The 144,179-nt window shown below is 39.3% G+C and overlaps 2 protein-coding genes and 2 long non-coding RNA genes across 8 annotated transcripts in view; 2 read left to right on the top strand and 2 right to left on the bottom strand.

The window, feature by feature from the left end:
* The window catches only part of ERMN (ermin), a 7,377-nt gene extending 3,189 nt beyond the window's left edge, over positions 1–4,188 (bottom strand). The window contains exons 1-2 of the mRNA XM_058715221.1: positions 3,727–4,188; positions 2,963–3,055 (exon numbers count right to left, since the gene is read on the bottom strand). Coding sequence (XP_058571204.1) covers positions 2,963–3,055; positions 3,727–3,967 — 334 coding nt within the window. The 5' untranslated portion in view covers positions 3,968–4,188. The remainder of the gene's footprint in view (positions 1–2,962; positions 3,056–3,726) is intronic.
* Positions 4,189–60,742: 56,554 nt separating this feature from the next.
* CYTIP (cytohesin 1 interacting protein) lies at positions 60,743–139,269 on the bottom strand. 4 transcript variants are annotated; one of them, XM_058715220.1, is made up of 10 exons: positions 139,168–139,269; positions 138,157–138,253; positions 137,550–137,678; positions 87,204–87,253; positions 86,911–86,965; positions 82,075–82,177; positions 81,768–81,861; positions 78,871–78,940; positions 66,925–66,991; positions 60,743–64,086 (listed from the first exon to the last, which is right to left on the bottom strand). In XM_058715220.1, exons 3-10 carry the CDS (start codon positions 137,610–137,612, stop codon positions 63,629–63,631), a joined length of 960 nt encoding a protein of 319 aa, XP_058571203.1. In that variant the 5' UTR covers positions 137,613–137,678; positions 138,157–138,253; positions 139,168–139,269; the 3' UTR covers positions 60,743–63,628. The 4 variants fall into 4 exon arrangements, with proteins under 4 accessions (XP_058571203.1, XP_058571202.1, XP_058571200.1 ...); XM_058715219.1 differs by lacking the exons at positions 138,157–138,253; positions 139,168–139,269 and adding an exon at positions 94,900–95,059 and having other exon boundaries at positions 137,550–137,659; XM_058715217.1 differs by lacking the exons at positions 137,550–137,678; positions 138,157–138,253; positions 139,168–139,269 and adding an exon at positions 94,900–95,162.
* Positions 104,253–113,424, top strand: LOC131503664 (uncharacterized). Its single transcript, XR_009257517.1, has 4 exons — positions 104,253–104,390; positions 104,919–104,983; positions 109,000–109,084; positions 112,599–113,424. It is a non-coding gene; the product is annotated as an uncharacterized LOC131503664 (long non-coding RNA).
* LOC131503663 (uncharacterized) lies at positions 121,422–127,736 on the top strand. Of its 2 annotated transcripts, none has more exons than XR_009257516.1 (3): positions 121,422–121,527; positions 121,762–121,834; positions 122,078–124,475. It is a non-coding gene; the product is annotated as an uncharacterized LOC131503663 (long non-coding RNA). The 2 variants fall into 2 exon arrangements; XR_009257515.1 differs by lacking the exons at positions 121,422–121,527; positions 122,078–124,475 and adding exons at positions 124,494–126,200; positions 126,245–127,736 and having other exon boundaries at positions 121,558–121,834.
* Positions 139,270–144,179: the final 4,910 nt, after the last annotated feature.

The raw sequence follows: 144,179 nt of genomic DNA, 5'->3' as shown, positions 1-144,179 counted from the left end.
TACCTTTCTGGGCAATCATTTCCCCACAATATTCTTTATAGGATATTATTCTGTGGGCTATGGGTATGTTTTACACAATAAAATGGGTTGCACCATCTAATTAGTTTGGGCCATGGGTGGTCAGGAGTCAAATGCTAGGCTAACCATAACATCAAGCCCCCCAAAGCACACACAATGTAGTCTAAGATCTGCCTCTGATTTCTGGAGAGCCTAGATTTAAAAATCATGCTGAGATCATCTCCATATAGCTAGATTGGCCTATCATTTTAGACATGTCCCTAAAGACAACTGAATCAAGTGGTTTGGTATCATGGAGTGACTTTTACATGGCTTAATTCATCACAAATTTCACTTTTCAAGCAGATCACATCAGCATATCTGCACAATTACTACAGCATATCAGCACAATATTTATTTTACATGCTAAAGAGAACTAATTATAAGAGAATGGAGAGTGGAAGTTGTTCTCTAGGCTTTCACCACCAAAGGAACTTCTTTTATATATATATTTTCTAAATTTGTTCTTAATGTTTATTTATCGTCGACAGAGAGACAGAGCGTGAGTGGGGGAGGAGCAGAGATAGAGGGAGACAGAATCTGAAGCAGATTCCAGGCTCTGAGCTGTCAGCCCAGAGCCCGATAGAGGGCTCGAACTCAGGAACCATGAGATCATGGTCAAAGTCAGATGCTTAACCCACTGAGCCACCCAGGTACCCCTCTAAAAGGGACTTCTGTGGGAAGTTTCAGTCTATCGTATGCATGACTCCAAGATATTGTCTGGATTCTGTCCCTTGTTTGGCCTTGGTTCACTATTCCCTTTCAACACCATAAGAGTCTTTAAAATAAAATGTGAGACAATGTTCCTCTTTGCCTTTCCCCTCCATGATTTTCTACTTTTACTGAAAGATGTTCACAAATCCATGTCCAGTTAAGAATTTTCTTTTTTTTTTTTTCATTGTTTTGTTTTCCCAACTACAGGAACCAGATTGTAAACTCGTAAAAAGAGACAGAAGTAAAGATGGATTGTCATTCCTAACTAGTTATACACGGTTCCTATCAGCATGTTGGTGCCTAGTCAATGTTCTTTACATTATAAATAAATATATGTTAGAATGTTTGCTATAATATTAAGCTTTCTTTTATTCACTTTTTTCCCCCACAGAAACAAAGAAGCTGATCTTTGAAGAAGAAGAAGAAGAAGAAGAAGAAGAAGAAGAAGAAGAAGGAGAAGAAAAAGCTGATCTTTTTGCTCATATCATGACTCAGGCCTGGAGTTGTCACGCACGAAATTACTTCTTGAATTTAAATTAGTTTTTCCTCAGTTTTTTTAGCATCTTGCTATTTTCAACCCAGGAGTATTCTCTTTGGAGACTTTATAGCTGTTTGTCATTGTGAAAACAGGAGACACCAACATGTGTCTTACAGGAAAAACATATGTTCCACCAAACACAAAAGGATTTATTCTGGGAAAAATTCACCCTGAGACCATCTACTTGAAAATCCAGATTGCATTCATTCTCTGTTTGATAAAAATGAAAGATTCCAGCAAACTGTTGTCTCCAGCAGACTTCCTGATAAGAAATTTGAAAGGGTCTCCTCATGGACCTTGACATCCCTGCCTCTGAGAACTTGCTACATTGGGAACAGAAAGATTAGGGCAAAGAAGTTATTTAATTCACTTCACGGGGCATAAGTTTTATAAATGACGTGTGATAATGTAAAAGCTTAAAAATGGTTGTTCCTTACTACATTACTACAATAATGGAGGTTCCACCACTACATATGGACAGCAGATAGTCTGAGAGGCATCCAGGCAAAGTGAACAAACCCAAGAAACTGCCAGTCACATCCCTGTCTTTTTTGGTATCTATTATTTTATGCCATGTTCTAATTTTTTTTTTTTTTTAATGTATCTCTTCCACATTTTTTCCTGTTAAGGTCTTAACTAAGCTAAATCGCTCAGGTCTAATGAACTGACTTCAATTTTGAGACAAGATGTTTATGGCGGCAAAAGAGGAAATGAGTGCTTCATTAATAGGTGTTTATCCTGTATTTGATTTGGAAATTGCTTCAACATAGATATCTTCTCAGAAGTAAAGTCTGAAAGATTTTGTGTCTCTTAGTCTCTTGAGTTTATTTGAAATAAAAGTCTCTTAAAAATCAATATTCTCTTGGGGCGCCTGGGTGGCTCAGTCAGTTAAGCGTCCGACTTCGGCTCAGGTCATGATCTCGCGGTCCGTGAGTTCAAGCCCCGCGTCGGGCTCTGTGCTGACTGCTCAGAGCCTGGAGCCTGTTTCAGATTCTGTGTCTCCCTCTTTCTCTGACCCTCCCCTGTTCATGCTCTGTCTCTCTCTGTCTCAAAAATAAATAAACATTAAAAAAAAATTAAAAATCAATATTCTCTCATTTTGTGAAAGAACACAATTAAAATTAACTTCATCACCTGGGAGATTTCATTAACAAGAATTAGATAACCATCTTCTGCTTGCATCAGAGGCCTGGAATTTTTCTACAGACCAAATAAATTTATAGTGTTATTTTAGGTAAAACTTTAAGACAAACCCCTTTATGAAACATTCATATTTTGCAAGGTACCTGACAGATTTGGAGACACTAAATAAACCTGTTGTTGTTGATGTTGTTGTTGTCGTTGTTGTTTTGTTAAAGGATCGATTTAGTGGACTAACTTACTGAGAAACTGGTATCATATGGTTAGGTCGAGGCATGTCAATCAGTTATGCCAATCCAGTCAGTATTAGTCTTGATCTTCCTAGAATACTCCTTAAGGTGAAACCCACAGATAATCAGGACTACTCCCTTATCTGTCTCTAGCAGCTCTGAGTTTTTGAAGGCATTGCCTGGGTTGCTTTTTCAACACCACACTCACGCAATATCCCATGCAAAACCTGCCATCCATATTCAGTCAAACAATTTCGGTGTACAAAATGGAAGTTCGTCTTACCTCCTCTGAAGGTCATTTCATCGCTACTCGTTTCCTGGAGAGAAAGATCTGCCACAGCCTTATGAACAATAAAAAGATTCTCTTCTGGTTTTTCTGAGGGGAAAAACAAAAAACAACAGACACCCACAAGATTAATCCCATAATACTTAAAACCATTCAGGATTAAATAAATTATCAATTTAGACTCGAGCTAGGTAGATCTATTTGATTTGCAATTGTGATCCCTAAAAGTAACCATTTCACTTCTTCCAATTCATTTCTTCATTGGTTCCTACTTATAAACATAAGGATAACCTCTCACTTTACATCTATATAAAGGTATAGAACCATGAATTGGGATACGTTCAGGTATATTTCAGAAGAAAAACTTGAAATACTGAATTTCCTTTGCTTAAGTAATATGTGGGCTGTAGACAATAATGATAAATAACGGCAGCAAACGTCTAAGCAACACTGAGTAATCCTTGCAACAACCGTACAAATGTCAGTACTGTCATTTCTGCCTTCTGCTAACAGAGAAAGCTAAGGCTTCAGGAGGCTAGGGGAGTTGTCTAGGGTCCCAGAGCTATCAAAGAAAGAAGCCTGAATTTGACCTGAGGCAGAAGTTTTGTCCTTCTGCTATCCAGCTCCAATAGAACAATTGTTCAGGTCTGGGACACAGGTGGGAGGAAGGACAGCACATTCCTGTCATAATGGTTTATCAAAAGAGAATCCTGAGTTTATAAGCCAAATCAAGCAAATCGAAGACAAGGAAAATGCTTTACCTTTGAGAAGCTCCCCATCGGTGGACCAGCTGACAAGCCTATTCCCTTGTAATTTTTCATTTTTCTCCTGATTTCCTTCTGTGGGTAAGTCTTCAAGACGGCGTTCGACCCGGTAGTATGGTGGGGTGCCATCCACATCACTGGCTCCCTCATTTGTTTTAGGGATTGGTTGTTGACCATTTTCAGGTGGTGTATCCCCGTTGCACTCAGCCTGACCGAATGTCCCGGGAACGTCTGTCATGATGTGCAGTTGAGCTAGACGATGTGGAGACAGCTTTGGGGAAACTGAGTGAACAGGTCCTTGATAGAAGCGTTCCAACCCCTACTCTAAGAATACAGAGTATTTACTTTAGTACATAATAAATGCTGCTTTTCTTAAAGGTATCCAGATAGAGCTTAGAACCAAAGCAATAGGATTTGTTAGATTTGCCACCAGCCCACGAGCAAGCATCCGGCCAATCACCACCTTCTTTGTCACTGAGCAGCCCCACTTGCTGAATTAATGGCAGCCTTTTGATTTACATAAACAAACTATCTGAGGCAATCAGGCTTTTGTGTTGGCATGTGGATGGGGACTTTCAGCTTGTCAGTCCCCCCTCTGGGAACAGAGATTTTTGTCCCTTTTCATAATGGCCCTTTGTCATTTTCCTTGTAACAGGAGCCACAATTGTTCCACAGCTTTAATCCAGAGAGAATGACCACCTTGAGGCATATTAGTTCTGTGTCACCAGCTTAACATTTCCAAACGGATTTTGTTCAAGTAAAACCTCAGCTATGTTGTAGGGGATAATGGCATCATTTCTCATTTATTAAAGAATAAAAACAGCTTACCGAACCTGTAAACAGGACGACCTTATTGTAAGTGGTTCTGGCAGCAGATTCCATGGTGTACTTTCAGGAGCTCAGAAAAAAGACCGAAGTAGAAGCAAAACAACACAAAACAAAAACAAAAACAAATCTTGCTGTATCTTGCTAATACCAAAAATTTTACATTTCAGAATAATCCACTTGGTCTGTAGCTTCTTTTCCTTTAGTTTATTTATGTCTACTGAAGCCCAAACCCATCCTTTATAGCCCTAGTAGAATTTCTTCCGTGAAATTTTCCCTTTCCCAAGTCAGATTTATTCTCGATATTCCCTATTGATATTACCTGATGCTGGTAAAATTATAGGGCACCAACACAGTCTGCCCTTGAGGGAAACTGGTACTTACGGAAAACACCTGCTACTTACCAACCCTTCCTTTTTAAAGGAAGATGTTAATTCTTTTTCTTTTTTCTTTCTTTCTTTCTTTTCTTTTCTTTCTTTTTTTTTTTTTGGATCTCATATAGTGCAAATGATTCCAGAAACTTTTGCCCATGCTGCTCCCTCTGCTTAGAATGCCCTCCTCTTCCTCAAGGCCAAATCTCTGGCCTAACCAGTTCCTTTAAATCTCAATTCTTCAGCTGAAATATTGTCTCTTCTGTGACACTTTCCCTGACCCACAGGGGTAAGATGGGACTCTTGTTTCACATTATTTTGTCCTTCAGAGTGTTCTTCACCGTTATGATTAAACACATAAGTGCACAATTATCTGCGTGACATCTCTTTCACCAACCAGAATCTAAGATTTTTCTAAGCAGGGACCATGGTTCGCTTGTATACATAGGTCTCCAGCATGTAGTATCTGCTTCGAACTAGGAAAGTAAGAGATATAGATAGACAGATAGATAGATAGATAGACAGATAATAGATAGATAAAATTGAATAACTGAGTAAATTTGACTCCCTATTAGGTCATTTCTAAAGGGAATAATAATAGAGGTTGGCAAATAATTAAAAATTGTCACCTTTAAAATTGTGTTTAGGGCTGAGCCCATTAGGATCTATAGCAGAGATGACAAATATCTGACACTCTGGCCTCATCATCTTGTCACATGTCCTTGGAAGACATGTCTAACAGACTCTAGAATGCTTTCCCTTATCATCACTGGCTCTTCCCTACCCAACACACTGATTGTTTGTGTAGGAGAGGAAAAATAATGGTCCCTCTACCTTTTTAAGTCCTTGGCTGAGACCCCTGCAATAAAAGATTAACGAAAAAAGGAACAAAAGTTTATTAACATGTGTACCTGATATATACAAGGGAGATACCCAAGATAACTGAGTAACTCCCTGAAGGCCCAAGCTACCAACTTAAATAGCATCTTCAGTTAAAGACAAGAGGAAAAAAAAAGTTGTATATTGGGGGTTGGTGTGGGGGCAGTTATGACGAGTTACCAGGAAAAGCATAGTAAACAAGGGTGAGATTTGTTATCCACATTTGAGTGGGTGCCTTTTCCATTAGTAAGATTAGTAAGATTCTCTCGTGATTTAGAGCCATTTTTCTTTTCCTGATACAGAGAGAAAGACAGATAACAGGAAATTTTCTTTATAAATGTCAGTTTCCCCTATGAAAAAGTAACTTCTCGTTTGTTTTCAGAGCTTCTTCAGTGTCTGCTGCTTCTCAAAAATAATCGGCTCAACATAATCCTGATGCCAAAGAGACATATTTTGAGGTGGCATAATCTGGTACCCTTCACTTAGTTTTCAAAGATTTCTTTAATATTTATATAGCACTTATTATATGCCAGGCACTGTTCAAATTGCTTCACAAATAGCAACACATTTGATTTTCATAACAGTGCTATAAGGTAGGTGCTATTATCATGCCCATTTTGCACACTAATGAAATGAAGCACAGAGAAATAAAGGAACTTGCTCAAGGTCACAGAGCTAGTAAACTCACTGATGAGGTTGCAGCATAAATGAAACCTAGTGCCATCCTTGGCCTAGCTACTAATGTTTCCTTGGGCCAGAGGTCTCAGTGGGCTCCATCCAGCCTGATGCATGAATCTCCTTGGCAGAGAAGTAGTTGTAGCCAGGAGAGGGCAGCAGAGGGCCTGAGGCCATATCAAGGCCTTCCCAAGACAGACAGCCCAGCTGCTGTGGACAGGGTTGGGAGGCCAGGAAATTTCCTCCCACCAGGAATAACAGGGTTATCCACTTAATTCCAAGATCAGAATCTGAAGCTTCAAAGGCAGGTCAGACGGCCTCACAACTTAGAGCTGGAATAGCCCTTGATCTGGAGAAAGAAGAAAATATTGAATGGAATCAGGGGAAATGAAGACACTAAGACCAAAGCTAGAAATATGTGGGGATATACTAAATTGTGAGGCCCTTAAGGGCAGGAAGGGGCACAAGTTCAACCGAATGCCCAGCAGTAAACATAGACATAGAGAAATGCTCTCATTGGCTTTAAAGACCTGACTCCAATTCCCGTTCTCCATTCCCTCAAGACTGCCATACACTTCAATTCAAGGATATGGCAGAGCTCAGAGAGTTTAATTTGTCTCTCTCCTACTCCTATATTTCCGTGACCCTGTAACAACATGCAACTTATACTTTAGTTTTTATGGAAGTTTTATTTTTCTTCTTTGGATTATCTTCTTTCTGAATGCCCTGCTTTGACAGTTGTTTTCTGGCATTAGAATTAGTTCAGCTTTGAAACATAAAAGAATAATCCAGAGTTCTGTCTATGCAGCATGTTCACCTCTATAAAAAGCAGAGTCTTTATGCTGTCCTACAGAATAGGAGGTCAGGTAGACGTTTGTAACATACATTCTTTTTCCTACAAGCACATGGCGACACAAGATACATTTAGCACCAAGATGAGTCTATCCAACTACCAAATAAAACATAGGGTGTTTTATCCATAAAGATATAATAGTAATAAACTGTCACCGGTTGTCTGTAATGTTGGGGAGAAAATCATTTTCTATACCTTTCACAATTCTTTTGGTTGGTCTAAGAATTAAATTGACATGAAAAAAATTAACAGGAGAAAAACAAAAGTTTAATAACACATATACCTCCCGTATACACAAGACAGACCCAGGAAAACTGAGTCATTCCCCAAAATAGCTGAAGTCACACCTTAAATGCAATCTTTAGCTCAAGACAAAAGATATTGGGGATGGGGAGTTACTAATGGGAATTTACCAGGAAAAGCACAGTAAATAAGGGCAAGTTTGTTATGCAGATTTAAGTCATAGGCTTCTCCATTGATAAGAGTTTCTAGAGATTGAGTCATTCCCTTCTTTCTGGTAGAGCTGACAGACACCCTTAAAAATGGAAATTTCCTCTATAAAGGTGAATATCAAAACGTCTCTATTTTTTCTGCAGTTTCTTAAAAGTAACCAGCTTAAAATAATCAATATTCCAGAAGCATATATTGGGATAACAATATTTTCTCCTCTTCAGTAAAAACTTATGACTTGTACAGTTTTAGAATTTGCACTAATAGTCCTTAATTCAAATACTATTGCATAATCTCCACTGCATGAAATATGACCTTTTTAGATGACTTAGTGGAGTGTTTGTCTTTTTTTCCTGGTGATTATGCTGAATGGTATAGGACATTGTATAAATGTAACCATCATCACATCTATAGTAAAATATGATAATAATGAAAGGATAATCGTTTGGGAATATAAAGTATCAAAATAAAATTATGTAAATACCCATATTCCATTTGTCAAATACCAAATGATAAAAGTTAAGGCTATATTAGGTCCAGAAATAAGATTTGGGGGAAAGTCATAAAATCCTAACTTTTAATAATATGTAAAAAGCCAAGCCACAAGTCAGTGTTATATCTAAAAGATGGCCAATGATCACTGGAGAAAAACAAGAAATAAATTTGAAACATCAGCTTTTGATCCTGACAGCTTGGAGTCATTTCTTATACAAATTGATTTGTATGGCTGGAAAAGGGGTATTCCAACAATCAGGGGTGAAACAGAAAAGTAGAAGCACTAAGTGATCTATAGCTTGATCTATTGTGATCTCTCTATCTATCCGAAGGGTTTTGACCTTACACAATGGTGAGTGCTGCTTAAGGGGTCTCTGTAGGTTTGTGGTTGAGTCTGGTACTGGAGCTTAAAGTCTACAAAGGCAGGAAGTTGGGAAAGAAAGATGGATGTGAAAAACAAGAACAAACTGGAACACACAAGGACAAATTGAAACCTCAGTTCTCACTGCCTCTGACCTCAGTGGTAGGGTGTCCTGTAGGAGAAGGTGTCCTCTTGTCAAGGCCGAGAAATCAGAGAAGCTGAAGGAAGATCCAGGGGAAGGTGGGACACTTGCAGGCTGAGTACCGCCATGCAACAGGTAAGCCAACAGGTCAATAAGAATGTAAGCGTTACAGAATAGCGAAACAATCAGGAAAGAGAATTTGGGGAAATGTAGTTTAGACTGACCAGGTTGATACATAACATCAGCAGGATGGACTTTCATCACCTCTCTGAGCCGGGGTGGTACTACAGGCAAACTTTCGGCTCAAAATCCTACCAAAAACCCATAGAACCTTCTATAGGGAATAGGTAATGCCTCAAGGAAATGTGCAGTCCTGAAGGAGACAGAATAATCCGAATCGCTTCATTTAAGGGATTAACATTCCAAATTGGAGGGACAACCCAGCTAAAGGAAACAGCAATATAAAACATAACATAATAAAATCTATCAGTATCCATATATCCATAAAAAGTAATCGCCTGCCACTTAGTACAAATTAGATTAAGTTGATTATCTGATGCCATCTTAATACTTTGTGTTTATATTTATGCCTGGCATAAAACCACACTTTCATTTGGCAATATAAGATTTCAAAGTATAAAGGATGGGGTTTTTCCCTCAAAAAGCTAAGAGTGAAGTTTATGAGTAGCATGTAAGATTTTAAAATTTATTAGAATAGGGACACCTGGGTGGCTCAGTCAGTTGAGCATCTGACTTTGGCTCAGGTCATGATCTCACAGTTCGTGAGTTCAAGCCCCACATTGAGCTCACCCCTATCAGTGCAGAGCCCATTTCAGATCCTGTATCACCCTCTCTCTCTCTCTGCCCCTCCCCCACTCATGCTCACTCACTCTCTCTCTCTCTCTCTCTCTCTCTCAAAAATAAATAAAACATTTAAAAAATTTAATGTAATAGAATTTGACAATTCAACCACATCTTACAAAAACATGCTTTCCAATCTTGGAGGCAAGTCGGGGTTGGGAGCAGGTGTTGTCCATCATCTCTATAAAGATACAGACTTTCTTATACCCCAGTAAAGGTAGATCTCTTTGTGGTCCTAGAGTCTGAGGCCTGGCATCCCAGTGAGTCCCCAGTACACCTTTTTTTTTTTTTTTAAATGGTACCTTGGTGAGTTTTTCTTTAAGTTTGTTTATTTATTTTGAGAGAGAGAGAAAGAGAGAGGTCATGAGCAGGGAAGGGACAGAAAGAGCAGAGAGACAGGGCGAGAGAGAATCCCAAGCAGGCTCTGCACTCTCAGTGCTAAACCTGATGCGGAGCTTGAACTCACAAACCATGAGATCCTGACCTGAACCAAAACCCAGAATTGGACACTTAACCAACTGAGCCACCCGGTGACCCTTCCCCAGTACAGCTTTTAAAGAAAAGTACTGGTAGAAACAAGCTAGGTATTTCTTGAGGACGAAAAAAGAAGAAGCCACAGCATAAGCTCCTGTGGCCAAGGCAGGGAGGTGTGTGGGATTAGAATTTGTCCCCTCAGAGGACAAATGAACATTATCATCACTGATCCCTATAGTGGTCAAGAGGAGGGACTCAGGCATCAGATGACCTGACATGAAATCCTAGCTTTGCTGCTTTGTAATCCTTGGCATGTGTACAAATCAGGCCTCTTTGGGTTGCAGATTAAAGAAACACAATTTAAAGGATCTTAAACTCTGTGAACATAACAGATCATTTAACTAGAAAGTCCAGAGTTGGTTTCCTACTTATTTGGATCCAAGCATTTAAGCAATGTCACAGGTAACCTTTCTCTCTCGGCCACAAGCTGGTGAGTATTAGGAGATTAGGAGGTACTTAGGTGAACCTGAGGGTTCAATCTTTTTCCATGTCTCATAATATTTCTAGCTGAGTGTAGTGGATATTCAAAGGTGTCCAAGTTCTAATTCCTATAACTTTTGAATTGTTACCTTACATGATAAAAGGGACTTTGCAGATGTATTAAATTAAGGATTTTGAAATGGGGAGATTGTCTTGGAATATCAGATCAAACCCAATGTAATAATCATAAGGGCCCTGATAGAGGAGAAGCTACAAGGTGAAAGGGAGTACTAGATGTGACAAGATAGCCCATAAAAGCTGGAAAGGCAAGGTAACAGATTCTCCCCTGAAGCCTCTAAATGAAACACAGGCCTGTCAACATCTTGATTTTAGACATCTAACCTCCAGGACTGAAAGAGAGTAAATCTGTACCGTTTTAAGCCACTAAATTTGTGATAATTTGTTACAGCAATAATAGGAAACTAATACACTGAATTTCTTGCTTCTCTGCCTTGGTTTTCATTGACTGACTAGGGGAAGAAAATTTAGCTTTCCAAACCATTTGCAGGATATGTATTTTTGAATCTCAACTATCATGGACTGCTTGCTACAGGCCAAAAAGACTTCCCATAATAAGGTTGCATTTTCTTCTCTTTTCATCTTTTTGACAGTACAGGCTTGATTGAAACTTGTAGTTTGGGTGGAGTTAGATCACCAAAAGGCTGTTTTTTACTCAGTAGATGGCAAACTGGAGGCTGTGATATGCTGGCTCCTGAGACTTCTGCACATACATGAAGTTTGAATCTAATATGGCTTCAGTCCTGTCCCTTCCTGCCGTCTCCAGGAAAATTTCAGTCACTGGAACCGTTTAAAATGGCTTGTTGTAGAAGATCGTTGCAGACAATGGTGGCATCTGTTCCATCTAATAACACCCACTGGAATGAGTACCATGACTTCATCCTTCTCATCTTGGATTGGAATGAGTGTGTGAGTCCCAGCCTATGGCCGCTACAAACACCCCCCAGTGCACTGCCTTGCTAGAAACTGATCCTAAAAGTGTATGAAATAATAGGGTGACTCTCTAAACCCTGACCCATAGATCTATCTCTCGTACAAATCCATGCAGTAGAGAATGAATCATGTTTGAGATTATTGGAGAGCAATCACACAAGGAAGGAAAAGGGAAGCCCCATGAAATACGCTTCAGAGTATACTATCTTACATACATAAGGAAATGTTCTCCAGAGCTTTGGGCCAGAAAATTATAATCTTGTCCTACAGTGGGATTTCCCTTGATGCATTTTAATGGAAAACATGGCTTCACCATTCATGAAGAGTCCCTAAGTGTTCAGTGGATAGAAATGGAATGTGTACAGATGTTTATAAAACCACAAAAAAGGGAATTTTAACTGTATATGCATATACACTGTTTGGCAGTTTAAAAGCATTTTATAATCCTCCTGGGGAAGCAGAGCTGTATGAAAGTAGTATCACCATTGGCAGAATCTCTCCTGAACTATGTTGAATGTTACTATGAGTTTAGGGCAACATGTTTTTCAGAGGAGAAAGGCAACAAAATAATTAAACACATTTTTCCTTAAAGAAAAAAAAAAGAAGTAAGTCATCTATACATTTGAAAGAAGGTGATAGTGACATGACCGTGAACAAATAAAATTTCTCTCCTAAGATGCCTGTGACATTTTAGTTTCATAAACTTTGTCTCAAGGTGAGCAGGAAAAATTTGCATACTCCCAATGAGTGAAATAAATCTGTAGGTGTATTAGCATCTCTTGTAAAGCCTTTGTGTTGAGTCCAAGAAAAGAACATTGGACAGCTGTGTAGATTCTCCTGACCTTTAGATGAGGGGGGCAATGATTTTAAAGCTCTATTGATTCGCTTACTCATCCCCAAGCATTTGAAGACAGAAAATGCACTGTAGGAGCTGAACAACTCAAGAGAAATGTGGGGAGAAGAACAACACACTCAATCAGTGGGGTTGACACAGTAAAGTAAATTTGGGCTCTCAGATTTGTCCACATGGACCATTGTAAGAGTCTTCTGCCTTGTTCCGCACCTCCAGTCTCCAGTCCTTTGTCCCCCACCTCCCAATTGAAATATTTTGAATAACCCCTTAGTACATTATAATAGACGTCCAATAGAAAAGGAAAATTTTTAAAGATTCTCTATTTGCCATAATCTCCTACATGTGGGTGCACACACACACACACACATACACACACACTTAGCTTTTGCCCATTGCCCCACTGATTATCATTTTGAGTACAAACTCATAACATGATACAGCTACTTTTCAGGCTTATCACTAAAAATTTCCCAGCACTCTTTTTCTAGACTAGTAATAGACAACTATTCTACACTACTAAACATGATGACCCATTTCCATGTCTTGGTTTATTCTTTCCCACACATGGAACACCTTCCTCCTCACATCCCCTAGCATCGTCTTCACTCAATACCAAAGTCAGAGTCATGTTTCAAGGTACATCACACACATTATATCTTCTTTTTTTTTTAATGTTTATTTCTTTATTTTGAGAGAGAGAAAAAGAGCACAAGCTGGGAGGGGCAGAAAGAAAGAATCCCAAGCAGGCTCCATGCTGTTAGCACAGAACCCAATGTGGGGTTTGATCTCACGAACTGTGAGATCGTAACCTGAGCCAAAATCAAGAGTTGGAAGCTTAACCAACTAAGCTACCCAGGAGCTCCAACATTACATCTTGTACCAAATGTTTTATGACATTTTTAGCCACAGTTTCTACTTGGACTTTTCTTTGAGCCTCCTTCACAATTTATCTTTATATTGTTTTATGGATACCTCATTATTTTGCCTCGCATTATTATTTGTGCAATTGTTTTATCTCACTACCAAAAAACCTTGTTCTAATTGAAAGACCTCCATTTAAATCTCAGTTCTCCTACTGAAATGGTATGTGACCTTAGGAAAATTATGTAATTTTCAGGACCTCAAAGCATCCAAAGAATGCCTTATGGAATTTTTGGAAAGATTAAATTTTGTGACAAAATAAATGTAGATAACCTGTTACAGTGCCTGACACATGATGAGAGCTGAATTATAATAGCTATGCTATTTATTAATATATTATCAGGTCCTTGCAAGTTTTGTGTGATTCATTTTTATATTTCTGCAGGGGCAAGCATTGCATCCAGTTCATGGTCTACATTATATACATATGCTTTGAATTGGCCATAGAAGATTCTGGCATTGGAATGTGACAGGAAAATTCATTTGAACATATCCCTGACCCAGTTTTCCATCCTTAATTAATTATTTTAATTATTTATTTTTAATTTGCATCCAAGTTAGTTAGCATATAGTACAATAATGATTTCAGGAATATAATCCAGCAATTCATCCCCTACGTATAACACTCAGTGCTCATCCCAACAAGTGCCTCCTTCATGCCCCTTGCCCATTTAGCCATCCCCAACCCACAACTTTTCCAGCAACCCTATTTGTTCTCTATATTTCAGAGTCTCTTATGTTTTGTCCCCCTCCTTGTTTTTATATTATTTTTGCTTACCTTCCCCTGTGTTCATCTGTTATATATCTTATATTTCACATGTGAGTGAAGTCATATGATATTTGTCTTTCTCTGACTAATTTCACTTAGCATAATACCCTCTAGTTCCATCCATGTTGTTGCAAATGGCAAGATGTCATTCTTTTTGATTGCCGAGTGATACTCCATGGTATTTACATACCACGTATTCTTTATCCATTCATCTGTCCATGGACATTTGGGCTCTTTCTGTAATTTGAATATTGTTGATAGTGCTGCTATAAACATTGGGGGCGCATGTCTCCTTTCGAAAAAGCACACCTGTATCTTTGGATAAATACCTAGTAATGCAATTATTGGGTCATAGGGTAGTTCCATTTTTAATTTTTTGAGTAACCTCCATACTGTTTTCCAGAGTGGCTGTACCAGTTTGCATTCCCACCAACAGTGCAAAATAATTTCCCTTTCTCCACATCCTCGCCAACATCTGTTGTTGACAGAGTTGTTAATGTTAGCCATTCTGACAGGTGTAAGGTGGTATCTCATTGTGGTTTTGATTTGTATTTTGATTTGTATTTCCCTGATGTTGAGCATTTTTTCACGTGTCAGTTGGCCAGCTGGATGTCTTCTTAGAAGTGTCTATTCATGTCTTTTGTCCATTTCTTCACTGGATTATTTGTTTTTTCAGTGTTGAGTTTGGTAAGTTCTTTACAGATTTTGAATACTACCCCTTTATCCAATATGTCATTTGCAAATATCCTCTCCCATTCCATAAGTAGCCTTTTAGTTTGTTGATTGTTCCCTTCAGAATCTAAGGAGAGACAAACGGTTTCTAAGACAAGCAACAACTATAGGACTTCATGAACATTAAACCATCTCTGAAGGAAATATTAAAGGGGACACTTTGAGTGGGAAAAAGACCAAAAGCAACAAGACTAGAAAGGAACAAAGGCAATCTCCAGGAACAGCAACTTTATAGGTAACACAGTGGATGTTCTTTAATCTCCAAGTATTCGTTGTCTTTCTAAATTTTTTCTTGTGGTTGATTCCGAGTTTCATAGTGTTGTGGTCTGAAAATATGCACGATATGATCTCGATCTTTTTGTACTTGTCAAGGGCTGATTTGTCTCCCAGCATGTGATCTATTCTGGAGAATGTTTCATGTGCTGCATTCGAGAAGAATGTGTATTCCACTGCTTTAGGATGAAATGTTCTGAATATATCTGTTAAGTCCATCTGGTCCAGTGTGTCATTCAAAGCCATTGTTTCTTTGTTGATTTTCTACTTAGATTATCTGTCCATTGTTGTAAGTGGGGTGTTGAAGTCCCCTACTATTTTATCATTGTCAATGAGTTTCTTTATGTTTTTGATTAATTGATTTATATATTTGGGTGTTCTAAGTTGGGGAAACAAATGTTTACAATTGTTAGATCCTCTTGGTGGATAGACTCCTTCATTATGATATAATTGCCTTCTTCATCTCTTGATACAGTCTTTATTTTAAAGTTTAGATTGTCTGATATAAGTATGGCTACTCTGGCTTCCTTTTGGCAACCATTAGCTTGCTAGATGGTTCTCTATCCCCTTATTTTCAATCTTAAGATGTCTGTAGGTCCAAAATGAGTCTTGTAAATAGCATATAGATGGATCTTGTTTTCTTATCCATTCTGTTACCCTATGTCTTTTGATTGGAGTGTTTAGTCCATTGACATTTGGAGTGAGTATTGAATGATATGAACTTATTGCCATTGTGTTACCTGTAGAGTTGGATTTGTGGTGGTGTTCTCTGGTCCTTTCTAGTCTTTGTTGCTTTTGGTCTTTTTGGTTCTGTTTTGTCTTTTCTCCCCTCAGAGAGGGCTTGGTTTCTTAAAATTTTTGCAGGGTTAGTTTAGTGGTGACAAACTCCTTTATTTTTATTTATTTATTTATTTATTTATTTGTCTGGGAAACTATCTCTCCTTCTATGTGGAATTGCAGCCTTGCTGAATAAAGAATCCTTGGCTGCATATTTTTCCAATTCAGGATGTTGAATATATCCTGCCACTCCTTTCTGGCCTGCCAAGTTTCTGTGGCTAGGTCTGCTGCAAACCTGATCCGTCTTCCCTTTTAGGTTAAGGATTTTTTTCCCTTGCTGCTCTCATAATTCTTTCCTTGTCCGTGTATTTTGTGAATTTGACTATTATATGCCTTGTCGATGGTCGTTTTTTGTTGAATCTCATGGGAGTTCTCTGTGCTTCCTGGATTTTGATGTCTGTGTCTTTCCCCAGGTTAGGAAAGTTTTCAGCTATGATTTGCTCACATAAACCTTCTACCCCTTTTTTTCTCTTTTCATCTTCTGGGACCCCTATGATTCAGATATTATTCCTTTTTAATGCATCACTGAGTTCTCTAATTGTTATATCATGTTCTTTTGCCTCAGTTTCCCTCTTTTATTTTTGCTTCATTATTCTCCCTAAGTTTGTCTTCTATATCACTGATTTGCTGCTCCGCTTCATCCATTTTTGCTGCCATGGCATCCTGTAGACATTGCATTTTAGTTCTAGCATTTTCAGTTTCATCCTGACTAGATTTTACTTCTTTTCTCTCCAAGAATGGGATTCTATGCTTTTTTCAACCCCAGATCGTATTCTTATAGTGATTCTAAATTCTGGTTCAGACATCTTGCTTATATCTGTTTTGATTAAGTCCCCAGCTGTCATTTCTTCCTGTTCTCTCTTTTGGAGTAAATTCCTTTGTTTTGTCATTTTGGAGGAAGAAAGATAATTAAGAAAATATAAATTTTTTTTAAATTAAAAACAACACAAAAAATCAAAGAAAGTAAGTTAGATCCTAGGGGTGTTTTGGTCTGGTTGTTGAAAGAAGCTTGATAGAATAGAGAAAAAAGGGAAAGAAGAGAAAAAAAGGGAAAAAAAGGAAGAAAACATTTAAAATAAAAAATATATATAGCAAAGTAGAATAAAATAAAATAAAGTAAGATTGAAATAATTTACAAAAAAGAATTAAAAATATAGCAGAAAAAAATAAAGAAAAATCTTTTTTATAAAAATGGAAAATAAAAATATGTGTTTCCTCTTTCTGTGTCCAAGAATATGAAAGGAAAAAGAAATTTGAATAGATGGCCAGCGAACAGAATGAAATCCAAATGAAATTACATCGAGTTTCCCCTAGAAGTCAAATTGTGAAGCCCTTTATAGTCCATAAACTAAGCAGACAGAGAAGCTTATGGTGGTCCTCTAGAGCTTAGTTGGCACATTTGGACAAGGCTCGTAACAGCTCTGTTTTCCACTAGGTGGCAATGCTTAGCTTACTGGGTTGGACTGGTGTGGCGCATATTTGTGTATGCATATGCACAGGACAGGTGAAAATGGCATCACCCAGTTTCCTAGTTTCTAGCATCAGAACTCTGTGCTCTCACCAACCAGCAATCAAGCACCCCCTCCTTTGTCTCCGGCTTCTATCCATTCCCTGCCTTTACACTGTCCACAACCAAGTCATCAGTCTGCCAAGCTGCACCTTCCTCCCTAATTTCATCTCAGGTGGGGCTATGTTTCCAAATCCCTCATTTCTAAGGGCCCTGTGGCTTGAACCTACTCTGATCCTCTGGGAGAGGGTCTTGCTGAACAATTGCTGGGTACCGGCCCACTCCTGGGAATGCTCACGCTACCATGTCACTGCAGAAGCCCAGAGACTGCGACTGGGTGCCCACCCTGCCCCCCCAAAATTTGCATGATTGTGTAGCAGCAGCGGTTAAGGGACTATGGTAAATCACTAAAGACATCTTGTTCCAGGCTTCACTGCACCCTAGGGTTCTTGTTCCTACACCAGCAAACGTGGCTGTAATTTGGGGTCTGCTGGGACCTTTGTCTGTGGGGAGGCTGCACGGCCTCTAGCAAATGTCCTCCCAGCAGGGGAACCGTCTCTCCCTGTGTGGCCCAAGGACCCCTCAGACCTTGCTGTCTGCTCCTGGGGACTCGCCCTTTCCACCAGAGCACCACCAGGTATCAAGCTGCGGGGTTTCCAACTCTGTGCTCCCTTGTCTATAGAGTCCTAATGGTATTGAAACCATCTCCTTTCTCCTTTCTCCTTTCTCCTTTCTCCTTTCTCCCTTTCTCCTTTCTCCCTTTCTCCCTTTCTCCCTTTCTTGTTCAGTTCCTTTTGGGTGTTTCCACTCTTTCTCTTTCTCTCCAGCTGCTTTCGGAGGGAGTGTTTTTCCTATACTCTCCTCCCTGTCTCTGCCCTCTCTCTACAAACAAAAACAGCTCCCTACCTTCCAGGGCTTATCTCTCCCCCAGTTCAGCTGACTGTGCCATGTACTTACTGAGTTCTCTGATTCAGATTATGCATATTGTTGTGTTAGTCCTCAGATCAGTTTTCTAGGTGTGCAAAATGGTTTGGTGCTGATCTAGCCACCCTATCCTTCTTTTATAAATATGCTTTTATCAAATATTAGTGATTCAGGATCTAAGTGTTCCTTGGGTTCTCTACAATGTAGGATTTAGAAGACACCACCTACCGGCAGACAGGCAGAATTTAAGTTAGAAAATGAAATAAAAATACAGCCCTAAGGCCACACAGAATGCTGTTCTCTCTCACCTCCTTGCTGCTCACCGGACAGACCCTCGTGGTAAAATACACATTGGCTAATACATTCTTCATGTTAAAAGAGTGTATTGTGTATCATGTATTAGAGGGATTTCTAAGTCAGCCCTGACTAATTTGAAGATGGATATTCTGGGTCAAATTTCTCAGAGTAGAAAGCCCCAGCAGAGGAAGAGCCTGTGCTAAGACAGGATGTGACTTATTTGACGTGTTTAAGACCAGATTGTGGCCAGATAGACCCAATCCCATCTTTCAAAGTCCTATTAACTAGTATACCTTGGGCAAATCATTTAACTCTTGAAAGCCACAATTCCTGATCTGAAAAGTTGAGATTATGATAGGACCTGTTCATAGAAGCCTCCTGTGAAGATAAGGGGCGCCTGGGTAGCTCAGTTGGTTAAGCGTCTGACTTCAGCTCAGGTCATGATCTCACAGTCTGTGAGTTCGAACCCCACATCGGGCTCTGTGCTGATAGCTCAGAGCTGAGAGCCTGCTTCAGATTCTATGTCTCCCTCTCTCTCTGCCCCTTCCCAGATCAGGCTCTGTCTCTCTCTGTCTCAAAAATAAATAAAAACATTTTAAAAATTTTTTAAAAAGCCTCTTGTGAAGATTAAAATCATGTCCAGAGAGCTCAGTGGTTGGCATCTAACATATTCTCTAGAAAGAGCCTGCTTCTGTGATTAAGCTACTGCAGGATATTCTTGTTGCCATCAAATTTCGGTTTGTCTCAAATCTCCTGGGTTCCTCATTTAAAACACAATTTCTACAATGCTTTTAGATATTTTGATTGGGTTAAGTCCCTGAGCATATATATAATAACAAATATCTGGGTGATTTGGGTATACATTCTAATAAACACCTATGATAACTGACCTCCAACACACTCCTAAACAAAGAAAAATAAAAAACAGCAACTCTCTTGAAGGGTAAAACTTCTTTCATTATTTGTATTACTTAAGAACTTAAAGCCTTAAGACAAACTTCTGGGAACAGTAATAACGAAAAACAACAATAATAATAAGCATACCCAACACACTCTAGAACTTATTATGCACCAAGATTGGTCAAAACACTTTGAATACAGTAGCCCTTTATTCTTCAAAATAACCCTTTGAGATAAGTACTCTTGTTGCCCCCATTTTACAGATGAAGAAACTGAGGCACAGAAAGTTTAAGTCACTTGCCAAGGTCTCTCTATAAGGAACAGAGCAAAGAGAGCCAGGTTCTAAACCAAAAAAGTCAGGCTCCAGAGCTGATGCTCTTAAACACAGATCCACCCTTCATCACAAATATGGCAATATTCTCTACCAAACCAAATCACATGGACTAAACAGCTACTCTTCCAAAAGAGGGACTAAGTTTTCTGTAGAGTTTTTCTATTTAATGAAGTCCCCAGGAGAACAGGTCACTAATACTGTAGTCAATGACAGCCTTTTACTGCGTTCAACTTTTTTTTTTATTATTATTTCTTTTCTTTTGTTGCTCTCCACTTTTTTTACCTTACAATATCCCATGCTGAATTACTGTTGTTACCATGTTTTAGTCTGATGTTCATGGATAGACGTACAACAGTCTGTATACGTGTGTGCACCTCTAATTAAAAAAAATTTTTTTCTTAATGTTTATTCATTTTTGAGAGACAGAGAGAGAGAGAGAGAGAGAGAAAAGCATGAGTGGGGGAGGGGCAGAGAGAGCGGGAGGCACAGAATCCAAAGCAGGCTCCAAGGCTCTGAGCTGTCAGCACAAAGCCCAACACGGGGCTCGAACCCACGAACTGTGAGATCATGACCTGAGCTACAGTGAGACACTCAACTGACTTAGCCACTCAGGCACTGCCCTCTAATTTTAAAAATGAGCTGTCTGACAAAACCAACCCATCCTTACTGAAAGTCAGGGTTCACAGAAGCTGGAGGGATGGAGTCCTAACAACCTCCATAGAAGGCTGGTTTTTGGGGAAAGAGCTAATGTGTACTTAAAAGCTTAAAGTTTATACCTCATTTTTACCAACTATAGCAAGAGACATAGTTTATAGCAAGAGACTATAGCAAGAGACATAGATGGGTAGCATCTCCTGGGCTGTATTTTAGGAGATCAATAGCTAAGAATAAAATTCATTCATAGGGCTGGATTTTGCAACCAATTTTAAGGAACAACTTGCCACTTCTTCCATCCAAAATCCCAAGGGGGAAGAGGAAAATAAGTAAGGAAATGACAGTAGTCAGAACTCATAGTCATCCTTAAGGGGAATTGGTGGCAATTCAACAGTGATTTCTTTCATTTCTCCTTTCTAACCCCGCATGGTCTGTGCACAGGCTTTGGGATAATAATTATGTGTGTATAGATGGAGCATTCCAGGGTTCATAACCAGGCATTCATTTGATATGACTGAAGCAAATCATTTCATACTGAGTCCAGTTAAGAACTTTCCAAAAGCTGGGGCGCCTGGGTGGCTCCAGTCGGTTGAGCATCCGACTTCAGCTCAGGTCATGATCTCACAGTTTGTGGGTTCGAGCCCTGCATCAGGCTCTCTGTGCTCACTGCTTGCTCAGAGCCTGGAGTCTGCCTCAGATTCTGTGTCTCCTTCTCTCTCTGCGCCTCCCCCACTCACGCTTTGTCTCACTCTGTTTCTCAAAAATAAATAAATGTAAAAGAAAAAAAAAAGAACTTTCCAAAAGCAATTCCTGGCAAACCAGGATCACAGACATCTTGTCACTGAACCGATGTGGGCTTGGAGAAACAGAGGGTGAGTAAGGACCTGCACTTTTGCATCATACACAGAGAACTAACAAGGTGCCTGGCACTAAATATGCACTTGATAAGTGTTTGTTGAATGAATAAATGATGCATCTTACCCAAATTCCTTCTCTTACAAATGAAAAACTCGACCTTCATAGAAGTAGAAAGTTTCATGAAGCAGAAATGAACGCAGGAGAGAGGAAAAGGAGCCAGGCATATAAAGGAGAACATGCTTCTGTCAATTACCTTCCTTTTTTCCAGTTCTCTCTCACCCTTTGTCTGTATGTCTGTGAGTCCTTCTTATTCTCCCTTGTGTCTTGTTCATTAAGCTAACTGGCATTAATCAGTAACTAAAATATGTTGTTTACGTAGTGAATTAAGGAAAATTAAAGCATTTAAACACACATCTTTAAAAAATAAGCTGACTTCAGTTAGTTTTGAGTTTTTTCTGTACATCTTTACAATAGCAAATTGCTTTTATTTGTCTGTCTTTGGGTTAATACACCTCAGGGGTGAAGAGGTTCTCAATTTGTAGTCTAACTTACCAGCACCTTACCTTGCTGGTTAATTTATGTAGTTCTCTGGCTCTCATTTTATTTTAGTGGCTAAAGAAGAGAATGCACTTGTTATTTTATACATATTTTCATTTTATATAAATTATTTTATATTATATATAGTAATTTATGTTTTCATATTTATTTATATTTTACATATTTATATTTTATATATAAATGTGCAATTCATGAAAATGGAAGAATGTGTAAACTCATGGAAATGGAAGAATTACCACTGAGAACTCCTGCCTCTTGTGTCCCCTGCCCAGATGCTCAGGGATGAAGGCAACTTGAGTTGAATCTATGAAACGTACCGTCCAAAAGTTTAATGCCCTCTACAACATCTGTTCAACATTTGACTATTTTCTTTTTAAACATCTCTAAATCATGGAAAATTCAGCACTTCATGGGGGCAGCCATGATTTGAACTGCTCTCAGTTCTGAAACCTCTTTTTGTGTGGAGCTGAACTTTCATGCCCTGAAACTTTCATACGGTTATTGTTCTTGATTAAACCCTGTGAGCCTCACAGAACAAATCTGATCTGTCTTCCACCTAACAATCTTTCGGATATTTGAAGACAGCTTTTATGCCCATCCCTGTCCCCCAAATATTCCATTTTCTGAAATAATCATCTCTGGTTCCTTTAGCTATCCCTCATATTACATTATATTGAGTATATTTGCACTGTTCAACATTGTTCTTTGAACATATTCTTGTTTGCCCATGTACAGAGCTGATCGTGGACAGAGAGACACTGCTATAGACACACTGCATCAAAATATTGAAATAGTTTCACTATAATGAATAAAAAGCCATGATTCTAAGACTCTCCCTCAGTGCTCACCACCGCCCTCCCCTATCAACTGGGACCCTCCTGACATCTTTATGACCAATAGCTAAGAATTGTTCTTAGACCACTGTCTTTTTGATTGGTAAATGACCAAGTCATATCAATTGCTAACTATTTTAAACATGACCCATTCCTAAGTATCTTTTTTAAAAGTAATGCCTGGGAAAAAAAACTTTATAAAAAACCCTGCATTTACTCAGCACTTCTGTGCCTAGCACAATGGCAAGTGTTTTCAAATATTATTCTCATTTTGTTGTTATAGCATGACTGTAAAGCAGTTATCATTATATTTATTCTATAAATGAGAAAACTAAGATCCTCAGAGGATACATATTGTATCCATTGTTTCACAACTATTAAATGCCAGAGTTAAAGTTAAAAAACAGATCAATGGTCAAATAAATTTGGGGAGTACGGCCAGTTCTTTATCTTCTTGCAAAATCATGTTGAACTTGAGCACATTAAAGATTCTAAGACGGTCTTCAATAAAGGAAGTGGTTTATCTAATGTATTTGAGTTTTTCCGCTTGTGATGTTTAATACCCCAAAACACATTAGTGAACCAATGCTTTAATTATTTTTTAAACTGATCCTCACTTTTGAGTCATGGTAATCTAAATGGTGACTCAGAGCCCCATATTATTTTCATGTCATTGTTAAGGACCCATTCTCCTTTCCCACCATTGGAAAATGTGTTCTGAACCCAAGGCCAAAAACTTAATTTTATCCTTCCTGTATTATATTTAGTTAAATTTATGTATGGGTTCAGATTGTCAGTATCACAACTCTGTCATGCTGTAGAGTCACTGTTCCTCCTGGTATAATTCATCCTCAGACTAGCTGACCATAGTCTCTAAATCTTCAGACAAAGAATTACAGATGTTAAACAGAAGAATTGGGACCTTCACTTTCAGCCTCAACGTAATGAAGTTGGAAGCCATCATTTCCATCCTTCTGATTAAAATATCTGGTTAAACTAAAACTCAGTGACTTTTCTTGTACCCATCAGAGAACTCAGGTTTCAAAACAAAACATTACTCTGTAATCTGGAGAGACAAAGTCTATAAGTGTTTACTTAGAACAGAAGGCACTGGGACCATAAGCCATTAGGAACATTTATAGAGGAGGTCTGATAAATTGCTAGAGGCTAAGTCAGGATTAGTGTGAGAGGAAAAATTCCTGGGGCCATAGTCTTAGAAGCGCCCCCACATATTTTTGAGTGCTACCTCCAGAAACCCAGCCAGGTTCTCATGGTGAAGATCTGAGAGAGATTCTCCATTGGCTCTGGAGGAAAAAGGGGAAAAATCGTCATTGTGAAATATCTTGTAGTCTTCTCCATAACAAAGGCCTACCCACGGAAAGGGGGGGAGTCTTTCCCTGAGCCTTATTCCAGGTGAATGAGGCCATTCCCCCTGCCCATCCCCCTCTCACCTCACTGTACCAGTTAATTTTAAGGGATAAATTAAAAAGTGATGCCACTGAAGAAACAGTTGTGACAGCCCAGAGAAACAGTACCCCCTCAAAGAAAAGACTGAGATTTAATCATAAAATTATCGAATGTTTTCCTTCACCTATACCTTCCCACCACAGCAATGGGGCTCTGGTATGATAACAGAGGATTACAGATGAAGGAGTTGCGAGACACAGAGTATCTCTGAAGAAAAGTGCATGGGGAAGCCCAAATCAAAAGAGGAGAACTTTAAGAAAGAATTTGAAGCCTCTGGCACCTGAAGCTTTAGTGAACATTAAAGCATAGCCCAGTTTGTAGCCAGATTCACATAAATCCTTACAGAAAAAGCCTATTACCTATTTACCTGTCTGACTGCCTCCCCCCAAAAAAAATTACAAAAAGAAAACAAAAAACATAGTCAGGAGAGACAAAGCAATCATTAGAACCAGACTTAATATGTCATTGATATTGAAATGATATTGAAAATCAGAAAGGGATTTTATAATATAATTTCTATGGTTAATATGTTAGGGGCCTTAATGGAAAAAGTATGCAACATGCAAGAACAGATGAACAATGCGAGAAGAAAAATGAATCAAACAAAAATCAAAAGGAAATACTTAAAGAAAAGAACCCTGTAACAGAAATGAAGAATGCCTTTGATTGGTTCATTAGTAGACCCACTAAAGCTGGGGAAAAAATCAACAAACTTAAAGATAGGTCAACAGTGACTTCCTAAACTGAAATGTAAAGAGAAAAATGATGAGGAAAAAAAATAGCACAACATCTAAGAACTATGGAACAATTTCAAAAGTCATAATATATGTATAGTTCAACTATTAGGAGAACGGGAATGGAGCAGAAGAAATATCTGAAGTAAAAATGGCCACAAATTTTCCAAATTAATGACAGACGCTAAACCACAGATCCAGGGAGATCAGAGAATACCAAGCAGGATAAATGATATAAACAAAAGAAACACCTGGTCATATCATATGCAAACTGCAGAAAACCAAACAAAAAAGGAAAATCATGAAAAAAGCTGGGGGAGGGGGAGTGCATCTGTAGAGGAACAAGAATAAGAATGACAGCAGACTTCTCATCACAACCGATGCAAGCAAGAAGAGAGTAGAATGAAATAGATTGCTGAAAGAAAAAAAAAATAAATCCACCAACCTAGATCTCCTGTGAAATTATCTTTTAAAAGTGAAGGAGAAATATGGGGCTCCTGGGTGGCTCAGACAGCTAAGCATCTGACTTTGGCTCAGGTCAGGATCTCGCGGTCCAAGAATTTGAGCTCCTAGTTGGGCTCTGCTCTGACAGCTCAGAGCCTGAAGCCTGCTTCAGATTCTGTGTCTTCCTCTCTCTCTGCCCCTTGACCATTCACTCTCTTGCTCTCTCTCTCTCTCAAAAATAAATAAACATTAAATTTTTTTTTAAAGCGAAGGAGAAATAAAGACTCTCTCAGACAAACAAAAACTGAGTGAATTCATCACCAGCAGACCTGTCCTGCACAAAATGTTAAACAGGCACAGATCCTGGGAGGCAACATTAAAAATCCTCTTTGAATGACATCATTCTGTTAAGCATCCCTTGTTTGGACATATGTGAACCATCTTGCAATAGGTTGCTTTAAATACATACTTTTTCATCCTTTCCCCAGAAACTTTATGAAAAAATTCCAATATGCCTGTGGAATATCAGATATAAAACAGGCAATGTTTTTTGCAAAAAAACAAAATGATGAATTCTGTCATAAGTTGATCATAGTGAACTTTCGTTGGATCCTCTTCTAGGATTTTATGAATCATCTCTTTAATAATTCATTCTGGAACCTTGCCCAACATTAATTTAAAGTTCACTAATTTGGAATGGCAGAATACATTTTTTTGTTCCTCTTTTTAAAATTTGAATCTACATTTGCATTTTCTTATCTTCCATTTCCCGCTTTATCCTTAAAATTTCTTCATATATTACTGTCCTCATTTGCACCCTAGGATATTGTACTCTGGGGTTTGGTTTTCCCACAGCAGAAAACTTGAGCTCATTTTTAGCAGCAGGATCATCTTATACCATTTATCTCATCTTTATCTTTATTCTTCCATACCAATGCTTACTCTGCATAGTCCAGTGTAGAAGTCAGTCTCTTTCACAGAAAAAGACGAAGCAAAATAGGAATTAAAGGTTCTACTCCATTATGTCAGCCATTGGCTTCATACCCTAATGGTGAAATACTGCCCTATTCCTGAGTCTGTTTTTATGATGATCTTATTCCTGTCTTAAATGAAACTAAGATTTTTTTTTTAATTTTTTTTTAATGTTTATTCATTTTTGACAGAGAGAGAGAGAGACAGAGCTTGAGCAGGGGAGGGGCAGAGAGAGAGGGAGACACAGAATCTGAAGTACGTGCTAGGCTCTGAGCTGTTAGCACAGAGCCAGACACGGGGCTCGAACACACAGACCGCGAGATCATAACCTGAGCCAAAGTCGGAAGCTCAACTGACTGAGCCACCCAGGCACCCTGCAGCTAAGATCTTTTGATCGTTTTTGGTTTTATCATAAGTTGCAACCCATTTTGGACCTGAGCCTTTCTAAATCTGATCTTCAGAACTTTGCTTTCCCCTCTGTTGTTACCTTATATATATTTTTTTAATATTAAGAGCCCTTGTTTCCATTGCTGTAAATCTAAGGTCAATTGGAGAAGTCTAATACGATTTCTCTATTGCCACCCATGTCAATTCTCTTCTTTCTCCATACATTTATTACACTATATACAAATGCAGATGAATAAAGCTCACTTCCAGTCTATATCCCTCTTGAAACAAATCACTAGCAGAGGTTGAATCTCTCTCTAGTTAATAAAATGCCTATCATTAAGGTATCGATATAAGGAAGCTCAGTTTCCTGTTTCTTAATTTAAAAAATTTGCTAATTTCTATGTTACTTATATGAGATATTTATTAATAAAAGAGCTCAATGAAATGTCAGAGAAAGGCAAATACTGTATTCTATCACTTATATGTGGAATCTTTAAAGAGCTGAACTCATGGAAACAGAGGAAAATGGTGGTTCCCCAGGGCTGTGGGGTGGGAAAAATGGGGAGATGTTGGTTAAAAAGTTCAAACTTCCGGGGCGCCTGGGTGTCTCAGTTGGTTGAGGCTTCTGGTTTCGGCTCAGGTCATGATCTTGTGGTTCGTGGGTTCAAACCCCGCATCAGGTTCTGTGCTGACAGCTCAGAGCCTGGGGCCTGCTTTGGATTCTGTCTCTGTCTCTCTGTCCCTCCCCTGTTTGCATTCTGTCTGTCTGTCTTTCAAAAATGAATAAACATAAAAAAAAAGTTCAAACTTCTAGTTACAAGATGAATAAGTTCTGGGGATCTATTGTACCGCATGGTGATTATAGTAAATAATACTGTATTATATACTTGAAAGTTGCTAAGAGAGTAAATCTTAAATTTTCCCGTCACAAAAAAAGTTAATTATGTGACACGATGCAGGTGTTAGCTAATGCTATTATGGTAATCATTTCGCAATATATATGTGTATCAAATCAACAGATTGTACACTATATACTTGCACTGTGTTGTAAGTCAATTATATCTCAATAAAGCAGGGGGGGTGTAGAATAAAAAAGAGCTGGAAATATTTGTTGCATAGTCCATACCATAATACAATACATGATCTTATAATGGAAACGGCTTTGTTTTTCAAAAATCTGGGTTTGTCTGCTGTCCACCACTGACTAAACATAGAAGGGACCTTGTAACTCCTTGTGCCTTTGCTTCTACATCTCTAAAATTGGGTTAATGAATGAATATGCTGGGAAGCCTGGGTAGCTCAGTCGGTTAAACGTCTGACTCTTGGTTTTGGCTTAGGTCATGATCTAATGGTTCAGTTCCTTAAGTTTGAGCCCCTCCTCAAACTGACAGCACAGAGCCTACTTGGGGTTCTCTCTCTCCTTCTCTCTCTGCCCCTCTCCCGCTTGCATGCATGTTCTCTCTCTTTCTCTCAAAAGAATTAACAAAACTTAAAATAAATAAATAAGTGAATATGCTGTTAGTACCAACCTCAGAAGGTTAAGGGTAAATAAAACAAACTACATGAACTTGACCTTAGTGCCTCAAGACAGTGAATTCCAAAGTTTGGAACATGATGCTTCACACAGCTGTTGGACGTGTACTAAATAGCATTAAGTCACATAGTAAGAAAATTATTTCAGTTCTCTTTAGTCCTTCTAATTATGTAAAGAAGAAAGTCTGCGTTCAGTGTTAGTACGGTTTCACACCTTTCTAGCACTTGTTAATCTCCCCTTTAAACAGAGAGAAACTAGGTCAAAGGCCTTTCTTCAGCAGGCAACGGCATTTATCTACGATTTGATTACATTATTTTGTTTTAATTGTATTTCTTTTTACCATTGCCTTCTATTTATGCCAACAATATTTGTTTTCAATTTCCCATATCTTTTTCAAATAAAGTAATTTAAAAAATTTTTAATTGATTTATTTTAAATAACAAGTGAAAACTGGTACAGGTGAGTTGAGCTTTAGTTATAAAAGACTGTGGAAATAGTCTATAATTCAATGTACACATTTTTAAATGTATTATACTAGCATTGCCAATGAAGTTATATTCTTTTTTTTAATGTTTATTTATTTTTGACAGAGAGAGAGAGACAGAGCATGAGCGGGGGAGGGGCAGAGAGGGAGGGTGACACAGAATCCAAAGCAGGCTCCAGGCTCTGAGCAGTCAGCACAGAGCCTGACGCGGGGCTCGAACCCACAGACTGCGAGATCATGACCTGAGCCAAAGTCAACCAACTGAGCCACCCAGGCGCCCCCAGCCAATGAAGTTATATTCTTATTATCAAGTTGTTTCTTATTAATAAAAGAAACTAGTTCTTTGGTGCTTGGCACAAATTCTTAAGACTGACTCTCAAAGCTTCCTCCGCAAAATTTTAAAAGGATTCATCAATAAATAATGAAAATAAAATTTGCATGTGATACCTGATTTTATCTCCTTTAAGTTGAGGGTAATATCCTGCCTCCTTTGCATGACCTGCAGTAACCATCTGAGTGTTGAATGCACAATTGTTGCTAACTAAATATTCAAATGTTTGAGTTGACATTTAGACGTATCAAGAAAATTTGTTTAAGATAGGAATACCTCCTGATCTTCTCAGATGTTAACTACCAGAACAATTCCCACACCTAACTTCCACTCTCTCAAATTTGAAGTTATAGCTCAGATAAAGTAGAGAAGAAAGAAACCATTTCTTCAGCTATTTGTTGATTTCATATCGTGAGCCAGTAGCCTGTAAGCAGTGTGTGTGATGTCTAAGACTAGCTCAAGGAAGTGTACTTTCTCCATAATTTAGATATGCTAAGCCTTTGGTTACCATGCTATACTGTCTTCTCTAATTCCTTCCCAACTCGGTCTCTACCCTGATCACCATGACAACACATATCTTATAAAGAGAACCTTTATCAACAGGTAAGGTAAGACCTTTGATGTTACTCTTCAGGGATCTCATCCATATCCAAACTCTCTGTGGGATCCTGACATTTTAATGTCCGAAATACCTGAATTCCAAATAACCAATAGGAAAAGGGAAATAACTCTTCTACATTCTAATCACAAAGAAGGTTGCTCAAAGTCCTAAGCCAAAAAGAAATGCAAAATGTTTCCAGAACCTCATCATGGAAGATATTTAAATATTCATGAGAAGCATTATTATCATTAGAATATCTAAAAGGAAATCCAAAAGCTGCAGAGGAAGGCCAGCGCGAGGTGGATTTAAAATTCGCTGCCCTTGAAGCCAGGGCACTAGGGTTCACACCAACTCCATTTGACTGGCTTCTTCTTTAAGCCTATATAATCTTCTCAACTAGTACTTTGCTTTTCCTTTTATTTCTGACTCTTGGTCTTAAGGCCCTTAATAAAAAAGTGACATGGATGACTGCCAAAATAACATAATTGGCTAGAATCCAAAATTCTGACATTTGTCTGGCATGCTAGGTTGTTCACTGGAGCCTAGATTTCTGAATCCTTTGAATATTGGGCTGGCTGACTGCTCGCCGATAACAAGCTTTCCACCAGACTCCCATCTGCCCTCCGGTAGGAATCTGGTTTAACTACTTTGTGAAAGACCAAGCTCCATTTTGCCCTTATTTTCTCCCATCATCCTCCGAACAGCCCAGTGAAGTAATCTTGCTGGCTGTTTTCTATGGAGTAAGAAACCTGAACTTGGAAAGTTAAATAAGTTACTCAAGGTTATGGAACTGTGAAGGGCAGAGCAAGGTTAAAATCCAGGTCTGTCTGAATACAAAATCCATTCTCTTCCTATTACGACAGCCAGCTCCATAACAGTGTTATTCATAATGTCAATCTTAAGAATGTCTTAGAATATTAAAAGAAGTATTTCAATTGACTTGCATCCAATATTAGCTTATCACTTGCCTTAAGAAGCAACTATTCTTCCTCATCTGTCCAATCAGAAATTCAACTCTCCGAGGATATTTAGTATCCTCTCTGGCAACTTTTGATGGTGAAACAGCTCTTCTGTTCAAATGCTATTGCTGTCAGTTCATATACATGTGGTTAGAAACAAAGATGGCTACCATGCCTGTCTCCCTTCTGCAGAAAACAGACAATAAATGGACTCCCTCATCTTACTAATGCTTATAATTGGTCCATCATTCAGAATCCCAAGCTTCTGTTCAAGTTCTATTTTTCTACTTACCTTCTGTGTGCGTGTGTGTGTGTGTGTGTGTGTGTTTACCATGCATAACTTTTCACTGTTTCTTTATTTGTCAAGTTTAAGAAAGTCATGTGTCTGGAGCTCATTAACAGCATCTCTAACAGACCAACAGCATTTGGAATAAGCATGAGCAGCCTGTAAATAATACTCCTCCCATATATGTATACTGAACTTTGGGAAATATTCTATGATTCTTTCAGCTTTCTCAAAGAAAACACAGTTTCATCTAGAGAAAAACAAAGCTTGGGACAACTGGCTTCCTTCTGAAAGCTTCCATATGTAAGTCTGTGACTCCCAAATTTTCTGACCAGGAATGCATGTTGGCACCTGTTTATGGCATGTAGAGGTAGCCTGAAGTACATGGATTGTGTGTGTGTGTGTGTGTGTGTGTGTGTGTGTATTTGTGCACCCTTCCCTGAGTTCTTCTCATAAACCAATTGTTAGAAGAAGCCCCAACAGGATCTCTTACACCAAGAATGTTTTTATGAAGTTCTGGCAGTCCTTGGACCACAGTTTTTAAGAGCCCACTATTATTATCATTTATTGGAACAGCTTATTACCACCCCTCTTCAGTTCTCAATAAGAACAGACTCCCACATCTCTCTGAAGTGCAAACAGTGTGTTCTAAGTCATAAGGAGCCCACTATGTCCCCCACAGTGATTTCTATTGTTCCGGTTGCATCCTGACTGATATAGTGATGTAACTATGGGTCTAACACAGCTTCCTTCTTTAGGATTGAGGAAGCAATTCTGCTCTGAAACAGTAAAGGAAAGAGTGAGGCATGAAAAAGTGGGTAAGCCGATTTCCCTTGTGTGCTTCAGAGCATGCAGATCACCTGCATCCACTACCTGGCAGGTGAAGGGCTGAGGGTAATGTGCACATATAAAATTCTCCAACATAGTAACCCAGCCTGGGGACTACAGGTTCCCAAAGGAGAGAAAAGGGCGGACTCAGAGTAATTTCAAGGGTTCTGCCAATACACATAAGTTCCTACCATAAATTTTGCTGTGGACTAATTAGTACCAGAAGGGGGCAATGAGAAAATAAAGTAAAATGGATTCTAACATTCCAAATGAGTAAGAGTTGTATTTTAGAGCAAATGTGTTAGCCTGGCCACATCTTCTCCATGCCCTGGCTTGCTTCCCTTCACCACCTTGGTCTTTTCTGGGTCACTGCACACCACAGCCGAAGGAGCCACTGTGGCCTTGTCTGAGACTGCCCCAGACACCTGGGTGGGGTGAGACAGGGGAGGCAGCGGTACTTTTAGATGAAAAGGGGATCCACCAAAACAGAGAAGTTGCAAAAGTGGTCTTGATCCCTGTCTCATTTTCACGCATTTCTTTAATTCTTCTTTCAATTTCGACCACAGGAAAAACAGGGACAAAACCACACGAAACCGAACCTTGAAAAGGCTTTGCAAATATCAGCCAAGATCACACTGCGTTCTTAATTGAAATAATTATTGCAACCAGCTCTTCATGTCAATAGGAATGAGCTGCATGTCTGATGTAGAGGTTGGGGCGAGACCGTCAAAGCAACTCTGAGAGCCCCTGGACTCAATGTGATTGCACTCCACGATGTAAAAAGAGGATGGAGAGGGATATGATGAAACATGATACATGGCAAAGAAGGCCATGTCAACATCCTTGGCAAGCATTCTCCAGAAACAACGGTTGAATTGAACTTAATTAAAACTAGCTAACAAAGTGGAATTTCAACCTGATTTTTTCATATTTGATTGTAAGGCTAAAAATAACTCCAGGCAAAAGTGAATACTGTGAAGAATAGAGAAAGAGTCTTAGAGGAATCTGATAATGCCATCGGACAACTGGAGACAAATTAAACATTTTTGTGGGCTGAGATGACTAAATGTGACAATACATCAAGAAAAAAATCATAAATCATGAAGTAAAAATCTTAACAGAAGGGAATAAAACATGAGGAAACTTCGAGCTTTCTCTATGGGTCAAACCACCGCCTCCTTCAATATTCATTAAGAACCTGGGAGGTGAATATTATTATTCCTACTTTAGAGATTAGGAGGTCATGATTCTGGAAGATTCATAACATGTCTGAAGTCACAAAGATATTTGTGTTCCCGCAAACATTGGCAGGTATTCTACAAAGAGTTCCATGGTACATAATTTTTTTGAAAAGCAGATCATACTGTTTCTCTCTTCTAGAGATTAGACTCTGAGAGGTCATGCAGAGATCAATCTTTTTAACTTTTTAAATGTCTCTTTAATTCAAAACTTCTCAAACTTATAACATGATGGGAAATGTGTGTGTGTGTGTGTGTGTGTGTGTGTGTACTTACCACCTTTGTGAGCACATGAATGTTCTACTAGAAGCATTTTGAAAAGGCAGCAAAATGCTATAATGGAACTAAACCAATAAGACTAAATTTAATACAGATAAATTTAAATCACATATTAGATATTTTAAAAGTGTAATTATATAAGAACAAAATTCAGGCCAACAGTGTATTTTAAAATGCCCAGGAGAAGGACTACTACAAGCCAAAGATGATGACAAAGCTAAAAGTTAATGAAATCTTAGACACCTTAATAAGAGGATGCTGTCTATATCAAGGGAGAGTAAGGTATATGTCTGGCCATAAATGAAACCTTGAAATAGAATGTTGACAAATTAAAGGAGGATCAGACATTGACAGTGAAGTTGAAAGTTCTGGAAACTATGTCACATGACTTTACTGGGGAATCTGGGACTATTTCATTGATGTAACTATTTGGAAGTTTGAGGTTGCTAAGATGAGGTAATTAACATTCTTCCCATAGTTAACAGACTGTGATAAGGATAATGACTTACTTACTTAAGGATAATAGACTTACTTGGTATTTTCCTAGAGTCCTGAATGAGGAGTAACACTTTATAGTTATAAGGGATTAAGTTTAGTTGTCACATAACAAAATGACTCAGAAGAAAATGGACGGATGAAAGATCGGGCCTGTTAGTCTCTTAAAAGTCACCGAGGAGCAGAGGTGTTTTTCTAGTTACTTCACTTAATGGGAATATACTCTGAAAATTCAGCTGTAGTGAAAAAGGAATTTTCAAAAATGCCAAGGGAGCCTGGATGGCTCAGTCGGTTGAGCATTCAACTTCAGCTCAGGTCATGATCTCAGAGTTTGTGGGTTTGAGCCCCAGGTTGGGCTCTGTGCTGACAGCTCAGAGCCTGGAGCCTGCTTCAGATTCTGTGTCTTCCTCTCTCTCTGCCCCTCCCTTGCTTGTGCTCTGTCTCTCTGTTGAAACAAATAATAAAAACATTAAAAATATTTTTTAAGGGGCGCCTGGGTGGCTCAGTCGGTTGAGCGTCTGACTTCAGCTCAGGTCATGATCTCACGGTCCGTGAGTTCGAGCCCCACGTTGGGCTCTGTGCTGACAGCTTGGAGCCTGGAGCCTGTTTCAGATTCTGTGTCTCCCTCTCTCTCTGACCCTCCCCTGCTCATGCTCTGCCTCTCTCTGTCTCAAAAATAAATAAACATTAAAAATTAAAAAAAAATATTTTTTAATGCCATAGCCATGTTCAAAAAGGAAATAAAAGTGTATTTACTGGTCCAGAACTGAATAGCGTCTTTGTTTATCAAAGAACTCTTCTGTTGACCCCATGGCAACTTCAGTCATTGACTATGCTTGCTATGGTGCTTCTCCTCTTTGCTGTTGTAACTGCACTGACCTGCCCCACAACCGACTAACGTCTTTCCCTTTCATGGCTTCCTCTACTTCAAGGCAGGAGAACCTTCCTGGTGGCTTCTCCTCACTAGTTTCTCTGTTGTTTGGCTTCTGACATCTGTGCTCTCTGGTGATTTTCTCTATGACATACCTTAAAACTTCCTGAAAGATCATCTTATTGGATTTTTCCTGCTAACCATCCAGGGGAGCACATTACTGTTAGATTTCTCTTACAAATGCCTTACAGACTGATCTCTCCAGACAGCGGCCTTTGAGACAGCCACTCAGCCATGATCTACCCAGTTGTGACCAGGGTGATGTGATAATAACACCGCAACCTGTATGAGAGACATTCGTAAGAGGGGCTGTAAGTGGCAGACACATTAGATGGCCCACCAAATGCCACCATCTCAGAGGAATGCTCCAGAAGGTACTTCTGCTTTGTATGAGAGAGTAAATAATACCTTTCGTATAGTCCCTTCTAACACCAATATTCTATTATCTTAGAGCGTAACTCTAACCCATTGTTTTTTCTTCATACTGAAAAACTAAACCTTAAGTCTTATAGAAATAATGGATCACTGGTACCACGTTTGATACAAAACATAAGTGAACATAATTTTACTTCTTCCAATAGAAGTCTCTAATCCAGAACATTTATTAACAAGTGAGACAAAAGAGAGAAATGAGAATAAGCTGTAAATATACATGGACGCAAGTTTCTATTTTACATAAGCCACCCTGGCTCTTACTTGCTGAATTTAAGCAGATCTCAGTATCTTTGAGATTTGGTTTCCTAATTTGAAAAATGGAGACTATGATCTGACTTTCAGGGTGTGAGAATCAAATTCTATGAGTATGAGAATTCTGTATAAGTTGTAAAAATTTCTGTAATGCCTTAACCGATAACCCGGAAATGATTCAAGTCACAGGATTTTGTTTCCCTCAGTATCCAGTTAGCAAAATAAGTTCTTTCAAGCAAATGCACAGTGCCTGTTTTCTGCCCAGAAGAAAACTGGGCACTTGAAATTTTCAAAGGAGCACAATAAATTCAGGCATCCTTCTAGGTGATGAATTTACAACCAGCCAGTAGTTCTGCCTTGATTCTTATCTTTCTCTTCCTCATAGTCTGTTGTTTGATTTCCTACATGATTCAAAAGTATAGAACCACCAATTAGTTTATATTTCATATTAATCTCTGCAAACCAAGTTGAGTTACAATCTGGACAATAAATCCTAGAGGAAATACCCAAGAGACTGTCATGACACATTGTTCTCTGGCACAAGCAGAGATAATAATTAAGAATCACATGACTTAACACTAAATATAGATTTCCTGTGTGGTTTTTGTCATACACGCATCTCAGCCTTTTTTTAAAATGTTTATTTTAATATGCCCCACATTTAGCCTCTGGGAATCATTTCAGTGAGAAGCTGGGAAGCTGCAAGTAAATTTTTGATTACTAAAAAGACAAATGGATGGGTTATTTAAATATCTTTATGTTTATGACAATAGATTTGTTTCAGATCAATCGTCCCATTGTGGCTAACTCATAAAGAATTCACATCAGAGTAGGAGAGGCTATGCATTGTTTTTCTCAATACATTATTATCTTGATATATTCACTCAGTCAACCAACATTTATTGAGCCCTCACCGGGCTAAGGCATTTCTTCCCGGGCTAAGGATACTGCAGTCAAAAACACAGATGAGTCTTCTCCTCTGGTAAACTGTCAATTCTGTTTTGGAAAAGCAGACTGTAAACAAGGAAATAATAGAGAATTCCAGATGGAATAAAATGCTAGAAAGAAAAGAAAGTGGGGAGCAGAATAAGGAAAAGCAACAGGGACAGGGATGAACCTATTTAGATGAGGAGAAGATGGTGGGCCCTCAGAAGGGAGGTACCAAGGGATGAGGAGCCCGCCCCTCGCACACTGGAAGGAAAAGTCGTCAAAGCGTAGAGAACCACAGGGGCAGGGTGTGCTCAGGGAACAGAGGCCAATGTTGCTGAAGCACAGAAAACAGAATGCGGTTGGAGATGTGGTCAGCGAGACAGGCAACAGCCAGAGTCTACGTGCGCATGTGCGTCATGATGAGGGGTTTGTGCTTAATCTAAATTCAATGGGAAACAATTCGAGCTTTAGCAAGGCACCCATCAGAGCTACATGTTTTAGTTTCTTCTGATTATTGGCGATAGGAATGGACTTAGGGAAATCATTTCCGTTTTGGAAACGTTGAATAACACGGACCAGTTTATTTTATACTGGTTTCTGCATTGCATAGTAGGAGTTCAAAGCTGATAATAATAATTAAAAGAAAAAAAAAAAAAGAGTAGTCACATAATAGAAGGGTTGAGCCTTCTGGTTCTGTGATCACTGTAGGAAGACCAGAGATTATGAGTTTGTGGAATTTTCTACTCCCTTCCTGTATAGTAACAGATGACTCTACTTTGTCTTTACATTTTACCCAAGATGATAACTTTTGGGCCACCTGGGTGGCTCAGTTGGTTAAGCCTCTGACTCTTGATTTTGGCTCAGGTCATGATCTCATGGTTCGTGGCATCAAGCCCTATGTCAGGCTCTGCGCTGACAGAGCGGAGCCTGCTTGGAATTCCCTCTCTCTCCCTCCCTCTCCCTCTTTCTCTGCTGCTCCCACCAAAATAAGTAAAATAAACTTAAAAAAAGACTATAATTTTTGCACAATGTTGTTTTAAGCACACAGCCCTATTACCTAATTTCAATGAAATGTCATCAGCATAAAAAGCAAACAACAAAACAGAACAAAATTTGATCAGCATCGATGTGGACAATGAAAAGAAAAAACAAAATAATAGTGCAAAAATATGCAAAAGCAAAGAGGATAGAAGAAAGAGAGGGGAGAAGCCTGACATACGCCTGGGGAATACAAAGAAAGTTCATTTCTAATCATCGGTTTCTATGTACTTTTGAACCGAGAGGGTTTTGAACGGAGTGAGTTCAAAAGGTGGCCAAGACGGATAAAGTGTCTTTGTTAATCGAAAAATTTAAAGTGAATCTACTCAAGAGAAGCATATCTACAAGCCCTCTAATGAATTTCTCAGTGGGGGAAAAAAATATGAACCTAATTCTTTAGGTTAGTTCTCTTTAGTGAAAGACAAGTCTAGTGAACCAACTTTTCTGAAACGCTGAAAGGAAAATGTTGCAGAGAATTAGGGCTGCAAACCGTTGCAGTTTAGGCCTTTCCCCTTGATCTATTTTATTTTATTTTTTATCTCCTTTGTTGGCTAATCTGAGAACTCTGTGTCAGGCTGCCAGGCAATGCAAAGGTCTGAACTCTTTGTGACAGGAATTTGAAATAATCACATTATGTCTGTCAAGGCTTTGTATTTGTAGAGGTAAACAGTAACAATCAAGAGAAAAAGTCTGCAATCTGTATTTGTATTACAGGGATAATGCCCAGGACCCATTGTACTTAATGGAAGAATAGTGTGGCATCGCCAGCTAAGTCTTTGAAGTACAAATATGATCGCACAAGGTTTCCCATAGAAAACTTCTTCCTTGAACTTTGTGACCGTTGGTATTTTGGTAAACCTAGTTCCATAGCCTTATAAAGGATGCAAGGGAATTTCAATAAGAAGGTCATGAAAGTAGACTTGGGTTGTAGAACATTTTATAAGGCTTTACTTCTGTAAGTCTCAAGGTAATTGTAAACATCCAGTTTTATCAGTCCATTGCATCTGGGAAATAAGTCAGCTGCTTTTAGTCATGGAATAAAGACAGGAAGAAATTTAAAGGTTCAAAGCTCTGAACTCTCTTAACTCATTTTTTAAACAATTACAGAAGATATTTTGTCAACATGAATAAATAACACAAAGTGGTACTTGAATTAAAATTGGAGGTGTTGCTACACTAGATAAGTATTTATATATTATTAATGGTAAAATGGCCAAGGTAAATTGGATAATGGGGCTGGAGGGGAGAGACACATTATTTTTTTGTGTGATATAAAAGTAGAGAACAAGTTTTCTTTTTTTCTAGTACCAGTTTGCTCTTCTAGAAGCAATATTTTCCATCAGTGGAGGAAAAAGAACTATAAATAGGGATGGTGAAAGAAAAATCTGGGGGAAAATATCAAAAGCGAGATGCTTAAGCAAGATGAAGGCTTAATTCATGTTTTGGGGCCACTTTATAGAAGGCCATATGGTTTTGCAAAAATCAATCAATCAGTCAATCAATCAATCAATAACACTGGTATCTAGTAAGAAACACCTGTTTGCATCCATTATTTACCATCCAGGTGATCTAGGGCAAGTTATTTCACCTTCCTGAGCCTTGATGTCCTTAACTCTAAACTTAAGAGTCCAAATGAATTTCATGGAGCTATTGGGGGACATAAATGAGATATCACCTTAAAAGCAGCTGACCAATGGTATATAATACCTAAAACACATTCACATCTAATTCACAGTGTCTTCACTAGTATAGCAAAACTATATCAATTTGTATTTAAAAGAAATCTGCGTTAATGCAAGAAATAAGAAAACTAAAAGAGTTCCATATTTTCATTTCCCTTTAATATACTGTATCTTCCTCTGTAAGTATACTGAGGGATTTCATTAGTGGCAATGAATTAACCACCCTTTATATAAATGCACTTCTTCCTGTTACCTTAGACTCTCAGGATAAAAGACAGTGGGAAACTTGCCTTTTTTTTTTTTTTTTACAGGTTTAGGAATGAAGGAAATAAGTTAAAGCAAGAGGCTGACGAGATACGCAATTTCTTCTCTCTCAGTGGTACTTTTAGAGAGGGGATCAGAGCAGCTAGAGAAGAACACCAAATGTGGAATTATTTAAGGTGACTTTTATTAGTTGGATAATGACCTGAGTTCTGAGAACTCAAATAGGATTAGCCATAAATAAAGAAATTCTAGAACCAACGAAAAAGATTTCTGCACTTTCACCTTTTTAAAAAAAATTTTTTTAACATTTATTTTTGAGAGACAGAGAGATACAGAGCATGAGCAGGGGAAGGACAGAGAGACAGGGAGACACAGAATCTGAAAGCAGGCTCCAGGCTCCAAGCTGTCAGCACCGAGCCTGACCAGGGGCTCAAACTCACGAATCACGAGATCATGACCTGAGCAGAAGTCGGATGCTTGAGGGCGAACGCTTAACCGACCAAGCCACCCAGGCGCCCCTGCCCTTTCACCTTTTTAAAAGGGTTGGGAAGATAGAAACTGAAGTGTTACAGTTTTTAAACATAGTTAAATTTACTGAATCTTTATTGTGGATCAGGCACTAGGCTGAAAGCTTCTTTGTTTTTTGAAGCTTATTTACTTATTTTGACAGAGAGAGAGAGAGAGAGAGAGAACGAGTAGGGAAGGGGCAGATACAGAGAGAGGGAGAGAATCCCGAGCAGCCTCCATGCCCTCAATGCAGGGTTCAATCCCACAACCCTGGGATCATGACCTGAGCCAAAATCAAGAGTCAGACACTTACCTGCCTGAGCCAACCAGGTACCCCTTGGCATCCATTTTAAAGTTAACAAAGTAAAGACATATGATATCTGTCCTTCTCTGACTGACTTATTTCACTCAACATAATACCTTCCAGTTCCATCCGCATTGCTGCAAATGGCATGATTTCGTATGTGGATCTTAACAAAAGTCCATGGGGGAAGGGAAGGGGGAAAAATAGTCACAAACAGAGAGGGAGGGAGGCAAACCACAAGAGACTATTAAAAACAGAGAACAAACTGAGGGTGGATGGGGGGCTGGAGGAGAGGGGAAAATGGACGATGGGCATTGAGGAGGACACTTGTTAGGATGAGCACTGGGTGTCGTATGTAAGCCAATTTGACAATACATTATATTAAGAAAATAAGAATAAAGTTAACAAAGTAGGCCAAGATCATATAATTTTTAGACAGAGGATACCAGCATCTGACTCCAAAGTCCTAGCTCTTGACTACTTCACTGCACTGTTCGGTAACACCAGTACATGTCATGAAGCCTCCGCTGAAACATTTCCACTTACACGGCCTCCTGGTATTTAGCCATATTTTATGGGAATGAATTCTTCAAAAGGAGCAGTATGATATGGGATACAGTCTGATAATTTGTCCTTGTTTTCTTTAAGAGCCTATAAAGTCTCATGTTGGGATTCCTATTTTAAGTGAATTTATAAACAACACAATCCATTTTCTTCTCCTCTTGTAAGTATCATTAGGCACAAATTTCAGTGAACTCCAATTGTCAGATTGTTTTGCAGGAATTCTCTCCTGTGAGGTAACCTCTTGCTTTCAGTAGAGGTAATAATTAGTTACCATCTCTGTAGCTCACATTTATTGAGAGCTTAGTATGTGCTAAACTTTATATATAACTTATCCCATTTAATTCTTACAGATCTCTACAGGTAGATACTACTATTATCTCTGCGTTATGGCGGAAGAAACAGGCTCAAAGGAGGTAAGTTTTTGTCTTGCCCGACATTACAAAGCTAGCAACAAGTAGTGGCAAGATTTGATTCCAGAGCTATGCACCTACACTTGATCTTAGCCAAAAGGCCGAGAAGCGATAGAGCTATGCGCCTACAAACCCAAAGTCTCCATCATGTAAAAGTTGATTGTAAAGTTGATCATCGTAAAAGTTGATTAAAGTCACATTTTACATTTTACACTCTTGGGCAAGACATACAACCTCACTGTTCCACAATCTCCTCTTTTGAAAAATGGGAACAATAATATAACTGGTTCTCAAAGTAAGATGAATAGATATGACATAAAGTACAGATAAGAGTTTGAAAAGTGCTAGAGCATATAGTAAGCATTAGATAAATGCTAACAGAAATTTTAATTCTACCCAACAATGTTCTTTGAGTAGAAATGCTAAACTCTATATAAATATCTTTGTGTGTTTCTTGAGGTCCATGTAGAACCAAGTTACAGTAACGAGAGTGAACCTTTCTGGAAAGAACTCAATCTGATCACACACTGTTAAAATGCTACAGTTGTTGGCGGTTAATCCTACTTGGATTTGTCCTTTGGTTCCAATCCCACTGTCCATGTGAACTAGTGTCCAATTTCTATGGAGAAAGGAAGCTATAAGTGAAAGCCCCTATACTGTTTTGTGATCCAAAATATTTATAAGACTCTGGTGTATGGAAACGGGAATGCAAGGTGCCATTTCTTTATGATCAAAGTAACATGGGAAAGAGACCCTCCTAAAAATGTTTTCTAAGAAGTTAATAGCATATGCACTTTTTCTCTAACTTTGCCATTCAGGTTGGCCACCTTAGATGGCATCTTATTTTACACCACATCAAAGGACTATCCCGAAGGCTTACATTAAAAAAGAAACAGGCTTTACATATAGCCCTATCCTTCTAAAATTGTTTGATTTGGAATTTCTGGAAAACATTAGATTAAAGGCATATTTATTCTATATTTTTCCTTGGCATCTATGAAAAGTGTCAAAAGCTTTTTAAATGGGGAAGAGCATTACAAGTTCAGAAAAGAGTTATAAAACAAACAAACATAGAAACAAAAAATCATGGGACCATATTCACAAAATCTACCAATTTCTGTACAATGTTGACCAAAATGAAGGCAAAAGCTATAAACATACATATTTAAAGTAAGCCAGAGAATTGCTAACGATGTTTCCAATGATATTTTAAATAAAATAAGAAGGAATAAAGGCACGGCAGTCCACAAAAGACTTGGGGAATGGCCCTAAGAGAGTCAACATCAACACTATGCAAATAGCATAGAAGTAATTGATACCGAGGCTCAAAAAGTTTTGACCTCAAAAAATCCATCTGGAGGTAACATGAGAAGAAGAAGAATAAAGAGAACAAAGACCAGATTTGTAGTTAAAGATGAATGCAACTGAGCAGAAATAAATCCAGAGTGATCACTTCTAAAACCACAGTAAGCCAAGAGGCTCTGTTGAAACCCAAGATGACCTCAGATGAGTTCACCTGCTCACCCCCAAAAGAACCATGCAACAAGGTCAATAAACAATTTTGAGTTGATGAGGACTAGTGAGGCACCATTCCCAATCTGAAGCTGTCCATGGCCCTGACTCAAGCCATTAGTGTGTTCCACACTGCTCTTAATCTAAGGGCTGGTAACATTAATTTCTTCATTCAAGACTAGTAACAAACATAAAGAGTCCAACATGAGACCCTCAACCAGAAGCTACAAAAACCTTTGTAAATGAACAAAAGGAGAAGAAAATAAGATAATACACTAAGAAATAGAAAACCATTAAACTATCCTGCTCTATGCTTAAAGGGATTATAAGCATATTCATAATCAAGGGGTTATGAATTCTCAAAAGGGATTTGGTGAAGAGCTACAGTGATCAAGGACACACCATAAGGGGCGCCTGGGTGGCTCAATTGGCTAAGTAACCAACTCTTAATTTTGGCACAGGTCATGCTTTCATGGTTTGTGAGTTCAAGCTCCTCGTGGGGCTCTGTGCTGACAGCATGGAGCCTGCTTGGGAGTCTCTCTTTCTCTCTCTCTCTCTCTCTCTCCCTCTCTCTCTCAGCCCCTCCCCGCTCAGGTGTGCACATGCACACGCTCTCTCTCTCTCTCAAGAAACAAATAAAACAAAACAAACAAACAAAAAGCACCATAAAAACATGTGACCCTATGTAAAAGTCACCAGAAGTAACACATAGTATTATTAAAGTCTTCAGATATTGGAGCTATCAGATACAGAATATAAAACAGCTATGTACTAAGTATTTTTAAAAATAAAAGATTGACTTTTCTTTCAATGCACAAGGACAAAAAAGTAATGATGAAAATTTGAAAAAGAACCAGGTAGGATATTTAGAGAATGGAAGCATTGAGATTAAACATTTAGTGGATGGATTAAATAGGAGATTAAGCAGAGATGAAAGGACCGTGTGAAGAAATTATCAAGAATTAAGTAATTATGAAGAAATCAAGATGAAAACAAAGTGAAACTAGGAGATGAAATATGCAAAATCTACATGAAAACACAGACTTATAGAATAGGATTTTCTAGCACACATCAAATTCAAAATGTGGAGGGGGAGAATAGAAAGAATGGAGGAGAGGTGATATTCAATAGATACAGCTGAAAAATTCCCTGACTTGCAAGATAAGCAGCCTTAGGCAATGAAATCAAAATATAATATGCCATTCAGGGTAAACAAAAGAAATTAACACCTAGACATATTGTAGTGAAAAGGTATATTATCAAAGATAAAAAGAGGACATTATAATTATTCACTAAAAAAAACTAGCAAAGATAATAAATTAAGAGCATATTTCTCAAGAGCAAAAATTGAATAAGGAAAATTGTAAAATAAAATCTTCAATGTTTTGAGAGAAACTGCTATGTGCCTATAATCACGAATCCGGCAAATCTTTATTTCAAAAAATGTGAAATAAAGATTTTCTTACATTAAGAAATGTAAGTTCACCATTAGACTCTCACTGAAAAGATCAATATTGGGAAAAAAGAAAATGATGTCAGAAGCACTATCTGAGATACAAGAAGGAATGGTAAGAAATTAATAAGGGTGAGAGTAATAAATATTTACAAAATAATCATTATTATCATATTTGTATGGTTGGAAGAAAGAATTGAAATACTGGAAAACTAGCATACAATTCAAGAGAAGGGTGATCACAGTTAATGGGTAGTATCTTTGGTTTCTTCAAAAGAAGAGGTTAACTGTGTCTACTAACTTCAGACCTTGCTAGATTATTAAGTGCACATGGTACAAGTTCAAGCATGTCCATTGAAAGAACAAACTGGAAATGTATGCCTTCAAATCCAACCTAATGGGATGAAAAGCAAAAGCAAAATACATTCATTTAAAAAGGAGAATTTTTATTTTTTATTTATGTTTTATGTATCTATGTTTTTGAAAGGAGAATTTTTAAGAGCATAGAAAAAACAAGTCAAGAGCACAATACAAGATACTAGAATACATACTAATAAAGTAAATAACCAAAACAAATAAAATAAAACTAAATGTTCCAAATAAAAGATAGATTTTTTTAAGGATGAACTTTTAAAAATCTGGCTATGTTATGTTTACAAGAGACACATTTACAAAATAAAGATCCAAATGTGTTAAGAACATGGAAAATTATATGCCAAATCAAGAATTGCAACAAAAAAAACTCCGTAATATCTATTTTATATTAGAAATATGGACTTTAGTCCAAAAAGTATTAGAGACAAAGACATCTCTACATAGTGATAGAAGTTTCCAGGGGCACCTGGGTGGCTCAGTCGGTTGGGCATCCGACTTCGGCTCAGGTCGTGATCTCACGGTTCAGGGGTTCAAGCCCCGTCCGTGTAGGGCTCTGTGCTGACAGCTTAGAGCCTGGAGCCTGCTTTGAATTCTGTGTCCCCCCTTGCTCTATGCCTCTCTCTTTCTCTCTCTCTCTCTCTCTCTCTCTGTCAAAAATAAATAAACATTAAACAAAAAGAAGTTTCCAGTAATCAGAAAAATATAATTCTAGACACTTATACACCCATAAAATAACTCCAAAATATGGAAAGCAAAATTTTATTTAAACATGAGACGTTGACAAATCTAACAAAAAGTGAAAGATTTCTAAACATCTGTCTCCATTTAATGGCCAAGTATAAAAAAATTAATTGTATTGATTTGGCATCCAAATATTAGAGAATACACATCTGCTCAAATGCACATGGAACAACAACAAAAAAGGCGACCATGTAACAAGCTAAAAGCAAATCCCAGCTAATCGTAAACAATAATTATTATACAAACTATATTACCTGCAGTGTAATTAAGGGATTCAATAACACAAAAGTAGGGGTGCCTCAGTGGCTCAGTCGGCTGAGAGTCTGACTTTGGCTCAGGTCACAATCTCAAGGTTCGTGAGTTCGAGCCCCACATCATGCTCTGTGCTGACAGCTCAGAGCCTGGAGCCTGCTTCAGATTCTGTGTCTCCCTCTGTCTATGCTCCTCCCCTGCTCACACCCTGTCTCTCTCTCAAGAATAAATAAAGATTAAAATTTTTTTAAAAAAATAACACAAAAGTTAAAGTATCCCATACTTTTAGAAATATAAAATACAATTCTAAAAAAAAGCCACAGTTCTATATAGCTCATTTGCAAAATAAGTATTCATAATGCAAATTTAAGATATTTAGAACAAAACAATAAAAAAATACACATCCAATGTTTGTCAAAACCCATGGGATCCATCCAAACTAGTAATTAGAAAGAGATGTATAGCCTTAAATAATTACTTTAAAAAGCGCAAATCCATTCTAAAAAATTAGATACGTAACAGTAGACTAAATTTGAAGAAAGTAGTAGAGGGGAGAAAATTTTGAAAGCAAAAATCAGTAAAAGACAAAATATAGTAAGTACAACAAAGATAACATGTATACTTAAAGACTGCTGAAATAGACAAGCCTCAGCCAAAACTGAAAGGGGAAAGTGAGAAGAGACAAACAAATGTTAGGATTTTTAAAGATAGCATAACTAAATAGTTAATGAAGATTAAAAAGAAAATCAAATGATACCATGCAGAATATTATGCTAAAAGCTTTCAAAACTTACATGACATGAGCGGTCTTAGAAGTATGTAAGTTATTAAAAATTGCTCAAGAAGAAACAGAACTATTTTTTTAATTTTTTAAAAGTTTTTATATATTTATGAGAGCTGGAAACAGTATGAATGGGGGAGCGACAGAGAGAGGGGGAGACACAGAATCCGAAGCAGGCTCCAGGCTCTGAGCTGTTAGCACAGAGCCTGACACAGGGCTTGACTCACAAACCATGAGATCATGACCTGTGCTAAAGTCGGACCCTTAACTGACTGAGCCACCCAGGCAGCCTGAAACAGAATTTTTGAATAATTCTATAATTAGTGTATAAAGTCAAGTAAAAATGTACAGATCTTCTTGAGAAGTAAATAGCAGGCCCAGATGACTTTACAGTTGAATACTACAAAGTTTCCAAGGAATAGATCATGCCTATCTTTCAGAAACTCACCAGGAGAAGAGAAAAAAGAGGAAACACTCCTTGATTCAATCCTTAGACTGATTGGTAGGTCCCAGAGCTACAATAAGGAAAATGAAGGTGATTCAGAGAAGACTTCTGGCCAGTACCAAAAATTTGGGATAATCCTCAACCTCAGATGGGATAGGAAGAATGGGGTGGGAGGGGGTGATTGAGTACCTGCAACATAGACAAGGAATAGGAAAACCAGGAATCATTAGCATGTGCAGGGGCCATCACAGTGAACAAGGGACTCTTACTAGGATAGAGTGAGTATACTAATTAGAAAAGAATATTTAGAAACATAATCGGTAATTTCAAGGTGATATAATTCAATGCTAAAACGTTCTAGATATTAAGAACTTGATTCTGAGTTTTACAAAAATAAGTCGATGTACCAAAATGAAAAGTAGACCATGATTTATGAAGGAAGACCATCATGAATCAAGCAAAAAATGAAGAAAAATGATGGCAACCCAGGGGTGGGGGGGAGAGAAAAGATTTGGAGAACAGAATACGCAGATTGTTAAGCTATAAAAAGTGGGAATTCAAGAAAAAGAGAAGGTAGAGATAGAGCAGAGGCAATAATCACAGAAACAAAATAAGGGTAAGCCATCATTGGGTGAAAAAGGAGGTGAATCGTCCAGATCGAATGGTCAATCTAAACACGTGTAATGCACACAGACACCACTGATGCTCCTTAGTCTGATAGGCAAAATGTATCCGAGAATGTTTTCCAAGAATAAGTACCTAAGAATTCCAAGACTACGTATTTCAAAATATACTTTATAAGGGAAACAAACTGGCTTTGGATTGTTTACATGCAAAATGAGAACGCAAAAGAGAGAAAATATTTATTACCGTCTTGAGAAAGGGCTGTCTTCCTAAAGCACAATCCCCACCAGTAGAGCATTCACTTAAGAAAGCAAAGAAGAGGTGTTTTCATATATCAAAGGTTCAGAACATATGCATCTGATGAAGTTTAAAAATAAAGTTGTGGAACATTATATGTGGTAAAATTCAGTTTAGGTAAATGTATTAGATGTTTACGGTTTTTAGATATTAAAAACTACAATTTCATACGTAAATTATATTTTTTACAGTACAATTTCATATAGACATGCCCAAAGGTCTGTAAGAAAACTCACTAAAATATTAACAATACCTCTGAGGACATGAGTAGGCGTTAACTGGAAACATTTTTTATTTGATTTAATAAAAGCCTTGAGATGCCTTGGTGGCTCAGTCGGCTGAGTTGTCTGACTCTTGATTTTGGCTCAGGTCATGATCCCAGGGTCGTGGGATCAAGCCCCAGGACCAGCTCTGTGCGGAGTGTGGAGCCTGCTTAAGACTTTCTCTCTCTGTCTCTCTCTCTCTCTCTCTGTCTCTCCCTCTCTCTCTTTCTCTCTCTGTCTCTCTCTCTCTCTCTCTCTCTCTGTCTCTATCTCTTCCCCCCCCCACCCTTCTCCACTTGTGCTCTCTCTCTCTCTCTAAAAAAACAAAAAGCATAAAAATTATTTTGTCATTGCCAAGCAACGATGCCCATGAATGTTCTCGTTTGAGGATAGTCTCCTAATCCATGCTTAACTCATGTTAAACATGTTCTCTCTTCTGGCACCTCACAGAGGATTTTGCTCTTAGAAACCTGACATTTAAAAAAAATTTTTTGTTTCCAAAATGAGCCCAAAGGGCACACATGTCTCTCTTGCTTTCTAAAATGACTGCCAAATTTTGTGTGTCCCATGCTTAGTGATGCATACACAACATTTAGCTTTTTATTGTTGTTTGTAAGACAAGAGGGTCAATAAGTATCTTGTGGATCCTTTTGTTTATTAAATTTCCCCCCTAAAGGAGCAACAATCAAAACCCTCCAAATAAATGACACAAAGGGAAAGCATGCGGATTTGTGTGTGTGTGTGTGTGTGTGTGTGTGTGTGTGTAATTCTTCAAATTGTAAAATCAGCAGAGATACTGCAAACATGATCGGTTACACATTAAAATCCAAGGCTTTTGTTAAGAGCAATGAACATCAACTCGACAGTGGTCTGGCAACATACCATTTCTAATCTCACTGTATCTTTTTACCAGGGGCTGGTTCATCTGTCACCTCCAATGACAGAGAAAGGGGAGACGCTCGTTTGTTACAACTGGCCTACAATTTCTGAGACAGATTCTAAGTCTCTTGAGTATTTAAATACGATCGATCCCAAACCCTCTGATTACCAATAGGTTTGAGCACCCATTTGAGGCCCCGATGAGCCTGCCCATTCGCGTTATTTGGTGCCAAGTCAGAGAGAGAAGAGTTTTGAGGCACAAGAATCAAAGCCAGCTTCAAAACTTCACACGTGCGTGGACAACGCTAGGTACTATGGGACACACAGAAATGAGTAAGTAAGCAAATCCACCGTCAAAGAAGGTAGCATTTTTAGCGGCATAAGGTAAGAACATGTATGACGATATATTCCATACTGTTATATACAATATAAAAAAAATACAATCAGTGCTATTAAGAAAGTGAAGCGCAAAGACCAAGGAAAGGTAAAGGATGGACAGCTCACATCAAGGAGGAGATATCAAGGGGGAAATTGTGGGTGCGTGTGTGGATGTGAATGCATATGTGTATTCGCACATCTGTGGTGTGACGGGGAGGGTGGCATCTGAGCCATTTACACACAATTTATTGAATTTGAGAAAATTAGAAACGGAGGGGGGGAGCTGTATGTAGATCAAAGGAACGGCATCAATAAAACAATAATGTCGAGAAAGCTTGGGAGTGAAATGGCGGTGCAAAATCCCAAATTCAACCCAAGATAATTTGGCATGCACTCGATCAATCTACAAATTTTGTTAAAGCAGGTGATCATAAAAACCGGAAGATTTCATCTAAAAGATACGAGTGTATATTCATTCACCAACATTGTAACCTAAAACCAAGTACCCTTCTTTGAGTATGGACTCCCTGATTGGAATTCCAAAGGCATCATTCTCTTATAAAGCATTTATCTAGAATATCCAGCCCCAATTTCTTTAAAGTGTGAGGTGAATTCATAGACACTTGCGAAGCAAACCAATTGCAGAATTTGAGGCTTTTATTATTTTCTTCCAATGTTTTATACTGTCCTGCCCAATTTCAGTAACAATTTTTTTTTTAAATTAAGTTTATTTGTTTTGAGAGAGACAGAGACAGCACGAACAGGGGAGGGGCCGAGAGAGAGGGAGAGAGAGAGAATCCTAAGCAGGTTCGGTGTTGTCAGTGCAGAGCCAGACTGGGGATTCCACGTCACAAACGGTGAGATCATGACCTAAGCCAAAACCATGAGTCAAATGCTCAACTGACTGAGCCACCCAGGTGCCTGCCCCTCAGCAACATTTTTAAATAGCAAGTACACTTGGGAATTACAAAACCTGAAGAGCATAACCTCAACAAAAGTTAGATGAACACACCGAATGTGAATTAACCCGGGAGTGGAGATCTTGTGTTGGTCTGATGAGGCAGTTATGCAGAGAAGTCTGTTAAGAAAGCCTCTACTGCAGTCCAGAGGCATGAGATGCATGTAGAGAAGCTGGGGAAATACAGCTGAACGGGAAAATCGGGACTGTGTTGAAGAAAGCATTGAGAGCTCTGCTAAGGGGGCGCCTGGGTGGCTCAGTCTGTTGAACGGTCCACCTCCTTACATCGGCTCAGATCATGATCCCAGGGTCCTGGGGTTGAGTCTCGAGTTAGGCTCTGCACTGAGCGTGGAGCCTGCATAGAATTCTCTCTTCCTCTCTCTGCCCCTTCCCCACTTACACTGGTTCTCTCTCATCTCTCTCTCTCTCTTAAAAAGAAAAAAAAAAGGGGTGGGGGAGATTAACCTAACAATCGAGTAGGATGAGAGGGAGTAGGCAGAGAGTGGGGGTAGGAGTGTGGATTGTGCAGGGAGTTTCTTCCACAGTCTAGATTTAGGTCCGAAATTGCAAACTGGTTTCCAGGAGGCTAAATATGGCTGCCAGATATATTTTCTTTGGCTTGCATTGTGTTTTCTCAAGTTCAAAATTTAGTTGTCGATGTTTAGAAACGGGGAGACCATGACCATGGACAAGACAGTTAAAAACAGAAAACCTGAAAAACAATTCACGGGAGCCGAGTAGCAGCTGCCCTTCTAGCCAGAAGCTCTACAGTCCCCATCTCTTTCTGCTGTCCTGACACTGAGGCTGATTTGTCTTTATCTTGCCTATACCACTTACTCATGTATGTACTCTCCCTAATCTTTGTAGTTATAGAAGCTGGAAGGTCTGTCCATTTGATACAATCGAAATACAGGATATTTAGGAGAGACAGGGAGAGTGGGGGTCAGGTATATTAGAAGCAAGGAATTCTGGCTTGAGAAAATGGCTGAGGAACACAAGTAATATTTCAAGTTGTGACACGGGGTGAAAACCCCAGGGAAAAGGGTAGAGAGGGGAAAGCAGAGAGCAGAGTATGTAACTCAAGGAATGGCTCCATTTGGGTCAGTGAAAGAGGAATTAGAAAAGGAATAATCAAGAAGGCAGGACGAGAGTATTTCATAAAGGAGAGAGTCTGACTGCAGAGAGCAAGTGTTACAAAGAGGTTGAGAAAAACCAGGTTTAATATACACACATATTTAAAACATGTAAAATTATGACTGGATCCCCTAAGTCTAGGAGTGGAGACAAGTTATCTTGGAGTATGATTTTGTTATGAATAGGAAGTTTCTAGAGTGGATCCTTAATTAGGTAAATATAATCTACTGTCTTACAGAAATAACAGGACCTTTCATCAGCTAACTGCAGCTGCCCCTGGCATGCAAAGTTGGGCACTATTGTAGGTGAGACAAGAAAACACTGATCCCTCTTTTTAGACTCTAAACTTAGCCATTTAAGACCTCCACTGCATTGAGATTGTCCTTAATGAGATCCACTCACAGGGAAAGGACACAAAGGAGATTGACCACAAGGGAAGGAGTAGTCTCAACAGATGGTCTTTGCTCAGTACTAGAACCCTGCTAGGCATGCAAAGAGGGGTTGCTCCCATGTGAAAATTAGAATAACTCCTTCCAATTCATCCATCCCATCATGAAAGGGGTCCTGAAGACAAAAGACTAAGCATGAGAAATTGAAAGAACTGCCATCTTGAGAGCTCACGTTCTCTTGGCTGAATTAAATACCAGATGATCTAGACTGTCCTCTTTCCAAAAAATCCCAAGATACTGAAGCCTTGGGACCAGGAAAAATACCAATCAGTGCCCTACACTCTGGAGAGCAGGATTTCATTGATGACATTTTGTGACACAGACAGAAAGAACAGTAAGAGAACCTGGGCTGCCGAGTAACTTCTCACAGTCTCCATTTTTTTTTTCAGGAAGTTTGGAAGCACAACCAAGTAAAGTCCCAAGGTTCTCAGGGAATTTGGAAAGGAAGATAGAATAGGATCCATGAATGATAGTTTGCTCATGCTAAGTTGAGCAAATCCGAGGATCACAAAATTTATTTCAATATTGAAGACATATGACCTTCTTTTTACTTTTCATGTTGGTAAAGCAGACTTAAGTATTAAATTCAGAGTAAAGAAAGATGGCAAACATTTATAGGCCTGATGGAAGAAATCTGTGGCTAAGTACGAAAGATGTGGGACATGGGAAAAACGGATTCACATCAGTCAGTACCTTTTCTCAGAAACAGGGCCAGAGGGAAAGTGACACAGACACCACTGGGGGTAAAAGAATTGAGGATATTCTTTTCAGATGGCTTCCATTTCAGTCAAGTAAGAGTCAAAATCATTCCGTGTTGAAAATGAGGGAAGGGCACCTGGGTGGCTCAGTTGGTTGAGGGTCAGACTCTTGATTTCAGCTCAGGTCATGATTTCACGGTTCATGAGTTCGACCGCTGAGTTCAACTCATGAGTCCATGAGTGCTGACCGCTCAGAGCCTGGAGCCTGTTTCAGATTCCGTGTCTCCCTCTCTCTCTGTCCTTCCCCCACCTGCACTCGGTCTCTCTCTCTCTCTCTCTCTCTCTCTCTCTCTCTCTCAAAAATAAATAAACATTTAAAAATATATAATAAATTAAGACATGTAATTTTCGATAGTTTTCATAACTTTCTTATCCTTTTTCTCTTATCACTCAGAGTCCAACCCTTTACCAATAAGAGAGCCGGCAGAGAAATCATGAGCATAGAACAGTGTTTCTATGGTTCCTTGACTATTTGTGTAAGAATCTGTCGGGGAGCTTGCTTAAAAGGAAGATTCCTGGACCCCACCCAGACCGATTTGACAGACTTTCTGGGATCTGATGCCTGCATTTTACAAGTTTCCCAGGTGGTTCTTATGCAACAAGCCAGCACTTGTCTGAAGACTGCTGTTTTAGAACCACTATCTTAGCTCATGTCTAGTCCAGCAAGTCTTAGGCACGACTACTCACCCACATCCTGTTTTTAATCGGTGGCTCTGTCTGTAGTTTTAAAACTAAAATAAAAGAGTCACACACTGTGGTGAGGAAATGGCAATTGTGTCTAATTAGGATCAGTCACATACCCATTACTGTCTTCTATGTTTCACCTATGTATTTTTAAAAAACACTTTAAAAAATTTGCCTGTGCATCACTTATGGTCAAGAATTGAAGGATACTATAATTTGAGTACAATTATATAATTTTATAATATTAAACTGCATTGCCTAGTCAATCAGTTTATCATTGTCCACTATTTAGTTGTGGTGGTGATGAGGTTTAAAGATATATTGACACATTAACTCAATTTCTGGACATTTGGGGAGAAAGCAATTACAAAATTTCACCCTCCAAACAGTGTCAATTATGTACTTCTCATTTCCTTTCTGGCATTACAGGTTCATTAGCATTTGCAGATTCGGATAATAAACAATTGGGGCAAGAATGGAAGACACTGTCTTCAAACATCCACTGAGAAGGGAAGGGGTACTAGGCGATATCTTGTGTGCTTACCATTTTGAGCATGGACATCAGTAATAATTTGTAATCTTACCTGAATGCTCTCAGGTTATAATTACGAAATTGACACTGTTGTAAAGAAAAGAAAAGCTTACTGCAAATCCAGGTGATTTGCTTAGAACAACAGTTTTGTAATTTCCCTTATCATATATCTGATTGATTGATTGATTGATTGATGACAAACAACTTTTTTTTTTTTTGAGAGAGAGAGAGAGAGAGAGAAAGAGAGAAAGTGCATGTACAAGAGCAGAGAAGGGGCAGAGGGAGAGGAAGAGAGAGAATCCTAAGCAGGCTCTGCACTGGGCACGGATCTCAAGAGCTCCATCTCAAGACTGTGAGATCATGACCTGAGCTCAAGGGTCAGATGCCTAACTGACTGAGCCACCCAGGCACCCCTCATATATCTGTGTTAATGTCACAAATGAAGTGAAGTTCTTTGCACTCCTTCCCTAAAGGGTTTATGTACAAAAATAATCATGTTTCTGACTCCAAAATTGAGTTAGGTGGCCCTTATATAGGCTCCTAAAATATATTATATATCTTCTTTGCCTTAGAATTTATCATAATATAATGTGTCTTCTGACACAACTGTAAGTATTGAAATAAGAAAGTTTTATCTGTTTTCAGTTTCTAACACAGTTCCCCCTAATTAAAACTGGTCAGTTGTTCATTGACTTGTTGAGTGATTGAAGAAACAAATGGAAACTGAACATAAGCATTCTTTTGTGAATCAAAATTCTTGTCCCTTTAAAAAATATTTCGTTCATCTGGTAACTACAAAATTATAAGAAGGAAAATTGTACATGCCACCAAAGGTGAATTAAGCTGTGCACCTTGGAAAGTCTAGTAGACAGTCTCACGAAAGATATCACAAAGTTACACTCTTTATCATGGAGAATTTAGTTAGTAGTAGGTGTCCTCACCGTTGTAGATTTAGAAACTTGATTCTGTCATCATCAGTATTGTTCCTTGTAATCGGTCCTTTCTCTGGTTGCTTTTAAGATTTTCTTACTGATCTAAGTGTTCCATGATTCCACTATAATGTGTGAGTGTGGGTGGATGTTATTTGCCTGTTCAAAATGTAGTCTTTTTTGACTCTTGTAATTCATGGGTTTTTTCTTGGATTCTGTTAAATTCCCTTTCATCAGCTTTTCAGAACAGCAACCCTCTCATTTCCTCTATTTCATTAGATGTATCCTCAATATTTTCATTCTCTCCTCCCTCTCTTTAACCTATTTCTAATATTTTCACTCTTTTTGTCTTTCTTTCTCTATGTGAACGTAATTTCCTACATCTTTTAGTTCACAAATTCTCCGTATCTATGTTGGGAGGTTTTGCTCCTCCCATCTGGAAGGTTTAAGTTCAATGACCATGTTTTTCGAGTAAAAATGTGCTTAAATTTATTTAAATCTTCCCAGTTAATCTTGATTAAAATAAAATTCCACCGTGCTTCCTTTTCCTTCCTTTTATTCTTTTCAATCAACTTCCATGTACTTCTTTTTAATAAACTTTATTTCTTGAACAGTTTTGGTTTTACAGAAAAATTCTGGAGATAGTTCAGAATTCCCATATACCCAGCACCCAGTTTCCCCTATTACTGACATCTTATGTTAGTATGGTACATTTGTTACTGTTAACGAATGAATATGGATGCATTTTTAGTAACTAGAGTCCATATTTTATTCAGAATTTCTTTTTACTTAGTGTCTTTTTGTTGTTGTTGTTCCAGGATGCCATCCAGGAGACCACATGACATTTAGTCATCATACCCACCTTGGCTTCTCTTGGCTAGAACAGCTTCTCAGACTTTAGTTGTTTCTAATGATCTTAACCATGTTCGGGGGTTACAGTCAGTATTCTATGAAATGTCTCTTAACCAGGATTTGTCTAATGTTTGTCTCATTATTAGACTCAGGTTAAAGGTTTGAGAAGAAAGACTACAGAGATGTAGCCCTTCTCACTACATCATATCAAGCCTACGTGTAATCAATGTCACCTGTCACTATTGATATTGATCTTGATCACCTGACTGAAGTAGTTGTCAAGTATCTCTGCTGTAGAGATACTTTTCTCTCCCCTTTCCATGCTGTATTCTTTGGAAGGAAGAAACCACGTTTAAGGAATGAGGTGCTATACTCCACCTCTTTGAGAGTGGAATGTCTACATAAGTTATGTGGAATTTTTCTGCACAGGAGATTGGTCTCTTCCCTCCATTCATTATTTATTCAGTCATCCATTTATATCAGTATGGGCCCACCCATGCATATTTATTTTATATCTTTGGCTACAGTCTAATACTCTTTTAATTAATTTGTTGCTCAAACCTCCACATTTGGCCATTGGAAGCTTCTGTCTCCCTTTGATATCTCCATTACAATGAGGTTTTGTTTTTATATTAAATACTTTACATTCTGGCACTACAAAGTACTCCAGGTTCTTGTACATTTCCTGCCCCAGTTCTAGAATCAGTCATTTCCGCAAGGAATCTTGGCTTCTTTTACTGAAAATGGATTTAGAAACCAAGATCTTAGTGCTAGGTCTGCTCATTGATTCTAGGGTATCTCATTCCTTCTATACCTTCTCTGCTGACAGAGCAAATTAATATGTGTGAGTATATTAACCTATGTATATAATATAACTATAAATATTTCTCTGTGTAACCATCTGTATCAGTATTAAGCTAATACTGAGTGCATACTGATGTCTCTATCTATAACCCATTTCCACATGGACCACCCTAGTCTCTTCCCTTACTTACAATAAACTCCCACTCCAATAGAGAAAATCCAGGCTCTCATCATCAACCAGGCATTTATTAATAGTTCAACTCTAATATACATGTACAGAAGTATCAGAATGGTTTACAGCCACCCCTATCAGAAAAAAAATTTTTTTTCAACTGGGATATGTTTATGTATGGTTTCTTTTGCCTTTAATTTTATAGACTAATCATTCCCAAAGTTACTTAAGTCGGCTCCTTTTCCTTATCTTTTCTTAAGTAGGTGTTTCATAGATTAGTAATACAGTCAGAGTGTCTTGTCCCATTCTGCATTTAATCCTGGGATCCTCCAATGTTTTAAATGTGTTTTTGTTAATTCTCATACATTAAGTTATTTTTTGTGCTGTAAAGTTCTATGAGTTTGGACAAATAGATAGTGTCATGTATCCACAATCATAATATCATGCAGAACAGTTTTATCATACTTGTCTTGGTCTGCTTGGGCTGACATAACAAAATTCCACAGATTGGATGGCTTAAACAACAGTTGTCTCACAGTTCTGGATGCTGGGTCCAGATCTAGTCCAACATTAAGGTTCCACAGGGTTTGGTTTCTGGGGAGAGCTCTCTTCCTGGTTTGCAGATGGCTGCTTTGTCCTCAAATGGCCATTTCTACCCACAAGGCTCTGCTCCCGAGCAGTCAGTCACCAGAACTGTGAGAAAATAAATTTCTGTTATCTAAGCTTCTCCATCTGCAGTATTTTGTTTCCGTAGCAGTATTTTGTTTCAGTAGACCAAGTAGACTTAGACAGATCTATAAAACTCACCAGGGCTCCATCTATTCAACTTTCTCCACATACACATCCCTCCATCCTACCCCAGACCTCTAGAAACCACTGATTTATTTGTCTCTTCCAGAATTTCATGTAAATGGAATCTTATAATAGCCCTTTCAGATTAGCTTCTTTAACTTAGCAACAGGCATTTAGGATTTATCAGGTCTTTTCCTGTCTCGATAGCTCATTTTTTATACCTGAATAATATTCCATTATATGGATATACCACAGTTTATCCATTAACCTATCAAAGGACATTCAAGTTGCTTCCAAGTTTCAGTGATTACGAATAGAGCTGTTACAAACATCTGTGTGTGGGTTTTGTGTGAACATAAGTTTTCAATCAGTTGGGTTAATACCTAGGAGCACAATTGCTGAACCATGTGGTAAAGCTATCTTTAGCTTTGTGGGGAAAAAAAAAGCCAAACTGTCTTCCAAAGTGACTGTGCTATTTTGCATTCCTACCAGCAATGCAAGAGCTTTTCTGTAGCACTACATCCTTGATGTCAATTGGCATGGCCAGTTGTTTAGATTTTAGTTACCCTGTAGCCATGTAGTAGTACTTCATTGTTGTTTGAATTTGTAAATCCCAAATGACAAATAATACTGCATTCTTTTCATGTATTTATTTACCATCTACGTATTATCTTTGGAGATGCGTCTGTTTAGATGTTTCGAACATGGTTTAATTAGGTTGGATTCTTAGTTTTGAACTTTAAAAGTTCTTTTTGTATGTTGCATATAAGTCCCCTTCTAATATGTTTTTTTGCAAATATTTTCTCTCAGTCTATGCTTTTTCTTTTGATTCTGTCAACAGTATCTTTCCCAAAGCAGAAGTTTTTAATTTTAATCAAGTCCAGTATATTGATGTTTGGTTTCATGAATCATCCTTTTGTTTTGCCTAAAAATTCATGACCAAACCCATGTTATCTTCCAGAAGTTTTAGACTTTTAAGTTTTATATATAGGCCTATAATTCATTTTAAGTTACTTTTGTGAAATGTGTAAGGGCTTGCATATGGATGTCCAGTTGTTCCAGAACCATTTGTTGAAAGCACCATCCTTTTTCCATTTAACTGCCTTTACTTCTTTGTCAAAGATCAGTGGCTATATTGTTACAGGTCTATTTCTGGGTACTCTCTTCTGTTGTGTTGATTTACGTGCTATTCTTTTGCCAATATCATGCTTCTTAATTATTGTAGACTTACAGAAAGTCAAGAAATTAAGTATTGTGATTCCTCCAACTTTCCCCTCCTCCTCCTCCTTCTCTTCATTCTTCTCCTTCTTCTTCACTTTGGCTATTCTAGGTTTTTTGCCTCTCCATAGAAATTTTACAATCAGTTTGTCAGGGTCTACGAAATAGCTTACTGAAATCTCGATGAGGATTTCACTAGATGTATAGATTAAGTTAGGAAGAAGTCACATCTTAACACGATGAAGTCTTCCAGTCCTTGAACACAGACTCTCCATTTATTTAGATTTTCTCAGACCGAATTTTTCACATATAGTAACAGTACATGTTTTTTCAGGTTTATACTTAAGTATTTCATTTTGGGGTATTATTATAAGCTTTGCTGTCATGTTTTTGTTTTTGTTTTTATTTCAAACCCCAGTTGTTCAGTGCTTGTATATAAGAAATCAACTGGCTTTTGTGTAGTAATTTGTATTCTGTGAACTTTCTGTACTCACTTATTACTTCCAGGATTTTTGTTGTTGTTGATTCTTCCTGAATTGCTACATAATCATGTCATCTGCAAAGTTTAATTTCTTGTTCTCAGTTTGTATACACTTTTTGTTACCTTTCTTGTCTTAGTACACTAGCTAAAACTTTTAGCACAATGGTGAATAAAAGTGATGACAGGACATCCTGAGTTTGTACTTGATCTTAGTGAGGAAATAGACAGTTTCTCACCATTATGATATTTGCATATATTCTTTAATAAGGGACTTCTCTTCTATTCCTAAGAAATATAAGTCTTATTTTCTTTCAAACTGCTTTATTTTCTCATATTCTGATGATTCTGCTATTTGTGGCATCTCCTGACTTTTGCTCATGGTTAATCATTTCCTTTTGTGCTTTGTAGTTTTGATTATGAGAATTTTATTTTGTTTTTCTGTGGCATTCCTGACCTATGCTCATAAAGATGTACCCACATAGAAGTCACAAATTTCATCGTGTCGATCACTGAATTCACTTAAATACACTCAAATTCCCTGAGAAGAATTTTAAAGGAAGTAGCTAGTTCACACTTTAATATTCTTTGAAGTTTCCTAATATTTCATGCACCTGAGGAACAATGTTGGGAGGTCAGTAATGGACCTGAATTCAGTTTCCTCTTCAGCTTTTTTGGTTAGTTATACAATCTTGGCCAGGTTCTTTAATTTCAGAACTCTTTAATCTTACTACTTCTGTATTAAAAATTGTTAACATTCTCCATTTATATTTACTCAAAGAAGTTTAGAAAAGACTCACTGTATTATCAAGTTTGTGAACTCCTTGAATGATGTTGTGAACAAATCCTAAGGCACCTCCTTGATCCCCACCTCCTGATATTCACGCCTTGCGCCATCCCTGCTCTTTGAGCTTGGATGGATCCCATGACTTACGTCTAACATAATATGGCACAGTTGGTCGGATGTCACTTGTGCAGCATGTCCTGCGATGTGGCAAAGATGATGTCACCTGTATGGTTACATTGCATTATTTAAGGCTGCCTTGCTTGCGGTCTCTCTTTCCATTGCTGGCTTTTGGTGAGCGAGCTTCCGTGAATCCTATCTATGGCACGAAGAAATGATTCTGACAGCAACCTGAGGGAGCTTAGTAGTGTTTCTTTTCCCAGTCAGAACTCCAGGTAAGAAGTCATCCCAGATGACACCTTGATTGCAGCCTCATGAGTCCATGAGCAAACCCAGCTAATATTTGCCCAGACACCTGACCCACAGAAATTTTGAGCTAATAAATGTGTTTTAAACCTCTAAGTATGTAGTAATGTGTTAAACATCAAAAAGCTAATACAAGGGCAAAGCCTCAGTTAAGTAGGTAATGCCTTTTAAAAATGTCAGGGGCACCTGGGTGGCTCAGTCAGTTAAGGGTCCAATTTTGGCTCAGGTCATGATGTCGTGATTTGTGGGTTCGAGCCCCAATGTCAGGCTCTGTGCTGACAGCTCAGAGCCTGGAGCCTGCTTCCGAGTCTATGTCTCCTTCTCTCTCTGCCCTTCCCCTGCTGATGCTCTGTCTCTGTCTCTCAACAATAAATAGATGTTAAAAAAATTTCTTTGCAAAATAAAAAATAAAAATGTCAAAAAATTAGGTATCAAGAGGTCATCCCAGATCTCTTAAAAATCTGCTTTTAAAATAATCATTTCATGTAAGGTGAATAGGTAAAGAGATAGAGAGAGAGAGAGAAGGGAGGAGAGAAAGGGAGGGAAGAGACTTCTGACACTGAAGAATAGCATTCTTTATTCCAGAAAGGTATTAACTTTTTTATTGCCCATATTCTGTAAGGAAATAGATACAAAGTACCAATAACCTTGTAAACTGAAGGGTTCGATATAGTTGTTATGTAGTATTTACTATACTTAAGTTGTATACATCCATAAATACTTATACTGTATGATCAGTACACACAAATTATACCCAAGTTTGATTTCTTCAGTTCAAACTAGCATTTTTAATACTATTTGTACATGCAACTAAGATATAAAAACACTACAAAGTAGAAAGTGATGAAGAAAAGCTCATTTCAAAAAATAGAGTACCCACGTTTCTGACACCACAAAGGTGGTGTTCCTTTAGCCACATGACAGAATAATTCTCAATATGCTTCATTCAAATTTGGCTTCTCGATGCCATGCGACAAAAAATGCATTTTCACAACCAGTTATCAATTAGTGAAATCCACCAATATCGCATATTTGACAACTTTGGGATAAGCAAAAAACAAAGCACTTAGCTTTTCAATTATTTTCTCAAAAATTACATCAAAGTGAGTCATTGTGCTCCAAAAGATTAGAGAAATGAAGTCTTCTAAAGCCCCACTGAGGTCACAAGTCTGAAAAGCTCTGCTGTGAGAATTTTACCCACATTTCCACTGAACAGCTAGTTTTCTTACAACTTGTGAACACACAAAACATGAGATACCCTTCCTTCCTGTACTTTGGTTAAAAAGTGCTTTTCTTTTTTTCCAGAACATATCAAACTCTTGACTCTCATTCTTCTTACCTCAGACTATAGTAAAATTTGCTCTGTCCCTTCCCTGAACTTTTTTAGATTTGACGATTACTGTAAGGAAGATGTATTTAACACTTAAAGCCAGAAGAAAAGCAAATAACCTATAACCTGCTTTCCCAGATGATCTGTGGAAGTTCTTGAAACACTGATCACGTTGTAGAAGAATTTAAAGTCATCTTTCCTCAAATAAACATGATGATTTCTTTCCCCCGGATTTGGCAAAATAAGGTTAACAAAATACACTGCAGATGATCGTTCTAATCTATGATGGGAAATAAACAGTGTCAGGCAATCACAACTGGTTTGCAAGCCCTTGCTGAAAATAAATGTATTGTTAACCACGTAGCTATTAATGTGCCCATATTTGAAAACTAGCCTGTGGAGGCCAAGAGAAAGAGTTATTCTAAATGCGTTTGTTTTCTTTTTTACCAAAGACCATGCAGAGTCTCTGAGGGGTGTGCTTTATGTATTCTCTGAAGAGTGGGGGTGGGGGGAAGTTCTGTGGTGATGACCACACAGAACCAGCAAAAGAGTAAACAATATCTCGAAAGACTGAAGATAGGCCAGAGCCAGAAAGAAATGGCTTTCGATGTAAGCCTCGCCCTTGGCCATGGGAACTTCTCTGAATTCCTCCTCCTTTCTGTAGGCCTAACACCTATCTAACAGGGTTGGATCACATGGAAAGCATCTTTAACCTGCTAGGTATTCAGTAAGTGGTACACAAGATTGTAACTGTTCCTGTGAAACACTACAAACTGCTTTTCATATGAATGATTCTCAAGCAGAGCTGACTGGATAATTCTAAATTCAAATAATTAATGGAAAGCAGGTTCCAATTAGAAATCTTTTTATATTTTATTTTTTAACATTCATTTATTACCCTACAGGCTTCCTCACGCTTCCTTTTTTTTTTTTTCTCAAAATGACTCATTCTTTTGATTTAAGTGTGGTTCCACTCAGAGTCACCTATCAAACATCTCTTTCTCCCAAACACACACACACACACACACACACACACACACACAGCTTTAAATCAGTAAGGACTATTTATTACACTGTCTACTCTAGAATATAGGTCATGAGCAGCTGTATCACCAGAACAGAGTAACCATGGACTTCAAATGGATACTGAATGAAAATGTCATTGAAAGGCTAGAAGTAATGTGATACTAACATGACCAACATGCAAAAAAATGCTAAGGCAGTAACTGTGGAATCTATAATATAAAGTGAGGGATAATGCGAAAAACTCTACAGGAGAAAAATCCTTTTCCTGGCTTTAATTTTTCAAATTTCAGACATTTGCTCAAAAACAAAGATTACAAAGTTGTATGCAGGATCTTGAGAATTCTAGACTTGCCATCAAAGTTTAGGCAGAACAAAAGTTGAATCGCGTAAGTGACATTCTCACCTATTTTGGTTAGGCTGACTATAAAAAAGGCCGTATCATAATCTTCCTCAGCACCCCTATTAGACAACATGTTTCCATGGATCTCATGGATCTAAACCCTAACATTAACTTATATGCTTCCTGCTTTATTGTTGCTGTGTTTGTGAAACATAGCTGACTATCATCTTTATTTATAATCCTTCACAGATTTAAGCAGAAAACGTTCAAAATTGCCTATTATTAAGCCTCCCTGGAGGCTCCTGATCTTAAGCAAACATAAGGTTCCGTGACCTACCAATGAACCTACGGAAGGTATCCCAAATAATTATATTCCGTCACTCTTTTATTTACACTTGACTCTGAAAAGTTCTCAGTTTTTCACATAGATAATCCAGAAAATAAATATAACCCTTGCCTTCACAGGCAGCATTAAAATGAGCAGGAATGTGCATTAATTTGTTATAGTATCTAACTTATGACTTAATTCCCCTACCTTCTGGTTATAAACAGAGCTTTCCTGGCTACAAAACGACTTAAGAAGCAAAAATCATGACACAAAAATTTAAATAAAGGTCACTATTGCCATGAAATGGGGTTTCAGTTTTGCAATCCCTCCACAGTTTCCCACCAGGCCGGGTGGAGTTGTTCTAAACAAGTCTAGAGATATTTACGAAATAAGCTAATACAAAAGGGCAAGACAGCCCATCAGAAGCGGCTCTCTTCCTCTTCCACTGCACGGTGAAGGCCGGGGATGAATTTTAAGAGTTGTTTCCGGACACTTCCCCTTCTGCTTTTCCGGGGCAGGGTCCCAAATATGTTTGAGAAGTTGCCCTCCCACAAGGGGGACATGGATCCACTACTGGCAGTACTAATGCTTCGGTTCCTCCTCGAAGAAGACCTCTTCAGAAAATCGTCCCCATCCCTGGGGACAAAGCACTCATCATCTGTGCTCGTCTGTCGACTGAAGGCTCCCCTGCTTGAGTCCTCAGACACACACGTCTGGTAGCCATCTTCGCTGTCCATCGTCATGGAGCTCAGACAGCTACTCTCGCTGGATAATCGATTCCGGTCCAGGAGGGCAGGGCTGGGCCCAGGCAGGGTTCCAAACAAAACTGATTCATCTATGTCCATGTTCTCCAAACTCGAGCAGTTACCTGAGTCACCTAGAATGCAGAAAAGAGAGTCTACTGTGGAATGCATATGAGCATCACTCCCTTCGAGTAAATACACAAAACTTCTCTTCAAAGGGCGCAAAAAAGAAAGAGTAAAAGTGAACAATATTTTTCACTGAGCTTCACCTATATGAACAAGTGACTTATTTTGAGGCCATTTGATAAACCTTGTAGGGGTGTTTCCCAAACTTTTGTTCATGGACTAGCTTCCATGTAACAGTGTTCCACAGTCACAGAAATGGTAATGCTAAATGAAATAAATTTAAACAAGATTCTTCATATAGGAACAGTTCAACTCATCTGACAGTATGCCAGGGTGACTTGTCAATCTCCAAGAATATAATTTCTTTTTTTAAATTTTTTAATGTTTTATTTTTGTTTTAATGTTTTAATTTGTTTTATTTTGGGGAGAGAGAGAGACAGAGCACAAACAGGGGAGGGCCAGAGAGAGAGAGGCAGACAGAATCCAAAGCAGGCTCCAGGCTCTGAGCTGTCAGCACAGAGCCCAACATGGGGCTTGACTCACAAACTGTGAGATCATGACCTGAGCCGAAGTCAATGCTCAACCGACTGAGTCACCCAGGCACCCCCAAGAGTATTATTTCTTAAACTGAAGTGACTCTGCAACATTCACTAAAATTCTCACAGAAATGGGGTTCTAAAGAATATCTTTGGGGAAAAAAATAAAGAATATACTTGGGGAAATGCTGTCTTATGGACTTCCTCCATTTAGTTGCTCTGATTTTTAGTTACCGTGTTTTTACTTATTTTTTATTTTTTTTATTTATTTTTGAGACAGAGAGAGACAGAGCATGAGCAGGGGAGGGGCAGAGAGAGAGGGATACACAGAATCTGAAGCAGGCTCCAGGCTCTGAGCTGTCAGCACAGAGCCTGACGTGGAGCTTGAACTCACGGACTGTGAGATCATGACCAGAGACGACGTCGGATGCCCAACCGACTGAGCCACCCAGATGCCCCAAGGTACTATATTTTTTAAATAATTATATAATTACTGTAACATAAGTTGAAGTATATGAGAAACACAGTTATATAACCTGCACCTATAGGCTGATTATAGAGAATTCAAAAGGTGTTTAAAACAGAAAAAAATACTTTCCAGCCTCAATATTCCTTGTTTCTTCCCAGACTACTTTAACACCTAAATGCTCTGGAATGCTACTGTGCCCAGAAAACATCCCTGCCCTGAAATAAGTAACAATTCATTTGTACAAGTTGAATTTGATCGGCTTAGCTAAATTTGTTCATCAACCTTTCTCTGTATCTGGGCTCTCCAAACTCAGGTTTTAATTGCACACCAACATCCATCCTGTCTATACCCCACTTGCTTATGTACTACCTGAGTTGGTTGGTATGCTGCTGAAAGAAAGGGGATTAATTGTTGTACCAGCCTGAGAATGACATAATTAGAAGGTGACTCTGCTTCAGGAAAAGAAATAGAAGAGACTTTAGTTTTTTATTTGATCTGCAAGGTTCAATATGTGAGCCCTGCACTGACTAGTCATAATGCTTTCCTTTTTACTAATAAAACCTACTTTACATCATCTGTCAACGAGGTAATGAATTCTTTTTGATTGGAAAGCCATTGAGAATCTCATGCCTCGTGTATTTATTCTAGGCCTAGAAAAAGTAAACTAAAGAAGTCCTTCAATCTCTCAAAAAGAACATGTACAAAAGTGGCTTTATGCGGAGTTGTTTCCCTTGATCCTGAACGAAACACCTTGTCCGTACAAGCCTGTTCCTATAGAACCCCAGAACTGCCTGTACTTATTAGACCAAACCCCATCTCCACTGCAGAATGCTCCAGAAGGGGAGGCAAAGGTTTCCTAAACACTCTCAAGTCTACAGAAATCCAGGAGGTAGCTGGATTTTTATACCTCTGTCCTGCTAGGACACTTCAGACCCCCCCTCCCCAAAAAGAATCTATTAAGAATTGTTTTAATATTAATTTTAAAACATACAAAAGAGAAGTAACTTATATATAAATTTCATTTAAGAGAACAAAATTTCAACACAAACCTCTATGTCAGACATTAGTGCCTAATTATGAATTAAATGTCTTTTTTCCCATAAATAAGTTATGACTTGAAACAGACATTCTGGGTTATAAATGGAGACTTTAGCTCAGTGTTATCTTAAGAAGATATAACCTATGTTTCACACCCACATACTTAGTGGTTTCAGTGAATTATTTGTATATACAAGTTCATTCCTCAGGTTACAGGAGTCACATAGCAAATGTCGCATCAACAAATTTTTCAATCAACCCATTCCCTTCAGAATTCACACAATTGCGAGAGCCATGCATTGACTATTGGGATGATCATTCCGATTTCTGTCTTGGGTTTATGGGCCAAGAAGAAGAGATTCTCTGCACTCGTGTAACTTGTATAATATGAACAAATGACAGGAGCTCTACCCAAGAAGCGTGCTACCATTCCAGCTTCCATAGTTTCTGAGACTCACACAACCCCCGAGCCATAAACATTGTCAGGAATTTAACTCATCTACGGCTCTTCTAAAATCTCCACGTGCCTCTTGCAATTGTGCACATGCATGTGAGCATGTGCATGTTTTCATGTGCCGATGTGTTACACGTATGGAGGAGAGGAGGTGACTGGACTTACTCACCCTCCAGATACATAGGTCACTCCAAAAGTCATGACAAAAAACATACACTAGCATTCCTGATCCATGCCAGACAATTTTTTCTTACAACGATGATAATCTTAAAATAACGTAGAGGCAGAAATACAAAAAAAAAAAAAAGATGAATGTTAGTGTGGTTTCTGAACAGGAAGTCACATTTACCATGAAGCAGACGCTGTTCCTGTAACTGCAGAGATCTGAACTCCACCCATTTTTTCTTCAAGGTTTGCTGATAAAGAAGAGAAAAAGTGTTAATTATTGGGAATCCCCAGTGAAGGTAGCAATTTACTTCTGGGTGTTGAGATTTGTCATTAATTTTTTTCTTCCTTTCTTTCTAGCACTAACAAACCCTCTCATTCATTCAGAAGATTATCTTCTATACAAAAGGGGGATATTGGGAATGCTACTTTCTCAAGAAATAATCTAGTAGCACCAATGTGTTGAAACAATCGACAATAGAAACAATGACTTTTTTTTATTTTCATTTGTTTTAAATATTACATAACTGATTGTTTGGGTCTGTGTCCATTTACTAGCTGTTGAGGCAAGGATTTACCACCTAGGTTTCCCCCACACACAAGATGAAGGCATTCATAGAATCCAGACCCTGGGATTGTCATGAAAATTAAGTAAGTTAGTAGATGTAGAATGTTTGGAACAGTGATTACAACTTAGTAAATGTTCAGTAAATGCCATCATTCTATAAGCCTGGGGCATTAAACCAGTGTTTTCTGCTGCACACCTATTTATCTTTCATACCAAAAAGGGGAAGCTGGCCTGTCTGAAAGGCTTCCTTTGGAGGGCTGAACTTAGAACACTGCTAATAAGGACCCTCACTTAACTGCTTCCTTCCTTGGCTGCTCAGCACGAGAACAGCGTCCCAGGGTGGGAATGAAGTGGCTGCTGTCAGTCAAGACTGCTTAGGAGACCTGGCCTAACCCATCAAAGGGGCTGAGGTGAGGAAAATCAAAGCCAGCCAGGCAGAAACCATCTGACAAGGATAGCTAGAGGCTCATTCTCCCTCACATCCTTTGGCCTTTACCCTACCCCAGTCCTTGCCTGTTGCCATCCCCACAGCAAGCCCAGCAGGCAGGCACAGCTCAGATTTGCCTATGGCCGCTTCATCCCAAAGGAAAGGCAGCCTAGTTGGAGACAGGCACTGCTCGGTAAGAAACAGTCTGGAAGAGGTAGATGAAGGCTGAAAAGAAAGAGGGAAAAAAGCACATCTGGAAGGGGAAAGCCTAAGGAAAAGAAAATAATACACTTACAAGAATATCGTCGAATGCTTAAGGGAAGAATGGCTTTCCTCAGTTCAGGGACTGAACAATCAGTGGGCGGGATTTTCCAAGCCTTGGTAACAGTAACACTAAGCATCAACCCTTAGAGTTACCTATATGATATGCAAGCACTAAATCAAAGCCATAAAATGCCTGGCTCAGTTGATGTCTTGTTTTTTCTACATTATACTTTAGTCAGCATGTCTACGAGATGGCCGGGCTACCTGAATTACAGCTCCTTTTATTTGTGCAAACTGTGGTCCTATGAAGGTCAGAGTTAAGGACCCATGGAGAAAAGAACTAGGATCCAGCGCCTTCCTCCTTACAGGGGTCTATCTCCTGCAAGAGAATAGAGTCCAGGAGAGGAGCACGGCATAGGCTGACAATCAACACTAAACACAGAGAGAAGCTTGCACTTGCTTTCAGAAATACAAAGTCAGGCCTTGCCAAATAGTTATTTTTTGTGAAAACAAACGTTTTAAAATATCTAATCCGTTGATTTGGTCCAGTTATCTAGGCACGTCATCATTTAAACCAAGAAAACACCAGAGTAAAGAGCAGATGTGTCAAAGTGATTAAGAGTTTTTGGTCTCTGTGGAAGCTTCCCTATTTTCCTCAGAATCTGTTTCTGCCTGTTCTTAACATTACAGTGGTATATTTGGACCAACGAGAGCTCTTGCCATCAGAAGAAAATGAAAGCATGTGGGAGATCTAACCCTACTGGGCCCTATTGCCTCAGTGTACCTAGCTCAGGGCCTGGTATGCAACAGCTGCTTAGTAAATATTGGTTGAATGAATATATCAAAGGATGGCTTCCTGAAATCAAACTCAACTCTCACAGACGGGTATTTTGAGTTGGATGTATTTCCAACGTTTCCAATATACGTGAGACATACAGCTAAACATTTCCATCTTTACGACTTTTATAAAGTGCTCTCGTGGATAATACACGGTTTAATTTTCCTAACTGTCCTACGAAGTTCCAGACTAGAAAATAAAGGTGCAATGTACCAAATACTTCCCAAGGGCTACGAACCCAGTAAAAAGCAGAGTTAGATTAAAAAGTAGCCCCTCCAGCTAGCACAGTGGATGTGCTGTTTTCATGTTAAACATCTGAATCAGAGGTCCTGAGAAAGGGAATCCCTGAAGCCATGGCTCAGAAGGGACCACTCTTTCTAAAGAAGAGCTTGTGGCCTCACAGAGTCTTTGAAAGATCAGTGCGTACTTATGTGGGACCCACAAACTAAATGTCATTGTGGGAAGGGGAAGCCAACTTGACCCTGGTTACACGTCAGATCCAGACATTTCTGGCTCGTGACCATGAAAATGAGGCTGAGAAAAGCTGCTAATGGTGGCTATGGCTCATGTAGAACTCGAGCCTAAAGAGGCAATTGTATAAAAATGCAGCCTCATGACCTGAGCCAAACAGGACACTAACCCTCTAGAAGGCATCCACACGGCCAGCCCTGGCTTGGGATTGGGAGCCTTGAAAGTGCAGGGTGGAGGAAACCCAAGCACAATATTGAATGGAAGGGAGAGACCACCATATAAGGGAAATGGGCAATATAAAGTCCAAAGGTATGAAAGACTAGAAAACCGATTGTCAGCACATGGATTCTCTCCAAATAAAATGAAAACGAACAGTGTCCAAGGAAGACTTTAAAACAGGAATATTTATAATCTTCTGAGGAAGAAATGAAACCAATGTTGATCAGAACAAGAAATCTGAAACAAAGAAGTAAAACAAGAACGGATAGACATGAAAAAGAATGATCTGAAAATTAAAAATTAATCCTGGGGTGCCTGGGTGGCTCAGTGGGTTAGTCGTCTGACTTCAGCTCAGGTCATGATCTACCAATTGATGAATTCGAGACCCGCATCAGGCTCTGTGCTGATAGCTCAGAGGCTGGAGCCTGCTTCAGATTCTGGGTCTCCTCCTCTCTCTGCCCCTCCCCGGCTCACTCTCTGTCTCTCTCTCTTTCTCGAAAATAAATAAGCATTAAAAATTTTTTTTAAGAATCAATTAATCCTTAAAGCTGGATGGAAATAACTCATTCTATACAGCATAAATACAACATTACTGAAGACCTAAACAAGAACCTAACAAAGAAGATAAAGTGATACAAAATATGAGTGGTTAGGAAGCAAGGGAAATAAATCAAAAGATTCTAAAATATGTCCAACATGAATTCCAAAAGATAATTCAGGGAATGGTGAAGAAGGTATATTCAAAGAGATCAAGATGATAGTTTTCCAAAACTAAAGAAATTCATAAGTCTTTAGATTGAAAAGATAGTGCATTTTTTAAGCAATATAAATTTAGAAATGAATCCAGACCTAGTCACATTTCAGTGAAACTTTAGATCAGCAAAGACAAAAGAACATCTTAAAAGTCACCAGAAAAAGACAAAAGATTGCCACAAATTGAAATACTGGTTTTTGAAAAGACTCAAAAATAGAAAATCCTCTAGAGTACCATAAAAAAAGGCATAAAAAGTAGTACAAGTAAAAATGGGGACATAATCCTTCTTGTGAAGAAAATAAAAATATGAGAATAGAATTTTTACTATCAACTTATTTGATAAATTTGAAAAATTTGAAAATTTATTAACAAAAAAATTAATTCAATAAAACTGACTCAAACAAAACAAAACAAACAAAACAGAAATCCTGAGAAGTCTTATACTTAATAAGGAAACTGAAACAGAGTTTAGAAGTATTCTCACCAGAAAAGAACCTTAAGCCCAGATGATTCAGATAGTTACAAGAATTCTAGCAGAGAAGAAAAGGGGAAGATTCTTCCCAGCTCACGCTAAGAGCCCAGAAAACATGATGCCAAAACTAAAGAAAGATAGTTTGAGAGAAGAAAAGTGCAGGCCATTTTACCTATAAATGAAGCTACCTTCAAAAATCCTAAAGAATATATTAGCAAATCAAATCTACAATTATATAAAAAAAATGATTGTAAATTATGACTAGGTTGGGTTCTTCTAGAAATGCAAGAGTAGTTTAACATTAGAAAATCTTTAAATGTCATTTGCCATATTGACAGATTTTTAAAAAATACATAAACAGGAGGGGTGCCTGGGTGGCTCAGTCGGTTAAGCATCCGACTTCAGCTCAGGTCATGATCTCGAGGTTTGTGGGTTCGAGCCCTGCATCAGGCTCTATGCTGACAGCACGGAGCCTGGAGCCTGCTTCGGATTCTGTGTCTCCTCCCCCTTCTCTCTGCCCCTCCCCTGCTCACACTCTGTGTCTTTCTGTCTCTCGATAATAAATAAATTAAAAAAAAAATTTAGAAATACACAAACAAGAATAATACATGCAGAAAGCAGTGTTTGATAAAATTTAATACACAAGCACTATAAAAACTACCAGTAAATTTGGTATGGAAGGGAGCATCCCAAATCAGAAAAGTATATTCATAGAGAGAGCTCGTTCCTAATAGGAACAAGTAGGAATTCCCTTTAAAATCAAGAAAAAACAAAGATGCCTATTATTATAGTTTCTATTCAACACTGTATTATAGGCTATAGTCAATGTAATGAAGAAAGAGAAACTGTTATTCTCAACGGTTACTATCTTCATGGAAAACCCAAAATAACCTACAGATAATTTGTTTAAATGATATAGTTTAGCAATAGTTTGAACAAGATAGTTTGAATGACAGCATAAAAATTGACTTTATGTACCTATACATCAACCTCAATCAAAACGTTTATTTTTTATAACGAAACTATAATACAAACAAAAGTCATTCATAGAAAGGGATACATCTAGCGAAAGACATACAGGATCTACTTATGTAAAATTATGAGACTCTGTTGAAAGAGATAAAGAAAACAATTAAAAATGGTAAGATTATGAAAACTTTTCCTCTAAGATCAGGAAGAAGACAAGATGTCCACTCTCACCACTTTGATTCAACAGAGTGGAAGTCCTCGCATGATAATCAGACATACAAGAAAATAAAAGGAATCCAAACTGGTTAAGGAAGAAGTAAAACTGTCACTATTTGCAGCTTGTATGACACTATATATAGAAAACCGTGAAGATTCCACCAAAAACTATTAACACTAACAAACTCAGTAAAGTTGCAGGAGACAAAATTAAAATACCGAAACCTCTTGCATTTCCATACACTAATAATGAAGTTGCAGATTATAATTGCATCAAAAAGAACAAAATATCTAGGAATAAATTTAACCAAATAAGTGAAAGACTTCTACTCTGAGAACTGTAAGACATTGATGAAAGAAACTGAAGACAACACAAACAAATGGAAATATATTCAATGTGCACCCTTTGGAAGAATTAATATCATTAAAATGTCCATACTACCCAAAGTAACCTAAAGAGTCAATACAGAATACAGTCCCTATCAAAAGACAAACAGTATTTTGTAAGTTTATTTATTTTGAGAGAGAGAGAGAAAGTATGAGTCGAGGAGGGGCATGGAGAGAAGGAGAGAGAATCCAAAGCAGGCTCAGCACTGTCAGCACAGAGCCTGACATGGGGCTCGAACCCAGGCACCATGAGATGGTGACCTAAGGCCAAAGTCAGATGCCCAACAAACTGAGCCACCCAGGCACTCTATGAATAGCATTTTTTAAAGAACTAGAATAATCCTGGGGCGCCTGGGTGGCTCAGTCAATTAAGCACCAGACTTCGGCTCAGGTCATGATCTCATGTTTGTGGGTTTGAGCCCCCGCATTGGCTCTGTGCTGACTCCAGAGCCTGGAGCCTGCTTTGGATTCTGTGTCTCCCTCTCTCTCTGCCCCTCCCCTGTTTGTGCTCTATCTCCCTCTCTCTCTCAAAAAATAAATAAACATTAAAAAAAAATTAAGGGGCGCCTGGGTGGCTCAGTCAGTTGACCATCTGACTTCGGTTCAGGTCATGATCTTGCGGTCTGTGAGTTCGAGCCCCGTGTCGGACTTTGTGCTGAAAGCTCAGAGCCTGGAGCCTCTTTCGGATCCTGTGTCTCCCTCTCTCTCTGACCCTCCCCCGTTCATGCTCTGTCTCTCTGTCAAAAATAAATAAACATTAAAAAAATTAAAAAAAAGAACTACAATAATCCTAAAATTTGTATGAAACCACAAAAGAACCCAAATAGCCAAAACAATCTTAAAAATGAACACCAGAACTTGAGGTATCACAATCTCAGATTTCAAGATAAACTAAAAAGCCAAAGTAATCAAAACATTATACCAGCACAAAAATAGATACATAGATCAATGGACTAGGATAGAGAGCCCAGAAACAAACCCATACTTATATGGTTACTCAATCTATGACAAAGGAGTTAATAATATACAATGGGGAAAAAATAGTCTTTTCAGTAATTGGGAAAACTGGACAGCTACATGCAAAAGAATGAAACTGGACCACTTTCTTATACCATATAAAAAATAAACTCAAAATGGATTAAAGACCTAGATATGAGACAGGAAACCATAAAACTCCTAAAAGGAAACATATGTAGTAATCTCTTGGACATTGGTCTTAAAAACATATTTTTGGATATGTCTCCTCAGGCAAGGGAAACAAAAGCAAAAATAAATTATGGGGCTACAACAAAATTAAAAGCTTTTGCTCAGCAAAGGAAACCACCAATGAAGCAAAAAGGCAACTGAATGTGAGAAGATATTTGCAAATGATATATGCAACAAGGGGTTAATATTCAACATATGTAAAGAACTTCCATAATTCAACACCAAAAAGCCCCAAATAATCCCATTAAAAATGGGCAGAGGGCCTAAATAGACATTTTTTTTCCAAGGAAGACATACAGATGGCTAATAGACACATGAAAAAAAACACTCAACATCAGTTATCATCAGGGAAATGTAAATCAAAACCACAATGAGATATCATTTACATCTGTCAGAATGGCTAATATAAAAAACCCAAGAAATAAGAAGTACTGGGGAGTATGTGGAGACAAAAGAAACTTCATGCACTATTGGTAGGAATGCAAATTGTGCAGCCACTGTGAAAAACAGTATGGAGTTTTCTCAAAAACTTAAAAATAGAGAGGTGCTTGGGTGGCTAAGTTGGCTAAATGCCCCACTCTTGATTTTGGCTCAGGCTATAATGTCACAGTCCGTGAGGTCGACCCCCAAGTAGGGCTCCGCACTAACAGCTTGGAGCCTGCTTGGGATATGCTCTCTCCCCCTCTCTTTGTCCCTCCCCCACTCACGTGTATGTTCTCTCTCTCTCTCTTTCTTTCTCTCTCTAAAAATAAATAAACTTAAAAGAAATAGCCAAGATATATAGGCACCCTAAGTGTCCATAGAGAAATGGATAAATGGTGTCCATAAACAGTGGAATATTATTCATCCACAAAAAAGAATAAAATCTTGCTATTTGTGACAGCATGGATGGACCTAGAGGATATTATCTAAGTGAAATAAATCAGACAGGGGAAGACAAATAGCACAGGATTTCACTCCTATGTGGAATCCAAAAAAATTCCACAATCAAACAAACAAACAAACAAACAAACAAAACAAACAAACAAAAAGAAACAGATTCAAAAAATACAGAGAACTGGTGGTTGCCAGAGGGGTGGGGAGTGGGAGGATGGGCGAAAAAATGGCAAGATCGTCTGTCACTAAGAAAACTCAATACCATACAAATGTCAAGCATTTTGAAATTGAGCTATCTACATAAAATGTGGTATCAATCAAAATTCTAAAATGTACTTACAGAACTTGACAATCTGATTCTAACATTTATATAGATGATCAAAGAACCAAGAATAACCTGGAAGTTTTGCTCAACGGAATACCAATATTTAAGGTAAAATAACTGAGTTTGAGATAAACAATGGATTGGAATACGGAGGCCATAAGAAAATCCATGCATATATGAAACGTGCTTGAAAACAGAGGCTTCTCTGCAGTTCAGTTGGGGGAAAAGACGGACTATAAAATAAGTAGTACTGAGAGAACTGAGTATTCATATGAGAATCAGAGAAAATTAGAATCCCATCTCAAATCACATATAAAACTTAACTCTAGATGCATTCAGAATGCAAGTGTAAAAAAGAAAAACTTTAAACCTTTTAGAAGAAAATATAGAAAGTGCAGATTACCTACAAAGGATAAAAAAATAGGAGATCTTTCGTAAACAAAAATATCAAAGGCGCAATACATTTAAAGTGCTCAGGAGACAGAGCATCAGCTAAGAATAATTCAGTCACCTCGCAAAACTCTCCCTCAGCAGTAGCAGTGAAAGATTTTCTTGACAAAGAAAGACCTACTTACCCTTGCTAAAAGCAAGTACTACGGCAAAAAAAGAAAGTAAACCCAGAGGTAAGGAACAGAAAAAAACAGCAAGCAGGCCAGTTCAACGTATGAGTGTATTTGTTCACTACCAGATATCTGCAACAGAAGCCTGTAGTTTTTCTTTCTAAAAGTTGATAAAATTCTCCAAAGGCAAGCAATAATAAGAAAGATGGGGTCTTAAACCGACATTTAAACATGTTAACGTTCTTATGATGTTCTATGAGAGGATGGGTATATTGAAGAAATTCATGCATCGTTTAAAAAAATAGGTAAGTATGAATATTAAAACTTCAAGAGAAAACATTGAAGGAGGAGAAATTGCTTAGAAACATGAAACGTGTTTTTTACAGGAGAATTCTTTATTCTGTGAAATATAGTCCTATTTGATCAGTCATACTTTAAATAACACCACCAGTTTATTTTGTACATTTCTTTCCTTTTTCTACAAAAGGTTGAAGAAGCCAGGTTTATTTAACAACAACAACAACAACAACAACAACAACAGCAAAAAGATGCTCACGAATACCCTCTTTTACAAAAACAAATTAAGTTTTGACAGTTTTAAAACCTAAATAGGGGAGCCTGGGTGGCTCAGTCAGTTAAGGATCTGATTCTTGATTTCGGCTCAGGTCATGATCTCACACTTGATCCAGCCCTGAATTGGGTTCTATGCTGAGCCTGGGGCCTGCTTGAGATTCTCTCTTCTCCCTCTCCCTCTCCCTTTGTCCCTCCCCATTTGCACTTATGCTCTCTCTCTCTCTCTCCCAAAAAAAAAAAAAAAAAAAAAGCCTAAATGTAATTTACATTTACATTTACATTTAACTGTTTATTACATACAAAATATTCATGATAAAATGTTAGAAGCATTCCCTTTAAGGTCAAGAACAAGAAGATTATCACTCTTGAACAACATGGGGGGGTTGGGGCACTGACCCCTGCACAGTAAAAAAATCTACATATAACTCTGCACTCCCTAAAAACTTAACTACTAATAGCCTACCGTTGACTGGAAGCCTTAATAATAACATAAACAGTTAGCACATATTTTGTATGTTATGTTACATACTGTACCCCTACAATAAAGTAAGCTGAATCCTTGCACTTCAAACCTTTGTTGTTCAAGGATCAGCTATATTTGAATAATCAGGGAGTAAAGGGCCAAACCTTTCAGTATCTGCAGATAATATTGTGTCTAAATAAAAAAAATCTAAGATAATCTACAAATATATTGGAATAAAGAGACTTCAGCAAGACTACTGGATTTAAAATTTACACAGGGGCACCTGGGTGGCTCAGATGGCTAAGCATCTGACTTCAGGTCATGATCCCACGGTTTGTGGGTTTGAGCCCCACATCAGGCTCTGTGTTGACAGCTCAGATTCTGTGTCTCTCTCTCACTCTGCTCCTCTTCTGCTCACTCTTTCAATCTCTCTCTCTCTCTCTCTCTCTCTCAAAAATAAACATTTTTTTTTTATTTACACAAAAATAAATAACAACAACCTAAAAGATCTTTTAAAAGTAAAAGATCGGGGCGCCTGGGTGGCTCAGTCGGTTGAGCAGCCGAGTTCAGCTCAGGTCACGATCTCGCGGTCCGTGGGTTCGAGCCCCGCGTTGGGCTCTGTGCTGACAGCTCAGAGCCTGGAGCCTGTTTCGGATTCTGTGTCCCCCTCTCTGTGACCCTCCCCCATTCATGCTCTGTCTCTCTCTGTCTCAAAAATAAATAAACGTTAAAAAAAAAAATTTAAAAAAAAAAATAAATAAAAATAAAAAAAAAATAAAAGTAAAAGATCATATTGGAGCGCCTGGGTCGCTTAGTCGGTTAAGCATCCAACTCTTGATTTCAGCTCAGGTCATGATCTCACGATTCATGGGATCAAGCCCCCCATCGGGCTCTGGTCTGACAGCACAGAGCCTGCTTGGGATCCAATATCTCTCTCTCTCTCTCTCTCTCTCTCTCTCTCTCTCTCTCTCTTCTCTTCCCCTCTCTCCCACTCATGCATGTGCACTCTCTCTCTCTAAAAATAAATAAACATAAATAAATTAAATTACAGTTAAAAGATCATATTTATTATAGCAAGAAAACTTAGAAGGTACATAAGAATAAACATAATAAAAGATATATAGAAGTGCATGAAGAAGTTATAAAATATTTTTGAAGTACATAAAAAACCTGATTTAAAAGATCAAGTCCTATGTTTGAAGTAGGAAAAGTGAAAACCATAAAGATGTCAATTGATATTTATTCTATAAATGCCAATTCCCATCATAATCTGAACAGAGGAATTTTTAAAGAAATTTTACAAATTAACTCAAAATACAGCTATAAGTACAATAACAAGAGTACAAAATCAGTGTTGATACAGAAGGAAACAGAGGTTATCGATGAACTAGATGTGGGGGGAAGGAGGAAGAATACAAGATAAAACAGAAACAGTAACTCTACCCTCACCGGCGCAAAAATTAAAATGTACACACTTCAGGGGCGCTCAGTTGGTTAATCGTCCAACTTTGGCTCAGGTCATGATCTCACAGTTCGTGAGTTCCAGACCCACATCGAGCCCTCTGCTGTCAGCACAGAGCCCGCTTCAGATCCTCTGTCCCCAGCTCTGCCTCTCCCCCACTGGCACGCACATGTGCATGCTCTCTCTAGTTCTCTCAAAAATGAATAAACATTAAAAAGAAAAGAAGTACATGCTTCACAAAGAAAATTGATAAACACCAGCTATTGTTAAACACAGTCCAGGCAAGCAACCTGCCTGTAGTAGGCCGTGTGGTCTCTGCTTAGACTGACCCCCTCACTGCCATGCAGGGGAGATCTCTGGGATAAAGAGATCATTGCAATCTGTAGGACCATGACTCACATGCACATAGGTGAGGGCTGTACTTCATGGCCTGGCAGAACCTCACCCATCTAGCAAACTGAGATTTTCAAGACCCCCAAAAAGCCATCCCAGGGAATTGTATCTAAACATCCTGCAATATGCACTGTCTCCTGAAAACTTAATTTTTTTTTTTTTTTTTCCGCTTCAGAGTTGATTGCGTGTTGGCCAATGAAAGTAGATTCAAGGACAACCACAGGAGCAGAGGGAGATGATTTCTGGAGGAAGAAAGAGGCTGAACAGAAAGACACAGAAGAGGAAAGTGGAAAAACAAAACTTCTAGGCCCTCCTGCAAACAGGCAACACGGGGGAAAAAATGAAGAAAAGACCAGCAACTCCTCCTTTGTTTCTTCCCCAAACAAAATGTAAATCAAGAGAGATCACAGGTGCATGAATGAAAAGTTCTTCAAGTGATGTGCCTTCCTGTTGCTTTTCTGAGCCTCACAGAAACACGGAAGGAGGAAGGAAGAACGTGATTTGCACTGGCTTGTGGAATTTAATATTCCTGTAAAGGTAATTGTGTGGCTCTTGATAATTCAGCAGTTTAGACTCATCATGACATTTCATCTTCAAGGGCTATTTCAATTCCTCAAATAGATTTTTATTCCACCACTCACACGTTCAAGGATGAAAAAGGTACCTCACTGTATTAAATTAAATTACCTTTAAAACTTGTAGCTTTGCTTCAAGCTCTGTTCTTTTGAGAATCATTGTTCCATTAAGAGTCTCTATCCTGTTTTAAGAGAAAGGGAGGGGGGAAGGGAACAGCATGAGTGATTCTTTCAAACAAGTACCATCCTTGTAGATTATGCCACTTTGAGCACAGACTACACTTAAAAAAGCAACATAAATGTTATTATTTTCATGGCACTTCAAGTATCTGCACCTAGGCGGAATCTTCTGACAGTATTCAGAGAAAGAAAATGGAACAAAAGCAACACAAAAACAAAATGTCCCCTAGAGAGGGAGGTTGAAAGAAAAGATACTGTTTAACTTGTAACCCGTGGCTCGCTTTATAGATGCCAGCGTATGGCAATGATTGTTGTTCTCTAATGGAATCTATTCTTATGGTCTCTGACTGAATCACGTATTCTATTTGGTGAATATTTACTGGGCATTTACTGTGTGCCAGAATTTAGATAGTCATGCTTAGCATGAGAGGTCCAGCAATGAAACCAACATGCAATAGGGATTTTCAAACAGTGGTAGCAACATGCTCTTTCTTGGAAAAGGGAAACATCCTTTCTTTCCTGGGATGCTAGGGACCTTTACTCTGTAAATTGACTTAATTTTGCAGCTCGAACAAACAGAACCGAAACCACTAAGAGATAATAACCTTCATATGACTCTCACATCTTGGAACCTTTTAAGTTTATAAACCTTAATCCTAGCATTATCAGTTTGATGCTGTTCTTTTCTCCCTATACCAAATGCCTTTCTAAAAATAAAAGGACGTGTTCTATCCTGAGTGATTTGTTTTGTGGGCTCATGTTGAGGCCTTTATTTTGACTACTAAGTCAGCAATCTGAATAAGGTAACAAATTCCATGTGTTAGTCACACACCTAAATATTTTTAAAGTATTGGTTCAAATTCCTTCTGACAAATAAGCTGTAACTATTAAGATTCAGGAAATCTTTCAAGTCATGGGGGAATAATAGCATTAAATATGGAGACGAACTTTTCTCTATTTCTAATAGCATCATTCCCAAGATAATGAAATGATAATGAAAGCCAAGATGTTGTCTCCTTTCTCATTAGGATGGTCTTGTCTCTGGTCACGAGTGAGGATCCCTATGAATCTGTTTCAGTGGGAATTTTAATGCTGACCTGAGCTGAACAAGCAATAAATGTCTATGTGCCAAACCTCAGGAATACACTGGTCACCCTCTTCAGTATTTATACAGTTGTCTCTCATTTTCCTGACGTCTGAATTTCCATTTGTCTCCACCCACTACTCCTTAATTACATACCTGCGTTCTACCCACTTCAACCATTTGGAACACAGCCTCCTGATTCTAACTGCCACCATTTTCCCTGGGATTCTATATGGCTCCAACCATATAGATTCAAGTTTCTCTGGAGTAAAGAGCTCCTTTACCCTGAACTCACAGGATCCACAGAGCTGGACCATCAGGAGTCCCACACACAGTAAGAACATCTTTGAAGCTTTAGACCAGAATAATTGAAGAGCATCCAGGGGATTTTCTATTGGCAGCTTGCAATGAGCAGCTGTGGGGTAGCTGAAGAGAACAGATCTTGGCTTCCAGAGCGGGTGGTCAAATCCTAGCCCAGTCACTTACTATATCATTGATCTTAATTCCACCTAACTTAAGCTTCAGGCACTTGCTCTATAAATAGAAATAAAACTAACATCACAAGGTGGCTGTGAAGGATGAGCGAGATAATGCACACACACCCCACCTTAGTCAGAATAAATGCTTAAATTACTTAGCCTGACAAGACCCATGCTCTGCCCCCTGGCCAACTCCCTGCCTTCATTTCTTATATTCTCCCTAATCTACCAACCACCCATCACACTGGTTGTTTCTCTATCTCTTGGACATGCCAAGCCCATTTTGAGAATTCACAGACCTCTCTCTTTGCCTGAAAGGCTCTCACCAGAAGTTCACATGACCATCCCTTCTTTTTCCTTATGTCTCAGCCCAGATTTCCCCTCCTCAGGCAAGATCCCTCTAAACGCAGGTAGAATCCTCTTACTCAGTATTCTACCCCGTTCCTCATTTTACTTTCTTAATAGCAGGAACCAAAAGTTGAAATTTCAAAATTACTTATTTTGAAGGCTTTCCTTGTCCATCTCCCTCCACAGATAATAAAGCACGACAAGAGTCCTTGTCTTTGTCTCTCCTAAGCCTATATCACAAAGCTGGAAACATAGTATTTGCTCAATAAATATCATTTGAATGACTGAGGAAATTCCATCTTTTAACTAATTACTGAAGTCTTATTAGGCTCTAAAGGATGGTATGGTAGAAAATTCAGTCAAATCTCTAGTTGGGAAGGACACTCTCCCATGAGTAAGTCTGGACTATTAGTAAGTGTGAGCGTGTGTCGCAGGGCAGGGAGGGTTGACCAGAGTTTTCTTCCTGCTAAATGGAACACTAGAAGAGAAAAACAATTGGCTTGTGGTGTGAGAGTAAAAAACTCAGCCCTCCTAACCTTTTATTTGTTCTAACCACAAGATTATATCAACCATGGAAGCTGGACTAATTCCTCTCTATCCAAAGAGAACGTGGTGCCAGTTTAGTTGAATTTAACATTAAGATAAATAAATAAATAAATTTTCTAAATGCCATCCCTCCCACACAGATGTTGGGGCTATTGATGTCCTCTGACTTTAGATGTTGACAATACTTTCAAGTTTGAGGAAACCTTGAGAAACAAAAGGGACTGATAATACATGTCTGTACCCGATCCCAAAGCTTTGGTGCACTGCCTCCCTTCTTGTGATCCTGAACAAAAAGCCTATTCATTCACTCAACAGGCATTGTGAGAGACCATAACATTTCTGAAGCCCCATGGGAAGCAGATGGATAGTTACGTTAACACGTTTCCTGAAGATCTGATCAGGTCAACGACTTGTTTGTGGGTAAAGCCTTCCGTGCTCACACCATTGATATTTGCAAGGACATCACCTGGGAGATGCCAAGAAAAGTGAGTGTTAAAACACTTGCTTGAAGAATCCCTCCTGACATGCAAATAAAACAAAACAAGCAAGCCCCAAACCTTAGCAACATAAAAGAGGGAAGAAAATTCAAAGCAGCAATCACATCCTGACCTTCGGTAGCATAAAGATTTCTTTTCTTGCTATTTAAATCATTCCCAACATGAGCAAAGTTATAAATTACCAGTTTGCAGGCCAGCGTAGTGGGCTGGGCTATCCTCCTGTATTTTGCAAATCAGAGTGCACATCTCAGAAGAGCACATGTTCTGGTTCTGGAGCCTGTAAGTCTAAAAATTCAAGTGATACATAATTATTATTCAAAAAACTCAAAATCTATGTGTCAAAAAATAAAAGGGTGTTGATTACGCAGCAGAACAGGTAAAGGTACAAAGAACAATTGGAAAGGCTTTCTTGAATATAAACTGAATCAAAGGTACCAGTCCTGAGATTCTATGATGAAATCTGTAGCCAACCCTTTTCATTAAAAAAAAAAAAAAATCCAGGGTGAGACTAAAAGTGGGATAAGACTGGCTCAAGATTTTCCATTTTCAAGCCTGAGAGACCACCTGATGCTCTCATTATTACATATCTATTAAGAAAAATTAGGTTTCTTATTTCCCAATGGGATAAAACAATAGTAGCCAAAAAGCAAAGAGAAAAATCTCTGTGTGGTTCTCCCAAGCTAAAGCACTCATTACAAGAGCATATGGAACAGTACACATCCAGGAAGGGAGATGTGCCAACAATAATTATTTTAAATCAGAGCTCTGCAAATAATGACAATCTGCCCTGTATTTTTTCAAAAGTGCTATAATTGACGTGATTACCTTCTTGTCTAAGTGCTCTCTGGTATGCCTGCCTGAATACTCACCGGTTCATTAGTCACTCAACTAAATTAGAAAAAGTTATGCTTCGTCTCTTGCCTCAGTTTGTCAAAAGCTTGGTTTTGTTTTTATTTTTGTTTCAAATTGTACCAAGAACACTCCATAAATATTGCTCGATATAGTGGCCCAGTGACCTATAACAAACATATTTTTCTTTTGCACACATTTAAGTTACGAAGCCTAGTTCCATTTAGAATCAAAATCAGTATCTGAGTTGAGTAATCTGATTCCTAAAGTTATTCCTATTACAGTACTGCTTCTCTGTGGAGAAATTAACACCTGATGTTCACTCCTTATTTTACAGACACACAGACTCCAGAACCAGAAGTCAATCATGTGCATGCAACTCCTAGAAACTTGACTTAGTTAACATCTAGGGTATCTCTATTTGCTCTGCAAGGCATTTAGAATCCCTATATCATAAAGGTACCAGGGACCTTTAAAGGTCATTTATTACACTTCCCTCTATGTCAGATCCCTTTAACAGCTTTTCTGCCAGGAAGTCTTGCTACAGCCTGGACCCTTTCAGGAATGAAAAGATGATCTAGTCCATGCGGTACATGAACCAAAGCTCTAACAGTCACTCCTCTGGGAAACCACCGTTATAACAGCTCTTATTAGCAGTGAGAATCTGCCCTCCAGGTCCAGTGATCAAAGTGAGTACAATGAGGGGAAACATGTTGATTTACACAGCCAGCATATATGTGCACAACCAGTGTAAAATTTGTGGATTGAGGACAGAGAAGAAAAGGCAGAAGCCCCATAGTTCTGGATTGAAATAGTCAAATAATCCCCCCCGCCCCCCTCACACACACACACACACACACACACACACACACACACACACACCTAGTCTTCTAGTTCCCATTTTTAGAAGCCAATGACAGAACAATCCCCTGCATTTCTCAGAGATATAAAAGTCACATTGCCCTCTCTCAGGCCCAGTGACCTTTATTCTAACACCTGCCATTGTTTGATCTACTGGTACCGGGCACGTTACTAAGGACTTTATATGACGTATTGTTTCATTTGAAACTCCTAAGAATCCCACCAGGCAGCACCGAGAGAACATGAACTTGGTGTGTATGAATCTAACATTTGTGTTGCTATCAAACTGTGTGACTCTCACTAACAGTATAAAACTAGCACCCAGGGAAATGCAAAGGGGATGTGTAGTTTCTTTGCCAATGTGCCCTTCACTTGGTAGACCAGAACCCAAATACATGTTAACCATGGGTGCACGATGTGGATACATGAGGCTCTATCTGGTCTTCAAAAAATTCCCAGAGTATTTCCCCTATTTGATGACTACTGTAAATCTTAGGACTGTTAAAGAATAGATTATGGTGTGGGGACGCTTGGTTGGCTCAGTCGGTTAAGCGTCCGACTTCCACTCAGGTCATGATCTTGCTGTTCGTGGGAGCTGTGGTGACGGCTCAGAGCCTGGATCCTGCTTCAGATTCTTTGTTTCCCTCTCTCTCTGTGCCTCCACTACTCTCTCTCTCTGTCTCTCTCAAAAATAAATAAACATTTAAAAAAAAAAAGAATAGATGATGGTGTGGAGCTGGCAATGGAAAGCATATACCAAGAGGAAATTGGCAGAGGACTGGGTTCCTGCTTTACTGGAACACACTGCAGTTCAGAAATAAAATCATTAACTCGTGTTTATCTACAAAGGTTCTAGCTGCTGTAACCTGCTGTCCACTAATGATAGTTTTGACTTGTGCTCCATGTGGTGTCAGCATTCATGGTATGGGGGAGAAACATGGGGAAACAATGACATATATCATAGAAGAGTTAGAAGAAAATCCTCATTTGTTACATTAAATAGGATAAGTGAGTAGTCATCGATCTTGTTTCCAGTAGCAACTGCTACATACCCTCTGGATAATTCTCATTTAAAAGCAAGCACAAAAGGCAGTGTCTCCACAGCAGAGAGAGAGAGCGTTTCATATGAATGGGGAGTAAGAGAGAGTACTATGCTTCTAAAACCTCATAGAAGAATCATAGATGTCACCGAATTTAAAAGTAGAATAGTTCAGGGGCGCCTGGGTGGCTCAGTCGGTTAAGCGTCTGACTTCGGCTCAGGTCATGATCTCACGGTCCGTGGGTTCGAGCCCCGCGTCGGGCTCTGTGCTGACAGCTCAGAGCCTGGAGCCTGTTTCAGATTCTGTGTCTCCTTCTCTCTGTGACCCTCCCCCGTTCATGTTCTGTCTCTCTCTGTCTCAAAAATAAATAAACGTTAAAAAAAATTAAAAAAAAAAAGTAGAATAGTTCAGAAAGTAGAAAGTATCTTTCTTCTTCCTATAGCCTTCTCCCTATTCATTATAGCTAGGGTTCCATTTGGTTTCTTTATTCAGAAGGCATGTTTTACTTATTAGCAGTTTCCTGTTCCTAATCTTCAAATACACAGCATCTTTCCAATTTGGGGGCTGATATTCAGTCACCAAAGTTTTTAAAATTTTTTTTTTTTCAACGTTTTTTATTTTTATTTTTGGGACAGAGAGAGACAGAGCATGAACGGGGGAGGGGCAGAGAGAGAGGGAGACACAGAATCGGAAACAGGCTCCAGGCTCCGAGCCATCAGCCCAGAGCCTGACGCGGGGCTCGAACTCACGGACCGGACCGCGAGATCGTGACCTGGCTGAAGTCGGACGCTTAACCGACTGCGCCACCCAGGCGCCCCTTTTTTTTTTTTTTTTTTTTTTTTTTTTTTTCAGTCACCAAAGTTTTTTGAAAGCAGCACCAAAGTTAAGATCTCAAAGCTGATGTGCACTATAAGAATACGATTATGCAAAAGAATATGATTATCTAAAAGAAATGCCAAAGTGTGATGGAGGAAAAAAAACAATAATACATAAGCTATTACTGTTGCACTTAATTGGACTGGACTTCATCTGACCTAACTCACCATCTTTACAAATATGGCCATGAAAAAGCAGAGAGCAAATAAGAAATGAAATTTTTAAGCTATTAGAAATTGAAACCTATGGGGCTCCTGGGTGGCTCAGTCGGTTAAGCGGCTGACTTCGGCTCAGGTCATGATCTCGCGGTTCGTGAGTTCGAGCCTCGCGTCGGGCTCTGTGCTGACCGCTCAGAGCCTGGAGCCTGTTTCCGATTCTGTGTCTCCCTCTCTCTGACCCTCCCCTGTTCATGCTCTGTCTCTCCCTGTCTCAAAAATAAATAAAACCTTAAAAAAAAATTAAAAAAAAAGAAAAGAAATTGAAACCTATATGAGGCACCTGGGTGGCTCAATCAGTCAGGTGTCCGACTTCTGCTCAGGTCATGATCTCATGGTTCATGAGTTAGAGCCCTGCATCAGGCTCTGTGCTGACAGCTCAGAGCCTGGAGCCTGCTTCGGATTCTGTGTCTCCTTCTCTCTAGCCCTCCCCTGCTCACGCTCTGTCTCAAACTCTCTCTTTCTGTCTCTCTCTCTCAAAAAATAAATAAACATTTATTTGAAATGTCAAAAAAAAAGAAATAGAAACTTACAAAGACTGTTAGAAACTTCCTAGAGCAGGAGACAATATGCAGGTAGACCCAAATGTTCTAAAATGTTTCAAATAGTAATTATAAGGTGTTGTCATTAAGAAAAAAGTCCAATTTTCTTCGTCATATCCAAGATAAAATCCTTAGTATCTCAAAATGTAACAGAGGTTCCACACGAATACATGCAGTCCCATATACACAAATATACACGCTTTCAAGTATTTCTTGAATGCCAGAGAATAGATTTAAAATCTGATATGCAGTACAAAAATGATTATGCAAAACACATCTTAAATGCAAATATATAAAATGCACATCTGTAATAGAGTATTTCACTTTCTTATTTAGAAGATCTGGCTGAAACCAAGTATTTCTGATCAGGCTCAGACTTACAGGAAAACTAAAGCAACTCAGAACAAGGAGCTGAGCAGGTCTCAGGGGTTTTATTTTGGCTTCAATGTTTTCTTTCCTTGATGGCACCCAGCACGCTGAAAAACTCCCCCAAACCACTGCACACTGGATAAAAGTCACAGATACAAGTCACGGAGCCCATGATTCTCTGATCCTGTCTTCCCTCTTTCTTTGCAAATATCATACTATCAGTGCCACTTTCTTCATTAAAATCTGGAAAATTGAAAACTGCCCACCTGAATTTCAAATCCAAAAGTTCCATTATCTTGCTTTTCCACGGTAACAAGCTTTCTGTAACAAAGAAAAAAAAATTGAAAATATGCATGAAGACCAAAGTATCACATTTGTCACATACGTATCATTAAATAACTGCCACAATTACAAACAGCTGACGTTCATGTAAACCGTAGTATGTGAGACTCTGTGGGTGTGTGTGTGTGTGTGTGTGTGTGTGTTGTCGTCCACAGTCTGAAGAGCTGTGCTCCTGAATGCCTTGGTGAGAGACACAAAAATACAAGAATCTCTTTACCTTTGAGACCAGGAGAAGTCACCTAAAGAACTTGATCTCGTCAAAGCAAGCTGAAAAATATAATAAGCACACAGTTATCCAAAGGTCCTTAAGACACAACTATGAAGTGTTGTAAATCACCAAGCACTTTGTTCTTTGTCACCTTCTTTGGCCCAGCTCTGGGAAATTGTCATGTAAAGGTAGTAATTTCCATTTTCTTTTTTTTTAATTTTTTTTTTTAACGTTTATTTTTGAGACAGAGAGAGACAAAGCATGAACGGGGGAGGGTCAGAGAGAGAGGGAGACACAGAATCTGAAACAGGCTCCAGGCTCTGAGCAGTCAGCCCAGAGCCCAACTCGGGGCTTGAGCTCACGGACCGTGAGATCGTGACCTGAGCTGAAGTCGGACGCTTAACCGACTGAGCCACCCAGGCGCCCCAGTAATTTCCATTTTCTAGTGGTAGCAAAGGAGAGCGGGGAAGGGGAACGTTGGAGCATTAAAAGGCTAAATGAGGGGCGCCTGGGTGGCTCGGTGGGTTGAGCGTCCGACTTCGGCTCAGGTCATGATCTCACGGTTGGTGAGTTCGAGCCCCGCATCGGGCTCTGTGCTGACAGCTCAGAGCCTGGAGCCTGTTTCGGATTCTGTGTCTCCCTCTCTCTCTGCCCCTCCCCTGTTCATGCTCTGTCTCTCTCTGTCTCAAAAATAAATAAACGTTAAAAAAAAAAAAATTTAAAAGGCTAAATGAGGCTCAGATAATAATACACCCTGGCAAAAAGAGTCCAGGTAATGTGGCAAAACTCCAAAGCTTCCAAAAGGAATGTCATATCTAATCTCTATTTAAAATAGCCTCCGAAAGATTAACCATAGCAATTTCTAATCACACGGAAATCCAAAGAAAACAACACCCACAGAATGGCATATAAAACTCAAATGCTTGATAGTTTTTTGAGATACTGATGAAATGACTGTATTTATTATAATAGTTCAATATGTTACTGTTTTTAACATGATAAAATAATCTCTAAAGAACCAACTCATATGCAGAAGCACAATTCAGGTGAAACCAGGGACTCAAAACCTCAATTCTGCTTATGATTGATTTTTGCAGAAGGTCTGGAAGAGTGCGGTGAGATCTGCAGCCAAGAGAGCAAAGGAACCAAATAGTATAAACACAGGAATACTATCACCTTTCCTCCTTGGCATATTTTGGAAAAAGATCCTATAAACATAAACTTCCGAGATATCTTCTACCCTTGTAAGTAGGAAAAGTAAGCAAAAGGCAGCATCTTATTTTTTCAGGTGATGGCTGTTTTTTCTGTGTTTTTGTGTTATTTGTTTAGGAATTAACAAATGGTAATCAGCCCTTTCTCAAATGTTGGTCCAGTGGCCCAAAATGTAAACTGCAATCCCAGCTAACCCACGGGTGTTTCATGGTCAACCTGACACGCCTGTCATCTATCAGTGAATACATAAAAATGTCAGGGGCTGCTTGGGTGGCTCAGCCAGTTAAGTGTCCGACTCTTGGTGTTGGCTCAGGTCCTGATCTCGCGGGTTGTGAGTTCAAGCCCCACATCGGTCTGTGAGCTGACGCTGTGGAGCCTGCTTCGCATTCTCTTTCTCTCCCTCTCTCTCTGCCCCTATCCCGCTCATGCTCTCTCTGTTTCTCTCTTTCTCTCAAAATAAATAAATAAACTAAGAAAAAAAAAGTCAGGAGATCAACACATAGTCCAAACAGAGGCTGAAAATCAGAAGGCGAAAAACACATAAAATTAATGCACAAAGAAAACCCTCATTAAGGCATTTGTTAGGACAGAAGCCTACATCACTGTAATGAATCTGAATTATCAAGTACCAAATGCCAGCCTTTTCACAAACTTTCTGAAATGGCTCAGCGTTCAGAATTTGGCTACTGATTGGTCAGTTAAGCTAATGTAATGAAGAGATGATCTCTCCTCACTTTGCTGCAAATTGATTACGTTTTGGAATTCCTTGTCTTTTCAGTTCCACCCCTCAAATCATTTGCATCATCCTGAAGTCTGCAATCAGAAGGCTCAGACCCAAAAAGATTCTCTAGATTTGCCAGAAATTATTTATTTTCAATTTGTAAGGACTAACAATAGATGGCCCGCAACAATGTGCATAGCTTATTTCATCCTGATTTGTCCTACTAACCACAAACATGGGCTAGGGACGACTCAGCTATGCAGTAGGGCTGCCTTCTTATAAAAGAGAGCAATAAACTTGATATTGCCAAGTATTTTCATCTTGCCAGACACTGCACTCACATTGTCTCAATCGACTTTCATTATTTGCATCTCCCTGGTTTTATCCTTGTTTCCGATTGCAAGCTTCTTAGGTAGGTCATATCTACCTGTTACCTGTTATCATAACCAGGGCTTATATTTAAAAATACTACTCTTGCTATCAATATTCATCATATTATTCACATATTCTTGTATGTGGCGACTGTATGTGTATTTATATAAAGGGTATGCTGGATCAAATACCTCGCCTCTGTACAGAATTATCTTTATCCTTAGAGCCACGTCGGGACTGTACTTGTTTTACTTTCTACCCCAGTGCCTAGTGCAGTGCCTGGAATATAGGGGAAACTTCAAAATAGCTAAATAGACAAATAGAAGTAAACTATTAGACACCAATGTAAGTAAGTAGTGATGAAAGATCAAGTTCAGGAGAAATGCATTAAAATATTCTTCAACTGTGCCCTTCATCAAATTTTAAATATTTGCAGGCAAAACTCAAGGGTAATCATTAAAAATATAAAATTAAATTTAAGAAAATCCCAAACACGTGGCAACATCAAAAATGAAAAACAAAACAAAAAGAACAAAACCATCTCAGTCCAAAAACATCAAGACCCATAAAGGATTAATAGGAAACAAAGGAAGTTCTAATGCCTTAATACCTAACTTCCAAATGAATAAGTGGTGGCAAAAATGAATGAGTTATTTCCAGCCTTTCCTCGCAATTTTAAATGCCCTTTTGCCAGGCAAATAATCATAGCACTGACAGGAACCTTAAGATTTCATCTGGTCCACCTGTAACCTACCTTCTAAAGTAAAAAAAATCATTCCAGATAAATTCAAATATAAAATAGTTTAACTCCACAAGACAAACCCAAAAGCAATTTTCCTACTTTTCTCTGGCTAACCTTTCTATCTAGCTAATCGACTAGTTGAAAATATTTGCCTAGCACACCGTGAGGCACAGGGCAGAGCCCCAATTCCTGTGACTCAACTGATTTGGATTACCAGTGATACACACACAAAATCAGACTAAGTCAAATTGTAAATTAGTTTCTACTCTAGATTAGCGATGAACCTCTCTTAGGCACCTAATGTTTAAAGAAAAAACAATTTAAACAAATTAGGTACCATCAAATTCTCTGACACGTGCCACATCTTGACACACAGCCTCCTTGCATGTGATCTGGGCTGTCAGACTCAGGCCATGTGGAAAGGAATGTTCCCAGGGTTCAGCAGTGCTCAGGCACCCAGGTATCTGCCTAAGTGGGAAGAAGCATGCCTAAGGCCTTATCCAAAGCGTCACCCTTTGAAAAATATTTTGCCTACAGCCCTTTTCCTAGAGTGAGTGGTCCTGTTCTAGGCTCTAACCTGTTCTAGGCTCTAACCCGTTTTAGGCTCTAACCCGGGGCGTCAGTGCTCCCGAATGCGCTCCCAGCCAGAGCCTTTTCTCCGGGTTGCAGCGGAGACACCAAAACGTATGGATAAGGAACGGGTGTGTGATGAACGGCATATGCCGGCAACAGCTGTCTTTTATTACACATTATCTAATATGAGAACTCTAGGTTTGGCAATTTGGCAGGCCTGCAAGCCACACATTCAATGCCGACCGCTGATTAGACAAAGCTCCTTAACCCCTTGTTAGCCACTAATATAAAGATGCCTGGGTTGAGTTTATGATTCCTCTTCTTTTGTTTTTAGTCAGAGGGCTTCAAAGATCAGGCATTAATATTCAAAACGGAATTTTTGCCGCTATGCGGTGATTTACAATGTCCCTCTTTAGGGGGAAGCCAACACTAAATATTTCAGCTGTCAGTTTGCAAAAGATCAGGGTAATCTGTAGCTCAGCCAGAGAGCCAGCAGACTCACAGGAGCTCAAAGTTCAATACTGCAGCCACTTCTGCTGCTAAGTAACAGATTGTTACTTCCTGGTCCCCACTGAGTGAATGCATTTCCGGAAAGTATTGCGGGTGGAGAGAGGATATATATTAACATGTTTCTTTTGTTTCTATTGTTTGTTTCAAAAGCCCAAATCCTGTGCCTTGTTCTCTTCTCCAGTCTCTGCTGCAATCTCCCTAATTCTTCCAGGAATCCAGGGGTTTTTTTTTTTGTTGTTGTTGTTGTTGTTTTTCTGTTTCCCTTTTAACCCAGGAACCTTGAGTTAGCAGGGCTCTACAGACTATTCTAAAATACAGCAAAATAGCGAAACCGTGTGCAATTTCCTAAGTCGTAAGTGCCCTTAAGGAACCCAAATAAACATCACAGCTTCCCAAGAAAGTCTCACTGTGGACTCATGAGCTTCTTTTCCAAGAAAAACTGTGGGCTATTCACTCAGGGCATGCCACAGTATGAATTAGAGAATACTTTTCCAATTATTTTGTAGTGAAATTAACACAGTGTTGTACCTAAAAGTATTCATGTAATGATCAAGATGCCTTGTTGCAGTTAGAAACTTGGGAGTTCGGGGTCACAGACGGGTGAACAGACAGAAATCATGTGAAAGCTTCTGCAGGGCAGAACCCATCCCAGAAATAGACACGTTCCAGAGTTTAGTACAAAATTCCGTATCAGAACTTTTAAGTGAATTCACCCTTTCTGAAGTTGCCTATTGAGTAATAATTCAATAACCTGGAGAACGTCAGGCAAAGACAACCTGTGGTACCAGTGAGGCACATTCCAGTTTCTAACCCATTTGTCAGGTCCCTGGTTCTTAAACTGCCTTCCAACTGCAACCTACTACCCTTCAGGGAGCGGCCCAGAGGTACAATCACTACTCCTTTGTTATCACCACATTTATAAAGCCTATCTTTATTTCCTCCCGTCTCCTTCCCACACTGTTTCCCTTTGCAGGGATTTTTACCCCCAAAAAATATGTTCAGAAGTAGAAGCTGTACTGAGATGTCTGTCGCCTCCTACAAATACAGGTATTGAGATAAGAGGTACACACAGAAATCTATTTTTAAGCAATTCCAAGTGTAAACACCCAAATGCTTCCGAAGATTAATCTGAAACTACGTGCTCACCAGATACAGCTTTGCAGAAACCAAAGCCAACAATAACGAGAAGTATGAACTGTTGACGTCAGCCCTGAAAGTGTCGAAAATAACAGTGGGCAGAAAAACACCTGCTCATGTGGTTGCCTCACAGGGATCTTGTTGCCTGCGATTCAGGCAGTGCCAAATGGGTGATTATTCTCTACAAACCACTTAAAGGAAATGAACATCCATTTGGAAAAGCCTGAAATGTTGGGATAAACTTGCATCAAGTCTCATTGATGCTAACTGTACAGAATCATAAGTATCATGCAGAAGAGAGTTTTTGTTTTGCCTTCTTTTTTTCCTTAAAGTCATTCTCACAACAGGAAGAAAACGCTGTTTGAATAGGAGTTTGCTATGGGAAAGAATAGGAGAAAAGGGAGAAGACGGGGCCTAAAAAGATGAGAACATCAGATAGATTCCTCGGTGTGAGAATGTGGGCATTTGTGTGTATATAGGTTATATACCTATGCACAATGCATGTGTTTTGTGTGCCCAAATCCCTCTCCTTATCTCCTTCCAGTAACCTCGTACTGACTGCCTTCTTTTTAGTGGAAGCTATCTTCCCTCGAGTTTAAGACCAGATGTGACTCCTCCGTTTTCACTGCCTTTCACAGCCAAGTCTCCGGGTCTCCTCTCCATTCTGTCCATTTCCTTTTTCTCCAACTACCATAAAAGTTGGTCCCTCACTGCTAATCTCTACCCACGTACACACCATGTTTCTAGAGTGAGGTTCCTAAAACCCTCTACTGCTCAAACATGCCCAGTGGCTACCTGTGTTGGTCAAATCACTGCTTCCTCAGGGGAAGTGTTTAGTAAAGCAGCCCGCCGGCTTCTCCGCCTTTACGCTAAGATCAAGCGTAAAGGAGCCCAGCACCAAGGTCTCCACTCCCCTTCAACAGACACTTATTGGGTCTTCCAGACATAATAATGTGCTGTTACCTCAATGTGCCCTAAAGGCCCCGAGATCTGTGCCTTGGCATTAATTATTCCCTTGCTCTGGAATACCGTTCAGAACTGGAACATCCTATCCTTCAAGGTTATATTAAAAGACATGTCCTTGAATTAGAGCATTTATGTTGTGTAATGCCTATTTTGTTCTGCCTACTGAATTGTTAACCCTAAAAGGCCAGGAAATGCGTTGTTTTCATCTCTGTACCTTCTACACACTGCTCCATATCTGAAACCTGAATAAAGACCTTGGTGCTTCCTATAGCTGCTTTATTTTCAGACAGGCAGTAAATTGATAGAAATGTTCATCATTTGATTAAACTTAATGTCATAAAAGCACTTTCGCATTAAACGAAGATCGAAAATCCCAACCATGGCAAATTATGCCCTTATCTTCATTGTGAAAAATAACGAGGAATCAGCTGTATACATTGCTGAGAAAAGATCATGACTCGCCCACTATGCTCTAACTCTCTAATCCTGAAATTAGAAGGCTTAAGAGGAGCACATGATGTACATGGAGGATTGAAGGGCAAAAATTCATGCTTTAAAGCAATTCCAGTTCTAAATTCAGATATGCACTTGGAGCATGATAGCAAGTTATATAACTAAAACCTGAAGAGGTGCTATGGTTAAAAAATTATTTTAAAAATTGGAAATTGTAGAATCAAAGAAACGAAAAATAAACTCAGCTGGACATGGATTTTCCTAAGTGAGTTTTCATCTCTAGGGAAATCCCTTACAATAAAAATAAAAATGATAACATGATGGTTGAGCACCAACTTCACGTCAGGCGCTGTGTTAGGCACGGCGCATTTTCTTCACTTACGCCAAAGAAGAGCTCCTTAGGGTGGTTCTATTATTATCTCCATTACAGAGAAAAGAAAACGAAGTCTTAGGCAAGTGGCTGGCCCAAGGTCCCACCAGCTAGCAAACAGCTGAGCTGGTACTCAATCTGCCAATTTATCCAGTAAAAGCCTTCATTCCCAATGGCATTAGGTATGTACCTGTGCCCCTGCACTGAAAATAATTTAGTCAACAAACACTGTCCTGAAGAAAAGGTACTCTCATTCCATTGAAAATGACTATCACAGAGTGAGGCTGGGAGGCATAGAATCAATGGGACACATACAGGGGGAAAAGATCAATGATTCTCAAACGGGCCACATCTGCATGCATTCTCTAAGTTAGATGCCCTTAACGATTTTCATTTTACCTGAACACCTCTTCAAATGAGAAAAACAATCTTCTTTTAAGTTTGGCCTTGAAAACAATATTTTATTATGGTCTTAAATCTTTTGGACTAGTCCATGAGCAACCTGGGCTTCTTAGCTGCGTCCTCCCCCATACTCTTAGTGACTAATTCCAAGCCTCTAAAGTACAAGTTCAGTGCAAAGTCAGATAAACATATCACTCTGCTCCCAAGAGAACAGGAAAACTCTGAAAGTACAAAATAGTAATCATACCTGCTTTCTTCCCCGAGGCAAAGTGGCCACTGTGTCTGCCAGCATTTGAATCCTTCTATTATCATCCATTCGGAAGCTGCCTGTGAGTGTGGAGTCAGAGTTATAAGATGGACCAGCACAGTAGTCCACCAGATTGCCATTGCTGTTCTGTTGCAGGAGCCTTTGTAAAGACATTGTGAATAAAGATTACTCCAGCTAGCACATGGTTGAGTGGCCTTGCAGGATGGGGGAAGCTAAAACTCTAACCCTCTGACAAGTAATCAAAAGTAGCAAAGCAGAAAGAGCCCATGTGACTTCTGTGGTTTTAGGTACTTGTTACACAAACCCTATCTTGCAGTTCACTCCCATTTCTCAATGCCTTTTTTCTTTAAGCCCCTGGGAGAAACAATACTTTTACCGTTAAAAAAAATCAACTTATTATTTTCTCTTTCAAAAAACCAGAACTCTTATGCTTTTATGAGCTGTGGCAAGTTGTGTTCAAAAAACCATCTGCCTTATTTTAAAAGGAAGAAAGAAATATTTCCCCAAGTTCTGCCATTTGCTACCCACCCATTCTCCTACTTAATATGGGCAGTTCAATGTCAAAGTCAAGATACGCAGACATTCAGTTCTTGTGGATATAAGCAAGAATTACAGGGTCCAGTCATAATGTTCTCTTACAAAGTCCTTGTAATGTACTTTCCCCAAAGTACACCCTAGCTCATTAATGTTCATCAAAAAGGCATTATATCTGCCACTTGGATAACCATTCAGCATTCTTCCGGTTGCCCTTCTACTACTTTGTCCTGACTAAAATTATCCATCATCTTACAAGGAACAATGGGAGGAGAAGACCAGCACGTTCAGAGCTCAAAGTTGACCCTCTCTTAGACTGGACTTTGCTGCAGCATCAGCCTGTGGTCCTCGGGGAATAATGGAAAGAACAGGAAGTTATCAGGCAAACCAAGGTGGCGCAAGAATGTTTCTTGTTGGTCCCGGCATGAATATGGGTCAAGGACGCCATCATGAAGTACTCAAGATCACAGATACTTTTTTTGGTGGGGGTTTGAGACCTGTAGTTTTGAGAGAACTGGTTTCAGAGGAGGAGCGGGGATGTAAGTAGAGAAAAGAATCAAAACAAAAACCAAAAAAAGAAGTTTTACCTACTAGAAAAAGTCAACTGTGATTTTCAAAATAATTGTGAAGGTCAATAGTAGGACGTAAAGGAGTTAGAAAGTTTTGAACTAAAATGGAGGTCAAGGTAAATCCAGGCCGAACAGAAGCTGCCAAATATAAAGGGTAAAATCTTGAACAAAACGATGTTTCTAAAAACATAAAAATATCTAAATCAGGGATTACAACTGCATTTGCCTTCAGGGCCCAGATGGGTAAAATAATATAACATAAATGTGTAAAACAAAAGAGAGTGGCAGAGACTTTGACAACTAAAGAATGTGTCAGTTATGAAGACATTTATGTGGTGTGTGTGTGTGTGTATGTATGTGAGAGAGAGAGAGAGAGAGAGAGAGAGAGAGAGAGAGAGAGATTTTAAAACATCTCCAGGCTATGAGGTACATGACTTAAATCAACACTATTAATTGAGGACAGCAGTGCACCTGCCCCCTCAGAATTTTATAAAGTTAAGTAAATATTTTCATATTTCAAAATGCCGAATGGAAATTATACACTTGCCTGATATAAGGCCATATAGCAAAATGACAACCAAGCATTACAGATGGATGCCAAAATTGTATCAATTTAATTTGTTATGCTGACCTTAGCTAATATAAATTATAGAAGTTTATTATTAAATTGAGAAATTAGAAAAAAAAGCTTTACTTATTTTATGACATTTGTTTAAGAAGGAGAATCTTTCAAATCGTAAGATCCATTGCTGTGCAACCAGAGACAAAGGCAGAGCTGACATTCAGTCAGTATATACCAGATTGGTCAGTCTTGTTAATTATATATTTAGGACCTGGCCTATTTTGATTGGCCAGTTCCCTTCTCTGATTGTCAAAGTCTTGTGTCATACCAGTTATTAAATATTTTTAATAACATCCTCCATCAAAAATAGCTTTTGTGATAAAATGTGGAGAAATACTAATATTTTCATACAAATATGACTTCAAGCCTCAAACCCTTGATTCACAAAGGTGTTCTACTATTTACAATTTATTTGTTCTATAGAATTTACCTCAGAATAATTACACTATTCCGAACTCTCTTCCTCTTCATCCTCCCCTTTATTTTATAAAGCTGATTCAGAAAATAAATCAGATCAATCTATCTACCTACTCAAAAGATTTCAAAATTGCCTCATTGTCCACAAAATAAAATAAAATAAAACTTTTAAAAAGTCCAGTTCTTATCTAACTTTATTCTCTGAAATGTCATATTATTTTTTTCAGATCTTTCTTTTGAACTTAACATATGATATTTAGATTACACCTGGAAAGTAAGAGCCAATTTGTATCTTTAAATGTATACTCGTGTCCTATGTATAGAAAGCATTCAAGCAATGTTTGTTAACAAAAAGGGGAGGGAAGTAGATATTTAACAAAAATGAATTAATATTCATCTAAAGCACCAAAGAAGAAAAAGTAAACTGGTAGAAAATTCTTGTATTATGGACCCATAGTCCAAAGAGCCACAATCTTACATAAAGAGAAATCTAAGAGATGCAGAAAGAATCTCTTTTAAAATATGTCTGTCATGGGGCACCAGGGTGTCTCAGTCAGTTAACTACCTGAATTTTGGTTTCAGCTCAGGTCAGGATCTCATGGAGTTGGAGCTCTGCATCAGGCTCTGTGCTCTCTGTCCCTCCCCCACTCATGTTCCCTCCCTTCCTCTTTCCTTTCCCTCCCCCATTTCTCTCTCTCTCTCTCTCTCTCATCTATCTCTTTCTCTCTCTCAAAATAAATAAGCTTAAATATATATATATATATATATGTCTGTCGTCTACTCAGAAAGCTAATATCCCATTATTGGGGGGGGGGGGTGGGACATTCTTATTCGAGGCATTTTTTCATAAATATGCAAATACTCGTGGATTGAGTTAAGTTTTAGTACAAATGAATTGAACCCTGAGGAGCTGGAACATAGGCAAGATGTGATAGAGGCTCTGAGAAGGGTATATACCTAGAGGACGGAACATAGAAAGTCAGGAGGGTCTAGAAGGCAAACTTGGCCAATTCCATAACACCCATTAAACTCATAGACAGCTATAAGAAGGTTAACAACAGCGGTTTCAGTGCCTAACTTTTTGGATTCAAATCCTGGCTCTACAAGTAGCGTTTGACCTTGGAAAAGTCATTTATTCTTTCTGCTATGGACTGAATTGTGCCCCACTATACTCATATGCTGAAGCTCCAAACCCCAGTGTGACTGTATTTGGAAACAGGACCTATAATTAAGGAGGTAATTAAAATTAAATGAAGTCCTAAGGTGGAGTCATGATCCAATAGAATTGATGTCTTGATAAGAAAAGACATCAGAGAGCTAGTGCCTGCTAGCTTGCTCTCTTGTCTCTCTGCCATGTGAAAACATAGGGAAGGGGTAGCCGTCTGCAAGCCAGAAAGAGAGGAAAGAGAGCTCTCACCAGGAACCCAATCTATGGGCACCTTGATCTTTGACTTTCCACCCTCTAGAACTGTAATAAATTTCTATTGTTTAAGCCACCCGGTCTGTGGTATTTGTTATTACAGTATTGGTCCAAGCTGACTAATACGCTCTCTAAATCACAGTTTTTACATGTCTAAAATAAAAATTTGTAGGGAAGAACAGATAAAATAGTCCATGCATGCATAGCACTTGGTTCAAAGTAGAGTATTACTATTGAATTTTAAGTAATAAGAATTCAAAAGGAAAAACTTCAAAGGAAATTACTTTAATTCTCTATGAAATGCCTTATCTACTACCAAATGCTCATATATGCAGCAAGGGTGAGCAGTCTAAAGGCCAGAGTACATGTGAAAAGCCTTGTTGTCCTGTACCATTTTGCAATGCTTGCAAAACACTGTCAGAGCCAACATCAGAAATTTCTGGGTTTCCGTTACCCCTAATTCATCTATTCATTAGAGTAGATATGGGACAGAAGGAAATGGCTGCTCAAAAAAAAAAAAAAAGAAAAAAAAGAAAAACCCAAGAATTCCTTTGTGTCCTTCAGGTTTTAAGACAGTTGTTGGGTTTATTTTATTTTGGCTGTTTGCCTTTATTTGCACAAGAAGTCTTCATTTGCTTCCTGGAAAACCATAGGGTTTTGTTTTGGTTTGGTGTTTGGTTTTGCGTATTTGTTTTATTTTTGCATTTTGCCTTCATTTACACAGGAAGCCCTTATTTGGCTACTTGCACTGACATAGACACAGGTTATAGTCACACAGACAATATTTGAGTCTTTTATGTTTGAGTTTATGTAAGGTAAATTTAATTTGGTAGGGCTACTCTCATATCTGAGAGCTGACTAGCAGTGACAACTGGTTTGTCCTATTTCTCACCTATTTGTGTGATTGGACTGGGTGGATGGGTGTCTCTATCTTCCTCAAAAACTCTGTGTGGGTCCCTGGAATTCTGAGAGAGTTGCTTAAAGGGAATTCTCCTTCTTCAGAAAAAGGTAAACGACAATCAGGGCTGGCTCTGAAAAATAACAAGCTCAGGAAAGGGAAATAATAGAAACAGAGATCATGAAGTCCCTATATTAGAAACCCTAATGTGGATACAAACCAAATATTAGCTTCAAGTTGTGACGTACCTATTTAAAACCACACACACACACACACAAGACTTTAAATCTAATATAAATAATAGTTAACAATAGATCATATCCATTATGTTTTATTACAAGTACAAGGAAATTTTCTGACCTATTAAAGCTTAATCCAACCAGTCATGAAGCTATGGGTAGACTATAGTGCCACCTAAGCGATTTAGCTGCTGAATTCATCTGGGGTCCTAAACAGATGATCTGGATCAGTTGTTCATGAATCCATTCAGTAAAATAATTTCAAGCCTTATTTCAAATGTAAAAACAGATTATCTTTGTGCATTCATTTTGTGCATTTATCGCATAGAAACATAATTAACTGCTTTTAAAAAAAAATTTATTTACATCATTTTACCCACTTCAGGTTTAGGGAGCGTGCTCTGAGCATGATGGGAATATGCCAAAGATGGGTCTCTAAGAAGGTCCATGTTGGGCGCCTGAGTGGCGCAGTCGGTTAAGCGGCCGACTTCAGCCAGGTCACGATCTCGCGGTCCGTGAGTTCGAGCCCCGCATCGGGCTCTGTGCTGACAGCTCGGAGCCTGGAGCCTGTTTCCGATTCTGTGTCTCCCTCTCTCTCTGCCCCTCCCCCGTTCATGCTCTGTCTCTCTCTGTCCCAAAAATAAATAAAAAACGTTGAAAAAAAAATTTAAAAAAAAAAAAGAAGGTCCATGTTAAAGGTATAAAGTTGTATGTGGGCCACTTTGAGGTGATACCTATGTGTGTAGGTTTTATCCCGGATCTCTGTGGGTGTGTCAATACATCTATACAAAATGCTTTGTAGGTACGAAGGACTTAAGTCTTCAGTACACAGTCTCTACAAATTATTTTAGTTATTTTAGTTATTTATTTAATTTGAGAGAGCGCGCGCACAAGAGAGAGCACGTGTGCGCGCATGCAAGGGAAGGAGGGGCAGAGGAAGAGAGAAAGACTCTCAAGCAGGCTCCACACTCAGCGCAGAGCCCAACGCAAGGTTGGATCCCAGGACTCCGGGACCATGACCCGAGCTGAAAGCAAAAGTCCGAGCTCAACCAACTGAGCCACCCAGGCACTCCCCTACAATACTTTTAAGACTGTACTCCTCAGAATACAGTAAGAAGAATACTCCTCTTCTTCAGTAAGAAGATCCTTGAGTTACCCGAAGGAGAAAGGTGTGCCAGCTTCTGGAATTTCCAGCCCTGACTTGAACCACAGTAGCTCCATCTTTATTTGCTTTGTACTGTGTTCCTCCTCATACCACATGGTTTCCTTGGCTTAAAAAACGAAAGCTACAGGCTTATAGAACAGAGAAACGAATCACAACACATAGTGTGTGAAAAATAATAGCCTGTTAAGTCACTCGTTAAGAAAAGTGTCAGTCCGCAAATGAGTTTCCCGGTATTCACAGACATGGCTCTCTTTTGGAGGGAAAAACACTAACAGTGAGATAGTTAGGGTTCATGGAGACAAGCCCCAAATGAAAAATATTGTGTACCTGAGGCGCTTTCTGTTGCCTACTCCTGTGAAACTGTTTCTCCTCCGGGACAGAACCAGAAAGGGGCCACAATGCAGCCTTATATACAAGCCAGACTTAAAATGGGAGACCCCGGCTCCAAACCACACCAATGAGCTTCCTGAATTGCCTGTCAGTATTGACCAATCAGAACAAGGCCCTTCCAACCCTTTTGCAGAAGGGCACTGTCTGTATGGGAGGCCTGCCTGACTGGGGTCTGTCTGTTGGTGCCGTTGCTCCTGTAACAATAGTAAAGACTCTTTAAGCATGAACACAAAGTAACGAGTGATCAGTAGCCCAAGGATCCGTAATTCTGGATTTGCTGAAAAAAGTTTTTAAACTACTTTTTTTCCCCATGAATTTATTAAGAGAAAGGTGAAGATGCTTTAAGCAAACTAAAGTACATTTTCATCCTAAAGAAGTCATTCTCTGATATGAAGATGCCTTTCTCAGAAATATAAAGTCTCTAAGAGAAATAAATTGGCCACCTAATTACTAGAATATTTTCCTTGCTTGAGGATTATTATCTTAAAAAAAAAGTAGCTATTTTTTTTCTTTTAAAGTTGCTTCATTAATAAAGCATTTGGGATATGACCAACACGTTTAAACATAAAGGTCAAAATATGTATTGTTTTTTATTCTAACAACCATAAAATAGGTGAAAAGTATCAGCTACACCTAATAAAAATTACTTCAGTAAAGTATGTGGTTTCCATTTGAACATAGGGGTAATTCACTGAAATGAGTTCATTCAGATCCATTTGAGTCAAAGAATAGGACCTTAAGCATGTGGGCAAGAAGATAAAATATTTATAAATAGATAATATATGCATATGTGTGTATACATAGATGAGTGTGTGTGCGAGAGAGAAAGAGAGAAACTGTAATCTTTATTGGTGATATGGTTGCATAACTAGAATATCCGTGACAATCTGCAAGCCACTGAAAAGCAGACTCAGTAGACGGTTTTCTTAAGTGTGAGTTTCAAAGGATACCATATAAAGAGAAATGAATTTATCATACTGCAGCAATGGATGAAAAGAACTGAAATAACGGGGGAGAGAAACATTATCAAAAGAGCCAAAAACCATAAAATAGGAATGAACCTAGAATGTTTAAGATTTTATGAAGAACATTATAAAATCCAGACTAAGGAAAAGAAATACCATGTTCCTATATGAGAAGAGTCCTTCTTATAAAGATATCTGTAAATTTCCTAAAGTATTCAATGTACTGCACATCAAAATCCCCACAGGTTTTGTTAGCTTGTTTGTTTATAACATTTTATATATGTTCTTACACTCATCTGAACAAGAAAGTACACAAGACTAGCTGGGAAGAATTTGAAAATAATAGTGGTAGGTAAGTATGGGAATTGAGAAAACTATCGTACCTGAGTATCAAAAAATATCATAGGAGTTAACACCATCAAATATAATAGGTCGATAAAAAGAATATTAACAAATAAAATATTGTCAAATGGATAGAGAATCCCAAACATATCCATGCATATTCAGGTATTATATCATTAAAGCAATTAATTTCATTAGGAAAAGAATAGACTCTTCAATAAATGTGGTTGCTACCCATGTGGAAAAAAAATTAAGTGATAGTATTTTATTTCAATGAATAATAAATTCCAGATGGTTTAAAAAGTTAAAAGTAAGAAAAATTACATATATGAAATAGTAGTGGAAAATATAGAATATTATAGTATGATCAGGTTGAGAATGGTTTTCCTAACAATATAAAAGTCCAGACAGCATTAGCAACATAAAGATTAAAAATTTATGTCCAAATAAAACTATAATGAACATAGGTCAAAGCTAAATGGCAGATACCAAGAAATTTTTTGTGATGCACGATTGATTACAGAAGAAACACAAGGCATCAACACATTTATTAAAGGATATTCAAACATGTTAGCAATCAGGAAAGTAAAACTTGAAATACTAGACACTAATTTTACCCACCAGATAAACAAAAAATAAGAATGGATAATACCTAGTACTGGTTAAGTTACAGTTAAGTGGACTCTTAGAACTTTGTAGGAATATAAATCCATAAAGCTTTATTAATAATTTGACAGCATTGGAATCAAAATATACATACCAGGAATTCTACTAAGGATTTACCATACAGAGGTACTCTTAACACATGCAGAAAACAGTACAAAAATGTTTCTTGTGACATTGTTTGTAATTATGAAAAATTGGAGTTTTAAATGTATATATATTGGGAAGTGTCTAAGTAACTGATGATAATTCCATGGAATATTCTGCACCCATTAGAAAATACAAAGTAAATATGTACATGCATAAAGATCTTTAAGGGAAATAAAGCAAGAGAAAAGAATAATGTGCATAATAGGATCCCATGTTTGTTCCTTAAAAAAAGATCATTTATATAGATGTGCACAAACATATGCCAACCTGTGAATACTGGTTACTGCTGGAGAAGGTGCTGTGGGGGCAAGGGAGGAGGGGTATGAAAGAAGCCCTACAAAATTTAGTCTATGTGTTTTGAACCTTTAATAACAAATATGCATTCCTATACTAGTCGGTCAACTTAAAAAAATACCAACAATTCACAGAGAATGTTAAAAAGACAATCACCTTTTGTTGATAATAATATCTTAGCATTTTCAAGGTCACCATACCTGTTTAAGCTTATTGATGAGAATTATTGGATGTGTGGTGTTTGTTCACAGCCTACGATTTTGCTTTATTTAATGGGATATTTTGCACCCATTTAGGGAATTCTTTCATATTTCTTTATTATTTTCTGTCAACCAACTAAACTTCTTCCTCAGGAAGGACCGCTGGACTCCCCACAACATAGTGTAGTAAAGGAGAGGAACACAATCACAAGCCACTGATTTTTATGCAAGTAAAGGGCACCGGTTCGTTCTATTGAAACCCCCTCCTAAATGGTAGAACTGCCAAGTTCAGTTCTCATTAGTCTTCTATTACCCCTCCCCTTCCCCACCACACACGCATAGCTACATTTCAAAACCCAGATCTTTCATCAAAATTCAAGGTAAACAAGTGACAGTGTTTCTTCTTTTTCCCTCAGTGAACACCTTGCATCACCCTCAGTACTCAGCTTTTTCTTAACTCGCCCAGGGGCTGCAGGCAGTGCCACCCCACAGAATGGGGAAGGGTTTCGGAACTGTAGAAGGGAGCTTCTTAGAAAGCAAGACACCTGTCTGGGACTGGAATTTTGCATACTACTTGGAAGACTAAAATACCTACTTGCTAGGTAGGTAATTTCCTCCTGGCCTTTGAATAAAATCCAAACTCCTTAGCCTGCCCTTTGAGGTTGTGTATATTCTGGTAGATCCTATGACCTCATATCATACCACACCCTGGTTACACTGGCCTTTCTTCTGACCCTCCAACAGAAAGCAGTTCCTCCTCAGGGCTTCTTGCACTCACTTTTCTCTATGCCCAAAACAGTGCTCTCCCCACCATCTTCAGGTGGCTTGTCCTCTGTCTCTTCAAAGTTCAGCTCAAGTATTGCCTCTTGGAGAGGCCCAAACTATTCCTAACTGAATGGATAAAGGTGTTAAATAAGCCAGTCCAAGCAGAACAACTCTGGGAGGGAGTGTGCACCTTGGAGTTTCCTAAGTAGACAGCTCTCCAATCTACTGAACACCTGGAGCTGCCTGGATTGATCTTACTACCTGTAAGGGACTTGCTTTTGACAATAGCAAGAGAGGCAGCAGAGAAAGGCTAGCAGGAAGCAACTTAATGGAGTGTACTTCACCTTCTCCATTTTTGCTTTTAGAGTCTAGAGAGATGGGGTGTGTGTGCATACGTGTGCATCAGAAGGAAATACAGAAGAACAATAAGGTAACTCTTAGAATATCAGAATTCTCTATTTTACTTCCATCCCTGTCTACTTACAAAAAGAAGGAAAGACATGAAATCTTAATTTCTCTGAGATCCAAATGTAATACAGGGAAGAACAGTATATTAGTCATTTCCATGTGTCCATAAAGTTATGAACAGAGCTGGCTAAAATGGGCATCTATAAATTTTTCCTAACTATTATTTAATGGAAATAATAAAGTCAGACAGACACTGTACAAAGTAGTAAGCACAGGAGACAAACCAATGACAACGCATCCTTCTTTGGTAAATCCATAGTTAGAATCTTCAATATAGAATCAACTAAATATACAACTGAAAAAACATATATATCCTTGAAGTCATAAGAAAATACTAGCTGAATTTACCGAATGTTAGACTGGAAGGAACCTAAGAGTCATCTCATCTAACTCCCTTAATTTTGGGGTAACAACAACAACAACAACAACAAAAACAACAACTAAGCCCTAGAAAATGTAAGTCTCACTGAAGAGACAGAGTAATTTCATGGCAGAACTATAAGTAGACTGCTTGGTATCCTTCAATCCTCCAAGCATTTACTGAGTACATAATCATAGTAACATCTCGGCAATGTCTGAAGTGTTTACTCTCATAAAAATCATAAGAATAGTATTATATTTATCATTATTTTTCAGATGAAGCTCACATACTTGCCTAACCTTACACAAAGAATATCCAGGACAGTCAGGATTAAAATCCACAGCAGACATTTCCAATGATAACAACATTAACCACTATGCAATATTGCTTCCCCAAAATTGCTCTAACACTATGGGGACATAAAGATGAGCCAGATAGGACCTTGCCCTCATGGAGATCAGAATCCAGACATATAGGGAAAAAAGTCTCTCAGAATGATAGCAATTAAAACAATAATTCAAGGGGCACCTGGCTGGCTCAGTTGGTTAAGCGTCCGACTTCAGCTCAGGTCATGATCTCGTGGCTTGTGAGTTCAAGCCCCGCGTCGGGCTCTGTGCCTGGGCACAGCTCAGAGGCTGGAGCCTGCTTTGGATTCTGTGTCTCCTCCTCTCTCTGCCCCTCCCATGTTCACGCTCTGTCTCTTTCTGTCTCTCAATAGTAAATAAACGTTAAAAAATTAAAAAAAAAATCTAAAAAATACTATGGATTTACTAAAGATGGACCAATTATTTCCTCTACTGTAGCTCAGTTCATTCCCCTAAGAAATTTACAATCTACATACAGTGGTCTGATTTGTACATAATTAAATCATAATAAAAGGAAGAGTACCACAGGGACTGAACTGTGTCTCCCCCCCAAAATAATGTTGAAGTCCTAACCCTTGGTACCTGTGACCTTATTTATTAGAGTGTCTTTGTATACATAATCAGGTTAAGATGAAGATTTAGGGTGGGCCCCAATCCAATATTATTACCCGTGTCTTCATAAGAGGAAAACATCATATTGAAGGGAGACACATAGGAATCACACAATGTAGCAGAGACAGATTTTGGATTGCTAAGCTTTGTGGGTGCAAGTCAAGGGACACCAGGGATGAAAGGGCACCACCAGAAGCTGTGAAGAGAAAAGGAAGGATTCTGCCCAGAGTCTCAGAGGACACATGGCCCTGATGACACCTTGATTTCAAACTTCTAATTTCTAGAACTGTGAGAGAGAAAAAAAAAAAGTCTGAGTTAAGCGGCTAAGTTTGTGGTAACTTCTCATGGCAGCCCTAGGAAACACATTCACATCCATTCTTCCTTATATTTAAAGAAAGTATAACAATATTAAAAGTGGAATGTGTGGTCAATCTCAAGAGCAGGTGGTTATTCAGCCCCTCCTTGATCTGGGTGTTGATTCAGAACACAGCGAAAGGTCTGTGAAGTGACAAGTATTGACATTTTATACACAAATTCACGACAAGGAATTATGCTGAATTTGGAAACAATGATACTTTCTCTTTAGCCAAGCACTGATCATTCTTTTTTACTAATCACCTGGATGGGGCTGGGAAGAAGGTCGTGAAATGAATTATCTAACCTAAGATAGGTAGACAGCTGGCCTAGTTCCCAAAACAAAAGCCTTGGGAAATTGCCAAGAAGTCCAGACACTAAGTTTCCGGAGGCAGCCAGCTAGGGTTTTTCCCTCCCCACTGATGGAAAAATACAGGAACTACTGCTTCTCTGGACGAACACCTGATCATATGGTCCTGCCAGTGTCAGCCAGAAAGTGGTCCACATCTCTTGTTGAGCAAGGATATGATCTACTTAAGAGTACTGATTTCCAGTGTTGAGCAAGCCTATCAATTACTATATATATATATGCCCATTTGCGCCTCTGACTGCAGAGGAAATTGTTAAGATAAAAGTAAGTGAGGACCAAATAAGGACAGTAGCAATGACTTAGGCTCCAGAAGATCTTGTTTCCTTCCCCAGCTCTGCCACCTACCAGCCTGAGGGCTTTGGGAAAGTCAGTGACAATTTGGGGTACGTTTCTCCATGGACTCATTGCCGAGGGAAATGACACATCATTATGTGGATCAAAATAAATGACATAGGAAATGGAAGAAAGATCTATGAGATTGTAGTCTTACAAGAATTTAAGGGTTTTAAAGTTCCCTAGAGGATGCTAGAATTTGATGCACAACCTACACTCTTCTGATACCATATTTCTAAAAACCACTTTGGTCCACTTCCGTTATACACACCATAGCAGTGAGAACGTAGTATTTCAAACCCAGGGACGCCATCACATCAGCTACAGAGTAAGCTTCAGAGTCCTTCACATAGTTTGTGGCCCCTTCCTCGGCCTGTGTCCAGGACCCTTTCACAGCTGTGTATCCCTGTGTGTGACCTTACACGTACAGTGCTTATGAAAGGAGTAAGGCCAACATTTCGGCTTGAGCTCTTAGGCCCCTGGGCAAGTTACTGAACTGATCTGTGTGCTATTGTCCTCACCTATAAAATGGGACTAGTTATACTGCACATCACCAAGGAAAACACAAGAGTACACAGAACCTAGTATTGTTCAGTAAATGCTTCCTGAAACCATTATTACTCATACTGTTTACTCATATTGGCCCGCCAGCCACCCTGGACTGCTGTGTTCCTTCTATACACATGATTTTTTCCAACTTCTTACCTTTGTTCACAACACATTGTTCACCTGAATCTACCTACACCAGCTCTATCCGTAGAAATCCAACCCATCCTCCCAGGCCCGACTTAAATACCCTATCTTTCACGAAGCGTTGCCCGATGTCCCCAAGCAGATACGAGCATCCAAAACACATTTTTGGGGATCTCTCTTATGATGAATCACATTTCCTCCTCTCCCTTAATAAGTCGTGAGCTCACCTCTCCACCCCCCCTCCCCAGGATAGAATTCTTTCCTCATTCATCTCTGTATCCTTCCAGCTAGCACTTGGAAGAGTGACTTTCTCATAAGAGCTGCTCAGTAAGCATTTGATGAATGCATTCATAACCTGCCCAAAGCTCTGGCAGTTGATTTATTCTCCTGGTGGTTCTTTACTCTGGGCAATGTAGGCATTTGATGAATAATAGTTACTGTGTTTTCAATATCCATGTGTAATTTATGTTTTCTGGATTGTTTCGCTTAATTGTAATGAGTGTGAAATAATTTGGTAGTTTGAAAGGAAAACTTAATATGGTAATAATATACATTTTATACTTTATTTCTGTGCTGGTAAAGTGCCATCAACTGCCATTGAAATACTATACTTTTCAAGGAAAACTTCCACGTTAAATGTACCCATAGACGGTAAGAAGCATCCTAATATCAGAAATGTAAACTGTGGAAAAGATATGCATCAGAATTGAAGAAGTGTAATTAGGGATCCTTTCTCCCAGCATAGACCCCTCAGTGCTCCGAGATGTACACACTTTATAAATTAGACTCACCTAGCCAGTCCTGTAGGGCAGAATGCAGCCTCTCACTTTGTTTCAGACTTCTCTTTTTCTACTTGATTGAACCTCATGTTTTGTCACTTCTGCCTCTAGAATGTCTAACGTCTAACATCTGACCACCTACCTGCCTCTTCCAAGCTCGGGCCCTGGGTCCAGCAGCCTACAACACAACAAAATGGTAGGCAACTGATCTCCCTACGTACAGTCTCCCCCAACCCAACTATTCCTGTCTGACTGTGTCATACCTCAGGCCTACTGAATAAAGTTTACACTTCTTAGCCTGGCATTAAAAATCAGTCAGAATCTAATTCTTACCTAATTTTCCAATCTTAGCTTTTAACCCAAATAAATTTAGAGTTCCCAAGGTGTGAAAGCCTTCCTCCTGAGAATGTACCTAGCGTTGTCATACTTCAGCATCTTTGCTTAAACTCTCCCCTCTTCCTGTGTCTGGGTGGCTCAGTCCATCGAGCATCCAACTTTGGCTCAGGTCGTTATCTCAGTTTGTGAATTTGAGCCCAGCATCGGACTCTGTGTTGATAGCTCAGAGCCTGGAACCTGCGTCATATCTGACATCTCTCCCTCTCTCTGCCCCACTCGTGCTCTGGCTCTTTCTTTAAAAAATAAATAAACATTAAATAATTTTAACTGTCCCCTCTTCCTAAAACCTCCCCCTCATTTCTATTTGTTGAAACTTCCTCCACTGTTAAGAGCTAAGCTCATGTCCTACCTCCTTGGTGAAGTATTCCCTGATGAGAGCAGCCAGCCTATCTCACTACCGCTAAACTCCTATAAAATTTAGTATCTGCCTCATTCACACAGCCCTTGACACATCACCATATATTCTAGTCACTTATGTGAATCGTCATCCTCCTACTATTAGGATGAGAACCTCATTTTATATATATTTATCCCCCTCATGGGCTTAAACCACATATTGGTTTAGTAAAAATTGAATGGATAGATATCAAGTGAGTAAACAAGATTCTTGGAGCAGATAACTCACTTGACCGGATGTCACATGGAGGTTTCTGGAGTGACATGGGGGGAGTCAGAGCCGATGAAAATTACTGAAATTAAGAATTTTACTTCAAGCTATTCCATATGCTCGTTTGACAGGGCACTCAGGAGCGTGATACAGGAACGACTGGCACACTTAAGGATGCCCCTTAAGGCTATTGGTAAAATGGCCACTGTCCCTAACCGATTGGTTTTGTTTTGACCAAGTAGAAAACATGCAGAGTAGAAGGGCTAAAATATTAAATATTCTTGGGGTCACGGAGGGGAAACTCTCAAGTGTATGTCACCACCGAAATACCTGTTGTAGGTTAGCGGTGTCAGAAAAAGATGTCACCAGTTTACAGGAAAGAGAAGAGGAAGGAAAAATATGTCATTTTGTGGAAAGAGAAAAGGAAGCATTTCACGTCTTCCCTGCTGGTGGTTCAACTTCAGCCGACAGGCTCTGTACCGCGGAGGATTTCGGGACCACCCTCCTCGGCAACACTGGAGAAGCATAAAAATGAAGTCTGTAGAAGAGATGCATCTGGAGAGAGACAGTAATTACTGGCCAGGACTGATTAAAATTCTCACTAGGACCTCAGAGAAGCGCTGAGCGTGGCTAAGCAAAGAAAGGAAAGCGTAACTGCTGCTTCCCAGAGCACGTGTGGAGTGAGGAACAAAGACAGGAAAATATATCACTGGCTCCTAGCCACAAGCTAAGAAAGTGAATGAAGGAAAAGCCAGATTGTATCGATCTGTCGCTCCTATCTATGATATGATATTCAACGCCCTAATCAGTGTGTAGGACAACGCTTTCGCTCCCTGTAAGCAGGTTGTTAATATTCCCTAGGTCTTTCTCATGCTGCTGCATTTCATCTCCCTCAATAACAGCAATCACAGGGGCAAAGTTTGTTTGTGTGAAACACTTGTCTCACTCATACACCTGGCAAAAAAAAAAAAAAAAATCCCATACGTGTTACACACTGACACACTGATGTTTCCTTCCCTCTTCACTCCAGAAAACAAACTTAAGGTTTTACTCCCTGAACCAGGGATGACAAGGTAGTTTTTGTTTTTAGTTGTTTTTTTTTTTCTTTCTTTCTTTCTTTTTTTTTTTTTTTTTTTTTTGCCAGGTTGTTGACTCCCACCTTTCCCTGACCTAGAGAGTTGGTTTACTAGCTGGTTTCTCAAGTAGATTTAAAAAAAAAATAAATGCTTTTGAAGTATTCTGTCCAAGATGTAGGGCTCACATGAGCAAAGGTCTTCAAGGCAATTAACTTTGATCTGTTTTCCAATAACTGCTAGCTGATGATGTTACTAAACTTATGCCTTTGAACTTTTGCTAAGGATACAAATTCCGTTCAGGAGTAAATGGGGTGGGCCTGGGTGGCTCAGCCAGTTGAGCATCCAACTTGATTTTGGCTTCGGTCATAATCCGAGAGCCCCACATTGGGCTTTGAGCTGAGTGTGACACCTGTTTAAGGTCCTCTCTCTCTCTCTTCCTCCCTCTGCCCCTCTCCCCCACTCACGTACTCTCTCTCTCTCTCTCTCTCTCTCTCAAATATAATAATCAGTTATACCATTATAGATTTGTCACTGTCCACTGTATCCCTTGCTTGCTGTTTGCTATCCTTTGCTTAATGGTTTTGCTTCTGGAAAATGGTTCACTCTCCCAAACAAATGGAAAGCCAAACCATCTAAATCAATGAACTCCCTAGGAAAAACAGCGTACTTGAAAATGCTGGCAGTGTTGGGGCGCCTGGGTGGCGCAGTCGGTTAAGCGTCCGACTTCAGCCAGGTCACGATCTCGCGGTCTGTGAGTTCGAGCCCCGCGTCAGGCTCTGGGCTGATGGCTCGGAGGCTGGAGCCTGTTTCCGATTCTGTGTCTCCCTCTCTCTCTGCCCCTCCCCCGTTCATGCTCTGTCTCTCTCTGTCCCAAAAATAAAAATAAAAAACGTTGAAAAAAAATTTAAAAAAAAAAAAAAGAAAATGCTGGCAGTGTTTAGGGACACGCTAGTCTGTAATATGACTTTTGTCATTTGCAAGTGAACCACCATGGCTTAGTGTAAATTTCCCTTTTTCTCCACTTTTTAAATGTGATTTCCCTGAAGGCAGGAATCATGTCATGAAAACTATGGACTAAATGGGATCTTTTTTTTTTTTTTTCAATATATCAAGTTTATTGTCAAATTGGTTTCCATCCAACACCCAGTGGTCATCCCAAAAAGTGCCCTCCTCAATACCCATCACCCACCCTCTCTTCCCTCCCACCCCCCATCAACCCTCAGTTTGTTCTCAGTTGGACTAAATGGGATCTTGAAGATCATCTAGTCCTGCTTACCAAACCCTGAGGCCCTCTTTGTCATTCCCCAGGTAAGCAGTAGTTAATTATTTACTTAATTCCGTGGGTGCTTGAAGGATTTAGGTACAGAGAGGAATGCAGTTGTGTGTTATTTTGCTTTTAACTACTGGTAGTTTGTTAGTAATAGTTTTGTAATTGTCTGTCTTTTTCTTTTCCTTATTCCTCCACTTTTTTACAAAAACGCTGACAAGGTTTGCAAAGAAACACAAAATTGGCATGCAAACAAGGTTTGAGAAAAAGCAGGGCAGGCTGAGAGGAAACCAGCGGTCTCCCCAGAAGAAAGTGTACTTGGAAAAGTGTAATTTTTCTATTTACATTCCTTTTTTTTTTACAGCTGTTTTTTGAAAACGCCAAGAATAAACAAGATACAATGGGCTTTGTAAAGGGAAGGAAAAGAAAATAAGCGCTGCACCCAAATGCCAACATCACAGATTGAATAGAATTGTCCCAGGTTTTATGACTGTTTCATCCCTAGCTTGAAAAATACTGTATATTTTTTGTCACCAAGGCTAATTTCATATACTTTGTACGTTTCTCCTGTATTCCTGGTAGATGAGAAGCCTTCATAAAGTTTGAGATGGGGGGACCTTAGAAATAACTCAATACAATGCCTTCATTTTACTGATGGGGACAGTCTGAACCAAAGAGGTGAAGCCACTTGCCTGGAGAGACATGGAACCCTGGAGTAGCTGCGGAGTAAGGCATGGGACTTCCACTTCCCACACCAATGCTCCTTCTGCCAAACCACACCACCTTTTACTAGAAGATCATCATTAGAACCTACTTTGCCTTTTTCTTTTCTTTCCGCATAACTCCAGGCTACTAGACTTTCAATCATTTTTATGATCTTTCAACTAACCAGTAAGATTTTGGCATGGCGTAAGATCACAGGTAACTTTTCAATAAAATATAAAACCATCAGTTCATTTGCCCATAATGGCATCTATTGTTCTAGCTCTCTAGCTTTACTAGTTTTCTGTTCCTCTTAATAAAAATAGTCCTTTGCTGCTATTTTCTGTTTGAAAACCAAACTCTCATACATATTTCTGGTTTTTGCTCTTTTCCTACTCCTTTTCATGTGCTACAGATCAGACTGCTAAGATTTCTGAAGCCTGACACAAGAATCGCTTAGTGCTCAATCCCGCTGCCTTACTGCCTGTCATCCGTCCATCAATTCAAAAATGAATATGTAGGAATGTATTTCACAGTCTTGGCAGGACAAATTTTTTAAAGACTCTGACTGATTTACAACATTTAACCAAATTGCTAGAAATATACCCTGACAAAAAATAACCCTCAATACTAAAACATAATTATAGGAAAGAAAAAATAAATTCTTTCTTCAGGTACCTGGAAAAAAGTCTGAGTTATAACAACACCGAATGAATTACTGTTTTTTGTTTTGTTTTGTTTGCCTGTTCTTCTAAATTAAATAAACTAAAAAACTTTTTTATGCTTGGCTATTTGAGGTGGGGTAGGAAAGGAGATAGAATATAAATTCAATCATGGTAACTGGCATTTCAATGGAAAACAAGATTAACATATTAAAACAATAAAAATCCATTGTACTGGGGCGCCTGGGTGGCGCAGTCGGTTAAGCGTCCGACTTCAGCCAGGTCACGATCTCGCGGTCCATGGGTTCGAGCCCCGCGTCGGGCTCTGGGCGGATGGCTCAGAGCCTGGAGCCTGTTTCCGATTCTGTGTCTCCCTCTCTCTCTGCCCCTCCCCTGTTCATGCTATGTCTCTCTCTGTCCCAAAAATAAATAAAAAAACCTTGAAAAAAAAAATTAAAAAAAAAAAAATCCATTGTACTAACTACGTACAGTGGGTTAGCATGCCCTTCTTCCATGAGAAAGAAAGATACTATGCATATGAAAGGGGTCTCACATCCTAATAAATATTCTCTCTGCTAAGCCCTTGGTGTCTCAGGTGGAAAACTGGGAAATGCAAACTCAATTTAATACACAAATAATAAAGTTTAAAAAACACACATGCACACTGCCACAGGGTTTTTGTTCAATATGAGTCTACGTAAGAATAAGAACTTGGGGGTAGTCATTCCAAAAATGTTCCAAGTGTGCTGCTTAGAAAATTATGCCTTCTTACCTCTGGAAGAATAAAATGGAAAGAAAGAAAAAGAAGGCAGAACGTAAGGAGAAAGAGGAGGAAAATAGGAAACAAAGAAGAATAAGAAGGAAAGCAGCAGGAGGAGGAAAAAGTCAGACTCTTCCTGAGTTAGGGGAAGACTCTCACAGAGAGAGGAAGATAGTTCTGTTTGCACCCAGATCTTGTTCAACTTTATAATTCTTGTCTTTCTACCCAACTGTCTTTTCTAATCACCATTCTGTCCACACTAAAGGTTCATCTAGAATCACAAAATTTAAAAGATATGATTAGAGTAAAAAAGTCCGTGGGACAATCCCCTTCCTCTGCTACATTTGACACACAAGGAAACTTAGGTAGAGACAGGGTATTAGATTTGCCCAAGAACACAAAACATTATTCTAAATAAACTAGAAGAGATAAATTCATTCCAAAACAAATTTACTCAGGGTAAGGGGTGGTAAGAGTGGTCTTTTATATCAGTTTAATAGTAAGTTACACCTGCGTATGAAAACACTCAAATTGGAGGATTAAAATGTCCTTTGTGAAAAACGGGTCACAGGAGTATCTTTTCCTGGTCCCTGAGTTTCTTAACTAGAAGAGCCTGAGTTGAACTGGTTGGCGAAAAGCAAACTTTGGCCCACTCAGTTTAGTTCATATAAAAAAACTTAAATATGGAGACTAGTGATCGAAGCAAAGAAAGTCCCAAGTTTAGCATGTCATAAGTTATGGATATTTGGAAGAAGATGCAGAGAAGAAATCAGGAAGAAGCTAAGAGTTGAATGACACGGTTTGGATAAAACACAAAGGCTGACCTGATAATTAGTCTGTTGATTAACTACAAGAGGACAAGACTTGATGTCCAGACAAGAGCAACCCAGTTATTACTACTCTTCAAATGACTACTTGAGGTGACATTTTCCAGAAAAGAAAGACCATTCAACATTAGCATGTACTGTCAAGGAATTTGTGGAGTGTCTTTTTTTGGAGTTTTACAAAGTTAGGCAAGACTTCTAGGGAAGAGAGTTGGATGAAATCCAGTCGTTACAGATGAGAACTGAGCATCCTTAAGTACCCATCTAGCCCTAACAAGTCAAGCAAAGGATCAAGAATGTAAAATAAGGTGGGGGGGTGGTGCCTGGGTGGCTCAATTGTTAAGTGTCCAACTTTGGCTCAGGTCATAATCACGTGGTTCCTGGGTTCGAGCCCTGCGTTGGGTTCTATGCTGATGGCTTAGAGCCTGGAGCCTGCTTTGTATCTCCCTTTCTCTCTGCCCCTCTACCACTCGTGCTCTGTCTCTCTCTGTCTCTCAGAAATAAATAAAATTTTTAATTTTTTTTGGAAAAAGAATGTAAAATGAGGAAAAATATTGTATTCTCTTTTAAAAGTAAAAAACAGGTAAAAAAAGGAAATGACCTTAGTCTATCTCCTAGCATTTGCAGAAGAAACACATTGTTTGCATCTACAAGGACTGAAAGACACTGTCAAAAATTATCAGTTTGTGGGGTGACGGTTCCTGCCAGAGTAACCTAATTGTCTTTGACTCACTTTTAATCTGGGTGGATGTGGTGAGAATGGCTGATGTTGCTTAACAGCATTTAGTGTTGGTGTTAAATATAGAAAATTCACAAAAAAGATTCTTATCTACAGAGGAGTGGAAAACATTGTTATACATGATGAAACAGTAAGACAGAGAGGAAGGTGGGAAATGTCCCCCTTCCTGTCACATAGTTTATCTGTGAACAAAGTTCCCTCTGGCTTCAAAAAAAAAAAAAAAAAAAAAAAAAAAACCTGTGCTCAAGAGAAATAGGTAAATGTGTGGTCGGGACTGAAAAAGCAAGTCCAATATGAATAACATTACCCCCAAGTAAGTATACATTACCTGAAGTAATGATGGAAAATGATGCACTATTCAAAACTGAAAACAGGATAACTAATTATTACAAGGTACAAAGAGAGTCAATTCTGAAAGTGATACCTTTTAATATGAGAGAAGGAAGATTTGGAACAACAAATCACAAAAACAGCTTTTCTTTAAAATAGCAGTTTTATGACTTTACTGTACAATTTTCTGTGACCCTAACCCTCAGTCTAGCTTACACATTAGTTGGATCTTATTAATCTAGTTGAAGATGGAAATACACACTGGTGGTCTCACTTCTCATAAACATACCACACAATAGAGCAATAGAGTCACCTCTAAAAAGATAAAGAAAATAAAGGCATATATATATATATATATATATATATATACACACACACATATATATATACACACACATATATATATACATATGTATACATATACATATATATACATATATACATATATATATATATATATGTATATATATGTATATATATATATGTCTCCTCTGTATTAGGAGTTTGTTGTTAGACTTGACAAATTCTAACACGCTAACACTTAAGTGCAGTCACTGTGCATCCAGTGTTTGAGAAAACTGTCCTATTGTCTTTCAACAATTATATCTCTTAAGCATCCTTTATTAAATCATATTTAAAATGTCTGACTTGGAATATATAATCAAAGTAATACAAAAACAAACCAATCATACACATTTCACCACACTCGCTTTATACGCTTTATATAGAGAAAAACTCGAGTTGATGGTCTGGATTAAATTTAACTTTTCCCCCAGAATCTGTGAAAATTCAATTCAAAACAACAACCTTTAGCAAAATCCCACTATATATCTGGCTCTAAGCTAAGGAAAAGCAATGCTGAATTTTGTAAAACATTGTCTCTGCCCAGAATGAGCCTACAGTCTAGTAAGAGATCAACGTACCCACTTCCATAGAATAAAAGACAGAAAATGGTACAAAGGATTTCAAGAAGACAGAACTGAGAGACTGATTTCTTCTTGGGATGGGGCAGGAGTTCTCTTTAAAGGAGGAAGATAAATTTAGAGATACTAGTATAATTTCAATAGTTAGATACAGTGGTTATGGAAGACTCAACATTTCACATAGGGATGAGGGTCCAAAGGGAGTCATCAAGAGGAGAAAACAGAGAGAGAACTGATCAGAGACTGGTAACAAGGCTGGTGTTTCAGGAGTGTGGGCTGCTTAGTAAGAGACAGCTACCAAGCACCTTACAGGGACTGAATGGGTAAGGGCTCTTATCTACTATGCTAAATACTTTGGACTTGATTCAATAATCAAAGGGGAATCACTCATTTTTTTGAGCAGAGGTATAAGTCAACTAAGTGGAAATTTTAGGGAAATTGACTTGATCGTAAGATAATTGGAGGGAAAAGAGCTAAAGGCCAGTTAGACTAATGTCATAATCTTAGAAATAGGCAATAAAGGCTTGAACCAGAGTAGTGTCCATTCGGGAAAATGGGAAAGAGGAGAAGCCAGAAGTACAGAAGTATAGGAATAGGACTTACATAGTGACTCTTAGGTACAAGGCACAATGGGAGTGCAAGTTGAACTCTGAGCCATACTGAGGATGATGATACCTTGGGCAGGAATGGCAAGGAACCTAATGATTTCGCTCCACTGTTGGACTCCATTTTCACTGCCACTTCTGTAGCCAAGCTCCTACAGTGCTCAACCTCTGAGGTCCAAAAATCAAACTGCATTGGAAAATCTAATCCTCTCCTTATCCCATGCTACAGAATTCATTTGTAATGGCAGGTCAACAATTGTTGAGATTGTGTAGTTTTCTAAAAACAGTAATTCTGAAAGCCGCACTAAATGGGTATCTTGAACTCAGCTAGATAATCAGAGTCTGACCATCCCTTCAGACTAATGTCCAATCAGAGAATCTGACCTGAGCATCCAAAGACTGTAATGGAATTTGTTTCAGTTGCTTCCTCTTCCTGTATGAGACAACTCTCACTGGGTACCAAGAAGTCATACTCTACTAGTGAATCTTATCAGTAGAGGAAGAACGTGGCCTTTAATGACCTATTCAAGAGTAATGTTTTATTAAAGTAGTTTAAATGTTAAAAATAATAATGAACTAAAGGGTAAATGAACCCAAACAATACATATGGGTGGAGAAGCCAATGTAGGCAAACATGACAGAAAGCTCCTACGGGTCACTGAGAAACATTTAGCCAAAGATATTGTCCTTGTGTCTCTGTTCGGTTTTTTCTAAATGCACTTAAATATGAACACAAGCTCTTTTAAAATTGTATCTCTGGTTCTAAGCTCTTGTAAGCACATCATCACGGAACCTTAATGATCGTATGGTCTCCCTCTATTGAGGCCAAACTAGGAGGAAGAGTAGAGCCCCTGGAGCTTGAATTTCCCCAGTTAAAACCCCCACAAGGGAGGCAACGAGTATGTGTACTGCAGGTGTACATGTGAATGTGGAAGGAGGTGGGGGAAAGATTATTCCCAGGGGCCAGGCTGGTCTGATTTGGGGTTATTGGTTTGAGTGATGTGACACCAAGAGACGACAAACGCGTCAATGTCCAGTGAGCAGAGGTGATGGAGAGCTGACTGAGGAAACCACGTGTGAGAGGATGAAGGGCAGGACAGAGGAGAAGATACACAAACAGAAGCGACAAAATAAGATGTAATAGGAATGGGTTTTGAAACAAATTCTGTGAACAGGGACTTCCCTCGTGTTTCCACATCTCCCTGTGCATAGCCCATCCCGCTTTGCTTGTTCGGGAGATGTGTTCTTTGATGCCAGACCTCAGCGGGTGTTAGAGACTTAATGTCGGTACAGAAGGCCCACAGAGATACCATTGTGTCAAAGCTTTTCTCTCATAGGCACCTATAATAATTTTTGCCATGAAATCTAAGAGCCAACAGGATGCAGCCTGGACACTTGGCCCTCACCTTTTCTACCCCAGGCTTTCACTTCCGTACTCACGTAACCACTGCCAAACCATTACTCGGGCTCTTGAGTCATCCAGGTGAGTTTCACTAGGATGGGGCAGGGCTTTATGCACCGACTATGGTCCCTAGAGGATGCAGTTTTCAGCACACCTGCTCACATGAAACTCAGCACGGCATTCGTCCCAGTTTCTCCTGCACAGTCAAATGGTACTTTTCACACACCTTTTTGGCAAAGAAAACAGCTCAAATGCATCTGCGGTTACCCCAGGGGAATCATTTTATAAGAACCTTTTCTTTTTAAATATAATTTATTGTCAAGTTAGCTAACATACAATGTGTGCTCTTGGTTTCAGGGGTAGATTCCCGTGATTCATCGTATAAGCACCTTTTCTAGCAACCACTAACCATCGTCTCTGGTGAGATTTTATACCTGAATCTTCTTTCTGAGATGATGGGTAGCATCCTCATGAGAATGAGCCATCCCCCCTCTTCCCTTGTTAGCCCAGTTCAGAAGTGCAAAGAACTTCTACCTGTTCCTCCTCCTAACCAGGATTCAACAATTGAATTTCCTGGACATTGATTCATCATCTACTATGTACAAAGCTATGAGATGAAGTTCTGGAACATAGAGGGATGAGCCTAACATGAAAAGCTACTTGGGGGATAACTGTATTTTATAAAGATGACCTCATAGGTATCCCATAGGCTTTCCTTACATTGTGATTTTTGAGAGACAGGATATACAACATTCTATTCCCTTGAGTCTAGATAAGGCTGTGGCTACTGCAGAAATATGCTATGTGACATCCAAGGTTAAGTTATTAAAAAAAAAGAAAAGGAGTTTCTATCCTGTTCCCTTGAGATGCACGCAACCCAGCCACCATGCTCTGAGGAAGCCAAGTAGGTCCATGGAAAGACCATGTGTGGGTGTCCCAGCCACCATGTTACTTGAAGTTCCAACAGACAGCCAGCATCAAACACCCACATAAGAGCAACTGAGCCTTCCCATGATTCTAGCCCTACCTCTGAGCCACCCCCACCGATACTGAATGGAGCAAAGATTATGTTCCCCTTGGGCCTTGCTCAAATTGTTGATATGTGAGTAAAAAAAAAAAAAAGAAAAGAAAAAGAAGAAGAAGCATTTATTTTAACCTCTGAGTCTTAGGATCACTTGTTACTTAATGATAGATAACCAGAACCATCATGCATAGCATGATGTCCTCAGAGAGCTCACAGTCGATTTAGGGAAATAAGCATGTTCACAAATGACTATGATATGTCAAGGTATAACACAATTACCTTAGGAGATCCACAAATGAAACTGAATATGCGTGTGTATGCATGTATATCTGGGCTTATGCATAGGCAACTCTGAATACATTAAAAATTCATACCAGTTACCTCTGTGGAGTAGTCTTTGGGGGTAAGGGAAGGAAGACTTCTTTTTGTCTACCTCCTTGTATGTTTTAAGCTTCACCCTATATATGGACTTACTTCCGTAACCACAGAAACTGTTTAAATGTCTAAAATAATGATAAAATAAGTTGAAGGAAAAAGCTAGACTTTTGCTGCAAGCACCTTACGGGGACAGAATGCAATGAAGCCATTGGGAAGAGCTGCCTCTTCTCTCTCTATGCCTCTGTTTTCACATCTGTAGAAAATAGGACCAGCCGGGGCGCCTGGGTGGCGCAGTCGGTTAAGCGTCCGACTTCAGCCAGGTCACGATCTCGCGGTCCGTGAGTTCCAGCCCCGCGTCGGGCTCTGGGCTGATGGCTCGGAGCCTGGAGCCTGCTTCCGATTCTGTGTCTCCCTCTCTCTCTGACCCTCCCCCATTCATGCTCTGTCTCTCTGTCTCAAAAATAAATAAACGTTAAAAAAATTTAAAAAAAAAAGAAAATAGGACCAGCCTCAGAGGGTTCTGTGAAAATTTAAATGCTGTATGAGCACCCAACACCGGTAAGCACTCAACAAATAGAAATGAAAAGATCTAAGAGATCCTGAACTGCTGAGTGTTGCCATGGCACGCAGACAGAGGGTCCCAAGTCACAGAATCAGACTGTTGCTTTAGGAACAAAGACATTGTCTCTCCTACTGAGAGTAGAGGATAAAACGGAAGCAGCCCTGTTAGGTGTCATTACAAGAGACAGTGTATGATGGCAGTGATTATAATGTGAAAACTTCTGCAAATGCTACACGGACCTACTCGTTTTCCAAAATGTGAAGAGACCACTAAGAGAAAACTTTCTATCCCAGTTCCCCATTCTGCTTCCCCTTTCATGATTTTCATTGGGTGTAACAAGTTGTCTGCGTCTTACAGATGACTGCCATCCACAGGCGGCAAGGTCAGTGTTTACAGTACTTTTGCATCTAGTGTTCAGCTTTTCCCTGTGTCTTGAGAAACTAGGCGTTGTCTCAGCTACATCAGGGGAACACTGATCTTTTCATTTGTTCTCATACATAGTTTCCCCATTCAAGTTATATAGGTCACCCAAAAGATAGGGAGGGATAAGTTAACTTCTTCGTCGTCAAAGTGCCCCACGTTCTAAAACGTTGGTGACAACATGATCTATTTCTAGAGGTATGAAGGTTTGGAGCACTCTAAAAGAAATGGAGAAGGTGAAGCCAGCCAGCCATGAGATTACGTGATGGGTGAGTATAACCATAGTATTTTCATAATTGGCAATGAGTTATCTTAAGTGTTGTATGTTTCAGGGCAATGGCATCATCACCATGCTTGCAAAGTCAAATGAGTAACGAGCAGTTCCTCTCTGACTCAGAAATTTCTGTTGTTTCCTGTTTGATTTAACTTCCCCAAGTATCTTAGAAACAGATAAAATATTGCTTCAACTTCTTCAAGGTGACCAGACTTGATATTTTTTTCTTATGGACCAGGTGTTTCACCTCCTCCAAGCTTCTGGCACGTCAGGAACCGTGTTGTATCTCCATTTCCCTTTCCTTAACTTAGCCGTGAAGCCAGCCTCTCAAATGCAAGAGAACTCTCTATGCTCACAATGAATTAAGCAACAACAAAAATAGCAAAAGAAGAGACATCATGCTAAATGTGGTCAAGAGCCAACTTGTTCAATTTTGCGAAAATTTAGCCACTTGAAATCCCTTTTTAAACAGGGATAAAATTAAATAAACCAAGAGAATGACTAAGTAACAAACAAATCTTGCTGATTCCATCACTGCATAACGCATATGAGGAAATGTCTGTGTGAACTGAGATGAATACGAAGAGTACACCGTACAAACTATGTACCCAGAGTTCCCTCTCATACCTTGGGTGGAATTGGACAGGGGCACGAAGCATCCCTAATTAGCTCTATAGGAGCTTGTCTTGACGGGGACAAACACCACCTACAAAGGTTCCGTGGCGACGCTTAGCTGGGACTTCTGAAAGATGGTTCAGGTCTCTAGCAAAAATAGTAATAGTAACAACTGGACACAAGATTTATGTGATATGGCAGTCATCCCAGCCCTCCTCCAGACCATTTTCCCCTACTTTTCATTGTCACTGCTGGTGGCAACATTCTGGAAAGAAAGTGAAAGGAAGGCCATGTTCAGATAACAATGAGTCAATGATTCTTTTATACCTTTTAAGTACCCTTTTATCATAAGTCTTTGGCACAAGAGGTACCTCAACAAGAAGGCACTCAGTGGAATATGAATAAGGTCTGACGATCTTATGTATAACTTGTGACTATAGTTGAGAACACTGTATTATATCATTGAAATTTTCCAGGAGAGTAGAACTTAAATGAAAAAATAAAAGGGTGAGGTGATGGATGTGATAATTATCTAATGAAGCAAATCCTTTCACAATGTCAAAATCATTGTGTTGTACACTTTAAATATCTTACAGGGGTACCTGGGTGGGTGGCTCAGTTGGTTAAGCATCTGTCTCTTGATTTCGGGTCAGGTCGTGATCTCATGACATCAAGCCCCTCATGGGGCTCCGTACTGACAGCACGGAATCTGCTTGGCATTCTCTCTCTCCCTATCTCTCTGCTCCTCCCCCACTCACATGCTCTCTTTCTCTCTCTCAAAATAAATAAATAAACTTTCAAAGAGTAAAACTAGGGGCGCCTGGGTGGCTCAGTCGGTTAAGCGGCTGATTTCAGCTCAGGTCATGACCTCACGGTTGGTGGGTTTGAGCCCCGCGTTGGGCTCTGTGCTGACAGCTCGGAGCCTGAAGCCTGCTTTGGATTCTGTCTCCCTCTGTCTCTGCCCCTCCCCCACTTATGCTCCATTTCTCTAAAAAATAAACAAAAAAAATTTTTTAATAAAAAAATAAATAAATACCTTACAATTTTGTCAATTATATTCAATAAAGTTGGAGTGCAGAGAAAGGTGTCTACTGAGGTTGACATTACTTCAAAACAAGAATCAGAGCCCCACTAACGCATGGCATGTGGCTAAATGCACCTTCTATTCTTAGCTGCCCAGGCCATGCCTTTCTCCACCACTAAAAGTGCCTCCTCGATGGTCTAATTAGAACCAATTTGACACCTGCTCTATCTTCAACCCCTCTAAGTAAGAGATTTCTATACTTTCTTAGCCACCTGTCAAAGTGCACATAGGCACAACAGCCCCTCCAGTAGCATGGAAAAAAATTTTAATTAGTTTCTCGTGTTCTTTCTCAGTTTATGTGTTCTTACAGTAAGTAAACCCACATTATAAAGGTGGGTTTTTTTTAGATAATAAAAGTTTTAGAGCATGTCAAAGAGTCTGTAGATTTACAGGGTTACCTAGGAATTACTGATGTCAACAATATTGATCTGGTAATCCAGACAACACTTTCCCCTATCCCCAAGAGGAGTGGTTTCAACTACAGTAACTCCGATCATTTTTTTGGCCAAGAAATAACATATCTAAGCCCCTAACGACCAACACGCAGCAGACAGTACAAAACAGAAACAAAACAGAAAACTAATGCCGGGTGACACTGCTGGTCTGGGGTGGGCTACTCAGGGCTCCTTGCTGATTGCTGACTCTGGGGTCTTCCAGATTGTGTTATTCCTCTAACAAGGCCTACTTGCCCCCAAGAAGGCCGTTTGTTTGCCTTGTATTATGAAGTACATGTTTACATCCCCACCCCTACCACATTTATGTATTGAAACCCTAACACCCAGTGTGTTAGTATTTGGTGATTAGGCCTTTGGGAGGTAATTATGGCATAAGGGTGGGGCCCTGATGATGGGATTAGTGCCTTTCTAAGAAAAGACAAGTGAGCTTGCCTGTCTCTGATCTTTTTTTTTTTTTTTTTAATTTTTCTTTTGATGTTTTATTTATTTTGGGGAGGAAGACAGAGTTGCAGCAGGTGAGGAGCAAAGAGAGAGGGAGACACAGAATCCGAAGCAGGCTTCAGGCTCCAAGCTGTCAGCACAGAGCCTGAAGCGGGGCTTGAACCCACGAACCGCGAGATCACGACCTGAGCCAAAGTTGGACGCTTAACCGGCTGAGCCACCCAGGCGCCCTGTTGTCTTCTCATCATATGACACACAGCAAAATAGAATCGGGCTCTCAGCAGAACCCAATCACGTTGGTACCGTGATCTTGGGCATCTGAGTCCTGTGAACTGGGAGACATAAATGTTTGCTGTTGAAGTCACCCAGTCTGTGGTATTTTGTTATAGAAGCCCAAGACTAAAATCCCTTGAAACCTGTGGTAACTGACACAGCCACCAGTCCCACCGGGCTCTTCTGGGCATGTTGCTCCCAGTGTGTCACAGGCCAGGAAGCGCTGCTGGGGCACAAGGGCCTTCTGAACCTCAGGGATTATCAACAGAGCTCAGTAGCAATGTGGTGTTCCCTATTGTATATGAATTTTTAATATGTCCCATAAGCTGAGAACAGTGGCCCAAAGCTTTTTACACTCCCTGTGCCTCCAGGTAACCTCACCTGCAAAATGAAGATAATGCATCTGTTTTTGCAGGATTGTTCTGGAGATAGCAAACGATGCTTTGAACGGTGCCTACAATATTGTCACTCAACAAAAACAACAACGCCAAGCTGTAGTAGAGGTAGCATCAGCCGCACAAGTAGTATCATTTCAGCCTTGCCCAGACAGATCCTCTCTAGTGGGGTTATTCACAAGGTGGGTCCATTCTCAGAGGTCACTCTGGGGCTCGAGCCAGCCTCCAGGAAAGTTAGATCTGCAGTCAAACCCCAGACGGGCCTTTGGATCCAACACAGCACATTGAGAATTTTGTCCACAAAAAGAAGTAAACCATTTATGTATTTTTGTCTTTAATGTGTATTAAGTAACACTGAGAGAATGCCCCCAAATGTTAACAAACCAGAACACTACCCAAACTAGAGATTAATGACTGTTGTTTCCCCAGAGCCTGGCCAAGCTTGCTTTGGGCGATTTACTGCCCTATCATCCTGGTGCTTCTGGAATCCCAGTGTGTGCCCGTGTCACATGCATCATGCAGATGCCTCCCATGGAGGAGGGATCTGGAAGCACCAGACAGCTTTGCCACTCTTCTTCAGGCTCTAGATTGCTTCTCCAGGAAATTTCCCCTCTCCAAAAACTATTCTCAATGTCCCTCTTGTGTACTTATGTTCCCACAGCATGGGGGATTTTTCTTACCACCCCACATCATTCATTGGCTTTTTCTCTTCTGTATTTCCCAACAGGTTGTAAGCTGCCTCAGGGCAGGGTCTTAACCCTTTTTCACTTGTATCTCTAGCACCTACCAGAGTGCCCGGTGATAGGTGCTCACTTTGCATTTGCTAAATGAATTACTGAATACTAGAGGTAGAAGCAGTGGCGGGCAGGGTTGACATGCGAAGCTACTAACAACGTCAGGATTTCCAACAGGAAACAGAGGGGCTTTATGTGGCATGGAAGTCTGAAATGGCTCCACACTTCTAAAGAGCTTTAGTGACTCGATGGGCATTTGAAACTACCTGTGGACATGCTGGTTTTAAATTAACACTTTACAACTCTGATTGTGACCTCTGTATTTACAAAACAGCAGCTAAAACCACCACTGTACTACTGGTAGGTATGTCCAAACAGCAGCTAAAACCACCACTGTACTACTGGTAGGTATGTCCTCCCTGAAAGAATGAGCTGGCCCAAGTGACAAGATGTTCCTGTAAAGCGGCAGAATACCATTTGCATCTGAAAATCTGGCACCAGGGGTACTGCGTGAGGTGACAGCCAAAACTGCCTTTAGAGATAAAGTGGAGATGAGAGAGGAGAGGAGGTGACCTTGGAGGAGGTGAATTCATAGGCATCATCTCCTAGACCTCACAGAGCAACCAGTGAAACCATGCACAGGCTATGATGATTCATGCCCTGGGACTGGTGATATCACCTTTTGAAATCCAACAGCCAGAATCTCATATCCTGGGCTGATGGAGAGCCCCATGGGATCTTACTAAGAGAGAGGAAAGAAAATGTTCTTCTCTATATAAAACAGTTCAATGATGACTCAATGGAAAATGCAGCTTTAAATACACCTGATTTCTGTGCAAGTTCATTAAAAGTAATTATGTTCATGGTTGAACCAAACACAGATACCTCCTAAAAAAAACAATGAAAGTAAACAACATTCTTTTCTACCATACCTACATAAATGGCCACTCACTGTGGGCAGGTAGGCAGGCTAGTGCAAGGGAACATAGGAAGAGATCCCAGGTAAGTTGAGGAGACAGAAACTGAGAGGAGAAACTTGAGTGTGGATCAAGGATCCAGGATACTGGATGTTAGAGCCTGATTCCAGAAGGGTTTGATTAGAACCAAGAGGTCAAGATGAGAACCAAAATGTAGGGAAATAAATCCTCCTGGTCTGGCCATGGAGCAGAGCTTACAAGAGATAAATACATCCAACCTCCCAGGGGAGACAAGCATTTGAAGAAAATAATTAGACCTTCAATTTTCTCTAAGACATTTTATAAAGTTCAATTGAAATGAGGGGGGGTGGGCAAATTGGAAAATTCTGTGTATATTCATAGAAAAATGAAAGTAACAGCTAACAGACCAATTACATCTACTTTTGTTGCTGCCCTCCTCCCCAGTTTATAATATAGCAGGGACTGGAAAGTTCAGAGATTTAATAACAGAGAAATGCTAAAGACTGAATTCCAAGACTCATTCCTTTTTTTTTTTTTAATTTCAAGTTTTTATTTAAATTGTAATTAGTAAACATATAGTGTAATATTGTTTTCAGGGGTAGAATTTAGATTTGTATCATCACTTACATGCAACACCCAGTGCTCATCCCAAGTGTCCTTTTTAATACTCATCACCTGTCCACCCCGTCCCCCCTCCCACCTCCCCTCCAGCAACCCTCAGTTTATTCTCCATAGTTAAGAGTCTCTTATGGTTTGCTTCCCGCTCTCTTTGTTTCCCTTCCCCTATGTTTCTATGTCTAGTGTTTCTTAAATTCTACATATGAGTGAAATGATATGGCATTTGTGTTTCTCTGACTTGACTTATTTTGCTTAGCATAATACACTCTAGTTATATCCATGTCATTGTAAATGGCAAGATTTCATTCTTTTCGATGGCTTAGTAATATTCCATTATCTATCTATCTATCATCTATCTATCTATCTATCTATCTATCTATCTCCCCCTTCTTATTTATCCATTCATCAGTTGATGCGTATTTTCACTCTTTCCATAGTTTGGCTATTGTTGATAATGCTGCCGTAAACATGCTGTTGATAATGCTGCATATGCCCCTTCAAATCAGTACTTTTGTATCATTTGGGTAAATACCTAGTAGTACAATTGCTGGGTTGTAGGATAGTTCTATATTTAACATTCTGAGGCACCTCCATATTTTTCTCCAAAGTGACTGCACCAGTTTGCATTTCCATCAACAGCTGTTGTTTCCTGTGTTGTTAATTTTAGCCATGCTGACAGGTGTGAGGTGGTATCTCATCGTGGTTTTGATTTGTATTTCCCTGATGATGAGTGATCTTGAGCATCTTTTCATGTGCCAGACTCATTCCTTTGGAAACATCTTAACCAGACATTTTAGAGGTAACACTGAAAATCTACATGACATCTGTAAAAACATGAATTTGGGCAGAGAACTGGTTTGTTTTAGAAAAACACCAGCTTTTATCAACATATCCCAGGGGATGGACTGGCATCTCTTTTCAAAGTTAGAGACAGAAGCACCCATCCTTGCAGTTTTTCTCTTGACTCCGTTGCTTTGAAGAGGCGGACCAAGAGCATTCATTGTTTCAACATTTTTATTCACTCTAGACTTCCTCCTGGCTCTGCGATCATCTCTGATTTGAGATCATATTTGTGTACCTCTCATCATTTTCAATGATCTGCCCCTCTTCCTTTGTCTCTATTTTGCCCCCATACTTCTTCTTTTGTTTGTTTAAAATAACTTTCCACCCATTCTTGTCTCTGTTTTAAGGCAGCCTGTAAGAGATAGAAATCCCCACCACTACCTGTAACCATGAGGAACATATGTCATGATCTTTCAAGTCCTTTTTTGTTGTTATTTTTAACTGGACGCATAAATAATTGCATATCCTCTCTTGCTACACTTAACCATGTTCTCTACTCACTAAGAACTACTCACAACATGATTTTAATTGTAGTGAGATGGTCCACTCTATAGCCATGCCGTATTTTCCAGTTATTACCAACTCATCCAACTTTATTAAATATTAAGTAGTTTCTAACATTTCACTATTAGAAATAATGATGTGATGAAAACTTGAACATAAATAGTTGTCCACGTAACCATTTTCAGAGGATAAATCCTTATATAAAAATATTGGTTTGAAATGATGGATGTTTTAAGGCTGTCTATGGATATTGGTAAAATTTTGGTAGAAATTTTCCATCCATCCTGAAGAACTCCTGACAACCTTGATTCCTGCCAGTTAAAACTTGCTCTGTGAAAAATGCCACCTAATTTTTGTTTTAACTTGAGTTTTTGTCTTTCTTGTACTATAGGAGGGTAAGTATTTTTCATATTTTGTTAGCCATTTCCATTCTTCTTTTGTGTATGAAACATTATAATTTCTTAAACATGCTGGTTGTTTGTCTTTTCTTTTTGTCTTATGACATACAGAATTTTTTTATTTTATCCATCAGTATTTTCCTCTGTGATTTTCTTAGTTGTTTTTAAGTTTAGAAAATCCTTTTTCATCCAGAGATCAGATAAATATTCATCTATATTTCTTCCAAGTTATTTTGGTTTAACTATTTAGATTTAACTCCTTAATTTATTTGGAATAAAATGGATAATTATTTTTAGTGGGGGGGAAGGTGCACTAAACTGCATTTTTAAAATCTAAATATCTGCTTTCCTGAATAGCACTGTACAAATACCTAGCTTCTGTTTCATTGATTTATGGTGCTTCATATTTCCTATTAAGTTTTTCAATATTCTATTTCCAGTCTATTTATTTTTATTACATTAAGAGCTATGATCTTTAGACAATGCTATGTTATTCTACTATTTTGTTTTTGTAACTCAGTAGAGTGATTAAGAATCCTACTCTGGAGGGGTGTCTGAGTGACTCGGTTAAGCGTCCGATTTCAGCTCAGGTCATGATCTCACAGTTCGTGAGTTCTAGCTCCACGTCGGGCTCTGGGCTGACAGCTCAGAGCCTGGAACCTGCTTGGTATTCTGTGTCTCCCTCTCTCTCTGCCCCTCCCCTGCTCATGCTCTATCTCTCTGCCTCTATCTCTCTGCCTCTGTATGTGTGTCTCTCTCTCAAAAATAAACATTAAAAAAAATTAAAAAAAAAAAAAGAATCCTACTCTGGAGCCAGGTTCTTGTTCTCAGATTTAAACTCTACCCTTTACGAGCTATCTAACAATGGGCTGGTCATGGCTTCTCCATGACTCAGTTTCCTTCTCTATAAAATGGGTATACCAATATTACTTCATTCATGAGGTTATGAAGATTAAATTAGTTTGTAAAATAAAACGCTTAGAATAGTGCTTGGCACATAGAGAGTGTCACAGAAGTGTCGGATATTTTTGTTGTCATTATTGTATGTTAACAGGGCAAGTCCTTGTAACCTTTATCTTTCAAAATTTTCGTAACTACTTTATCTGTTTTCCTTTTGGGTAATCTAAATTTTCAAATGGAGTTATATATATATTTTTTCTGATGATAAACAATGCGTGTTCATTATAAGCACAATTTTCAGAAAATCCATAAATGTAATTTACAATCACCTATAACCCCATCATTTGGAGACACATGTTTGTAGCACCTGCCTAGGAAATCTCCAAATATTAACTCTTTGTTAGTTGTGTAAAACATCTTATTTTTTTAAAAAAGTTTATTTTGAGAGAGAGAAAAAATGAGTGGTTGGGGGTGGGGGAACAGAGGGAGAGGGAGAGAATCCCAAGCAGGCTCCACGCTGTCAACATGGAGCCCGACATGGGGCTCGATCCCACGAACTGTGAGATCCTCCCCTGAGCTGGAATCAAGAGTCGGATGCTTAACTGACTAAGCCACCCAGGTGCCCCTAAAACATCTTATTTTGATAGAAGGTGTCTGAGAGGCCAACACACAGAATGGGTCTCTACAGTTAAAAGTAAAACAGTACTATAATAGTTAAATGTCATTTTCACCCAAGTGACTAAATGTCTCAGACCTCTGCCATGTTTAATTTGACAGCTTTGGTTTTGTCTTTCTCTGCCTCTAGTACCAAGTAAACACCAACTGAAGTTGTGAACAGAGAAAAGAGTGTTCTAAGAAAAGAGCATCCCAGCTTTTGGAGATTGCTGTTTTTTTAGGTAACAATGAGTCACTGTAGAGTTACATTGTTCGGAACGGTAACTGTGGTGCAGAATTCTCTGTAGCCTTGAGGTAGCTGCACTATCAAAGAGAAGGCTTCCTGGAAGAGGTGTCTCTACTCATCCACCTGTGCTGCTGCCTAGTCATCTCAGGATCTGTGTCTCCTAGTACAACATATAGAGAGGACGTAGAAGACTAAATTGCATCTATCATTTGCTAGACATTCTTTGTCCAAAGGATGGACAAACATGTAACAAATTACTTGGTTCTATACAGATGTGAAGAAATCTGTCATCCATTTAGAAAGCAGATATCTTGGGGCACCTGGGTGCCTCAGTCAGTTAAGCCTCCGACTTTGGCTCAGGTCACAATCTTGCAGTTCGTGAGGCTCAGGACTCATAGCTCAGAGCCTGGAGCCCATTTGCAATTCTGTGTCTCCCTCTCTCTCTGCCCCTCCCCTTCTCTCTCTCTCAAAAATAAATAAACATTATAAAAGTTTTTAAAAAGTAGAAAGCAGATTTCTCTATTTTGGCTACCTATGACTGTTTATAAGAATATATTTTTTAAGTTTATTTTTTATTTATTTTCAGAGAGGGAGAGAGCAAGTGGGAGAGGGGCAGAGAGAGAGAGAGAGAGGATCCACAGTGCACAGGGCTTGATCTCTCCATCCCATAACCTGCAAGATCATGAGCTGAGCCAAAATCAAGAGTTGCTGGCTAAGCCACCCAGGCGCCCCAAGAATGTTTTTAATGTAAGTTAATTCTTAAAAGACTTTCTTTTTTAGAGCACATTTAGGTTCACAGCAAAATGTAACAGAGAGTATAGAGTCCTTATATCCCCTTTGCCCCTACACACGCACAGTCTCTCCCACTATCAACCTCACACTCGGGGAGATTTGTTACAGTTATTGAACCTACACTGATACATCATTCTCATTGAAAGTCCAGGGTTTACATTAGGGTTGACTCTTGGTGCTGTATGTTCTATGAGTTTGTAAAAATATGTAATGACATGTATCCACCACTGTAATATTTTACAGATTAGTTTCACTTCCCTAAATATCCTCTGTGCTCTATCTATTCATCCTTCCCTCCTCTGACATGCTGGCAACAACTAATCTTTTTATTGTCCTCTAGTGTTGCCTTTTTAAGAATGTCATATAGCTGGAATCATACAACATGTAGCCTTCTCAGATTGGCTTCTTTTCCTCAGTAATATGCATTTATGGTTTCTCCATTGCTTTTCATGGTTTGATAGATCATTATCTTTAGTACTGAATAATATTCCATTGTGTGGACATATCACACTTTATTCATCCACTAAAGGACATCTTAGTTGCATCCAAACTTTGGAAATTATGAATAAAGCAGCTATAAACATCCTTGTGTAGGCTTTCATATAAACATAAGTTATTTTATTTATTTTTTTTTTTAGCTCATTTGGGTAAACATCAAGGAGTGCAATCCTTGTATTGTAGGGTAAGAGTATTTTTAGTGTTGTAAAAAACTGCCAAACTCTCTTCCGTAGTGGCTGTACTGTTTTCTCATTCTCATTAGCAACGGATGAGAGTTCCTGTCATTCCACATCATGACCCCAGCATTTGGTGTTGTCAATAATTTGGATGTCACTGTCCTAACAGGTGTGTAGTGGAATTTCATTGTGATACGGGGATCATACAAATGCTTAACCATCGTCTTGTGTATCTTCTTCAATGAGGAGTCTGTGCGAATCTTTTGCACATTTATTTCATCAGCTTGTTCATTTTCTTACAATTGAGTTTTAGGTGTCCTTTGTACTTTTTGGATAACAACCTTTCATTCAGTATGCCTTTTGCAAGTATTTTCTACCAGTCTGTGGCTTGCCTTTTCATTCTCTTGGCAGTGTCTTTAGCAAATAAGAAGTTTTTCATTTGATATCAATATTTGTCCCCAGAAAGGCACAAATGTTAATAAGCTATTAAGTGTAAGTTTTCCTGCCACCACGGAATGAACTACTGGAGTCCCAATATTGAGATAAAGAAGCTGGAGGACACCTGCAGCCATCAACTCCTCCCAGGCTCCCTGAGGGAAAGGTAAGTGGCCCCACTGCTCTCAATTGCCACTCCGCACTGTGTCCTCCCCTCCCCCAGTGAAGTCTAGAAGGAAGATTGGAGGGGAAAGAAAAGCAGCAAGTCTTCAAAGTTGTGAGGCGACCTTAATACGGGGTGGGGGGGGGGGGGAAGAGTGATGCTGAGGGTTTTTTATCCGCTCTCCAAGGACACACCTCTCACCGCTGAGCCAAGCGCAGGGGCTGCCAAGAGAGCCATTCTTAAAGCCAGGGAGAGGGGGCTATAGGAAGAGAATGCCAGCATTTCATGACTAACTTGGACATCTGCGTATGTAGTTGCCTTGCCAGTTCACTTACTGTATCTATTTGAACTGAGGGAAAAAAGGGATGCGGAGAGAGGGCACAGCCCCGGGGCCACTTGCAAGCTTTTGTCTGTGGGCCAAGGGAACTCAGGGGAAGTAGCCAGTTAGTGCAGTCTTGCCATATTCCGTGCACGAGGGCTGGCTGCTGACGAGCAGAGCCCAGCAGCAGTAGGGTGGGTGGTAGTGTTGGACAAGGGGGGTGGTGTTACACGTATAAGATCTTACTGGAGCTGGATCGCCTATACCATTAACTTGGAAAGGCCCCCAAAGGGCCCTCTGAAAACTGCTATATGGACGCCTACCATACAGGGAGCTTCAGCCTGCCAGTCAACCTTAGCCAGAGGAAGAGAAAATCTTTCACAGAAGAAGGATGAAAACCTCACTATTAAATGTGAGAAACTTGGCCTTTTCTTCTCCTTCCTCCCTGCCCCACATCTCCTCAAGTTGTTGTAGTCTGGAAAAGGGAGACAGAGATGGTGTCCCAGAGACAAAGCAAACCCCACCCTTCCATTCTAAGACCTCCTAACTGATGATGTCAAAGGGGATACTTTAAAACCGGCTTGAGGGGCGCCTGGGTGGCTCAGTCGGTTAAGCGGCCGACTTCGGCTCAGGTCTCGATCTCGCAGTCCGTGAGTTCGAGCCCCGAGTCGGGCTCTGTGCTGACCGCTCGGAGCCTGGAGCCTGTTTCAGATTCTGTGTCTCCCTCTCTCTGACCCTCCCCCGTTCATGCTCTGTCTCTCTCTGTCTCAAAAATAAATAAACGTTAAAAAAAATTAAAAAAAAATAAAATAAAACCGGCTTGAGACTGAATTTTTATAACAAGGACAACTTTGTTGTCATTTTTTTTTTTTTTTTTTACAGAAAAACCGACCAAAGTTCATGGTATCTGTCCAGAGAAAAGAGAATTTTGACAAAGTTTAAGCAACTGGAGCCGGAAACATTGTTAATTTCACGTGTATGCCCGCAGGCCAAGTCCAGACTCATTATTCAGTTTAAAAAACAATGTGATATTGATGTTAAGGAAAAGTGGTCCCCTAAAGTGGTCACAAGTAAAAAGTGAAGGAGGAAGACAATATATGTACACTTTGCATTCTATTTTTTTTAATGTTTATTTGCTTATTTTGAAAGAGAGAGTGAGCGCGAGCAGGGGAGGGGCAGAGAGAAAAGGAGAGATTCCCAAGCAGGTTCTGCACTGTCAGCACAGAGCCTGACTTGGGGCTCTAACCCACAAACCGTGAGATCATGACCTGAGACGAAACCAGGAGTCAGACACTCAACCGACTGAGCCACCCAGGTGCCCCTGAATTGTATTTTTGAATAATGGAAGACCCTGAATTGAGAAACAAACTATATAGGCATACTATGCATGTACTTAGTAGAGTAGATTTATGGTATGTTACAGGAGTAGAAACATGGATTTTAGAGTTAGAAAGACCTGGCTTCAAATCCCACCTCTGCCATTTGCTACCTCTGTGACTCCTTAGAATCCTCATGGAAAATGGCCACAATGATGCCTTCTAACAGTGTTAGTGTAAGGATTAAAGAGGAAATATGATAAGCATAATATGTAGGAGGTCACCGTGTTCAAAAATGGTTAGCATTTTTTCCTTCATCATTTATTTGAAACACATCATTACCATGCGTTATCATGGGTGTTTACTGAGAGGATATGAATAACATCAATAGAAATAACAGCACTGGTTAAAATATATTTCAGTTGAAATTTGGGTTTATAGAAAAGCCCAGAACAATTCATGTTTCAGGGTGAACAAAGTTCTTCAAAACAGCTAGCATTTGGCAATAATTTAGGTACCCTAGTTTAGGGACTACATTCCAGGTACAAATAAAATGCTTTGGGATTTGCCCCACTATCTATGCCTTATCACAGTGCGTCAGGGCTAGAAGGGCACTTAGGGAGGAAACTAAGGCCCAAAGAGGGTAAATGATTTGCCCAGGGACAGTCTGGTTGCATCTCACCCCCACTGGTCCTTCATACCCCCCGTCTATTAATTTGTTGGCTGTTGCAGTCATAGCATACATTTCGGTGCCTCTGAATTTTATATTTGTCTTTTAAGAAAGACACCTAATAAAGGTATCAGCCTGTTTCCTCTACTCTTCATGCTTCTCCTTGGGAGAGTCCCTGGCAACGGTCACATGCACGCGAGCCAGACGGTTCAGTACAACCTGACATTGCACTGAATTGCCAGAAAAGGATTTCATTTCATGACAGTCTATTTGATTTGCAGTCCCTGTTCCTTTCCATTTTTCTCTTCATTCATTACTCCTCCCATGGAGAGTGGGTGGCAGATAGGAACAACTTGCCGAATTTGGTGCATTTCATTTTGTTCCCTTTTAGAAGTTCTTACAATGGTTTTCCTGAGGAAAATCAATTAACTATTGACATAAATACTATTTGGGGATCAATTATAATTCCAATTAACTGTGCCATCTGGGTGGCTTATTACCACTCCTGGGAAACATTTGTAATGGTGAGAAAGGGTGCCTCCTGTCCTCATGTTTATGCGTTTTCCAGTCTGTGATCTATCTTCATACCTTGCCCCTGGACCCCCAAGATCCAAGAACTAGCCTTCTGTTGGTCACACCTTGCCCCTGGGCCCCCAAGATCCAAGAACTAGCCTCCTCTTGGTTATCCCTGTCTCTGTCTTCCTGGAACCATTTTCCTGGCCACTGAGGTCTTAACCACTGACATTTCCCTTCTCTCCCCACTGCAAGAGGTAATATTTACTAATTGCATTATTGTATGCCCCTCCCCTAAGTGCTTTCTGTGCATCATTAAACCCCTGGAGGTAGACAAGATGGCCGTCCTCAAAAAGGAGGAACCTGAATTTCCAGCAAGAAAAGCACTTTGCCCACCGACACAGAGGATTCAAACCCAGGTGTGTGTGACAAAGGCACGGCTTCTTCATCTCAACTGCTATGAGTCTCTCTCACAGCCAGGCTCCTGGCGGGCTCTGAACAGTCTTCTCATGAAGTTAACAAGCTAGAGAAACCCCACACATTTTCTGCATCTTTTACAAAATGAAGATCCCCAGGGATATTCCCCCACCACCCCACCCTGACTGGCTGAATCAGAATCACTACAGGTAAGACCCAGGAACCAGGACTCGAACACTTGTCATACTTGAAAAAGTTTGAGATCCACTGCCCTGTGTTTTTGATGCCAACTGTCCTTTAAACAAACCTTTCCTGGAGGCAATGCCCTGCCCCCTGGTGGCCTAACCCAAAAGTGTGACTGCCGTAATGACGGGTTTGAGGGAATTCTTGATGATACACTCACTGATCACCTTTTGACGGACAAATTATTTGATTGGGTTTCAGCTGCCTCTGTCTGAGTTCTGCTTACTTTATTCAGGCCCATCACACAGAAAGTACCTGAAAGCAATTGGCTTGCTGACTTGTTTCTTGTTTGTTTGTTTTGTAGCAACTACAAAGAGAGATCGATTTTTGTTCAATAAATGTTTGATTGTTTATTCTTTGCAGATGATACGGAGCTAAGGACAGAGCTTCTGTCCTTAGAAAGACTAGTGTATATATAGATAAGAAAACACCCAATTCTTTTCCCTAAACACACACACACACACACACACACACACGCACACACAAAGAGAGAGAGTTTCCATGAGCTGCTTTGCTCTGCCTTCATCATTAGGATACCGTGTTTGAGCTCTAGTGCTTAGCCAGTTTAAACTTGGCTTCTCACCAGCTTTTTCCTTCCTCTTAATAAGAGCTTTCAACTTTCCAGGCCATTCTCTACTCTTTTCCCTTTTCCTGGCCATAATGTCACACTCCTGTATTTATTGGACCTTTCTGGCTGTTACCAAAAATAGCACGCATGTCACAAACGCCACATCTGCCTTTTACAGAACACATTCCCACCACCAAATCTGCTGACCCTATAATATAAGAAGAAGTAGAAGAGATCTAGTGACAAGAACAACAAGAACAAAAAAGAGAGACCGAGTAACAGCAAGTAGAAGCCCAAAATATTTAGGAAAGAAACCCCAAAGAGCCAATCAGCTTACTCACTAAACACTTGACTAAGGACTTCCCAGTAATAATTCCCTCAATATTTTATTTATCTTAATATATAACACTTCGTTCAATCTTGTTTGCTTCCTCCCCGCCCCATCCCCAAGAAAATAACACAAGAGGAGAATCAACCCGCGCGTTGCAAACTCAAACTTACCATAGAACTTTGGTTGGCAAATCTCAGACAGTGATTCCTCCTGGTCTCCAAGCCAGGCCGCATGAGGTTGCCTGCCGTCTGCTCTACATGAATTTACAGCTCCATGCAATACCACAGGACACTGACGTTCTGAAAAAGAAATTTGATCTCATCCTGATTCATACCGCCCTTCTCCTCTTTCCTGAAGGGGGATCCCGTGTGTTTATTTTAGGACCTGGGCAAACTGTCTAGTTTCAAATACCTCACAAATAAAGAGATGGGGAAAAAAAACCCTAACAATTCAATAATACCTATGTGATTTTCAAGCCCCAAACAAATGGGAAATCATGGCTCTTTATTTTATAATGAATCAAGTGTAAGAAGAAACCATTTCTTATCTGGAGTCACCCCCAAATAAATGTTTCACGGGTGGCTTCTATGGGGACACTGAGGTCTCAGAGTTTCAAATGCTGCTTACTATAACCTAACCACAAAATATACTCAGCTTGTGTTTGTTTTCAGATTAATAAGTCTAATTTAATTGAAGAGAAGTTTCCTTCCATAGTTTCTTAAAACAAAATCGAAGACTTTTGGTTTATTTAGTGCTGTCAGCTAAACCCAGACTTACCTCAGTTTTTTCTTTGAAGCGAGACAGACATCGTTTGTGTGGTCTTTTTAACAGAGAACCATGTTAGTTTTTGTCCACATAACATTTGTTTCCAGTCCTTAGGAACAATAGAAAGAGAGAGCAAATTTGCTACACGTACAGCAACCAGCATATGAATATGTATTATGGAAAATTTTCCACACACAGAGAAAACCTCATGATTTGCTTTGGAAAACAAGTCACTTCAAAGTTGTGGAAAATAGGACCTGTTCCTTCCTTTAAGGCAAACTCTGCCGCTGATACTCAATTTGGTTTTTCTGCTTGTAACCGGCTCTCCCTGAATTACTTTGAGATGTTTGTTGTGTGTGATCAGCTGTGTGTTAATATATTGTAACCTCAAAACAAAAACACCCAAACAAAAAACCCAAACCTCTTTTTCTTGAATTTGTTCATAAAGGACAGCCATTCTTAATAAAACAAAACAAGCACAAACACAAAAACCTTTTGTTTCCCAGATCACACTTGAACTGCTTAATGATCGAGTTCCTAGAAATAAAGGCAATTTTTATAGTCATAAACACATGGGAAAACATTGAAGCCTGTATCTATTGAGATAGAACTCCTTTATTTGCCACTCTCAAATAGTTAAATATTATGGAGAAAGTGGTCACGACAGTTGAAATGTACCCATACAGAAGATATCTGGTTTGTCCTATGAGTTCCTTGTAATGCAACTGTATTTTCTGCCAGTGACTTGTCAAGGCTTTGTATTATGTGTTTAAAACTACATACATTAAAGAAACCACCCATGTTGGCACATTCTCCCAGTCGCCTGTATGACATCCTCTAGTTCTCCTTCAGAATCTAGTCCCCATGGGTCAGCCTGTCTGCCCTAACAGCTCCTTCCATGGCTAGGAAGCCCTCTATACACTATTTGCTCTAAAGGTCATTAGGATCAACCCCAATTCCATTTCCCCAGAGTGTCTTAAGGAAGCCTGAAAGAAATCTTTCCAGTGTTTGCTCTGTCCCTACCTCTCCTGTAGGGCTGGAGGTGGCTGGAGGAAGGCAGGAAGACCCGTGCAGCTGTCCTCTGCGAGATGCTGGCCTGGCATGGAGCTGGGGGAGGGCACAGTGCGAGCAGCTGGAGGAAGAGAAGGAGGAGTAATTCATGTGCCACTGCAAACATGATACAATGCCAACAAAAACACCATTCTTTTTCCCAAGAAGTTCAAAGCGCTTTGCAAACATTAACTCATGAGCCCAAGTAGTCATGGAGGAAATATTCCTTTATTATGCCCTTAGGGTAACCACTGCAAGCAAAGTCAAGAGAAAAGGGACTCTCTTCATTGTTTCATTATTCCTCCGGTATTTATTGAGCACCAACTATGCGCTGGGTATGAGAGGCAGAAGAACAAACAAGACAGACATGGTCTGCGCTCCTACAGCAGCAGTGGGGGGCACGAAGCACCAGACTCCACTGCATACGCTTCTTTATGCTTTGTGTTTGTCCAAATTGTTTAATGGAATTTGTTCCATTCTTCAGAATGTCTATAATGTGCTAAGTGCTGAGCAAACACACAACAGAAAAACTTTTTAAGCTACCTGTAAATCGCATTATGACGATAGGAATTGGGAATATCAACTCAAAGTGCTTTCTTTTAAGATACCATAAACAAAGCTTTACTGGAAGCAGTCCTGTCTCTTGCAATGTTTATGGAATTACTGTGGTCGAACGAGGAGAGTTAAGTTCAGTAACATCATACCAAGCAGTTTATATAAATAATCTGGCTTTCTAAAAATGATTAATCAGATGAGCAAGCATATTTGGTGAAGCAGAGAGCCATTATCCACAGGTCTTTTCCTGACTCCTTTTTATTTTATGTGAAAAGATGGCTTATGGGATGCAGAAAATGACTTATGCCAGTTCTGAACCCTTCTCTTCAGGCAATGGATTCCAGATATTTTAGAGTATAGGGTTATCTAAGACTAACTAGACAAGAGTCTGGTAACTGCTTTTAAAAAATGCATAACTTTCTGATGAATCAAAAGGGAGGTAAGCCTTTATGTTTTAAAGATGTTAAGTAAGGATTCTAGTCTGTCCTGGGAGTCACTAGCTCAACCCACTTTGAGGCGGAACATAGAGGCTGTTGCACTCCTCCGTCAGCAACTTACACATATTTTAAAAGTCTAGGGAATTATAGCACCACTTTAAACCCAGCCTTCCTCCCCAGCAAACACTTCCCTACTGACAGAAAATATTAGAGGTCTAATGTTGATCTGCCACTCAAGCGTATAGGTTAACACACAAACTCAGTGAGATTCAAGCCCCATATCTTAGTCCTTAAATAGGGTCTTCGTTTGGCCCCAAACTGCCTTTCCAGCCTCAACCTCCCCCTCTGTTACTCTCGTCACAGCACGTATGTCCATAATGCAATATCACGCTCTGCCTTTCTGCCTTGAAGGCTGCTCCCCTGCCTCCTACTCCAACACACACACACACACACACACACACACACACACACACACTTGGCCCACCTGGAAAATTTTTCATTCTTCAAGATTAGATGAATTCTTTTGGTTATTTCTTCCTCAACTCCCACACCACCACCTTATCACATATTTATTTATATAGGTCTCTAAAGCTTGAATGTCTCAGGTTTTGAGATCATATTTTATTCCTTTGTATCTTCAGCAGCTAGTATTAAATTTTTGATGAAGTTAAATTTTCTACAGAACATCAATATAGCACTTATGGAGGCTGGCAAGGGGATCAATTACACTTGGTTTTACTCTTCATCTGGAAGCACAAATGGGAGGTTTGAAAATCCTTTATTAAACAGAGTTGCTAATAAAGAGAATAAAATTAATTAAATAAAATTTTCAGTTAAAATTATTTTTGATTCAAGAGCTACTATATTATCAAACACCGTTGTCATTCAGCTTTGCACCCTTTGGATGACCAGCGACTTAAGAGCTGGGACCATATGCTACTCCAGTGGTAATAATGGCACTGAAAAGAAAGGATGGGCATGCCTATGCAATTGCTGTAGGGGACAAGAAATGACTCACCCTCAACGGCAACAACAATGCTAGTGGAAACAACTTATTTCTGGTTTCAAATCAAACAGGAGGAGAACAGGAGGGAGAGGAATAGGGAAGGACCCAGAACAAAAGAAGAAAGGAGGAAAGAGAAGGATTGGATTTCTGTAAAGAATTATTCTTAGAGGGGCGCCTGGGTGGCGCAGTCGGTTAAGCGTCCGACTTCAGCCAGGTCACGATCTCGTGGTCCGTGAGTTCGAGCCCCGCGTCAGGCTCTGGGCTGATGGCTCGGAGCCTGGAGCCTGTTTCCGATTCTGTGTCTCCCTCTCTCTCTGCCCCTCCCCCGTTCATGCTCTGTCTCTCTCTGTCCCAAAAATAAATAAAAAACGTTGAAAAAAAAATTAAAAAAAAAAGAATTATTCTTAGAATTCGTCGCGGCCATTTTTCTGTTTATAAAAGTGAGAAATATAGACATTCTTAGCGGTTATACAGAACATAATGATAGGCAGTCGAAGGTAAATACTACTTAGTAAAAAGTTGCTCTGTCTCCAGAGCCACTCGCAAGAAATTATTTTAGGACATCCTGCTTTCTTTCAATATGCTTAGGAAGGTTTCTTTCATTCTCTAGACTTGAAATATTGGTATCTGTTTTCTAGTTTTACCCAGAGTCAATTTTCAGAATTCACTAAGAGTCAATGATCAAACAGTGTTGCCTGGTACTTTTGTGTGAACCTCATGTGTGTATGTATACTCTTGTATGAAACTGTGCAATATATATATATATATATATATATATATATATATATATATATCACAGTTCTGGTGGGCACAGTAAAGTACTTTCATATAGATGATCAGCTGGCTCCAACCTCACAACAACATTTCAAAGTGGGTTTGGCACCTGACAAGAGACTTCGTTTTGGAGAGATTTAGTATCTTGCGGAATTAAACTCAAGCAGTCTGATGGTACTCCCGAAGTGTTTTCTACCCCATCAGGCCATGTGAATACTTTAAAACTTATTAGAGACACAGCTTTGGTTCTTTACATTTCTTTACAAATGTCTGCACCCCTGTTTACTGAGCAAGAAGTGTACACATGATAATGATTTTTTTCCTGGATACCTGGAAATCCCCTAAGAAACCAGATGTCATTGAAAGGATGTGTTCTCTGATTAATTAGACCTCATCACCATGCAAGCACATATTTGTTTTCGGATAAAATCAAAAACTTTCCATCTAATTAATCCCTTCGCAGGCCATGCACATTCATTCTTCCCGCCATATCCAGCAGAGGGCAGGATGCTCCCACCAACAGCCGGCTCACTGGAGCCACCAATCAAACCAGCACAATTACCCAGAACAGGGTTCCCGCATAATTAGAGCAGTTATCATTTTCTCATCTGGATCTGAAAAAGAGTTCAGGCTTGAGCTGAGAATAGGGGCTGTGGGATGGAGACTGGGGAATGTCAAGGAAAGTTTTGCTTTGGAGGCTGCCCACATTTTGTTGGGATTTGATCTTCAAGGTACCTGGAAACTAGCGAGTTCCAATTATCTTCCCAGAATAGCTTGCCGAGGAGGCCACCCTGGGGGATTAATGTAAGACAGAGCGTGATCATTTGTTTCTGGTTTTAGGCTGTCTCAGGTCACAGTGGGCTATTGCGCTCACAGGCCTTGTCGGGCCCCCCACCTCAATCCATCCTGAACCTACTAAATCCCCCTGTGTCCTTCAAAACTCCTAATGGCTCCCCACGCATAGCCTCCTCTGTCTGACATTACTGCACATCGATATAAGAGAATGACCTCTGCCCCCTAATTCAAAACTTCCCTTTCTGTCCCCAGGTCCGATTCTGGAACCGTCTCAAGAAAATTTCTGGAAACCTTGGCCCTGTGATCATTACCAAGAAACTTTCACCAAGTGAACCAGTAGACGAAGGCTTTGTGCCAGGTCTTGGGTTTAAAATGATATACTCCATTCTTCTAGTCCAGTTTATAGCATGGTAAATACAAAATGGAAGGGAGCAGAATGAGTGCCATAGTTCACAGGAGACAATCTTCTAGCCCAGAGTTTTCAAACTATGGACAAAAAGCTTGTCAACTGTACCTCAAAGGCTCCCAGAGTGGAGTGGCGACTAGGAGTGTGGTGGTCACTTGGGAAGGCTCTGCATTATTCCTCAGTCCACTCCTCTCTCCTCCCTTCCCTTCCCCCAACCAGATGAGAGCAGTTCCATTTTTACCTGTATTATTTATGTACACCCCTGTGTATTATATGATTTCTTTTTAGAAAAGGAGCCTGTAAACATAAGCAAACAATGTGTTCATCAATAATTACAAAACAACAAGATAAATGTTAAAAACAGCATGAAAATCATTGCTCAAAAATTTAAAGGCCTTTCTTTTTCTATTTTTTGAGGGGGGGGGAAGAGACAGGAGAGGGGGAACAGAGGGTCTGAAGTGGACTCTACTCTGATAGCAGCTAGCTTGATGCGGGGCTCAAACTCATGAACGACTTCGACCTGAGCCAAAGTTGGATCCTCAATCGATGGAGCCATCCAGGTGCCCCCAAAGACATTTGTTTATTGTTTAAGTAACCTTGCCTGGAAAGAAAGAAAGACCAGAGGTGGATTGGAAGCTGGAGGGTGAAAGAACGAGCACTTGCATACTTACATCTAGTCTCCAAAGCCAGAGATGCTCCCTCCCCCCCCAAAAATAGGGCTTGCATTGAGCCTGAAGGACGAGAGGCATTAAGTAAAGGGATGGAGCATTCAGTCACCTGTGAACACAGCATTCCAACCAGTGGTGGGTACTCAAGAGCAAAGGTGAGAGACAAAGGTGCTTGCAGGGGCTTGCTCAGCAAAGACTAAGGTTATGGTTTTCTGCATGTTTATTGAACAATGTATTCAGCACTGGGACAGAGTGGTGGATGAGATAGATGGGCACCTATCTGTGTTCATGGAGCTTATATTCTAGTAGGGGAAACAGACATGTGATTGTAATTTGATAAATGC

The sequence above is a fragment of the Neofelis nebulosa genome, chromosome 2 (genome assembly GCF_028018385.1).
Source record: "Neofelis nebulosa isolate mNeoNeb1 chromosome 2, mNeoNeb1.pri, whole genome shotgun sequence".
Taxonomy (NCBI): domain Eukaryota; kingdom Metazoa; phylum Chordata; class Mammalia; order Carnivora; family Felidae; genus Neofelis; species Neofelis nebulosa.
This window is presented reverse-complemented; position numbering and strand designations above follow the sequence as displayed.

What these genes read in the sequence shown, in the direction of transcription:
- CYTIP (XM_058715217.1), bottom strand. Translation starts at nt 95,073, where the DNA reads ATGTCTTTACAAAGGCTCCTGCAACAGAACAGCAATGGCAATCTGGTG. An exon ending in CTACGCTGGCCTGCAAACTG is followed by an intron (nt 81,862 to 82,074) that starts GTAATTTATAAC and finishes GGCATCTCCCAG; the next exon opens with GTGATGTCCTTGCAAATATC. An exon ending in TCTTCAGGAAACGTGTTAAC is followed by an intron (nt 78,941 to 81,767) that starts GTAACTATCCAT and finishes CTCTTAAAACAG; the next exon opens with GATAGAGACTCTTAATGGAA.